Source organism: Lissotriton vulgaris, unplaced genomic scaffold (genome assembly GCF_964263255.1).
Source record: "Lissotriton vulgaris unplaced genomic scaffold, aLisVul1.2 SCAFFOLD_2167, whole genome shotgun sequence".
Classification (NCBI taxonomy): Eukaryota; Metazoa; Chordata; class Amphibia; order Caudata; family Salamandridae; genus Lissotriton; species Lissotriton vulgaris.
Genome location: NW_028253935.1, coordinates 195,543 through 324,037, shown reverse-complemented (window position 1 = coordinate 324,037; position 128,495 = coordinate 195,543). Strand labels below are relative to the sequence as shown.

The 128,495-nt window shown below is 47.3% G+C and overlaps 1 long non-coding RNA gene across 1 annotated transcript; it reads left to right on the top strand.

Moving 5' to 3' along the window:
- Nucleotides 1-20,850: 20,850 nt before the first annotated feature.
- LOC147660711 (uncharacterized) lies at nucleotides 20,851-86,711 on the top strand. Its single transcript, XR_015306200.1, has 5 exons — nucleotides 20,851-20,984; nucleotides 50,315-50,406; nucleotides 85,028-85,099; nucleotides 85,759-85,811; nucleotides 86,334-86,711. It is a non-coding gene; the product is annotated as an uncharacterized LOC147660711 (long non-coding RNA).
- Nucleotides 86,712-128,495: the final 41,784 nt, after the last annotated feature.

Here is a 128,495-nt window from a genome sequence, read left to right as displayed (position 1 = left end):
GCAGCACGGAGCGCAGCATAGGCCCGACAGCACAGAGCGCAGTAAAGAGTTGCACCTCAGGGCCCGTGCAGGTGGGACGGGGTCCGAGCAGAGACATAAAGAAGCACAAGAATAAGTGTCCGCGCGGGGACACAATGAATGAGATACAGCACGCGCTGAGATGTATTGAAGTGCAAAGCTCCTCGGTTCGGCTCCTCTATGGGGGAGAGTGTCTCTCCTCTGCGCATGCGCAGTGACGCTGAGCGTCCTCTATCCAGGGCTGTTCACAGTCTGCAGTCAGTGTAAGGGCCCAACACTTTTTAATTGTTCTGCGATAGGGAGGAGTGTCTTTGCTCCGCACATGCGCAGCTGTGACGCGCGGTGCTGCGCCTGCGCAACTGTGAGACGCCATGTTCTGTTCGTTCGGGGAGAATAACACACCGGGCCCCACTCCTCACAGGCAGCCGGGCCCTCGGTGTCGGACTCGGGTAGGCCGGGCCCTGGGTGTGCCCCCTCTACCCCAGGCCCTGCAGCCCCCACTGACCGGTGCATAAGGAGAGGTGAGGTGTCCGCAAAGCGCCCAACCATGTGTGTGTGTGTTTAATAATATTTTTATTGGATCTTATGTTTTTTGTTGTTTTTTTTGTGTTATTTATAAAGAACAAAATAGAGACAATGAACGTCATCGCCATAGTCAAAAAATTCCATATAATCCCATTCACCGTGTGTGTGTTTGTGGAATACCAGATGATGTCCCTGATGTCTGATTACTGGTGTTTGTTTTTATTTGTTATTTTATTTATTTAACCACTTAGCCGCGGCGCTAGGGAGGAGGGGGGAGCCGCGCAGCGCCGCCATGCTCATGACGGAACCACTCCGTCACGAGCCACGGACGCGCTGTGCTTGTGACAGAGTGGTTCCGTCAAGGCCCCGCCCGCTCCATAGAAAGCGCCGCGCAGGCGCGACGGCCGGGCCGTGACGGAACCATTCCGTCACCAGCACAGCGTGTCCGTAGCTCGTTACGGAGTGGTTCCGTCACGAGCACGGAAAGGGTTAATGCATTTTTATAAAGCGCGGACTTTACCCGAAGGTGTCAAAGCTCTGTACAATAGAACTAGTTACGTTACATGAGAGAACTGTTACAGGAATGGAACAAACAAAAATAGCATGCCATAGAATCAAAGCTTATAGTAAATAAAGTGAGCAACCCAGTAAGCCTTTGGGGGCTTGGGTAAAACGTAATGAAATGGGTAAAGTTGCCGCCAAAGGAGTTTGTTATACTGATTGAATTGAGTTAGTTGTGTAAATAAATTAAATACAGGTAACTTAATCGTCCTGGGTGAAGTTAATTGCAATGAATTAAATAAACATACATATACTTAAGACTGACTAAACATGACAATACAAGATGGCGATTCTGCGCAAATACTATTGGCTAATTTAGTCTTGCCTTCTTACTTTTAAGTCTAACTGATTGCATCGAATTAGGGTCCTGTAATCTTATCATACCAGTTGCATATTAAGGTTTAGCCCTTTTCATACCTGAGCTATATAGGCTGGAAGACGTATAAACTTGACCTGTTGCTTGGTCTTGCACGTAGTGGTAGGTCAGTTTGTTTCCTATAAATAAAGGATGCGCTCAGTTTATCTAGGTATATTAGATTTGGTACATGTACACTGATATATAAAGAATTGAATGGATGGTGGGTACCTGACTGTTGGCTGAGTTGGTGCCGTTATAGTTCGAGTCCAATTACGTTAAAAGCGCTTCTTTTTAAATTAGCCAATAGTATTTGCGCAGAATCGCCATCTTTTCAGACCCGTTTTTCCTGAAAGTCAGTCCCCCGTTAAGTAACCTATGACAAATGAACTACAATCTGCAAGCAATTCAGACTATGGTTATTGGAATGTATAAAGTGCAAAAATATACTGAATGTAATAAGTGCAAAATATAAATGAGATGTTTTTAATTGTGTACATAAATGTACAGCCTTTTGTAAATAGACAGAGATAAGGACAGATATAGTAACCCCATGCCGTGTAGAGCCGACTAATGGTAGTAGGGAGAGCCAGAAAATATAAGAGACGTAATAAAATACGATTAAGTAAAATGGAAGTAGATGTCTAGATGTTGAAAATATTGAATTGCTGCAACAAGGGTGAATACTAAAACATTGTCTCTTTATCACCATAGCACCATTGAATCATATAAAGAAACAATGCAGAATTCCTGAAGAAGGCGAAGCGCCGAAACGCGTTGAAAGGAATAATTTCTGCGTATTGTTGAAAGTTTTTAAAAACATTTTTCTATTGTACAGTAACTATAATGTATTATGTGTAAAAATATGTGTACAGAAAAAACCCACAAAAAAAGTGTCTATATATGTATATAAACAATAGAAATGATATGAGAATAAGAGAAAAAAATCAAAAAGATGAGATATAAATAAATAGTTTTCAACAAATGATGATTTAATAGAATTTCTTGATCCAAATCAGCATCTAGATAACTCATAAAATATTAAAATTAATAACCTGAATGTTTTTTTCTAAAAAAAGTCATTTTCCTTGCTAGGGTTCATCACTTTAGGCAGGGGCCCCAATCTTCCAAAATAAATATTTTCGCGGCAGGACCGTGAGGGGTGCTTAAACTATATCAAACATATAGACAATTGTCTATCTTAATCAATCTATTCAACTGGTCTCCCTATTCTGGAGGTTGGCACTCCGGTAAGGTAGTTACACGTATCATCTTGCTCGACAAAAAACAAAGGCCCTTCTCCTTATTGAGTCAACTACATACATTATAGATATGTCTAAATTACCAGCATTCGGATTTACCGATGATCAGTATGCCAGTATGGTAGGAAGCTCTGTCTCCTTTGGAGAAAATTCTGCAGCAGGTCAAGACAAAAATAAAGATGTGAACACACTGTTGAATTTAAGAAAAAAATTGAAAAGAATAGAACAACATGGACATTTTATGCTCCAATACCTAAAGGCTGGAATGATACCACAGGGACTTAGAATTCGTAACATCCCAGGATTATTTACACACATCAAAGAGTTCCTGGAACGTTGGTCGATGATATCGAACCGATGTTCCAGGGACTACATGATGTTGATAGTAGAAACATCAAAAGGAATGCTACAAGAGTTGGCTAAAGAAATAGCAGAACTAGAAGAGAAGATAAAAAAATCTGGAATAGTAGAAGATGTAAAGAAAACACTCGATGATATAGAAAGAGATCTGAATTCCTATGCAGACTATCTGATAAAAAGAAAAACAGAGAAATTACAAAAAGATATCAAACTGTTTAGTAAAGAACTTGTATATCCATACTTGTCAGACAATTATTATACCAACAATAGTGATGGAGCGGATTCTTGGGGCTACAGGCAGAACAGGTATGGGAAAAAGCCTTACACCTTCTCAGAATCTTCAGGCTCAGATAATGATGGAGCCTCATATGAGGGTGGTTACCAACGAGGCAGATCAAATCCAAGATATCAAGGCAGACGTCCTTTTTTAGGTCAATGCCCACCGAGACGTACGAATTGGAGACCCCAGTACCATCAAAGGTTTCAGAGTGCCCCACAACAAGAGTACCAATACCCAGTACATCAAGAGATGGGCTACGATCAATACTTAGAGACCAGGAACAACCGTTACTGGAGGAATTAGAACAGCTACCCATATTCAATTTAAGTTCCCATATTTTATCAACAGATACCATCACTGTTCTGTTCAAAGGTCTCTCATTTGCTCCTCACTCAGGGCTAAACAAGTTTGATCTGTTCAGAGACCTACAGACTTTTCTTAGAAAAATCAGACTGAAATTCTTTTTTCAGAATAGAGATCAAGATACAGAATCAGGAAACTTATCAGGTCTAAAACCTAAATCTGTGTTCACTCCAACTCTAGAACAAGTGCCACCGCAAGTAGCAATTTTTGAACAAATTATGATGGAAAAATTTACCAACATTTCCAAATACGTCCCAAAACCACAGTTCAATCTGACAGCTGCTCAATATACAGCCATGAATGAGATTAAGCAGAATGACAATATCATCATAAAGGCATGTGACAAGGGAGGAGGTATTGTGGTCTATGAAACGACACAATACATATCAAAAATGGAAGAAATGTTAAGTGACCCACGTTTCTATAATCCCATCACAAAAGATCCTACCAGTGAAACCGCATATAAAATCAAAAAACTTACAACTAAAGCGCTAAGAAAGGGTGAGATTTGCAAAAAAGAATGTGAATATCTAACAGTGGAGAATCCAAGATTAGCAAGTATCTACGGTATCCCCAAGATACACAAAAACACGCAGGACCCACCCATGAGACCAATTGTCACAACCATAGGCTCAATAACAGAACCTCTGGCCAAATATATAGACACCATCCTCTGCCCACATGTAGCTAACATCCCAGGACATGTTCAAGATACCAGGCAGATCATTAACCTAGTAGAAAATGTACGGTATTGTAATACGGCACACATCCTAGTCACAATGGATATTGTGGCACTGTATAGTAACATACCAATCTTAGGAGCATTACATGCCACACATTGGTTCATACAAAAATATAGCATCCAATGTCCAAGTGTATTTGTGCTAGAATGCCTCGAATTAGTCCTAAATGATAATGTCTTTGAATTTAATGGTAAACTATACAAGCAACAACAAGGAGTCAGTATGGGTGCTTCCTGTGCTCCCACAATTGCCAACATTTATATGGCCTACTTTGAATCCCAATTTATCTTTAATGAGGTGGAACCCTTTTTTGAGTCAGTGACAAATTGGGCAAGATACATAGATGACGTTTTTTTATTTGGAAGGATAATGAAGACATGCTACAACAGTTCCTACTATGGATAGACTCATGTGACAACAACATCAGGTTCACACACCACATAGACAGAGAACAAGTAAACTACTTAGATGTGATGATAAAACATCAAGAAGGGTCACTAATTGTAGATTTATTTGTCAAACCAACTGCCAAAAACACACTCCTCCACTACGATAGTTTCCATCCAGCCACCCAAAAAAACAGTGTACCATTCGGAGAATTTCTAAGGCTGAGGCGCAACTGTACAAACATACAAGATTACGATGCCAAAGCCGAAATGATGAAAGAGAAGTTCTTAACCAGAGGATATCCGAAGAAAATTATAAGAGACTCATTCAAACGGGCCCGTTTTTATGATAGACAAAGCTTGCTACAACCAAAAACAAACAAGAACATTTCCCAATTGGTATTTGTCACGAAACATTCAAGTATAAATGAACGAATAAGACAAACGGTATGTGCCAATTGGCACGTTCTAAATGTCAATGGTCCCAAGCCAGACCAGTTACCCAAACCCATCTTTGCGTACAAAAGAAATAAAACATTGAAAGACCATATAGTGAGATCAAGAATGACAGCAAAAAGTTGTACCACACAAAGATCTATAACAAATATGAAGCCAGTAGTTGGAAACTACAAATGTTCTAATTGCAAATCTTGTAAGTCAGCAATAGAGGGAGAAAGTTTAACTTTCAATAAACAACTAATTAAACCATCAGACCTCAACAATTGTAGAACTGCAAATGTAATTTATTTGATAATTTGTCCCTGTGATAAGGGTTATGTAGGACAAACAGGCAGAACCTTCAATATCAGGCTAACAGAACACAGATCGGCAATAAGAACAAAGAAGTTAACAGCACCCATGGTATGCCATTACGTCGAACACAATCACACACCAGAGGATATGTCATGGTATATCCTTGAAAGGATACATCCAAGAGTAGGCTTAGAACCAGACAAGATACGCAAAATGAGAGAAGTCTACTGGATATTTTTATTGGGTACTGCAACCGATGGTCTAAATGCAGAAATTCCTTGGGAACAAGCTATTCTTTAACCTGACACGTTGAAAAAATAGACCAAAAAAATGGGTGTTACTTGCAGGAAACTGAATGAGAGAAAAAGTCAAGTCAAATACAAATACAATACATATGATATGTTTTATCTGACCATTGCTTGCAGATGGTAGCATACCGATTATTTCTGGATAAGAACTCCAACGAGATCCAATAATTATTATCACTTAATAACATGTAGATAGATAAATATCCAGAATAATCCTTAGTCATCATGGAGTAAGGTCTTCTATAACATGATAAGCGCCAAGACGCCCTCGGTATAAGCCGCGCTTTATAAATGATAAACATAAACATACATTATAATTTCCAAGTCTAGAAAGCCTCTCCTTCCCTAAATCTACAATGCATCGGTATCCAAATACGAGTCCTCACACACCACTGCAACATGGCTGATCTAATTAACTACTATTGCCTAGATCTCAGGCCAACCAGTTTAGATTGCGCAAGATCGAAAAAGTCTGGCTATATAACCATACAACTGGCTCCATAATAAAGAGGTTTAAAGCACCAGAATAAAAACACGAGATCTCGGGCCAACCAGTATAGATTACGCAAGATCGTAAAAGTCCGGCTATAGAATCACACAACGGGCTCCATAACAAAGAGGCTTAAAATACCAGAACGAGAACACGTACTCAAGAAAGTGTAAAATAAATAAATATATCCAGCGACAACGGGCAAGGTTAGAGTACGTAGATCTACCCTCTGTGACTTCATAATGTAAACTAAAGCGGCACCTGAATCTGTATTTACCATCTCAAGGTGGCGGATCCGCTTACACAAACAGATAGGTCTTCCAGCCACTCGAAAATCACACGAGACTTTGCAAGCCACACTCCGCCGGACTAGCGTTGGCGCCAAACTAGCGAAGATATAAACAGAAAGCTATGACACACGCGGTAAATAACCGCTGCATCGATAGGAAGAACCCCAGTTAAAGCGCATTTTCAACAACTGAAGGTATGTGCCACGGCAAGATCTAAAGGGAGGGACGATATTTAATAATAAGGCTCTAGCTTAATTAGATAAAAGAGTTTATATGCCATTCCCTCTATCGTTACAGCCAGCAGTATCCAAAAAATAAGAACACGAGCCGGCATTCAATGCAAATAACATAAGGAGAGATAGTTTTCACCAGACAATAAATATCTTGGAAGAAGTATCCTAGATACAGGTAAATTATTTCTCGAACTATACATCAGGTTAGAGACAAAAAGAGAATGTTATAACAGTTAAGAGATCAAACGTGTATATACATTTCTTACAGAATTTCTATTCGGTAAACATCTCAAAAAAGAAGCGCTTTTAACGTAATTGGACTCGAACTATAACGGCATATACAGTCACCAACTCAGCCAACAGTCAGGTACCCACCATCCATTCAATTCTTTATATATCAGTGTACATGTACCAAATCTAATATACCTAGATAAACTGAGCGCATCCTTAGGATTTAGCGCAGTCCACAATGATGGGTTTAATGTTGAGTAGATTCGATTGATCCATCCATCCAGGATTGAACAGGAGGCGGAGAGAGAGAGCTAGATAAGAGGAGGAATTCCGTTTTGGAGGGATTGAGAATGAGTTGGTGAGCTAACATCCAGTTGTGAATAGCGTTGAGAGTAGAGCTGAGTAGTGAGTAGTGAGAGATCATGAGGGGAAGACAACTTGAGGTAGATTTGGGTGTTATCCGCATAAAGATGGTAGAGGATTCCCGATTTGCTTAGAAGGTTCCCTAATGGTTCCAGGTAGAGATTGAACAGAGCGGGAGCAAGGATAGAACCTTGAGGGACGCCTTGACCAACCACCAGTGAAATCAACAGACTGTTCACAGTCTTGATCATTTCGATCTGTCCGAGAGGAAAGAGGAAAACCATTTGAGTACTGTGCCTTCCACGCCCATTCTCTGTCGGAGAATGTTAAGGAGGGTGTTGTGATTAACAGTGTCAAAAGCTGATCAAGTTCGGAACAACATCAGTTCGATTATCCAGGATAATGTGGAATATACATCTGATGAGGATATCCGGAGGCTTTTTAGAATGTTCTTCCAAGAAATCTATAGGGAGAGCAAAGTCAAATTGCCGAATCTTATTGAAGGCTGGCTGAGCGATATTCAACTTCCCTCATTAACCTTGAATCAGCAGGACTGGTTAGATCGTATTATCACACAAGAAGAGGTGAGAATGGCTATTAAGGTTATTAAGAAGGGGAAATCGGCATGCCCGGATGGCCTGCCTGCTGAGATTTATAAGTCCTTAGAATAGGTCCTTGTCCCTAGTTTAACCACATTATTTAACCAGATTCTCCAAGATGGCATGCCACCTCCAGCTTCATGGGATAAAGTCTCGATAACGCTTATACTAAAGCCTGGTAAACTGGCATCAAATTGTGGGTCATATGGACCAATTTCGATATTAAATGTCGATTATAAAATCTTTGCCTCTATGATGGCTAATAGATTGGGGGCAGTGGCGGGAGACATCCTTCATCAGGACCAACAGGGAATTCAGATCTTTTTCTATATCATCGAGTGTTTTCTTTACATCTTCTACTATTCCAGATTTTTTTATCTTCTCTTCTAGTTCTGCTATTTCTTTAGCCAACTCTTGTAGCATTCCTTTTGATGTTTCTACTATCAACATCATGTAGTCCCTGGAACATCGGTTCGATATCATCGACCAACGTTCCAGGAACTCTTTGATGTGTGTAAATAATCCGTTAACGTTTGATCTGATAGGTGCTATTGATGTAGCATCCACATGTTCTATTCCTTTGGCTGTTTTCACACTTGATGCTACTAAGGCCTTCAACAGGGTGAATTGGCCACACCTGTCGGGGGTCTTAGATAAATTCAACATCAGGGATAGGTTTAGGCGCATGGTAAGTCTGCTCTAGCAAAACCCATTGGCGTGCCTTTTGGTTAATGGAGCTGTGTCTGACCCGTTTAATATCTTGCGGGGAACGCGTCATGGATGTCCACTATCCCCTCTCCTTTTTGATTTATATATTGAACCTTGTTGGACTTGGCCCTTAGGGCAGGTTCACCCCTAGACTTTTTGCCTTATGTGTGACCCTGTGTCAGTGATTTTTGGGTCTCTGCGCACTTTCCCCTGAGTCCCAGAGTGAAAGTGCGTGCGTGTAGTATGGCTGGCCTGCCCTCCCATAGGAATGCATGGGGAATGTGTGTGTCCCTGGTAGTTCCTGATGCGTGGGGAGTGCAGGCTCGAGTTTAGTATGTATAAACTCGTGAGAGTGAATGCTGCAAGATGGTGTCTGCGGCATGTGTGTGTCTAGTTGGGAAGTGCTACTTCTGGACATTGAGATATGTGTGCAGTGAGGGTGCTGGAGCGTGATTGGCTGGAGCTGGCTGGCATGCCAGGCTCCAGGAAGTCTGGATGGGTCTGCCCGGTGGTGAGTGGGAGATTAGCATGAGTGATGTGTGGGAGGAGTGTACCTGTGTCCTGGATGGGCTGGGTTTTCCCCACACAATGCTGGCTCCGCCCCCCTGTGGTGTGTCTAATGACCCTAGCCTCCCCAGTAAAAGGAATGGGTGGTTGGGCCATCAAGAGTGCTCCAGAACCTGCTGCGACTGGTTTTCCCTGCACCCTGAAACAAAGGATTTGTCAGTATAAGAAGGGGCTGTGTCCCCACTGAAAATGTTCTACTTTTGGATCCTGCCAGAGGGGGCTTTTGCTGCTGCTGGGGCCAGGAGGACCGCCACTTGGGGAGTCTCCCTGCCTGGAGACCCAGGGTGCTGGCTCTGGCCCAGCCTTGCCCCCCTGCCTGCCTCCAGCCCTGCTGGAGCCCTGTCCTGTCCTCCAGTGCTGGGGAGCACTGAGGACTTCTTGCCTGCAGCCTGAGAGCGCTGCTCTCTGCCCTTCAGCGCTCGGAGCGCTGGAATCCCTTGTCTAGCGCTTGAGAGCGCTGCATTTGGCCCGGTGGCGCTTGGGAGCGCCTTTTCTTAGAGGCTAGCGCGGCTAGCGCTTTGAGAGCCAGCCGGTGCCCACCCGGCATCAGCCCGAAATTGCGGTGCCCAGCGAGTGCCTACCTCACTTTATTATTATTATTATTGCATTTCTTATATAGCGCCAGAATCAACCCCCGAAGGGGTATCTCCGCGCTTGCCTTGGGAACCCGTCCTGGTTTTTCCCTGTGAGATAGCCCCTATAGGGCATCCCCAAGGTGAAAGCCAGGCATCCCGCCGCGGGGGGCCGTTGTGGAGATTAAGCAAGCTTAATGCCCAGAGTTGCATAGTGTGAACCCATGATTAGGTCAGGCACCGAAGCGAGAATTATCGAGTCCGTGGACATTTGAGCTCAACACCCTGCCGCGTCGGGAATCGAACCCTGGTCCCGGGTCTGACCTCTGCTTCAGGGTCTGCCTGCTCTAACCAGTGAGCCACACTTCTCCACTTTATATTTGCTTTGGCGGCGCGGGTGCCACCCCGCTCCTTGCCGCTTTGTTTGCCCGTGATTTATGTGGATCACGAGGGAGCCCACTCCTCGGATCACCTGGGAAGCCGCCTGCCTGCCTAAAAGCGAGCCGCCGCGCTGCCCGCGGCGACCCGGAAGTGGTTTGGGGTCCGCCCAATCCTAGCGCGGCCCAGGAGAGGCCGACCGGAAGTCCCGCCTCTGAAGCTGGGCCGGGAAGAGAGAAGCTGCCGGCCGGATCCCAGAGGCTCCCCGAGTGGAGAGGAGAGCCCCGGGACCAGCGGGAGAGACCCGCCTCCGCTGGAGACCAGCCGGTGAGTGTGGCCGTTCTGGAGGGAGGGGCGCCGGGACACATTGTCGGTGTCCGCCCCCCCCTGCCCCCTCGGCAGCGCGACCTCGCGCCCACGTGTTTAGAGCCTGAGAGAGGCTCTGGGGGCATTTCCTGTTGGCGAGCCTTGCGAGGCTCGATTGCCGGCACCGCTTCCCGAGCCTAAGAGAGGCTCCAACGAGTGGGAGCATTCCTCTTGAGCCACGAGGTGCCCCGGGGGCACCAGTTGAGTTAGAGCCCAGCGAGGCTCTTGGCAAGCATCATCCCTTTGGGTCCCCAGAGAGAGGGACCCCACAGCCCAGCGAGGCTGCACCTTTTGTTGCTGGAGCCCTGAGAGGCTCAGCAGCCCCCTTACCTGTGTAAGAGCCCTGAGAGGCTCCCCAGTGCCACAGTGGTGGTTCTTTGAGCCCAGAGAGGCTCCAACGTTGCCCTAACTTTCCCTGCTCCAGTTGCCCAGCACTTTGTGGGCAACTGCCACGTTTAGGCCCTGACATTGGGACACCGGGACAGTCACAGGTGGTGACTTGTGAATTTGGCGCAATTGTTATTGATTTTACACCTCTGAATGTTACTGCATCATGTGTTTTGCTTTCACACCCCTACAGGTAGTGTGACATGTAGGTGGTTGTTTTCTCCCTAGTACAGGTGGTGCTAGTGAGGTCCTGTTACCAGTGATTACTGGTTGTATGCTCTACTTTTATATTGTGTGCTACACTGATTTTACTTTCTAAAGTGCTATTGCTGAAAGTATTGCTTCTTAAAGTGTTGATACCCCTGACAGTGGTCCAAGTGGCCCTGTCCTGTACAAATATCCCTTGTAAATTCCGCCCGTGCCTGTTGGCACAGTGTAACAAGATGTGTGTTTTATCTGATGTATATTTATTATAATACAAAGGCTATTTTTACATAACCTTGTGTGGAGTTTTCCTTTGTGGTGGGCCTTTGGTTGTTGTTGCTGGGGTGCGTGCGCAAATACTTAACTTACATCGCCTCCAGGTTTAGCCTTGACTGCTCGCGCCACGTTACCTAGAGGGCGAGTGGGGGTTGCCTTGGTGTGTGACTCCCTTGCCCTGACCCTTAGAAATGGCGATCCCTGACTGACCTCGACGCGAGTCTTGGCCGGCCAGGGTCCCGTTTCTAACAAACCTTTTGCACAAAAACTCGGAGACGACATGAACATCAAGTCGTTCAAATATGGAGAGTGGGAAAAAAAAGTAGCCCTGTACGCCGACAATATAATGATCTTTTCATCAGAGCTGGCTTTGGCCCTCCCCTCGGTGATTAAACCCGGTCATGACTTGGGAGAAATCTCCGGATACAAGATTAATGCTTCGAAAACGGAGATTATGGCCTGGAACTGTGGGGACGGGAGTGTGCAGACCATTCCTAAAATGCGATACCTGGGGATCACCATCGTACAGGACATCAATAAAATCGTGGAATCAAATTTCCTAACACTAGCTAGGGACTGTAGGAAATTATTGAAAACATGGTCTTCCTTACCTCTGCCCATGCTGGGGAAAATTAACCTCGTTAAGATGTCCATTTTGCCAAAGGTCACCTTTTTGTTTACACTATTCCTTTATATTTTGAACCCTCACTTCTATCAAAGCTGCAGAGCGACATCAATTCATTTATTTTGGAACAACAGACACCCAGGATTGCCTGGAAAAAACTGAGGTGGCGTAGGGAAAAGGGAGGCTTAGCAGCACCTGATCTTCAAATGTATGCATGGGCATTTCAACTTACTCATTCCCGCATGCTTTTGAAGATGCCTACCAGTAGTGGGATAGGTTGCATGTTTAGAGCCATGCTGAGTGGAGCGAGACTCTCTTTGGAAGGTTTTTGTTTAAATTTGGGGACCCCAAATTCTTTAAAAAAGTAAAACTAAAAGTCCTACAAGGGATGGCTAAAACTTGGTTTAAACTTCGTAGTTCGGTGTCACTGTGCTATTTTTCTAGTAAAGCACCTCTTTGGGATTCACCAGTGACCCCGGCTTGGCTGAAGGATAGCCTTGCTTTACCTTTGAGGGAGGCAGGGCTTAAAGAATGGGGTGATCTATTTTGTGAAGGAATTCTATTGGGGATAGGACTGGATTAGATCTTTCAAAGTTTAAATACCTGCAGATGACTAGCTGGGGTCAGGCACAGACCGTAACTAATAGTAGGTCCCTAGTGCGTGGAGGAAACCAGCTTGAGTTCCAGCTACTGGATAAAAGCCCCTTTCTCCTTCTGGTACCATACAATGTTGGAGGAGATGGACGGCGAATTCCAACTGGCCGATAAACTTTGGGGAAGTTCTTTCTTAGCCCCAGACGTTACCAATCTTTGGTTAGATTCTTTTAAACCACTGTGGAATATTGTAAAACCAGCTTGGTTACGTCGCAACCATCTCTTTACATTGCATAGGGCGTACTATTCACCGCAGAGGCTCTCTAAATTCTCTCAAAGCTCACCGGTATCCTGTTTGAGATGCGGAGAAAGTGCGGCTTCGGATCTGGACATGTTCTTTGATTGTCCAACTTTGTCATCTTTTTGGGGATCGGTTAGCTGCTTTATGTCAACTTCTCTTGATCGGCCAATTATGTTAAATTCACCACATATAATCTTTGAATTAGTAAATGGAGTCTTAGGTCCAGCTAAAAATCTTCTGTTTTACTCTATTTTGTTGGCTAGAAGAGAAATTTGCAGAAAGTGGAAAGACTCTTTGCCACCAATTCCGAGAGTCTCTGCGGGGTTTTTTTCTTCTTTTTTTTTCCCCCGGTCCGATGATTACGCTGCCTTGGCCCATGGTTTAGATTTAACAGGTGGCGTCCTGTATGTGGGCTAAACATCATGCTCAGCAGCTTACCCTTTTTTGGTTATTGCACGTATTTCGGTTGGGGTTCTGCGACACAACTACTGGCATTGCCTAGTTTGATCTAGAGCCTTGTCACCCAGATGTCTGAGATGGTGTGGTGTGCCCTGGTAGACGTTAACTGCTTAACCTGGGTAGTAAATGAGGACAATAAAAAAGAAAAAAAAAGTTCTGCCAAGTGACTAAGGATTTTCGCTCCTTGATGGGGGTGGGGTGAGTGACCTGTTCTACCAGAGATCTACTGTAAAGAACTCAGATACACACCAGATAATGGCGAAGAAGTTCTTATTTATATATCCTTTAGGATCCCTTCTGCTAGTAAGATGCTTCTTAATTACGCTCCGGCTGTGTGGATGAGAAGCGTTTATTTTTCTTCTTTATTTTTTTTTAAATGGCGCTGATGTACAAGGCAGGTAAACTGGACTGCTGATTTATTACTTTAAAGATGGCCGCTTGACGTTGGAGGCGTCCGTCTACGTCGCTGACGTTTACACAGATGGACTGATGACGTAGGAAGAATAATTCAATGCGGCAGTTGGTGAGTGTTCATTAAGGCAGTTGGGTACCTCAGCAAGTGTATTTTCCAGTCCGAATGTAATTCCAGCAATATTAAAAGTTGAAGAGAGACTGTCAAATAAAAAAAAATAACTTGAAATGTGTTGCTCGAAGCTTACTTGCTGTTTAGACTTCTAGATGAAGTTTGGCTTGTGGCTCACTGAAAATTCTTGCTTGGTTTCTTTGTTGTAGTACGTTTTTTTCTGATAATTTTTCCTTGTTACTTCTTATTTCGATCGCAAGTTCCAAGTAAGTATTTTAGCCAAAGTTCATGTCTGCATGTTCAAATTTTATCAAGTTTCTTTTTCTTCAGAATTTTTACTCGTTTGAGTTTACTGTGTTCACCTTAATTACATATTTGACTGTTCTCCGACCTTAAGTGCACTCATGTTAACCACATCAATTTATTCTTTGCAAATCTTGGAATTCACCTGACACGAAGTACTTGAAATCGCGTATCTTCTATGGCTGTATCCTTGTATATTTCCTTGAGTGCTGAGTTCTCGTGTTGGTGCTCGTCGCCACTTTGTAAAGAACTCCGATACAGACCAGATAATAAGCGAAGAAGTTCTTTATTTATAATCGCCAACACAGGCTCCAGGGGAGCTGGAGCGTAACTTGTCAATGCAGTTCAGAGATCAGCTGTCAACTATCAATGGACAGTTGTCAGCTGATGACCTCACGGCTGGTACGGTGGCCGCACAGGGACAGCAAAAAAGCAATGACGGAACGGTGTCCACGCAGGGACACAACTACAGAGGACGTAACATCTACTTATATTTCCTTGACTGCTGAGTTCTCGTGTTGGTGCTCGTCGCCACTTTGTAAAGAACTCCGATACACACTAGATAATAAGCGAAGAAGTTCTTTATTTATAATCGCTAACACAGGCTCCAGGGGAGCTGGAGCATAACTTGTCAATGCAGTGCAGGGATCAGCTGTCAACTGTCAACGGACAGTTGTCAGCTGATGACCTCACGGCTGGTACGGTGTCCGCACATGGGCATTAAAAAAGCAATGACAGAACGGTGTCCACGCAGGGACACAACTACAGAGGACGTAACATCTATTTATTATTTCTATGATGAGTTTGTATTGTTCTTGTTTTGTCTCAACATTGGTTTGCTTGTTCAACCTGGTGCGTTCAAGGCACTCTATATGCACGATACTACCGCTGACCTAATGGCCTATTTAAATGTTTTTCCGTTTAGCTGCCTACACACGGAGGCTTTCTGACCATACCATTACTAAGTGGTTTATGCTCGCTATCATGGCGCTCTCACCAATATTGAAGTAGAAGATCGTTCTGAATATTTATAAGTAAGTGTTCCCTGTATCTGATGGCTTCTTCAGGCTTTTCGATGTTTGACGATTAGGGCAAGTGCAAGAGCACACTACCCGTTGTCCAATAGTTGCATACCAATGTTCTGGTTTCTACTTACTTGTCGTTCCAGGACTCTTTACTTACGTATAACTACTACGAAGGTTCACTCGACACAGAGAAAATATTTCTGACCGACTACTTGGGCCACAGATACTCCTCTCTAAAGTAAGTGCTGGGAAGAGAGGTTGTTAGGGTCACTTTATAGCTGACCATACCATTACTAAGTGGTTTATGCTCGCTATCATGGAGCTCTCACCAATATTGAAGTAGAAGAGCGTTCTGAGAGATCATAGATTTGTTGGAGAACTTTAAATATACACCCTGGATATCATCTGAACTAGTAGGTATGACGACTATTTTGGCGTTTACTTGGTTTTTAGCCCATATTAAGAGCCCGCCTGAGGGTCTGCCTTTTTTTGGTTGAATTGCCTCGATACTGAATGTTCGATATCCCACCTTGTATAGGGGTTCCAAACGCCCAGGTCTCTTGGAAGAGGCATAGGTCATATTTGTGTATATAGTCTTGCCAGTCAGGTTCCAGGAGTTTTTTTTGTTAAACCAGCAATGTTCCAGGACAATAATTTAACACCATTTATATTGGGGGCACTAATCTCTTCTCTAGTTAGCCCACTATCCCGATCTAAGTTTGATCCTTGGTTCGAACCAAAGATGGGTCCGCCCTTATCATCATCATCATCATAAGCAATTTCCCTGTTCAACCGTGTTGTCTCGTGAGTTCCCAACAGAGACGCTGTGTCCCTAGACTTGTTGGTGTCTGGTCAGTAGATGAATTTAGTCAATCTACTGCTTCAAGACCGCTTTGGGGAATCAGGTTGGTTCCAGGGGCTCCAGGGTTAATTTTAGTCACAGTAGAGTTTAGGGGGGAACCACAGCTCATTCTATCAGCTTTATTTTGCCGAATGGAAATGTTGGAATTGAATAATGAGTGAGTCCTTAGGTTCAAGGTTATTAAGTTATCAGCTATAACTTTTGAATACAATGTTACCCTAATATCATCTAAGCCCCCTACTTCTTGCTGTAGCCGTTCGGCGCTCTTTATGTCAGATTTGATAACAGAAAGGCAGAGGCGCTTGGTCCTTATCCAATGTATAACCTTGTTAACCAGGGAGTCCCCATCCTCCCTGGTTCCTGGTTTCAATCTAGGGACGTTTCTAAGAAAAACTTTATGAGAAGGAAAACCCACATGGGGCTAGCGTGGAGGTTCCGTGTCTGGTGCTTGTTGAGGTGCTTCTTTTCTCCGTCTGTTCCCCCATTCCCTGTCCCCCTTTCGTAAGCTTGTGGGTGGTAGACTACCCAGGGGGCTTTTCTTGTGTGGGGGGATTTGCTGCCCTCTGTGTGCTATATGCCATTCCTGTGGGGTGGTCACCGGATGTCCTAGGTTTGGTCTTCGGCTACGCGTATAACCTGTGTTTTGCCGCCCATGGAGGTTATCAGTTTGGGAATTTTCTGCTCTTTCTGTTTGCTCTTTGGGCCTATCAGATCCAGTTGTAATATTTGTCATCCTTATCTCTACAGGCTTAGTCACATCAGGTGTATAAGCTAGACCTTTATCACATATACAGAGATTGCTGGTAAGAGCTTCTATCATTTTTTAATCGCTCTGACCTCCTCCTCAACAGTACTTAATTTATTGGACAGTGCTAACAACAAGCTGTGTGTGTCAATGGCGTGAGTTTGCACCTGGGCATATGGTGGGGATGGTTTGGGCAGCCTTCTGCTATGTAATTGATCCCCCCGAATAAGGCCCTATAGTTGTTTCTGGATTTTCTACTAACACTGAGTATTTGTTGGAGCACTCCATGGTTATAATTTCATCATGAGAACCAACACCATTATCTAGGTTGTCTAATATTTCATCACTATTGCTATTAGTTTTATTTATGTTAATCCCTTTTTCTTGGGGGTTAGGAACTGATGTTACAAGGGGGTGGGCCTTTCCATTGCTCTGATGGACTGTAACTACATGGCTGTTGGTATTTCCAGTTATGGTTTTATCCTTTTTGCCATAGTATGAAGAGATTGTATTACTTCCTTTAAGGCTAGGCTCATTACCATTAGACAACATATTCTCTACTTCTTCAATTAGGTTATCAATGGCATCCACAAATCCCTTCTGATCGTCCCTTCCTACAAGAGGAAGCGCCTCGGAGGCAGCTGTTTTGACCATCTTGCAGCTGCCTTCTGGAACTCTCTCCCCCTTCAACTAAAACTGAGCGACAATATCCTCAGTTTTAGACACTCCCTGAAAACTTGGCTCTTCTCTCAGGCGCATTGCTGAGCTGCCTCATTTCTACTGTGACGCTATGTTCCTTCCTACAGCGCCATGAAGCCCCCGGGCGTACGAGCGCTTAACAAATCCATATTAACATTAACATTAACATGGCTGCAAGCGTGCATTTCTCAGCTGCTGATTTTGGCAGCTTCTGTGTCTTTGGGATTTTTTTCCTACCTGTGATAGCTTCCGCTGCTTTCCTTTTGCCCATTGTTGGTATACGTTTAACGCTAGTAGTGAATCTGCGCAGGGGGTAAGGGAGTGCTTAAATGTGCACGAAAAGCTCTTAGGTGCTAGTAGTGTCTTTCACATACAAATATGGATTCCTAAACGCCAAGTATGGATCAAGTACCAAGTATCTATCTAGCACAGTTTACCATTAACGGGTACAAAACAATACATGCACAAGATCATTAAGAATTCAAAACAGTCTTCCCTCGATGGGTGCATGAAAAGATTGAAACTTGCCTATACGGTAGCAACAAGTCCCATAAGATGATTCTTCAGCGAAAAAGTTATTGCACGTTGTTCCATTAACCATAAGCCCGAAATCTCTCTTAAGTTCGTTCGATTGGGATTGGATTTGTTACTTTCAGTCCTCTCACTCTTGAATGGGAATAGAAGTGTTTCTTTAAGTTAGCTGCTGCTTATGGCTTTCCCTGACAGTGCTCTGTGGATAACTCATGTTCCTGCAGCTAGCAGATAATTAATTTCCAAGTTCGGGTGCTCTCTGAGAGGCACAGTGACAAGAGCTGACTCACAACGTTTTGTGTATTAAGTTTCTGTGCAGGTCAATAATGTAACAAAACTTGAGCCCTCCCCCCACTCCCTAACTGCAAAAAACATGGACGCCCTCCTTCCCCCAGACTTTCAGGACCTCTCGGGCCACAATGAATTAAATGAAGGATGTCAAGAATTCATATTGTAACCTCAAACTGCATATCATTTTGTATTATCATGCTTCACATTCTAATCATGGCAAAGTGTAATATTGTTTTGAACCTTCTTTGTCTAAACAATATAGCAATGTAACTTGCTTTTTATGCGCATACTTTCATTCACTGCTCTGGGTAAAAGCAGCTTGTTCTGCTAATCCTTCCCTAACTTTCCAGAAGTGTCGGAGGCAGACATGCTCGCTGGGTCATTCTTGGTTACTGAGTGAGTCGGTTACATTTTTGCAACATTTCTTCTGTGAGTCTGTTTATTCTTAAATGCATTGTGACAAGAGGCTCAGAGAAGATGTTTATGTATTTGTAAGATTCATAGCTGCCCTTAGGCTTCCCAGCGGTAAGAGAAACAGAACTACGGTGGACTAAGTCAAGTCGGGAGTTTTTAGGGAAAGAGCAATGTTTTGAGTCTTTTCCTGAATGCTAATTCGTTGGTTATCATGCGCATGTCCCTGGGTAGTGTGTTCCACATTTTAGGAACCAAGTGCTTGAAGGGCCTTCCTCCCCATCTTGCTCTTTTTATTCTGCCCTGTTGCATAAGAAGATCCTCTGATGACCTTAGGGTCCTACTCGGGTTTCCCCTACCCAGACTTAACACCCCCGCTGGCATCAGTGCAGCCCTCGGTCACACCATAGACCAAACTTTGCGGCCCCCGGGAAAATGTGAGTACCCGTGATCTAGATCAACAAAAGGCGGGAGTAGTTAGACAAGAAGACGAAATTGAAGCATGCATCTCTAAAAAGGCACACAAGGGAACTAATGAAAACAAACATTGGCACAGCCAATAGGTCTTGCCTTTGGGACCTTATAAGTGTTTAGCCATGCAACAGTTGATGTTGTTGCACCAAGGATATTGTGCTGGATAACTAAACACTTATAAGGTCCCAGAGGCGAGACATACTGGCGATGCCAATGCTTGTTTACCTGATGGGCATCGGCTGACTGCTACCTGGTTACTGAGGCCCTAGTGAGGTTGAGACATATTTGGGGGAGTTTTAGCCACATCAGATGATGCTGTGCAAGCCCAGGTATAATGAGGCGCAGTCGGTGCAGACTGTGAGTGTGTTCTTTCACTTTCAGTTGGCGGGGCTGTCCCCCTTTACTCTGGTGAAAGCCAAAAACGGAATTCAAGTCGATCTTCTCATCACACAGACAAAATGTCACCGTTTGCTGAGGCCTTCAAAAGAGTGACCCAACTCCACCACTGAGGGCCAACGAGCATTGTTGATACAAAATAATCATCGATCGATGCAACAACAACAACAACGTATGAATCCCGGACAGCTGCAGGCTCGAGACCCTCCCAGCACCAGACAATCTTTGTATCTCTTGACCTCACCTGGGTTTTCATGTGGGTGCTGTGGGCCCTGCTGTGGGTCGGGGTAAAAGAGGGCCTCGGATGAACAACTGCGCATGCGCTGAGGACGGACACTGCCTCCCGCCGCGGAGCGCGAGTTCAGGAAAGTCTTAGGTCTTGGATGGACAACTGCGCATGCGCTGAGGACAGAAGCGCATGCGTTGAGGACGGACACTGCCTCCCGCCGTGGAGCGCGCGTTCAGAAAGGTCTGGATGAACAACTGCGCATGCGCTGAGGACAGAGAACTCTGTTCACAATCGAACACCAGAAGTCTTTGCGAAATATTCCTTTATTTAGTTCACAGCACAGGCCCCGACAGCACGGAGCACAGCACGGAGCGCAGCACAGGCCCGAAAGCACGGAGCGCAGCACGGAGCGCAGCATAGGCCCGACAGCACAGAGCGCAGTAAAGAGTTGCACCTCAGGGCCCGTGCAGGTGGGACGGGGTCCGAGCAGAGACATAAAGAAGCACAAGAATAAGTGTCCGCGCGGGGACACAATGAATGAGATACAGCACGCGCTGAGATGTATTGAAGTGCAAAGCTCCTCGGTTCGGCTCCTCTATGGGGGAGAGTGTCTCTCCTCTGCGCATGCGCAGTGACGCTGAGCGTCCTCTATCCAGGGCTGTTCACAGTCTGCAGTCAGTGTAAGGGCCCAACACTTTTTAATTGTTCTGCGATAGGGAGGAGTGTCTTTGCTCCGCACATGCGCAGCTGTGACGCGCGGTGCTGCGCCTGCGCAACTGTGAGACGCCATGTTCTGTTCGTTCGGGGAGAATAACACACCGGGCCCCACTCCTCACAGGCAGCCGGGCCCTCGGTGTCGGACTCGGGTAGGCCGGGCCCTGGGTGTGCCCCCTCTACCCCAGGCCCTGCAGCCCCCACTGACCGGTGCATAAGGAGAGGTGAGGTGTCCGCAAAGCGCCCAACCATGTGTGTGTGTGTTTAATAATATTTTTATTGGATCTTATGTTTTTTGTTGTTTTTTTTGTGTTATTTATAAAGAACAAAATAGAGACAATGAACGTCATCGCCATAGTCAAAAAATTCCATATAATCCCATTCACCGTGTGTGTGTTTGTGGAATACCAGATGATGTCCCTGATGTCTGATTACTGGTGTTTGTTTTTATTTGTTATTTTATTTATTTAACCACTTAGCCGCGGCGCTAGGGAGGAGGGGGGAGCCGCGCAGCGCCGCCATGCTCATGACGGAACCACTCCGTCACGAGCCACGGACGCGCTGTGCTTGTGACAGAGTGGTTCCGTCAAGGCCCCGCCCGCTCCATAGAAAGCGCCGCGCAGGCGCGACGGCCGGGCCGTGACGGAACCATTCCGTCACCAGCACAGCGTGTCCGTAGCTCGTTACGGAGTGGTTCCGTCACGAGCACGGAAAGGGTTAATGCATTTTTATAAAGCGCGGACTTTACCCGAAGGTGTCAAAGCTCTGTACAATAGAACTAGTTACGTTACATGAGAGAACTGTTACAGGAATGGAACAAACAAAAATAGCATGCCATAGAATCAAAGCTTATAGTAAATAAAGTGAGCAACCCAGTAAGCCTTTGGGGGCTTGGGTAAAACGTAATGAAATGGGTAAAGTTGCCGCCAAAGGAGTTTGTTATACTGATTGAATTGAGTTAGTTGTGTAAATAAATTAAATACAGGTAACTTAATCGTCCTGGGTGAAGTTAATTGCAATGAATTAAATAAACATACATATACTTAAGACTGACTAAACATGACAATACAAGATGGCGATTCTGCGCAAATACTATTGGCTAATTTAGTCTTGCCTTCTTACTTTTAAGTCTAACTGATTGCATCGAATTAGGGTCCTGTAATCTTATCATACCAGTTGCATATTAAGGTTTAGCCCTTTTCATACCTGAGCTATATAGGCTGGAAGACGTATAAACTTGACCTGTTGCTTGGTCTTGCACGTAGTGGTAGGTCAGTTTGTTTCCTATAAATAAAGGATGCGCTCAGTTTATCTAGGTATATTAGATTTGGTACATGTACACTGATATATAAAGAATTGAATGGATGGTGGGTACCTGACTGTTGGCTGAGTTGGTGCCGTTATAGTTCGAGTCCAATTACGTTAAAAGCGCTTCTTTTTAAATTAGCCAATAGTATTTGCGCAGAATCGCCATCTTTTCAGACCCGTTTTTCCTGAAAGTCAGTCCCCCGTTAAGTAACCTATGACAAATGAACTACAATCTGCAAGCAATTCAGACTATGGTTATTGGAATGTATAAAGTGCAAAAATATACTGAATGTAATAAGTGCAAAATATAAATGAGATGTTTTTAATTGTGTACATAAATGTACAGCCTTTTGTAAATAGACAGAGATAAGGACAGATATAGTAACCCCATGCCGTGTAGAGCCGACTAATGGTAGTAGGGAGAGCCAGAAAATATAAGAGACGTAATAAAATACGATTAAGTAAAATGGAAGTAGATGTCTAGATGTTGAAAATATTGAATTGCTGCAACAAGGGTGAATACTAAAACATTGTCTCTTTATCACCATAGCACCATTGAATCATATAAAGAAACAATGCAGAATTCCTGAAGAAGGCGAAGCGCCGAAACGCGTTGAAAGGAATAATTTCTGCGTATTGTTGAAAGTTTTTAAAAACATTTTTCTATTGTACAGTAACTATAATGTATTATGTGTAAAAATATGTGTACAGAAAAAACCCACAAAAAAAGTGTCTATATATGTATATAAACAATAGAAATGATATGAGAATAAGAGAAAAAAATCAAAAAGATGAGATATAAATAAATAGTTTTCAACAAATGATGATTTAATAGAATTTCTTGATCCAAATCAGCATCTAGATAACTCATAAAATATTAAAATTAATAACCTGAATGTTTTTTTCTAAAAAAAGTCATTTTCCTTGCTAGGGTTCATCACTTTAGGCAGGGGCCCCAATCTTCCAAAATAAATATTTTCGCGGCAGGACCGTGAGGGGTGCTTAAACTATATCAAACATATAGACAATTGTCTATCTTAATCAATCTATTCAACTGGTCTCCCTATTCTGGAGGTTGGCACTCCGGTAAGGTAGTTACACGTATCATCTTGCTCGACAAAAAACAAAGGCCCTTCTCCTTATTGAGTCAACTACATACATTATAGATATGTCTAAATTACCAGCATTCGGATTTACCGATGATCAGTATGCCAGTATGGTAGGAAGCTCTGTCTCCTTTGGAGAAAATTCTGCAGCAGGTCAAGACAAAAATAAAGATGTGAACACACTGTTGAATTTAAGAAAAAAATTGAAAAGAATAGAACAACATGGACATTTTATGCTCCAATACCTAAAGGCTGGAATGATACCACAGGGACTTAGAATTCGTAACATCCCAGGATTATTTACACACATCAAAGAGTTCCTGGAACGTTGGTCGATGATATCGAACCGATGTTCCAGGGACTACATGATGTTGATAGTAGAAACATCAAAAGGAATGCTACAAGAGTTGGCTAAAGAAATAGCAGAACTAGAAGAGAAGATAAAAAAATCTGGAATAGTAGAAGATGTAAAGAAAACACTCGATGATATAGAAAGAGATCTGAATTCCTATGCAGACTATCTGATAAAAAGAAAAACAGAGAAATTACAAAAAGATATCAAACTGTTTAGTAAAGAACTTGTATATCCATACTTGTCAGACAATTATTATACCAACAATAGTGATGGAGCGGATTCTTGGGGCTACAGGCAGAACAGGTATGGGAAAAAGCCTTACACCTTCTCAGAATCTTCAGGCTCAGATAATGATGGAGCCTCATATGAGGGTGGTTACCAACGAGGCAGATCAAATCCAAGATATCAAGGCAGACGTCCTTTTTTAGGTCAATGCCCACCGAGACGTACGAATTGGAGACCCCAGTACCATCAAAGGTTTCAGAGTGCCCCACAACAAGAGTACCAATACCCAGTACATCAAGAGATGGGCTACGATCAATACTTAGAGACCAGGAACAACCGTTACTGGAGGAATTAGAACAGCTACCCATATTCAATTTAAGTTCCCATATTTTATCAACAGATACCATCACTGTTCTGTTCAAAGGTCTCTCATTTGCTCCTCACTCAGGGCTAAACAAGTTTGATCTGTTCAGAGACCTACAGACTTTTCTTAGAAAAATCAGACTGAAATTCTTTTTTCAGAATAGAGATCAAGATACAGAATCAGGAAACTTATCAGGTCTAAAACCTAAATCTGTGTTCACTCCAACTCTAGAACAAGTGCCACCGCAAGTAGCAATTTTTGAACAAATTATGATGGAAAAATTTACCAACATTTCCAAATACGTCCCAAAACCACAGTTCAATCTGACAGCTGCTCAATATACAGCCATGAATGAGATTAAGCAGAATGACAATATCATCATAAAGGCATGTGACAAGGGAGGAGGTATTGTGGTCTATGAAACGACACAATACATATCAAAAATGGAAGAAATGTTAAGTGACCCACGTTTCTATAATCCCATCACAAAAGATCCTACCAGTGAAACCGCATATAAAATCAAAAAACTTACAACTAAAGCGCTAAGAAAGGGTGAGATTTGCAAAAAAGAATGTGAATATCTAACAGTGGAGAATCCAAGATTAGCAAGTATCTACGGTATCCCCAAGATACACAAAAACACGCAGGACCCACCCATGAGACCAATTGTCACAACCATAGGCTCAATAACAGAACCTCTGGCCAAATATATAGACACCATCCTCTGCCCACATGTAGCTAACATCCCAGGACATGTTCAAGATACCAGGCAGATCATTAACCTAGTAGAAAATGTACGGTATTGTAATACGGCACACATCCTAGTCACAATGGATATTGTGGCACTGTATAGTAACATACCAATCTTAGGAGCATTACATGCCACACATTGGTTCATACAAAAATATAGCATCCAATGTCCAAGTGTATTTGTGCTAGAATGCCTCGAATTAGTCCTAAATGATAATGTCTTTGAATTTAATGGTAAACTATACAAGCAACAACAAGGAGTCAGTATGGGTGCTTCCTGTGCTCCCACAATTGCCAACATTTATATGGCCTACTTTGAATCCCAATTTATCTTTAATGAGGTGGAACCCTTTTTTGAGTCAGTGACAAATTGGGCAAGATACATAGATGACGTTTTTTTATTTGGAAGGATAATGAAGACATGCTACAACAGTTCCTACTATGGATAGACTCATGTGACAACAACATCAGGTTCACACACCACATAGACAGAGAACAAGTAAACTACTTAGATGTGATGATAAAACATCAAGAAGGGTCACTAATTGTAGATTTATTTGTCAAACCAACTGCCAAAAACACACTCCTCCACTACGATAGTTTCCATCCAGCCACCCAAAAAAACAGTGTACCATTCGGAGAATTTCTAAGGCTGAGGCGCAACTGTACAAACATACAAGATTACGATGCCAAAGCCGAAATGATGAAAGAGAAGTTCTTAACCAGAGGATATCCGAAGAAAATTATAAGAGACTCATTCAAACGGGCCCGTTTTTATGATAGACAAAGCTTGCTACAACCAAAAACAAACAAGAACATTTCCCAATTGGTATTTGTCACGAAACATTCAAGTATAAATGAACGAATAAGACAAACGGTATGTGCCAATTGGCACGTTCTAAATGTCAATGGTCCCAAGCCAGACCAGTTACCCAAACCCATCTTTGCGTACAAAAGAAATAAAACATTGAAAGACCATATAGTGAGATCAAGAATGACAGCAAAAAGTTGTACCACACAAAGATCTATAACAAATATGAAGCCAGTAGTTGGAAACTACAAATGTTCTAATTGCAAATCTTGTAAGTCAGCAATAGAGGGAGAAAGTTTAACTTTCAATAAACAACTAATTAAACCATCAGACCTCAACAATTGTAGAACTGCAAATGTAATTTATTTGATAATTTGTCCCTGTGATAAGGGTTATGTAGGACAAACAGGCAGAACCTTCAATATCAGGCTAACAGAACACAGATCGGCAATAAGAACAAAGAAGTTAACAGCACCCATGGTATGCCATTACGTCGAACACAATCACACACCAGAGGATATGTCATGGTATATCCTTGAAAGGATACATCCAAGAGTAGGCTTAGAACCAGACAAGATACGCAAAATGAGAGAAGTCTACTGGATATTTTTATTGGGTACTGCAACCGATGGTCTAAATGCAGAAATTCCTTGGGAACAAGCTATTCTTTAACCTGACACGTTGAAAAAATAGACCAAAAAAATGGGTGTTACTTGCAGGAAACTGAATGAGAGAAAAAGTCAAGTCAAATACAAATACAATACATATGATATGTTTTATCTGACCATTGCTTGCAGATGGTAGCATACCGATTATTTCTGGATAAGAACTCCAACGAGATCCAATAATTATTATCACTTAATAACATGTAGATAGATAAATATCCAGAATAATCCTTAGTCATCATGGAGTAAGGTCTTCTATAACATGATAAGCGCCAAGACGCCCTCGGTATAAGCCGCGCTTTATAAATGATAAACATAAACATACATTATAATTTCCAAGTCTAGAAAGCCTCTCCTTCCCTAAATCTACAATGCATCGGTATCCAAATACGAGTCCTCACACACCACTGCAACATGGCTGATCTAATTAACTACTATTGCCTAGATCTCAGGCCAACCAGTTTAGATTGCGCAAGATCGAAAAAGTCTGGCTATATAACCATACAACTGGCTCCATAATAAAGAGGTTTAAAGCACCAGAATAAAAACACGAGATCTCGGGCCAACCAGTATAGATTACGCAAGATCGTAAAAGTCCGGCTATAGAATCACACAACGGGCTCCATAACAAAGAGGCTTAAAATACCAGAACGAGAACACGTACTCAAGAAAGTGTAAAATAAATAAATATATCCAGCGACAACGGGCAAGGTTAGAGTACGTAGATCTACCCTCTGTGACTTCATAATGTAAACTAAAGCGGCACCTGAATCTGTATTTACCATCTCAAGGTGGCGGATCCGCTTACACAAACAGATAGGTCTTCCAGCCACTCGAAAATCACACGAGACTTTGCAAGCCACACTCCGCCGGACTAGCGTTGGCGCCAAACTAGCGAAGATATAAACAGAAAGCTATGACACACGCGGTAAATAACCGCTGCATCGATAGGAAGAACCCCAGTTAAAGCGCATTTTCAACAACTGAAGGTATGTGCCACGGCAAGATCTAAAGGGAGGGACGATATTTAATAATAAGGCTCTAGCTTAATTAGATAAAAGAGTTTATATGCCATTCCCTCTATCGTTACAGCCAGCAGTATCCAAAAAATAAGAACACGAGCCGGCATTCAATGCAAATAACATAAGGAGAGATAGTTTTCACCAGACAATAAATATCTTGGAAGAAGTATCCTAGATACAGGTAAATTATTTCTCGAACTATACATCAGGTTAGAGACAAAAAGAGAATGTTATAACAGTTAAGAGATCAAACGTGTATATACATTTCTTACAGAATTTCTATTCGGTAAACATCTCAAAAAAGAAGCGCTTTTAACGTAATTGGACTCGAACTATAACGGCATATACAGTCACCAACTCAGCCAACAGTCAGGTACCCACCATCCATTCAATTCTTTATATATCAGTGTACATGTACCAAATCTAATATACCTAGATAAACTGAGCGCATCCTTAGGATTTAGCGCAGTCCACAATGATGGGTTTAATGTTGAGTAGATTCGATTGATCCATCCATCCAGGATTGAACAGGAGGCGGAGAGAGAGAGCTAGATAAGAGGAGGAATTCCGTTTTGGAGGGATTGAGAATGAGTTGGTGAGCTAACATCCAGTTGTGAATAGCGTTGAGAGTAGAGCTGAGTAGTGAGTAGTGAGAGATCATGAGGGGAAGACAACTTGAGGTAGATTTGGGTGTTATCCGCATAAAGATGGTAGAGGATTCCCGATTTGCTTAGAAGGTTCCCTAATGGTTCCAGGTAGAGATTGAACAGAGCGGGAGCAAGGATAGAACCTTGAGGGACGCCTTGACCAACCACCAGTGAAATCAACAGACTGTTCACAGTCTTGATCATTTCGATCTGTCCGAGAGGAAAGAGGAAAACCATTTGAGTACTGTGCCTTCCACGCCCATTCTCTGTCGGAGAATGTTAAGGAGGGTGTTGTGATTAACAGTGTCAAAAGCTGATCAAGTTCGGAACAACATCAGTTCGATTATCCAGGATAATGTGGAATATACATCTGATGAGGATATCCGGAGGCTTTTTAGAATGTTCTTCCAAGAAATCTATAGGGAGAGCAAAGTCAAATTGCCGAATCTTATTGAAGGCTGGCTGAGCGATATTCAACTTCCCTCATTAACCTTGAATCAGCAGGACTGGTTAGATCGTATTATCACACAAGAAGAGGTGAGAATGGCTATTAAGGTTATTAAGAAGGGGAAATCGGCATGCCCGGATGGCCTGCCTGCTGAGATTTATAAGTCCTTAGAATAGGTCCTTGTCCCTAGTTTAACCACATTATTTAACCAGATTCTCCAAGATGGCATGCCACCTCCAGCTTCATGGGATAAAGTCTCGATAACGCTTATACTAAAGCCTGGTAAACTGGCATCAAATTGTGGGTCATATAGACCAATTTCGATATTAAATGTCGATTATAAAATCTTTGCCTCTATGATGGCTAATAGATTGGGGGCAGTGGCGGGAGACATCCTTCATCAGGACCAACAGGGAATTCAGATCTTTTTCTATATCATCGAGTGTTTTCTTTACATCTTCTACTATTCCAGATTTTTTTATCTTCTCTTCTAGTTCTGCTATTTCTTTAGCCAACTCTTGTAGCATTCCTTTTGATGTTTCTACTATCAACATCATGTAGTCCCTGGAACATCGGTTCGATATCATCGACCAACGTTCCAGGAACTCTTTGATGTGTGTAAATAATCCGTTAACGTTTGATCTGATAGGTGCTATTGATGTAGCATCCACATGTTCTATTCCTTTGGCTGTTTTCACACTTGATGCTACTAAGGCCTTCAACAGGGTGAATTGGCCACACCTGTCGGGGGTCTTAGATAAATTCAACATCAGGGATAGGTTTAGGCGCATGGTAAGTCTGCTCTAGCAAAACCCATTGGCGTGCCTTTTGGTTAATGGAGCTGTGTCTGACCCGTTTAATATCTTGCGGGGAACGCGTCATGGATGTCCACTATCCCCTCTCCTTTTTGATTTATATATTGAACCTTGTTGGACTTGGCCCTTAGGGCAGGTTCACCCCTAGACTTTTTGCCTTATGTGTGACCCTGTGTCAGTGATTTTTGGGTCTCTGCGCACTTTCCCCTGAGTCCCAGAGTGAAAGTGCGTGCGTGTAGTATGGCTGGCCTGCCCTCCCATAGGAATGCATGGGGAATGTGTGTGTCCCTGGTAGTTCCTGATGCGTGGGGAGTGCAGGCTCGAGTTTAGTATGTATAAACTCGTGAGAGTGAATGCTGCAAGATGGTGTCTGCGGCATGTGTGTGTCTAGTTGGGAAGTGCTACTTCTGGACATTGAGATATGTGTGCAGTGAGGGTGCTGGAGCGTGATTGGCTGGAGCTGGCTGGCATGCCAGGCTCCAGGAAGTCTGGATGGGTCTGCCCGGTGGTGAGTGGGAGATTAGCATGAGTGATGTGTGGGAGGAGTGTACCTGTGTCCTGGATGGGCTGGGTTTTCCCCACACAATGCTGGCTCCGCCCCCCTGTGGTGTGTCTAATGACCCTAGCCTCCCCAGTAAAAGGAATGGGTGGTTGGGCCATCAAGAGTGCTCCAGAACCTGCTGCGACTGGTTTTCCCTGCACCCTGAAACAAAGGATTTGTCAGTATAAGAAGGGGCTGTGTCCCCACTGAAAATGTTCTACTTTTGGATCCTGCCAGAGGGGGCTTTTGCTGCTGCTGGGGCCAGGAGGACCGCCACTTGGGGAGTCTCCCTGCCTGGAGACCCAGGGTGCTGGCTCTGGCCCAGCCTTGCCCCCCTGCCTGCCTCCAGCCCTGCTGGAGCCCTGTCCTGTCCTCCAGTGCTGGGGAGCACTGAGGACTTCTTGCCTGCAGCCTGAGAGCGCTGCTCTCTGCCCTTCAGCGCTCGGAGCGCTGGAATCCCTTGTCTAGCGCTTGAGAGCGCTGCATTTGGCCCGGTGGCGCTTGGGAGCGCCTTTTCTTAGAGGCTAGCGCGGCTAGCGCTTTGAGAGCCAGCCGGTGCCCACCCGGCATCAGCCCGAAATTGCGGTGCCCAGCGAGTGCCTACCTCACTTTATTATTATTATTATTGCATTTCTTATATAGCGCCAGAATCAACCCCCGAAGGGGTATCTCCGCGCTTGCCTTGGGAACCCGTCCTGGTTTTTCCCTGTGAGATAGCCCCTATAGGGCATCCCCAAGGTGAAAGCCAGGCATCCCGCCGCGGGGGGCCGTTGTGGAGATTAAGCAAGCTTAATGCCCAGAGTTGCATAGTGTGAACCCATGATTAGGTCAGGCACCGAAGCGAGAATTATCGAGTCCGTGGACATTTGAGCTCAACACCCTGCCGCGTCGGGAATCGAACCCTGGTCCCGGGTCTGACCTCTGCTTCAGGGTCTGCCTGCTCTAACCAGTGAGCCACACTTCTCCACTTTATATTTGCTTTGGCGGCGCGGGTGCCACCCCGCTCCTTGCCGCTTTGTTTGCCCGTGATTTATGTGGATCACGAGGGAGCCCACTCCTCGGATCACCTGGGAAGCCGCCTGCCTGCCTAAAAGCGAGCCGCCGCGCTGCCCGCGGCGACCCGGAAGTGGTTTGGGGTCCGCCCAATCCTAGCGCGGCCCAGGAGAGGCCGACCGGAAGTCCCGCCTCTGAAGCTGGGCCGGGAAGAGAGAAGCTGCCGGCCGGATCCCAGAGGCTCCCCGAGTGGAGAGGAGAGCCCCGGGACCAGCGGGAGAGACCCGCCTCCGCTGGAGACCAGCCGGTGAGTGTGGCCGTTCTGGAGGGAGGGGCGCCGGGACACATTGTCGGTGTCCGCCCCCCCCTGCCCCCTCGGCAGCGCGACCTCGCGCCCACGTGTTTAGAGCCTGAGAGAGGCTCTGGGGGCATTTCCTGTTGGCGAGCCTTGCGAGGCTCGATTGCCGGCACCGCTTCCCGAGCCTAAGAGAGGCTCCAACGAGTGGGAGCATTCCTCTTGAGCCACGAGGTGCCCCGGGGGCACCAGTTGAGTTAGAGCCCAGCGAGGCTCCTGGCAAGCATCATCCCTTTGGGTCCCCAGAGAGAGGGACCCCACAGCCCAGCGAGGCTGCACCTTTTGTTGCTGGAGCCCTGAGAGGCTCAGCAGCCCCCTTACCTGTGTAAGAGCCCTGAGAGGCTCCCCAGTGCCACAGTGGTGGTTCTTTGAGCCCAGAGAGGCTCCAACGTTGCCCTAACTTTCCCTGCTCCAGTTGCCCAGCACTTTGTGGGCAACTGCCACGTTTAGGCCCTGACATTGGGACACCGGGACAGTCACAGGTGGTGACTTGTGAATTTGGCGCAATTGTTATTGATTTTACACCTCTGAATGTTACTGCATCATGTGTTTTGCTTTCACACCCCTACAGGTAGTGTGACATGTAGGTGGTTGTTTTCTCCCTAGTACAGGTGGTGCTAGTGAGGTCCTGTTACCAGTGATTACTGGTTGTATGCTCTACTTTTATATTGTGTGCTACACTGATTTTACTTTCTAAAGTGCTATTGCTGAAAGTATTGCTTCTTAAAGTGTTGATACCCCTGACAGTGGTCCAAGTGGCCCTGTCCTGTACAAATATCCCTTGTAAATTCCGCCCGTGCCTGTTGGCACAGTGTAACAAGATGTGTGTTTTATCTGATGTATATTTATTATAATACAAAGGCTATTTTTACATAACCTTGTGTGGAGTTTTCCTTTGTGGTGGGCCTTTGGTTGTTGTTGCTGGGGTGCGTGCGCAAATACTTAACTTACATCGCCTCCAGGTTTAGCCTTGACTGCTCGCGCCACGTTACCTAGAGGGCGAGTGGGGGTTGCCTTGGTGTGTGACTCCCTTGCCCTGACCCTTAGAAATGGCGATCCCTGACTGACCTCGACGCGAGTCTTGGCCGGCCAGGGTCCCGTTTCTAACAAACCTTTTGCACAAAAACTCGGAGACGACATGAACATCAAGTCGTTCAAATATGGAGAGTGGGAAAAAAAAGTAGCCCTGTACGCCGACAATATAATGATCTTTTCATCAGAGCTGGCTTTGGCCCTCCCCTCGGTGATTAAACCCGGTCATGACTTGGGAGAAATCTCCGGATACAAGATTAATGCTTCGAAAACGGAGATTATGGCCTGGAACTGTGGGGACGGGAGTGTGCAGACCATTCCTAAAATGCGATACCTGGGGATCACCATCGTACAGGACATCAATAAAATCGTGGAATCAAATTTCCTAACACTAGCTAGGGACTGTAGGAAATTATTGAAAACATGGTCTTCCTTACCTCTGCCCATGCTGGGGAAAATTAACCTCGTTAAGATGTCCATTTTGCCAAAGGTCACCTTTTTGTTTACACTATTCCTTTATATTTTGAACCCTCACTTCTATCAAAGCTGCAGAGCGACATCAATTCATTTATTTTGGAACAACAGACACCCAGGATTGCCTGGAAAAAACTGAGGTGGCGTAGGGAAAAGGGAGGCTTAGCAGCACCTGATCTTCAAATGTATGCATGGGCATTTCAACTTACTCATTCCCGTATGCTTTTGAAGATGCCTACCAGTAGTGGGATAGGTTGCATGTTTAGAGCCATGCTGAGTGGAGCGAGACTCTCTTTGGAAGGTTTTTGTTTAAATTTGGGGACCCCAAATTCTTTAAAAAAGTAAAACTAAAAGTCCTACAAGGGATGGCTAAAACTTGGTTTAAACTTCGTAGTTCGGTGTCACTGTGCTATTTTTCTAGTAAAGCACCTCTTTGGGATTCACCAGTGACCCCGGCTTGGCTGAAGGATAGCCTTGCTTTACCTTTGAGGGAGGCAGGGCTTAAAGAATGGGGTGATCTATTTTGTGAAGGAATTCTATTGGGGATAGGACTGGATTAGATCTTTCAAAGTTTAAATACCTGCAGATGACTAGCTGGGGTCAGGCACAGACCGTAACTAATAGTAGGTCCCTAGTGCGTGGAGGAAACCAGCTTGAGTTCCAGCTACTGGATAAAAGCCCCTTTCTCCTTCTGGTACCATACAATGTTGGAGGAGATGGACGGCGAATTCCAACTGGCCGATAAACTTTGGGGAAGTTCTTTCTTAGCCCCAGACGTTACCAATCTTCGGTTAGATTCTTTTAAACCACTGTGGAATATTGTAAAACCAGCTTGGTTACGTCGCAACCATCTCTTTACATTGCATAGGGCGTACTATTCACCGCAGAGGCTCTCTAAATTCTCTCAAAGCTCACCGGTATCCTGTTTGAGATGCGGAGAAAGTGCGGCTTCGGATCTGGACATGTTCTTTGATTGTCCAACTTTGTCATCTTTTTGGGGATCGGTTAGCTGCTTTATGTCAACTTCTCTTGATCGGCCAATTATGTTAAATTCACCACATATAATCTTTGAATTAGTAAATGGAGTCTTAGGTCCAGCTAAAAATCTTCTGTTTTACTCTATTTTGTTGGCTAGAAGAGAAATTTGCAGAAAGTGGAAAGACTCTTTGCCACCAATTCCGAGAGTCTCTGCGGGGTTTTTTTCTTCTTTTTTTTTCCCCCGGTCCGATGATTACGCTGCCTTGGCCCATGGTTTAGATTTAACAGGTGGCGTCCTGTATGTGGGCTAAACATCATGCTCAGCAGCTTACCCTTTTTTGGTTATTGCACGTATTTCGGTTGGGGTTCTGCGACACAACTACTGGCATTGCCTAGTTTGATCTAGAGCCTTGTCACCCAGATGTCTGAGATGGTGTGGTGTGCCCTGGTAGACGTTAACTGCTTAACCTGGGTAGTAAATGAGGACAATAAAAAAGAAAAAAAAAGTTCTGCCAAGTGACTAAGGATTTTCGCTCCTTGATGGGGGTGGGGTGAGTGACCTGTTCTACCAGAGATCTACTGTAAAGAACTCAGATACACACCAGATAATGGCGAAGAAGTTCTTATTTATATATCCTTTAGGATCCCTTCTGCTAGTAAGATGCTTCTTAATTACGCTCCGGCTGTGTGGATGAGAAGCGTTTATTTTTCTTCTTTATTTTTTTTTAAATGGCGCTGATGTACAAGGCAGGTAAACTGGACTGCTGATTTATTACTTTAAAGATGGCCGCTTGACGTTGGAGGCGTCCGTCTACGTCGCTGACGTTTACACAGATGGACTGATGACGTAGGAAGAATAATTCAATGCGGCAGTTGGTGAGTGTTCATTAAGGCAGTTGGGTACCTCAGCAAGTGTATTTTCCAGTCCGAATGTAATTCCAGCAATATTAAAAGTTGAAGAGAGACTGTCAAATAAAAAAAAATAACTTGAAATGTGTTGCTCGAAGCTTACTTGCTGTTTAGACTTCTAGATGAAGTTTGGCTTGTGGCTCACTGAAAATTCTTGCTTGGTTTCTTTGTTGTAGTACGTTTTTTTCTGATAATTTTTCCTTGTTACTTCTTATTTCGATCGCAAGTTCCAAGTAAGTATTTTAGCCAAAGTTCATGTCTGCATGTTCAAATTTTATCAAGTTTCTTTTTCTTCAGAATTTTTACTCGTTTGAGTTTACTGTGTTCACCTTAATTACATATTTGACTGTTCTCCGACCTTAAGTGCACTCATGTTAACCACATCAATTTATTCTTTGCAAATCTTGGAATTCACCTGACACGAAGTACTTGAAATCGCGTATCTTCTATGGCTGTATCCTTGTATATTTCCTTGAGTGCTGAGTTCTCGTGTTGGTGCTCGTCGCCACTTTGTAAAGAACTCCGATACAGACCAGATAATAAGCGAAGAAGTTCTTTATTTATAATCGCCAACACAGGCTCCAGGGGAGCTGGAGCGTAACTTGTCAATGCAGTTCAGAGATCAGCTGTCAACTATCAATGGACAGTTGTCAGCTGATGACCTCACGGCTGGTACGGTGGCCGCACAGGGACAGCAAAAAAGCAATGACGGAACGGTGTCCACGCAGGGACACAACTACAGAGGACGTAACATCTACTTATATTTCCTTGACTGCTGAGTTCTCGTGTTGGTGCTCGTCGCCACTTTGTAAAGAACTCCGATACACACTAGATAATAAGCGAAGAAGTTCTTTATTTATAATCGCTAACACAGGCTCCAGGGGAGCTGGAGCATAACTTGTCAATGCAGTGCAGGGATCAGCTGTCAACTGTCAACGGACAGTTGTCAGCTGATGACCTCACGGCTGGTACGGTGTCCGCACATGGGCATTAAAAAAGCAATGACAGAACGGTGTCCACGCAGGGACACAACTACAGAGGACGTAACATCTATTTATTATTTCTATGATGAGTTTGTATTGTTCTTGTTTTGTCTCAACATTGGTTTGCTTGTTCAACCTGGTGCGTTCAAGGCACTCTATATGCACGATACTACCGCTGACCTAATGGCCTATTTAAATGTTTTTCCGTTTAGCTGCCTACACACGGAGGCTTTCTGACCATACCATTACTAAGTGGTTTATGCTCGCTATCATGGCGCTCTCACCAATATTGAAGTAGAAGATCGTTCTGAATATTTATAAGTAAGTGTTCCCTGTATCTGATGGCTTCTTCAGGCTTTTCGATGTTTGACGATTAGGGCAAGTGCAAGAGCACACTACCCGTTGTCCAATAGTTGCATACCAATGTTCTGGTTTCTACTTACTTGTCGTTCCAGGACTCTTTACTTACGTATAACTACTACGAAGGTTCACTCGACACAGAGAAAATATTTCTGACCGACTACTTGGGCCACAGATACTCCTCTCTAAAGTAAGTGCTGGGAAGAGAGGTTGTTAGGGTCACTTTATAGCTGACCATACCATTACTAAGTGGTTTATGCTCGCTATCATGGAGCTCTCACCAATATTGAAGTAGAAGAGCGTTCTGAATATTTATAAGTAAGTGTTCCCTGTATCTGATGGCTTCTTCAGGCTTTTCGATGTTTGACGATTAGGGCAAGTGCAAGAGCACACTACCCGTTGTCCAATAGTTGCATACCAATGTTCTGGTTTCTACTTACTTGTCGTTCCAGGACTCTTTACTTACGTATAACTACTACGAAGGTTCACTCGACACAGAGAAAACATTTCTGACCGACTACTTGGGCCACAGATACTCCTCTCTAAAGTAAGTGCTGGGAAGAGAGGTTGTTAGGGTCACTTTATAGCTGACCATACCATTACTAAGTGGTTTATGCTCGCTATCATGGCGCTCTCACCAATATTGAAGTAGAAGATCGTTCTGAATATTTATAAGTAAGTGTTCCCTGTATCTGATGGCTTCTTCAGGCTTTTCGATGTTTGACAATTAGGGCAAGTGCAAGAGCACACTACCCGTTGTCCAATAGTTGCATACCAATGTTCTGGTTTCTACTTACTTGTCGTTCCGGGACTCTTTACTTACGTATAACTACTACGAAGGTTCACTCGACACAGAGAAAATATTTCTGACCGACTACTTGGGCCACAGATACTCCTCTCTAAAGTAAGTGCTGGGAAGAGAGGTTGTTAGGGTCACTTTATAGCTGGCTTTTAGAGATAGGTGATTTGAGTCATCTTTTGATACTTTACATTTACTATCACCTATACTGATCTCTTTAGCTGCTGGTACTTACGCTGTGAGGGGTGTCATATTTCGGATGCTCCATCTAACTGCCGGTTATTAGACTGCGGGCCCAGTACTCTTCATTGGATTTAGTAAGTTTTGGCTTGTTACTAAGCAGCCCCCATGAGTTAAACCATTCATTGTATCTTGCATTAGTTACATTATATATATATATATATATATATATATATATATATTATATATATATATATATATTGTTTTGACTATACTACATCACATATATACCTTTCCAGTAAATATATATTTTAGCTGGTATGAAAGGTCATGTGGATCTATGTTTTGACGAGATCAATCAGGACTTTGAGGAGCTAGTTGTAAAACATATAAGAAGATTGTATAGGCATAACGCGTGGATTTTCTCCTTTATTTTATTTTTTTACGTATTTGCAGAACATCTTCAAGCTTGGCAGCCATACTACCTCATCTGAATACCCTTTGAAACGCCTCACATGAAATTCATAACATTCTCAACTTAGGTATTTACTTATATGTTTCTCTCTGGAATTTTTTCACTTTGGAAGTGATCAGTCACGAATTATCCTTGGATTTGGAATTGGCTTACTATATGGAGATTGGGTCTATTTTTCCTTTTAATTGACTTTTTCTTTCTTTCACTTGGAGCTTCAATTTGTGTACTTGGGTGTCTTTGTGATTCACTGGATATTCCCAACATTTTCCCTTCGTTTCCCTTTTTTAACCAACACTTTTAAGACCTTCCTTTCTATCCCTTCTTGTTTCTTCTACAGGCATGTTTTTATTAGAATCTTAATTGATTTTTCTACATACAAAAACATTTTTTGTGAATAACTATTAAAAAGTGATGAATAAAATGTATTATTCTGTTAAACAGCCTTGAAAAAGTCGTCCCAAGACAAAACACATGTCGGCTGTTCTTGTTTCTGTCTCTACGTGTCAACATTTGAGAAGACTTATGAATAAAATATTTATGTTGCATATATAGTTGGACTTGTGCTACTGCTACTATTGTTCTCAGAGCTGTGGACCCACTTGAGTCCCTTTTATAACGTGTTTGAGTTGTGCTCTGTCATTCAGATTATTGTTTTGCTATATGAAGATTTTCTACATATAGATTAGCACTGTGGAAAGCCAGAACTATTGGCTTTGTCTATGCTTGTTAGTTGCACTCATACACCCACCTGCGTGCGCACACACACCCACCTGCGCACACATACACCCACCTGCGCACACATACACCCACCTGCGCACACATACACCAACCTGCGCGCGCACACACCCACCTGCGCGCGCACACACCCACCTGTGCACACACACCCAACTGTACACACACACCCAATCATGCACACACACACACCCACTCATGCACACACATACACCCACTCATGCACACACATACACCCTCTCACGCATACACCCAGCTGTACACGCACACACCCACCTGTACACGCACACACCCACCTGTACACGCATACACCCATCTGTGCACACACATACACCCACCCACGCACACATATACACCCACCTGTGCACACACATATACCCACCTGTGTACACATACACACACGCACACCTGTACACACATACACCCACATGTGCACACATACAGACAAGCACACCTGTAAGCAATATGCACACAGGAGGAGATTTGCTTGGGTTGTCACGAACCAGGAAGGATGACAATTTAATTGTACGCTTTACTGCAACAAAAACAGCAGAATTCCTTGACCAAGTAAGGGAAGCAAGCCCGATGTTACTTTCCTTTGAAGGTCACGTGGCACCAAGATGCTTTACATTCTCCATTGCAAGAGATATGTTATGCATGAACATACATGGCCGTCCTCCTGACTCTACACCATTTAATATAATGGTGTCACCCGGTCTGTCCAAAGGAGCCTCGGAAGCAGATATGGACAACAAACGTGGACTTTAAATTGGGGATAAAGATAAAGCAAACAATCTGCAGCCTATTATTGGAAGGACCTTTTGAAGGGCCTCCTGCAGCGAGTTTTAGAATGATTACTGCAATTTGTCCGAGGATGTGAATTCACAAGAAAGAAATATGACTGAGATTGCCTCCTTTATGAGGCAATTCCAGTTCTACAACTTATTTCGCAGCACTTGACCTAGTGGGACCAAAGTGTAAAAGTATGTGTAGAGGAAATGTTATTTCTCCATTTTCCCATGATATGCCCCTTCTATGCCACCGCCAGGTTTCCCAGACACGGAGAGCTTCTTCAGCCTTTTCTGGAGTAGAATTAACTATTTCCAGCGCGAGGAAAGGTCAGATTTGAGTTTGTGAATGCTCATATACTCGCAAGCTGGTGGCCATTCACAAACCGAGGAGGCGAACCACGCGTGCGCAGGATATACGATTGTGCAATTCTACGCATGCCTGATTAAAAATTACACAGCGATAATACACTCACACCTGGCGGGTTTCATTTTATTTTGTTGGCTAAGAGGTGTTTGAACTGGAAACACAGTAGCAGGGGACAGACCCAATGAGGTGTCCACTTTCTATTTGGCACCACTTCCCCCATGACTAGTTTTATTTATGAACATTATAAGAAGAGCTACTGAGTCCTAAAGACTTCTGGGAACCCGCAGGTGTGATCCCTGAGATTACGATTGGACAAAGCGCCCAACCTTCTTTCAAGTTAAAACTCTCTGCGCTTAAATGCGATAAACGTGTTTGCCTTTGTATCTCTGCTCAAGAGAGTGACAGCGCCTTCTGTATATCTCTGAGGTGGTGACGCGAGTTCCTTATTTTACGTACATGTATCATGACGTGCTTTGATGTCGTATTTTCCAATGTTGACAGTACGTTGTTGAACCGCCTGTTCGCTGGAGGGCCTGCTCCTGTGCTCATGCCTTTGTGATCTGGAGGTTTCTAGTCTGTATTCGGTTGAATGTAGGCGCTGGCTACACCTCTTTAGTCTCCAGCCAGCCTTGGGCATCTGCTGGTTTTGTGAAAAATAACATGGCTTCAGAGTCCACCAGGAGCAATGTAGCCATGTACATAAGAGAACATTCCAGGCCTGTTTGACCAGCAAGAATGAACCTCTCAGTCTCTGTGCTTCTGTAGTGTAGTCTGGATAGATGGTCACTCAGCCTTGGGCAATTTGCCTGGGGCCCATGGACCTGGGGACGTGCATAATGTAGTCGCGGTCCTGGTAGTTAAAGAGATGCAAAATGAATCTGTGGATTGTGGCACGCTCTGGTGGATGAAACCTAATGTATAAAGCATCCGCGCAGCACACACAGGCGACAGACAAGGCACACTACAAAAAGACTCCTCACCAGGTTAGGTGGAAAACAGTATGTGTATTGTAGAATGAACACATCAGAAGGGAATCACAGGTGCAGATAAACTGTGCCAGCTGGCACTAGGTAATAATTCACATGGGACTATTTACTAGGCAGGGTCAATCAGATAAGTCTAAGGAATAGATGTAGAGTCCATCAGCTTTAGCCTTAGGGGAAAAACATTATCAGCATAACACCACAGCATTATCATAAGTCCATTATGCCTAGCCTTAGCAACATTGCCATAAACATAAAGCATTATCAATCGGCATACACCTGTGGGCATAAACATGTGAACGTTAGGGGCATATTATGCACAACGACCATCAGTGCAAGGGCCTCCACACATTTGCATAAATCATGAGGCTCCTCCCTAGACGTAAATGCACACCACTCGCATGGGACCTACACACAAGGTCTAGAAGGACGACATCCCTGCATCATCATATCACCACCAAAGTATGAGCATGGGAACATATGGGCAAGGAATCAGCACTGGACGCCTACATCACATTATTTAAGAGCAACGCAAATGAGGCATAACAACATTAGTAGGGATAATATTCCCAATAGGCATGACCCTAGAACATCTGGGTAATACCATTAGGCATCATTACCGCAGCCTCCCATTAGGCATAAACCTATTGGCCTACTCCTATTAGCATATGTACATTACGCCTGTATCTAGTTAGCATTAGGCATACACTTCAGGCCTAGAACCAGGGGGCACAAGGTATAAAGCATAACCTTAGGTATAGCATTGGGCATGACATTAGGCACAAGCCCCAGCAGGGAAAATAGCCTTCACTTTAGAGGCAACATCACATTCGAACAGCTCAAAGGGGCTATCACAAAAAAGGAGCTCAGAGGGAAATAAACGGACAGGGTTGCCCTCCACTCAAAAACTGTCAACAACAAAAAACCCTGTCCTTCGGATGTAAGTTATATCAGTGAATTTAGTAACAGACCAGTCATATAATCCTGATCACTGTTACTCTCCCCTGTATACCGTATTTGTCTTCGAGGGTATTAACTGCAATACGTCCAATGTTATTTGCAAAGTTATAAAGGGAGTCTATTGGCCAACGATTCTTGACAGTCGCATAAAACAACAGACAGCTGTCTGAGACCTTGATCAATACCAAGTATCAACCACATAAAATAGTAAACAGACAGAGTTCTACACAAAAAATTTGTGAAGAACCGAATGACACCTCACAGGAACACCACCCTCGGGGCAACTGGCATGATATCTCCAGACTGGGCACCTTTCTCATCACTGGTCGTCATTCAGTTCATAAGAAAAGTGTGTCCAAAACAACAAACCAAAAAGTGCAAGAAAAAGTGGTAGCAGATAAAATCTGCAAGTGACAAACAAAAGTGCTTAAAATCAGCAGGCACTCGGGACTTCAGTAGGGCGGGCGCGAGGCTCAAGGCGGCTTCCAGGGCCTCCCTCCCCTCGCCTCGGGTGCTGCTTCACTTGCCAAGGCACTTACCGGCGGGGTGCGCTCCCGCTCCAGTCTCTCTCCACACACAGGGCTCCCTCATCACCACGGAAGCCCCGCCACACCTCCGCTTCAACCATTTCGGGCTGAGTGGTCGCTCCCAGTGTCCCTTGAAGGCATTTGGTATCGTTGTGCTGCATTGCTATTGCTATTGCCAATTAATATTGCCTGCTGTCTGCCTGGTTGCCGCTTTGCTTCATTTGCACATTTATTATTCATTACTGTTGTTTTTACTCGGTTTGCGCGTTTGCCCCTAGCGCTCCGCTGTGCTCCCCCCTCCGCCTCCATTTTGTTTGTTGTTGTCGTCCTCGTGAGCCCGCCCCGCCTCCCAGCTGAGCCGCCCTCCCACTGAATAGATCAGCGCTCCCCTCCGTGAAGGCGCCGTGACTCGCTCCTCTCACTCGGGCTGAGTGGTCGCTCCCAGTGTCCCTTGAAGGCATTTGGTATCGTTGTGCTGCATTGCTATTGCTATTGCCAATTAATATTGCCTGCTGTCTGCCTGGTTGCCGCTTTGCTTCATTTGCACATTTATTATTCATTACTGTTGTTTTTACTCGGTTTGCGCGTTTGCCCCTAGCGCTCCGCTGTGCTCCCCCCTCCGCCTCCATTTTGTTTGTTGTTGTCGTCCTCGTGAGCCCGCCCCGCCTCCCAGCTGAGCCGCCCTCGCCCCTCCACTATCCATATATGACAGTTGTTCCCGCGCGCAGCGTTTACGCGCGCCAAAGGTAAGCCCGTCTACGCCCGTCCGCGCCTGGACCGTGCCCAGCGCCAGACCCCCTGCCCCTTACACCCTCCACCCCTCCCGCATCTCTTACGATGCCACCAGCCTCCTAGCCCTTAACCCCGGCCGCTCCCCCAACTGCTTCCAAGCTGTTCCTGGACACACCCATGGACCTTTCTCATGCAACTCCTGCAAATACTACGGCTCCGTCTGCAACTCCGCTACGATCACACCACAGATATCCGACCCCAACAACCTACAATGCATCCTGCTCAACACCCGCTCGGTCCACAGGCACGCCATTGACCTATGGAATCTACTAGACACCATCTCACCGGACGTCGCCTTCCTAACAGAAACATGGATGAACGCATCTTCCGCCCCAGACATCACCATTGCCATCCCTGAAGACTATAAGATCATACGCAAGGACCGTACCGGCCATAAGAAATCGATCCGCATCTCAACCAGCTCAGACGTCAATCTCGCCAACTCCGAACACCTCCACTTCCAAATCCACACCGACCCCAAGACCACACTCAGAGGCACCCTCCTTTACAGACCTCCAGGACCCCGCGCTCAATTTAGTGAGGACATCACGGATTTCATCACTCCACACGCGCTCCCCTCCAAAGATTACATCCTTCTGGGAGACCTCAACTTTCACCTTGAAAAGCACAACGACCGCAACTCCACCACCCTTTTGGACAACCTCGCCAACCTCGGACTTAAACAACTTGTCACTTCCCCCACCCACATCGCAGGTCATACACTCGACCCCATCTTCACATCCAGCAATCATGTCTCCTTCAGTCACACCACGAATCTCCTCTGGACTGACCACAGCTGCGTTCACTTTACCTACAACAAGCCCAAACCCAACAACCACCCCCAACCAACTCTGCAAAGAAACTGGAACAAAATCACCATCGACCAGATCTCCTCATCGCTTCTTCTTAGCCCCCCAGCCCACTCCTCAAATCCCGATCAAGCCGCCTCCAACCTCACCCTATGGTTATCCAACAGCGCCAACATCCTAGCACCACTGAAAAAAAGACAAAACAAACTCGGCAGCAAGAAGGCCTCCTGGTTTAACGATGATCTCAAGAAATCCAAGAAACTCTGCCGCTCCCTTGAGAAGGCCTGGAAAAAAGATCCAACCGCCAGCACCAAGGCAACATTCAAAAACGCTACCCGCTCACACCACCAACTGATCCGAAAAGCCAAGAAAGCCGCTTTCAAGGACCGACTAGATAACAACGCCCACAACAGCAAAGAACTATTCAATATCGTCAAGGAATTTACCAATCCCACGGCCAACTCCAACGACATCACCCCCTCCCAAGCCCTCTGCGACTCCCTAGCCTCTTTCTTCCACAACAAAATTGCAGACATCCACAACAGCTTCGACAACCAACCCGAAGACCAACCCACCCAACCCCCTGCAGGACCCCCACCTCCCTTGAACACCCTCAACGACTGGAACCGAATCTCCACTGAGGACACCATCCGCCTGATGAACTCCATCCACTCAGGATCCCCAACTGACCCATGCCCTCACCACATCTTCAACAAAGCAGACTCCATCATAGCACCACATCTCCGAGATGTCATCAACTGCTCCTTCAACTCCGCCACCTTCCCGGAAAGCTGGAAACATGCCGAACTCGGCGACCTCCTGAAAAAACCCACAGCTGACCCCACCGAACTCAAAAACTACCGCCCCATCTCGCTCCTCCCATTCCCGGCCAAAGTCATCGAGAAAGCAGTCAACAACCAGCTCGCCGCCTTCCTCGAAACAAACAAATCCCTCGACTCATCACAATCCGGCTTCCGAGCCAAACACAGCACTGAAACCGCCCTCATCGCAGCAACAGACGACATTCGAACTCTCCTGGACAATGGAGACACAGTCGCCCTCATCCTCCTCGACCTCTCCGCAGCCTTCGACACAGTCTGCCATAGCACCCTTCTACAGCGCCTCAAAAACATCGGAATTCAAGGAAAAGCACTGGAATGGATCACCTCGTTCCTCACCGGAAGAACCCAGAGAGTCCGCCTCCCACCATTCATCTCAGAGGCCACTGAAGTCATCTGCGGCGTACCCCAAGGATCCTCACTCAGTCCCACCCTCTTCAACGTATACATGAGCCCCCTCGCTGCCATCGCACGCCAACACAACCTCAACATCATCTCCTACGCGGATGACACTCAACTGATCCTTTCACTCACCAATGACCCTAGCATAGCCAAAACTAACCTACACGAAGGAATGAAAGAAGTAGCCGAATGGATGAAACACAGCCGTCTGAAACTGAACTCAGATAAAACAGAAGTCCTTATCTTAGGCACCTCCCCCTCCGCCTGGGACGACTCTTGGTGGCCAGAAGCCCTTGGAAAAGCACCCATACCGACGGACCACGCACGGAACCTGGGCGTCATCCTGGATTCCTCACTTTCAATGAATAGACAAGTCAACGCCGTCTCTTCATCCTGCTTCAACATTCTTCGCATGCTCAAAAAAACATTTCGTTGGATCCCCACCGAAACTAGGAAAACGGTCACCCACGCTCTGGTCACGAGCCGACTGGACTACGGAAACACCCTCTACGCCGGTACTACCGCTAAACTCCAGAAAAAACTCCAACGAATCCAGAACGCCTCAGCCAGGCTCATATTAGACATCCCGCGCAAAGAACATATCTCTAGTCACCTGAAAAGCCTTCACTGGCTCCCCGTCAACAAGAGGATCACTTTTCGGCTCCTAACCCACGCACACAAAGCACTCTACAAAATCGGACCAGAATTGCCTGAACACAAGTCTGTCCTTCTACACCCCCTCACGCCAGCTACGATCATCCAACCAAGCCCTGGCCACTGTACCTCGCATCTACAAAACCACCATGGGAGGTAGATCCTTTTCCTACCTGGCAGCTAAAACCTGGAACTCACTTCCCACTCACCTTCGCCTTACCCAGAACCACCCAGCATTCAGAAAGCAACTTAAAACGTGGTTATTTGACCAGTAACTCCCCACCCCTCTTCAAGCGCCTTGAGACCCTCTGGGTATGTAGCGCGCTATATAAATTCTATGACTTGACTTGACTTGACATGTATTATGGCATTTCACACCACACAGGGCCTCTACATTCCTCTACCATGGGGGAGATATCCTCTAATTGGGAGGGTGAATAGCAAAAAGTTTCAGGGAAAAAGGGCCAAGTCTAACAGTCACGTTCATCGTTTTCAATGATCTCACTTCCAGACGTAAATCACTTTTTCATTGATTAAATCAATCCCAATGATTTTTGGGACACAACCCTTCTTAAGGGGTCATTTTCCTTTAAGGTAATAGAAATGCATGTATTCAAAGATCCAAATGGAAAATTCAGGTAAAGAAACAAAGAAAAACATCCACCGTGGTGTTTCGAATAGTAAACCACCTATGCAAATTGGGAGCGTCCTGTGAGTTTGAGGTAAAAAGGAGTAGCACCATTATTCAAGAGTGAGTAGTACTGGATTTGTGCACATGCTCAAAACAGTCCAGATCAAAGGTGTTCAGGAGACTATAAATGTGAAATTTAAGCAAAGTGTGGAACCAAAGTGCGGTAGCTTAAAGTGTTCCGTTTGTGATAAAAATGAAAATCAAACTGCCCAGAGCTGAAGCGATCCGAACTTGTCGTTATGGGGATAAAGTAAACTAAAGAAACTAACCACGTAGTCTCTTACAGTTCCATTTCGAACCGGCTAAATCAATGTGTCTGTTTGCACTGGCATGCAGGACAGGTAGTTTCACAGCTGTATTTCCAACGTAATTAACCCCTTCGATGCTGTTGACGGCCCCCAGCCGTCATGCATCACGGGGCTCGTGTGCTGATGACGGCTGGGGGTTCGTCATAAACACGCCCACTTCGAAAAACACCGCACAGGCGCAGAATCGCGGCCGCGCCAAGGGGTTAAAGGAAGTAGAAAAGGGACTAACTGGAAGCCGTACCCAAATGTAGACTTCCGTGACCGCAATCTTAAAAAGGCAACGGCCGAAGCGAAGGTGCTCAAGACCGTGTAGTCGCTTATCGTTAATTTACAAAGCGGCATGTTTGGAGTGACCATGCACGGTTGAAGACGAGTCAGTTAGTTTTGTGCTCTACCATATTTGCTTTCTGGGGTGATTTGCGGGATCTCTGGCAGTGCTGACCTTATTTGCAGTTGTCTTTGTAAGTCGCTTAGTGTTTCCGTTGGCTGCTGTGTCTCTGTAAGTGACCCATGTCGCTTTGTGATGGGTCTGAAGTGTTCTTTTTGCTTAGCGATGGTAGATGCAGTGTTAGCTAGATTGACTTTTTAGGTCTCGCCTGTCAATGCGCATGCGCATTGAGCTTGCGAGACTATAGGGGCTTAAACAGAGTTTAACTAGACTGGTGATTTGATGCAGTGCATGTGCGCTTTTAGCTCAATGCGCAAGCGCTATGAGTTTAAATGCGCATGCACAGCATCAAATTGCCAGCCATCTGTTGCCCAGCTTGGTGCCGCCAGCAGCTCTTCCCGCTCCACCCCCTGCTGCATCAAAGGCTTTCACGGCCGGCCGGCCGTGCTTTCAGTTTCACGGCCGCCAGGCAGTGTCTCCTTTTCTGGTGCCCAGCTTGGTGCCGCCAGCAGCTCTTCCCGCTCCGCCCCCTGCTGCATCAAAGGCTTTCACGGCTTTCAGAGTTCTTCTCCTATAAAATCAAGGATATCTACAATTTCTTTCCCCCTCCGGCCTCCACTGTTAATCCGCTTTCCATGGAGAACTCCGTGCCCGATGAGCATGCTCTCAAGGAAATTGCCTTTTTGGTTAGGAACACCCTATTGAACATCTGTGCCTTAGTAAAATCCATCTCTCCCTGTGATCGGGCAGCCCCTCAATTCCTAAGCAAGGCTGAGGAAGTAGTCCTCCCGGTGTTACTAAAGATGATTAACTCCTCCATCTTGACCGGACTAGTACCGCCACTTTGGAAACACGCCCTGGTGAAGGCGCTACTGAAGAAACCCAACGCTGACCGCGACATTCTTGGCAATTACCGCCCTCCTTCCCTCCTTCCTGGGTTCAGTAAAATGCTAGAAAAGCATGTTGATTCAGCTATTTCCACCTTCTTCGAATCTCACAACATACTTCACCCCTTGCAAACCGTGTTCTGCCGCCAACATGGGACTGAAACCGCGCTACTGGCTTTGTTGAAAAGCCCAAAATGATTATCGACAAAGGTGAATCGACAGCTATCATCCTTTTGGACCTCAGCGCCGCTTTTGACACTGTTAACTATGACATCCTGATCCATAGACTGAGGAATGTCGGACTATCAGGCAGTGTTATCACCTGGCTGCAATCTCTTCTCGAGAATAGAACCTTCCAAGCCTTTGAAGGGGGTAACATTTCAAACCGGATCCCACTTGACTGCAGTGTTCCTCAGGGCTAGTCTCTGAGCTCGATGCTGTTTAATATCTATGAGCTTCCTGGCAAAGATTGTTCTCCCTTTTGGGATAGAAATTGTCACCTACGCTGATGACACTCAATTAGTGGTGGCCTTAAATCATCCAGAAAACTCCTCACCATGCCTAGGCTCCTGCCTGGAGAGAGTTCCCAAATAGATGGAACCCTCCTTCCTTAAATTGGATGGAAATAAAACAGAGCTTATGCTTCTGGGTAAGTCACCCACATTTGATATCGGTTTAGCATGGCCAAACTGTCTCGGCTCCCCACCCACGCCCAAAAATCAGATCAAAAGTCTCGACATGTGGCTAGATCGGTCACTGACAATTTATTATCAGGCGACGAAACTGGCCGCATCCTGCTATGGCATCCTACAGATGTTCCTTAAAGTCCTCCCGCTCCTCCCCCTCTCAGCAAGGAAACTCATGGTCCAGGTCTTGATCCTCTCCCGCCTCGACTACAAAAATGTATCTAGGAGCTCCAGGGGTGACAACAAACAAACTGCAAGTTATTCAGAATTGTGCAGCACGCATGCTTCTTAAGATCTGCAACAGCCACTCTGCAAGACCTGCTCTGAAAACCTTGCACTGGCTCCTGATTGTGGAAAGAATAACATTCAAGTCCCTATGTATTGCTCATAAATCTTTCTGGAAAAAAGGCCCCCCATCCTCCGATCCATCATCTCCCCCCATTCTCTACCTAGCTTCGCCCCCCCCCCTCGGGGCCCCCAGTTACGTTCAGAACCCAACCCCCTTTCCTTCTGTAAACGTCTGAAAACCTGGTTATTCCAAAAACCCACGACTAAGCTGGTGTGGCCTGCCATAAATCTCTGCTAGCACAGGGACGCCTTCTGGTAGCCATGCGCTCTATAAATATCCTTAACATAACATAAGATTATTTTATAGAGGTAGGCGAGCCAGTGAAGGACTCCTGGCTTTAGCTCTGCTTGGAGTTTACTCGGATCATCGGGCCAGAGCAAGCCAAGCTACTTGTCTGTCTCAGGAGGCCTTCTTTAGGGGTGACTGATATATATTAAAAATAGTGTTTGACTTTACCACACCTGGTGAAGGCAGAGTCGAGATCAAGCAATTTACACTTTTCTGCAGTCTGCATTGGCCGTCCTCATGTGAGTAGTTTACTTGGGCTACTCAGGGTGGCATAAATAGTGCTTCAGTCCCTGGTGAACCCTTTAACACCCATGCCCTGGGTACCATTGGTACCATATACTAGGGACTTCTAAAGGTGTTAAAGTCATTGCCAATTGGGGATGCCAATTCACATATAGCAATTTCAGCCTGCTCCAGTGCACTTTGAGTCCTAACCAGCAGTATCTGGAGCAAAAAGATTGGGGGTAACCATCCAAAAAGGGTACTTTCCTCCAGGTGATGATGACTTAGGCTGACTTGGGGCCTGCGTCCTGTGAGTCCTCTCTATATTAAAGCAGGGGGATAGCTCTCTGTCTGGAATCCATGTTTTAAACCAGTCTCCCCGGTTTGTGTTCTCGACTCATAGTGGGAGGCAAGATGCTGGAGAATTAGATTTGACTATGTTATGCCCTGTTGCGTCATTAATGTAACTTGTCTCTGTTTCCCAAATTTTGGTCCAGTTCATTGTGTACCTGGAAAACGCTTTAAAGTCGGATATGGTGAACATCGGTGCTGACAACAAACGTTCTGGAGAGGCTAAAGTCAGGAGTATGTCGTCTGCTTACAGCATAATTTCTGGTTTGCCGGCTTTGGTTTCAGTTCCCCAAATGCCTTCTGAGCAGTATAGGGTGAATGTGAGGGTCTCTGGGGCTATCAGGAAGAGTATGTGTGAAAGGGGACGGCCTTGCCTCATGCCGCGTTCAATGAGCTTCTTTCTCTTCCTTTTGCTCTTCTCCACTTCTTTTCTTGTCTGTCATCTGTTTGTTCTAATCCAAGTGTGCACTTCACATTGTGTGGTGTATGCATGCTCAGAATTCCTAAGTGTAAAGATTCAGAAGGTCTCAACTATTATGCATTTCATCCCTTGCTTTATCAGCATCCAAGTTAAACACAGTTACAAAAAGACTGCACTTCCCAGAGCCCATTGGAATACATGACTACGGAAAACTGAACCTGGTGCACCGTCATGACACACTCGTTGTAAATCCTCCCGTGCATGCAGCAATTCCTCTTCTCTGATAATGCACATTGAAAGCTTTTCTGTTATCAGTTTATATAGGTTCTAAATTGTGGTGTTTTTTCAGTGTTTTACAAACGTTTAAAACATTTTTGCTTCGTAGAAATTCACAAGGCTGGTGTTTTTTCCAAAGAAAGTTGAGTGTATTTCCTTCTCTTGCTTGTCCCTAGTGCCATTACCAATATCCATCTATCTTCTCCTAACTCTCTTTTTTGAATTTGCTCTTTCAGGTAATGTTTCAGTGTTTTGTTCACCTCCAAACCTGTCTCATTTCCCATTGATCTCTTTCCAGCAGTCTAGTCCCAGGATGTGCAGGATGGAGGTATGTTTGCATCTCATTATCTCATAAATATTTGATTGCAGCTGGTGAAAGTTTTTTTATTTTTTATTCTTTTAAAACATCAACAAGAGGAAACTCAATTAGGGATACAGGTTGCAGGCAGCATCAATGACATAATATATGTGACATATGTAAACACATCATGGTTCGGCAGCATTGCCATTTACATCAGTGACGGAGCAAGAGCTACTAAGATAAAGGGTGATCACAAGGCAAGGAGGACAATAAAACATTCCAATCCTAATCGCAGACAGCGCATCACTAAAAAAATTAAATATAAGGAAGCAGGTGTAAGGGGGAGACTATATCGAACACATAAGGGTAGATCAACATGATGTCTAATCCATGCCATATGCCGGCGTGGCTCCCGTCCTCAGGGGAACGCCAATTGCATGGACAGGAGGATATACATCATACTTTGGTACAATTGTACAGAGTATATAGTTCCTTCATGGTGGTCGAAAATCGTTTTTGGCTTCTATGCTAAGGATATCCATATTCCCCCCCATCCACTCCCTACTCCTCTAGTGAGTAGCATGTGTAGTGTGTTGGCCTCTGCTCGTGCACATTGCAGGAGAGTATGCAGCTGGCTCTTAGCACAGATGTTGCTTTACAAGAAATTTCAATTTGGCGCTTCAAAAGTACCTATGCACGGTCTGTAAACTGGTGTAAGTGTTTACCCCCCTTTGCTTTAGGGCGAAGGCCTAGCAGGCAGGATTCAGGAGTAGGTGACCGTGTATGGTCTGCGAGTTCCGATATGGTGGCTGTAACCTCACGCCATGACATCTGTAGTGATGGGCACCCCCACACCATATGTTAGAAGCCGGCGTTACCCAGTTTACCGCGCAGCACTTTGGTGTCGAGTCAGGAAACATGCGCTGGATACGGTGAGGGGAGAGAATTGTGATGTGTGTAGTTAAATTATGTGAATTGGAATCGAGTATTCAAGTAACCCTTCGCTAACATGTTGTAGCGGCCGCAGGCATGACTTGAGCGTTTGCAAGAGCACAGTGTTCATCTAGCCAATGCAGTCCCCATGTGCAGCTGAGGTGGGGTGCTCGGTGCTGTCTTATTGGAAGCCAGCGTCCTACTACCCAGTTCTTTATCTCAAAATACTACATAGCTATAAATGTATAATTTCTGTCTGATCTGGGCCTGCATCGCTCTACCTGTCATAGAGGAGAAACTGCCGAGGAATTAGCACACATGCTGCTAGTTTCAGGCCTGCTCTATCAGCTAAAAACATAGGAGTCCTGATTGACCCCACCATCAGCATGCGTCAACAGGTCAATAGGACAGTTTCAACCTGTTGGGGAATTATCCATGTACTGAGGAAGATCAGACACTATCTCTCTCAGCAGGCCAGAAAACAGGTAGTGGTTGCACTCATTGTCTCCCGTCTGGACTATTGTAATGCGCTGTATGCGGGACTAAACAAGGGTCTGCTGCAGCGCTTGCAAATGGTCCAGAACGCGGCGGCCAAATTTGTTTTAGAGCTGCCCAGGCGTGCCTCGGCCACTTCCACCAGAAAATCGCTACACTGGCTCCCCATCGAAGATCGGATCCTTTTTAAAACAATGTGCATGACCTACGGGGCCTTGGCCAGAGGTAGTGCTACTGGGATCGGATCCATCTTGTCTCCCTATAGCCCCTCGAGGAATTTACGCTCTACTAACAAATCTCTATTATTAGTCCCCCGCACCCGTAGAGCTAAATGGGGTGGCAAAGCCTTCTCCACTCTGGTACCTAAGTGGTGGAATATCCTTCCGGTGGATCTTAAGTCCCTTCCCACAATGCAGTCATTCAGAAAGGCTCTGAAAACTCGGCTTTTTGTCATACTCGTAGTTGTGTTCTGCCTTCTGTGTTCTGACCTGTTTTTGTTAGGCGCCTTGATGCCTCCGGGTTGCGCATTATACATTTTATTTCATTCATTCATTCAGGCCCTTTGATCACAATGCAGTAACAATTCCACTATCCAGCTGCCTCACCTATCACTCATTGACTCTGTCCCTGCCTTGGACCGATAGGGAGCTCAGCTGCTTTTAGGTTAGGTTTGTGCTGTACAAACACCACATGCATAGCACCTTTTTCAAAGGAAGAACGGTTTGGTGCCATTAAGCTGTGCTGCTGGATGAAGCAGCTGATATAATAAAGACCCTTGTGGCATGGAATTTCGAAACAGCACTAACCCGTCGAAGGCCATCTTCAATGCCGTGAAAGATCTCATGGCGAAGCGGACGACCCCTGTGGCCGTGAGCTCCATCTCCCATTGTGAATCCCTTGCTTCTTACTTTTTGGGAAAAGTCCAAGCCATCTATCGGGCATTCCCTAGCATAGGGATCGACCTGGGAAGTTCCAATGGGACACCTCACCAGTTTACCCTGCTCTCTTTTCCCCCTCTCACCTCGGATGGGTTTGACAAGCTTGCGTTGCAAGTTAAATCTGGTTCTCCATCTGATCCAGTAAGACCTGCTCTCTTGAGAGATCAGGCCTTTATGGGACGCCCTGCTGTGTGTTCCCTTGTCAACCTCTCCCTGGAGTCGGGTGTAGTTCCAACTAAGTGGAAGCAGGCGGTGGTATCTCCGATTATCAAAAAACCCTCCCTGGACCCGTCTAAGCCTGAAAGTTACCGTCCCATCTCGTTGCTACCCTGGCCGGCAAAGATAACAGAGGCTCATGTCAATCTGGCCCTGTCAGAACATCTAGCCCGGACCAGCGCCCTCGACCCCACACAAAATGGCTTCCGTGTTGGGCACAGCACGGAGACCGCTCTTCTTGTGATGGTGGAACATCTCCGTGCGAGGCTGGATGCTGGTCAAACGGCGGCGCTGATATTATTAGATCTCAGCGCCGCCTTCGACACAGTATCTCACAGCATCCTCCTGCATCGGCTCGAGGAGATTGGCGTCGGTGGTCAGGCGCTGCAATGGTTCCGCTCCTTCCTCGGCAATCGTTCCTTCTGTGTTGCCATCCCTCCCTTCAAGTCCAACTTCCAGCCTCTGGCCATGGGGGTTCCGCAGGGGTCCTCGCTGAGCCCCACGTTGTTTAATCTTTACGTGAGACCGCTGGCTGATGTCGCTAGGCAGTGGGGCCTAACTTTGGTCTCATATGCCGACGACACACAGCTGGCGGTTACTCTCAGCGGGGACGCGGAACAAGATGCCCCCAGGTTCCAGGATGGACTGAAGGCGGTGGCCAGCTGGTTGACGGGAAACTGTCTCCAGCTCAATGCCACTAAAACGGAGGTAATGATTGTCGGAAGGGGAGTGGAGTTGTGGGGTGACCAATGGTGGCCACCAGAGCTGGGACCTACTCCGATCCCGGTGTCAGAGTAGAAAAATCTGGGGGTCTGGCTGGACGCTGGCCTTTCCTTTGTAGGACATACCAAAAGAACAGCAGCCTGTTGCTTTGGCCTGTTGAGAGGCTTAAGACCTGTGCTCAAATTTTTTGATGCCCCAACCAGACAGCTGGTAATCCAGGCTACTATCATCTCTCGCCTGGATTACGCTAGCTCTCTTCTGGTCGGGGCTAACCAGGCTGAGCTTACTCGCCTGCAACGGGTTCAAAATGCGCCGGCCAGAGTGATTGTTGGCCTGCCCAGATTTTGCCCGGTGACGAGTGTTCTTCGCTCCCTACATTGGCTTCCTGTGAGGAAGCGTATTCTCTTTAAGGTCCTTTGTCTGGCCTTTAAGATCTTGAGAGGTATAGGCCCCGAAATTTTGTCCAGCTGCCTCTCCTTCTATGTCCCCGCACGCGCCCTCCGTTCTCAAGGCCAGGCCTTTGCTGTAGTCCCTAGATTCAGGCTCAGCCGTATGGGAGGACGCTCCTTCAGCGTAAAAGCTGCACTAACCTGGAATTTTCTTCCGGTTGATATCCGTTTGCTGGAGGACCTTACGACCTTCCGGAAAGCAATAAAAACTTTTCTGTTTTAGCTGTCCCTTTTAGTCTTCTTTTTCCCTGTTGTGTTATGTTTCTCCTTGTCTATGCGCCAGGACGCTCCTTGGCTGGAGTAGCTGTGCGCAGAATAAAAAACAATAACATAACAACATAACATGCAGCACGCTTTGTATCATTTGCTGGTGTGTTTCACACTGAGAGTTCTTTTTATTTTACATTGTGGAGCTGTGCCTTGGGCATTTTGTGTATTTGTAAAGCAGTTCTAAGCATGTGGGCCTTTGCAAAAGCTGGGTATGGGCTGTGTACTTGCCGGGAATGTGTGAGAGTCGCAGAAGGCATTTATTAGGTGTTATGTGCAGCGTGCACTGTTGGGGTGCATTCTCCATCGTGTGGAAAGAATAAGCGCACCTCAGTATTGTTCCATTAAATGTGGCCACAGTGGTTTGTACAGGTGATGATGAAAAGCATGAGTAGGAGGAGAGATCCATGAAAAGTCATGGGAAATACATGGTTTGAAAATCTTGTTCACAGGCCTCCGGCTGGAAAAGGAATGTTGATAGCAGGGCAATGCATGTGTGGAGCAGGTGAATAAATGTAAGAACCGGGCCTACCGTTATGGATACAAGAGTGGAGGGCAGCCGAGGTGTAGGACCTCTGGACAGAGCCATTTGACTTAAGAGATGTTTTTAAGAGAGTGTTTCACGTGCTGGGCATGGTCCAGGAGTGAAAGAATGTTAACAGGCTTTGGCGCACCATCCATGCACTCGCTACACAGATGCACCCCAGTGCTCAACTAGTAGACAGCCAAGCTGGTGTGCTATGTCACAAAGCTCTAAAGTTAAAAGTGGGACAACTCAACAACAGACTAGCTCAGCTCAGTCTCCTAGTCCAGCCGGTGATCTCCCACTCCTGTGAATAATACTGGCCAACTAAAAAAGCTAAAAAAGAAATTGCAGCAGTTTACTGACATAATGAAGGGTATCATACTGTCTTGGGGTCCGATGTTCAATTCCCGCAATATCCGACGCCTGACTAGAATAGATGAGGGAGTCTTTAACACCACTGCAGGTATACTGACTAATATTACAGTTGAGCTCCAAGCTACGAGACGTGTATCGCTTCAAAATCGGATGGTTTTAGATTTTATCTTAGCTGACAGGGGTGGAGCCTGCCATGTCATCGTCAGCAGCAGCTGCTGCGTGTACATACATGTCAGTGCCCCGACTGTAAAATCTGCAGTGCAGAAATTGTATAGACTGGCTTCAGAAATTCACGAAGACAATGGTACCTGGCCCCTCTCGGGATAGCTCTGGGGAATATTGACATTATGGGGTTGGAAAATACTCCTTTTCCTGATAGCTATTGCAGGGTTTGTTTTCACATGCTGTCTATGCATAAATTGCCACCCAGCTTGCTGCACGTATTGCATAAGCAGACTCATTCCCAGTGTCTCACTACCAAAAAGTAATAATAAGCACACTCTCATGATGATGCAAGAAATACAGTCAATAATGTTAATCGACGAGGGAGTGTTCGAATATTGATTACAATTTATGATGTTTGCATTCGCTTTCTTTTCACATTTACTATGGATAGATAACTATATCCTTTTCCCCTTATCATTGTAAAGACCCTACCGGATAGCCAAATAAAGCTAATTAGCATATAATGCTAAAAGGAGGGTCTGTTAGTCTGAAAAATCCCTTGCTATCCTTGAACTGTGCTATATTAGATTACCATTATATAGCTAAGTTAGTAGCCGTTGCCACGTTTGTATGCAACCCGTTGAGCTATCCCCGTAATGTGCAAGTCTCAGTTAGCAAGTGTGGCTCCATTTTGTATTTTGTAATCCTTATTTAGACTGCATAGGCTGCACCAGCATTAGGCCCATGTATCCAGAATTGCTTGCCTCAGCTGAACACTGTATTTCACTGTTATTTTCTTTTATGTCCAAGGTTGTTTCTCGACTTGCTAATGAATAAGGTGCTCTCCCTTCAAATACCAAACTGAGCGTGTAGCTCTGCTCCCACGTTTAGAGACGCTGAGGCCCAGCACGATAACCGTGAGTTGCCTATAAGGTGTACCCATCTCGCAAGTAGTAGCGCATCTCTCTGTGCCCCCATTGTTCGGGTCCAGCTCGAGCCAGTACATTTCCATGGTGGGCGGGGTGGGAGATGGCTGGGAAGCTTCTTTACCTACTGTAACCAGTTTGGAAGGCAGTCCACTCGGCAACCATCTTAGGGTTCAGGTCTGACCGGATCTCTCTCTGCCGAGAACTGATAATAAATCCTGTTTATATTCTCTACTGTCTGAACGACTCTTCATTCCTGGGAAGGCATAGCAGGTGGTTCTTAGTAACCCGGGTGGCCCCTAAAGCCACTTGCTTCAGTTCTGAGGGACAAGAAGTCGTTGAACACCTTCCTGAACTCTCTGATAGTGACTCTGCCACTCTTAATGAATACGAGATCTGCATCAAAAAGTTGGACTTTCACTACCTCACCATAGTGAGTACTTTCCTTGAACGATATCACTTCGGGAGAAGGATGCAATGGCAGGATGAGTCGGTAGAACAGTGCATAACTACCTTGCGCAAATTGGCTTCCACGTGCAATTTTGGTGCAGCTTTAGATGAGCTCTTAAGAGAGCAGTTCATATTGGGATGAGTCCTCGATAAAAAGAGAGACGCCCTGTGGCAAAAAGGCACGCCATTGCTTCAAGAAGTGCTGACCATAGCCAAAAGTCACAAGCATTCAAAAGCGTGTGTTAATATTATACACAAAGACAGTTCAGGTGATAAAAAGGAGAACACTAATGTCAAGGTGGTGATGGATAGATTTGTTAAACCCAAATCGAGCACCACTTCAAAGCCCTTTAATACAAACAATTTTCAGGGGAAGTGCTTCAGGTGTGGCAACCAGGCCATATGGCCAACTTTAAAGACTGCCCATGCTGGGAGGCCATGTACAAAATGTGTGAGAGAAAAGGTCATGTCTCAAAGAACTGCAGAAAGGGCACAGGCATAAAAAAGTCAGGGAAGTTGATCTATATGAAGAAGAATTGGAAGAAATCAATATTCTCCCAGTCACAGGGAATGCTGATGATTGCCCTCAGGAGCTAGTTTTGATCAATGATGCTCCCGTGAACATGCTCTTCGACTCTGGGGCCAAGGTAACGCTAGTCCCCAAAACATTTTATGAGTGTAATCTGCTGGGCAAAGTCACCCTGTTGAAGCCAGACATTAGACCAAAAGGTTAAGGTGGGGTGACTATTGAGTTGCTGGGTTATTTCTGGGGCACAATTGACTTCAAAAGGAGAGTCATCCCTGGTAAAATCTATGTCTTGATGAAAGGGGACTCGCTCATAAGTTGGTTCCATCAATATGATCTACATATCTGCGTTGATCCCAATGAGATCTGTCTGCCTAAAAGAATTACCACCAATTAGGGTTGTTAGTAATGCTAATCGAGACTGTGTACATCGGATAAAGGTTAAATCTAACGCTGTTCTAAAAACAGCTAAGGAGCTAAGGTCAGGAATGCACGTCTGTTAGTAAGGGAGAGTATAAAAGTTGAATTAGACAATCTCTTAGCCAAGGGAAACCTTCAAGAAGTTGAAGCAACGGAGTGGGCCTCTCCTGTTGTTATGGCCCGCAAAGCCAATGGGGAGGAAAGGCTCTGTGTCGGCTCGAGGGAGCTCAATGAAGCAGTTATTGTTGATCATTGCCCTTTACACCACATAACTAAAATGCTGTGTTCTCATGAGGGGGCAAGGCATTTTTCATCCTTGGACTTGACCTCTCCCTTTCACCAGGCCAGGCTTCACTCCTCTTCAGAATATTCAGAAAATTCACTCCTCTTCCCAGGACCTTACCTCCTTTGAAACACCCTTTAGTACCTTTAGATTTCTAAGAATGCCTTTTGGACTGATTTCTGCAGCCTCAGTTTTTTAGTGGGCGATGAAGGGCATTCCTGATGGCCTTCAGGGTGTCAAGGTGTACCCAGATGATGTGCTCATCTTTGGTGTGGATCTTGAGGAGCATGATGGGAGGCTGAGGTCCGTATTGAAGAAGTTACGTGATGCATACCGCACTCTTAGGGCTGACAAGTGCAAATTTGATATCTTGGGGCACTTTTTGTCCAATGCAGGCATCGAATCCAAAGTGTCATTGCTAAATACCCTTTGTAATTTGCACACCCCTTTAAACAAGGAAGAGTTTGTAAAGTTTCCGGCCATAGCTGAATTTTATCAAAAGTTTGTTCCGAACTTTCCAGAGAAAACCTCTTGCTTGAGGTCTGTCCTCCAGAAGCGAAGCACATTTGTTGGGTCAAAGGGCTGTGAGAAAGTGTTTGAGTGCATTAAGAAACATCTGAATGAAACACCTTGTCTAGCAAGTTTTGACTACACAAAGGCATCTTATCTCATCACTGATGCCAGCTCGAAGGGGTTAGGATCACTTCTTTTGCAGATGCTTGATAGGGAGGATAAAGCCATTCTTTTCGTCTCTAGGCCCTTGAGAGGTGCTGAATGCAACTGTTCTGTTGTGGAGAAAGAAGCTCTGGGTGTTTTCTGGGCGGTACCCAAGCTAAGAAAGGTTTTGTGGGGGAAAAGGTTCAGAAATCTTACTGGCCACAATCCTCTTAGGGAGGTCTTCTCCAAGAAAGACATTGACTTTGTCTCCCATAGGATACTGAAGTGGGTTGTGACTCTACAGTTCTGGCAGACTTTCTGTCAAGACTCGGGGTGAGGAGTGTGAAACGACGGATGATGTTGAGTGGTTTGGAGGTGAATAACTGGATGAAGGAATTAATTTGTGTCTGATTAGTGAAGGGTTGATTCTTGAGAGTGAGTACAGGGAACCTCAGATGAACGATTTAGACTTGCAGACAGTTCTAACCATGGTCACAAGGTGGTTGGTGTGAAAAGAAGGACTGTGAAGAGGTCCTCGAAGGCTTTTGGCAAGTTAGGGAAGATCTGACTGTGGAGGATGGTCTCCTCATGCGCGGTAGTATGTTGGTTGCACCCCTTGTACTAACGGATAAGCTAGTAAAGAGTGCTCACACCTCGCACATGGGCTATTTGATTGTGTGTATTGATATGTTTTCCGTTTGGCCTGATATCAATATTGTTAATTCCGTTGAGTCTGGTGTAGTGATTGAGTTTCTAGAGTTTCCCATTAACACTCTTGTCTGACAATGGTGTTCAGTTCACATCCTTAGCCATGGAAGAGTTTCTAAGCTCCAGGGGGATCAAGAATAAGAACGCGGCCCTGTACCATCCACAAAGCAATAGTGTGGTGGAAAGGTTTGTCAACGTTATTAAAGAGACTATGCAACAAGCTGTTGCCTGTGGTGAAAGTTGGGACTGGGCCATTGTTGGACTTGGCCCTTCTGGCAGGTATACCCCTAAACTTTTTGCTTTTAATTGTGACCTTGTGTTAGATTTTTTTGGCTTCTGCGCACTTTCACTGTGTCCCAGTGTAAAGTGCGTGCGCACTCTTGAGTGCGTGTGGTGAGATTGGCCTGCCCTCCCATAGGAATGCAAGGGGAATGTGTGTTTCCATGTTAGTTCCTGATGTGTGGGGAGTGTAGGGTCGAGTTGATATGTGCGGACTCGTGTGATCAACTAGAAGTTGGCAGGTCTGTGTAATAAAGATGAATTGACTGTCTGGCTTGTGATTGGCTGGCTCCAGGAGTCGGGATGGGTCTGCACCGGTGGTGAATAGAGAGATTGACAGCCAGATGGGTGGGAGGAATGCACCTGGGACCTGAATAGGGCTGGGCCTTCCCTACACAATGCTGGCTTCGCCCCCTGCGGTGCGACTGATGTCCCTAGCCTGACTAGTGAATGGGGAGAGGGGCTGAGCACAACAAAGTGCTCCAAAACCAGCTGCGTCTGATTTTCCCTTAACCCTGCAGCCTCAGACAAAGGAGTTATGTGTATAAAAAGGGGCTGTGACCCCATGTAAAATACCCTGGACTTTTGTGCACCTCAAGCGCCTGGGTGCGCTGTGCCTTTATTTCTTTACATAACAACAAGGGGTGGTGATGGACAGAGTTTCTGAATTAAGCAGAATACTCTCACCCAGTCAAGAGATCAGGGCTAGATCCAACACCGTTTTTTAGCTCACTGCACCATCCCAGCTCAGAACCTGGCTATATGCAAATTAGTCTTTTCCTGTCCCAGTGCATGATGGGAACAGGGCAAACCAAACTACCAAGCCAATTCTTACACTGGGAAGGAAACAAGCTACCGGGGACCAGTTTCTGGCATTTCAGCCGTCGTCGGCCCGGCTTGCTTGAATCCTGATGGTGCAATGAGCAAGGGACTCACATCTGAGTATACCCTTCCACGCTTAGGGTGGACAAAATATTTAACAACAAGGGGTGGTGATGGACAGAGTTTCTGAAATAAGCAGAATACTCTCACCCAGTCAAGAGATCAGGGCTAGATCCAACACCATTTTTTAGCTCACTGCACCATCCCAGCTCAGAACCTGGCTATATGCAAATTAGTCTGTTCCTGTCCCAGTGCATGATGGGAACAGGGCAAACCAAACTACCAAACTCACTGCACCATCAGGATTCAAGCAAGCCGGGCCGACGACGGCTGAAATGCCAGAAACCGGTCCCCGGAAGCTTGTCTCTTTTCTGGTGAAGAATTGGCTTGGTAGTTTGGTCTGCCCTGTTCCCATGATGTACTGGGCCAGGGACAGACTAATTTGCATATAGCCAGGTTCTGAGCTGGGATGGTGCAGTGAGCTAAATAACGGTGATGGATCAAGCCCTGATCTTTGGACTGGGTAAGAGTGGTCGGCTTAATTCAGACACTCTGTTCATCACCACCCCCTTTTCTGAATCGTTTTTGGCCACTATAGGTGTGGCAGGGTATACTCAGACATGAGTCCCTTGCTCACTGCACCATCAGGATTCAAGCAAGCCGGGCTGACGACGGCTGAAATGCCAGAAACCGGTCCCCGGAAGCTTGTCTCCTTTCTGGTGAAGAATTGGCTTAGTAGTTTGGTCTGCCCTGTTCCCATGATGCACTGGGCCAGGGACAGACTAATTTGCATATAGCCAGGTTCTGAGCTGGGATGGTGCAGTGAGCTAAATAACGGTGATGGATCAAGCCCTGATCTTTGGACTGGGTAAGAGTGGTCTGCTTAATTCAGACACTCTGTTCATCACCACCCCCTTTTCTGAATCGTTTATTTCTTTACAGCGCTTTGTTTTCCTCCAGGGAGTGCTTCTGCTTTTTACTGCAGCACGGAGCTGAGATCGTCCTGCAGAGGGAGTCCCCGGCATGGGGACCACCTGCCTTTGTGACGTCTTGTGCCCCTGATGGGTGCCCACCCTGCCAGAGACTTGGCGCTTGTTTGCGGGTGCCACACTGCTTCCTGTGTCTCAAGCGGGTGCCTACCCCACGTGGGTGGTGACTGGCAGCTTAATTACGGTGCGGGAGTCCACCCCATCTCGCCAGCCGCATCGGAGATAGACCAGGATTCCTCCGTGCATCTGTTGATTTGAAATCCCTAGCAGGTGCCCACACCACCAGGGACTTTTGCCTCTAAACTGGAGCCTACCCCATATCTTGCCAAGGGACTCACCGCCGCAGCCCGGGGCCTCATCGAGAGGGCCACACCGCCATCGGCTAGTGCGCCCCAGAGCCTGAAGGTTCGTCTCCCGGGCCGCGCTGCCATTGGTTCAAGTGCCCCGGAGCCTAGAGGCTCGTCTGCAGTGATTGGTTGCCCAGCCAGCCTCAACCTCGAGCCAGGGGGTGCTTCCCCTAGGTGAGGCTGCACCGCCTGGGACCCGCGGCGGAAACTGAGAGACCGGAGAGCCCCCACGGAGTCCGGGAGGCTCTCACGGACACCGCCTGCAGCCCCGCAGAACCGCCGCAGGAAGGAGAAGGGAAGCCAGCGGAGACGCCACCTCCCAACAGCCGGTGAGTGCGGGCGTCTCGGCGAGTCGCTCCTCTGCTAAAGGATGCATTTGTTTAGAGCCCACTAAGCTCCACCTGATTTCGGGGCATTGTTTTAGTTAGAGCCCGAGAGGCTCCTGGGGGCATTGTGGTTTCGAGCCTGAAAGGCTCCACCGTGACTTGGGCACACTCTTTGTTTTAGAGCCCACGTGGCTCCAACGTGACCCGGGCACATTTTGTTTCAGAGCCCAAGAGGCTCCAACGTGTTGGGGCCCCATTCATTTCGAGCCCACGAGGCTCCAGCGAGCATTTTGTATTCAGAGCCCACCAGGCCCCACGTTGTATTAGGGGGCATTTTGGAGCTTAGAGCCTGCGTGGCTCCCACGTCGTGTTTGGTCGCATTCCTATATTCAGAGCCCCAGAGGAGAGCCAGGCTCAGTTCACCAGCTGCCCAGCACTTAGTGGGCAGCTGCATCGTTTAGGCCTTGTGCAATCTTCTTTGGCTGCCTGCGCAGCCAGCCCAGACATTCTGGACATTGGGCCTGTGAACCCCTGAGAGGCCAAGCTGGCCTGGGGTTAGATATATGATTTTCTGTGCAAATGTGTGATTACTTACCTACTGTGATTTCTGCATAATATGCAATGCTTTTTGCCTATACCCCTAAATGTATTTTTATGCCTAGGAGGTTGTTTTACCTCGTATAGTTATACTAGTGAATTCATGGTGCTCTGCATGATATATGCCTACGGTGGTTAGGGTTGCGTAGTGTGTACTTACCTTTTACCAGTGTTTACTGGTTGTGTGCTACATGTGCTATTTGGTGCTACAATTATTCTATGTTCTAAGTGTTATTCCTACAAAGTGCTATTTCTACCAAGTGCTAGTTCTAAAAGTTCTTATTCCTGATAGTGGTCCACGTGGCCCTGTCCCGTGTATATAATCCCCTGTAAATTCTGCCTGTGCCAGTTGGCACATTGTAAATTGTGTGTTTATTATCTAATGTGTTTGGTATATTACAAAGGCTATTTTTATATATAACCTTGTGTCGAGTTTCCTTTGTGGTGGGCCTTGGGTGTTGTTGCTGGGTGCACGCGCAAACGCTTCACACATTGCCTCCGGGAAAAGCCTGACTGCTCGTGCCAAGCTACCAAGGGGGTGAGCAGGGGTTATCTTTGGAGGGTGACTTCCTTGACCTGCAGCCATGAGGAAGAAGGTTCGCGAGTATAGGTACACTTCTTGATCGTCCACTGTTGAAACTCCCTTTCGTTTATTTAAAGGAAGGGTCCCCAACACGGAGGTCACTCGGTTGTGGGTAACGACCAAAAGAACCTTAGTGGATAAAAAGGTGAGCAGCATGGAGGGCTGGAAAGAGAGAAAGGGGTGATGAAAAAAAGAAGGATCTTGTATGATAAAAGGATGGCTGTGAAGAGAACAGTGGTCGACGTGGGAGACTAGGGCAAGATTAAGTCTCCCAGGAAAGGCGGAGGCAGATCCAAATTCATTCTTCCATTTAATGTTATCAAGGTTTTCAAAATTGCAATAAAGACCAGGGACCATAGAATTTGGAATTTAAGTTGCGTGGCAAAGTGTCAGGCTAGTGCTAGTTTTGATACTAGCACCGCAACTGGTGGGCCTGATTCGGGCTCTGAGGTGGAAGAGCCTGTTGCATGAGAAAGGGGCTCTGGACCATTTTACTTGAAAGGTATTCCCCGACGTTTGCACGATTGTGTTTCTTAAAGTGAGCGCTTTCCCATTTGTCATGCACCCCAGTTTTCTCTTTGCCTATGAAATCGCTTTGTTGAGTTCTTCAAAGATCGTAACTGCATTCTCTATTATGTTCTCAGCATTCTTTGCATTCATAGTTAAGTTTCCTTTTATTTTCTTCAAGTTTAGAATGTGTGAGGGGGAGAAGGGGTGACGTCCTGTGTCATGATACTCTGGAATGTGGGGATGGTTGCTAGGTGGTGGCTGGAATAGAGACATTTGTCGGTCAGTCTTAGCTTGATGATGGATGGGGTCTCTGTAGCTGTGATACTTAAATAAACCTTTCTTGATTTCCACTGTATGTTCTACTCTGCTTTCTGGAGGGACACACTTCCACAGAAGTCCATGTTAAATCTAGAAGCGCACAACCCACTGAGCATTCCTGCAGGTGTGGTACTTGATGGCAAAAGTTTATTGTCAGCGATTTATGCCATAATGCCTAAAACATTAATATTTACAGCACATAATAAAACAATCACAATTTGTATTCACTTAAAACAACTTAAGCACAGTTGATATAAATACTACACCTTGTGCATCGTCCATGATCTGACGTTAAGTGCAAGTGCAAACGGATGACGTACATCACTATTAAAACCAATCAATTAGATAGAGCGGTCATTAGATCTTACAAAACGTACCAGCTCACAAGCGCGTACCTAGGTGCAGATACCGGCATCTCCGTCTGCTCGTTGCCTACTCAGAGCAAGTAAACCTGCTAGGAAGCCTGAAAGCTATCTTATAAACAACAGAAATAAAAGAAGAGCACAAGCTTGTGGCGCAGACGTTACATAGTATAGCAGAAAAGCGAGATTGACCAAATAATGACAGTTTTGCTGACAGCCCAATGGAAATTAACCCTCAGATATGCGCCAATAGACGGCCAACACCTAAGCGAGTATTTTATAAAGTGCAGGTGCAAATAGAAATGTGCAACAATACCTCTCGATGCTCTGTTCAGTCAATAAGGGGCTCCAGGTCGTCCATAGTGCCCTAATGCCTTTAATGCCGGAGTCGAGCCACGCTCCATTTTATGAGGGCAGATATGTCAAAGAACAACCACAGCCCCCAGAGACAAACCGAAAATGGTAAAACCATCACTACAGTTGGTTTATGGTTTGAACCCACTTCCTTCGCTGCTGTGTGTGGCAGGTCTGCATATACAAAGCAACTGCCTGGTAAATCTCCACACGATCAGTTCTATAACATAATGATAGTGCTGCACTGCAGCATCTCAGTTTACGTGCTAGCAAAAGGGGACGTAGGTAGTACCTTCAGATTTTATGCAACATATCATACAACAGCATAACACGCATAAATGACTCGGGTCCCCCTTATGTTCGGGGGCACGTGTCAGATCCGCCTCCAGGGGCTTTACCCGTGATTTAGTAAAGGCCCGTACCTAAGGAGTTCCTAATCTGAACATGAGATATAAAGCCATTTTCTCAGCAGGGAACAGCAAGTCCAAGAACGGCCCCCAGCGACGTTCACATGTTACTTTCTGGTAATTAGTCGGAAGGATGCCTCTCCCGGCTTCTTGCTTGCTCCACATGAATGACCAATATGTCTTTGTAACCAGTTCTAGGGTTGCCTTACTCATCAGTTCCAAGTTATTCTATTGCTCTACCCTACAAGTGGATGTTAAAATGTTCTTAACGTGCTTGAACCAGCGTAAACTATTATAGTTCCTGCATCATCGCAGTTCCTGCAGCTCCATTCTATATCAGGCAAGAGCTGGAGTCGGTCACACTCGCCCCCGGTGTCTTACGGGGTCGAGATCCTCCAGTGTGGTGAACCCCAGCTCAGCTGTTAATGCTGCCATTGGGGTACCAGGACCCAGGTTCAGTAAACTTCACAAGAAGATGTTTCCCAGTTTATGAAGAGCCTGAACTTTCGTATAATCTCACAGTTAGCACCAGAAGAACAAGCCACCCGTGCGGTTGTCTTGAATGCGTCCGTGCTCCTTTTATTGGTCTCTTGCTGCTTGAGTTAGCAAAATGTAGAATTGTGGCGTCAAGTTTGTTTCCAACTTCGCCAGATGAGTTTTCCAATATAAATGGTCTGCCGGGGTATGTATCTTCCTGTAAGTATCTTCCTGATACTTACAGGAAGACACTCGTGCAGGCTCTGGTTACTAGCCGCCTAGACTACTGCAACGGCCTGCTGACGCTAGCAAATGCTGACGCAGTAGGTCGCTTGCAGGTGGTCCAGAATACGGCGGCTAGGCTGGTTATGGGTGCGCCAGCTAGGACTCCTTCTAAGCCTTTGTTGATGGAGCTACACTGGCTCCCGATACGGCAGCGTATCAATTTCAAAATATGCTGCACGGTCCACAAATGCTTATATGGGGATGGCCCTAAATATCTCTCCCAATCTGTTGAACCATACCAACCTAGCCGCTCACTTCGTTCAAGCAACCAAGCACTCCTGAAACCCCCTGCAACAAAAAGAGCGAGACAGGGAGACCGAGCATTTTCGTCGGTTGGGCCTGCCCTATGGAATAAACTTCCCACAGAAATGAGGCTGAACACCAATCACCTGGCCTTTAGAAAGGCCCTGAAAACACTCCTCTTTCAGGAAGCATTTCAGTCCCATTAATACACCTGAAGATTACGACAACGTCCTGGCTAGCAAAGCGCGGAGATACCCTCATGGGATTGATTCCTGCGCGATATAAGAAATTAAAATAAAATAAATAAATATGTGGGGAGCTTCCAGGGACACGTATTTCACACAGATTATGTACAACCTCAGAGCCTGGTCGATTCTACTTTGGCCTTTTCAGAATCCGGCCTGAAGTTTAGAGAGAATATTTTTCTCCTTTTTCCAGGTCTTGAGTCGTGACTGTAAGAGTTTCCTAAAGATTGCATCATTCTAGAATCGCACCAAGAGTCATTACGGTGTTAAATAACTCTGTTAAATGCCCTGAGGCACTGAATGTCTGAACTGGCCCTCCCTCCTCTCCTCTGAATCCATGCAATAACGCCTCGCGAAGGTGTGGAGGGAAGCCCATGTCACCGCACAGTAAATCTCAGCCACAGGAACACCCCTGACAAGTGCTGATGCGGAGGACTCTGCTCTGCGGTACTGAGCGCAGATTCCCTCAGTCAGTTCCTTTTTGATGCACAAGATGATACAATGAGATAAGGTCCACTTCTGGGCAGAGGTGCCCTTCTTGCAGCCTCTACAGTCGGCCAATATAAATGTAGACTTCCTTTTGGGGCTCTTACTGATGTAATGTCGCCTCCTCTGGGGGTAGAAGGTGGGAAGGGTGACAGATCGCCTCAGATGGAAAGAGGTCACTCCTTGGGAAGGAGAGGCGATGTAGTTCTGAGGAATAATTCCTCCAGGAAGAAGAATGTGAAGGGCGGCCACACGCTCAGTGCCTGTAACTCACTGATGCGCCGCAACAAAGTGATGCTATAAAGAGTACAAAGGTATAGCCAAACTGCTAGACGAGGAACCTGGGGGAACAGCAGATAACAAGCAACAACGCTTCACTGTAGAGTGATTTCTGAAAAATACCAAGAGCGGTCCATTAACCAGAAATGTACAGTTTTAACATTTGCTGACATGACGTGGACAGTATGGAAAATACAGTTCAAAAGCAAAGATAGAACAATCACACTTGATTAAATCTATTCACAGAATTTAGCAAATGAAATCAGCAAGAATCATGAAATAAAGTGCGCAAGAAGTGAACAGCTGCTCATGTGAATAAAGAAGTGAGGGGTGCACCGAGACAAAGTGAAGACGTATGACTCGACTCCTCGAGTGACTTACAGGCGCTATAGACACTCCATTTCCTTCTATGGTTTGTAAACTGTCTTAGTTCATAATAAGTCTACAGCGAACCAATGTTGTTTGTTGTATATCATCAAAATAATAACCACAAAAAACGGTGTACAGGATCAGTAACCATAGCTGGTAATTATGGAGGGGCTCAGAAATGTGAAAACAAGTCCATTGACGCATAAGCAATGGAATAGGTGCAAAGATATGTGCCAGTCCCCTCAAATATCTATGATTGGAGATTGCATGAGGCATGCTGGACAGGGAATCAAAGTATCCTTCGTCTACTGCTCAACTCTGCAGGACCAGCGACAGAGCACAATGGAAAACTTCCAAGAGTCCACGTTATGATCAACACGCCAGACGATGTATGATTTTTATCTTCCAGAAGAGACTGACTAGGTGTAGGGGCAACAAGCTGATAAAATTAGATCAACCACCTCCATTGGCAGCTGGAAGGAGCTCCAATGCCCCTTTCAAACTCCAGACATGAAGGTAGAGGCTCTGGAGACCGAGGTGCGGGTCCCGTCCCTCTCAATCTCCAGGCATGAAGGTGGAGGCTCTGGAGAACGAGGTGCCTTTCCTCCCCCTCTCGATCTCCAGACTTTCCAATTGGGAAAGAAGGTCCACTCGAGGCAGATGTGGCAGGTGGCACATGGAGAGGCGCAGGCAGGCCATGTACCACACCCTTCTGACCAGTGATGGGTGGTAAGAATTGCTTCAGAACAGTCATGGTGAATATTCCTGAGAGTGGGAGGGATTAAGGATATGGGAAGAAAGGTGTAGTGAAGCGGAAAACCCCACCTCAACCGAAATGTGTTCCCCAACATTTCCCACAGTGTAAACTGGAGGACACACAATTGTGGACAATGGGCGTTATCACAAGTTGCAAATCGGGGTCCCACAGGGCTAACATGTTCTACACCAGAATCCAAAAGGAGATGCCGTTCGTGCCTGGCAAGATGAAGCCAACTCAAGCTGAGAGCTGACCAGATGGTTGGCACCTAGCCAGGTCCCATGCTGGTGCACGTAGAACCCAGAGACTGGCACTTTTGCGGCGCCGGAACTTCACTTTTTTTAAGCTACAGTGGCGCAATGTGCCACTGCATATTTATAAGGCCACGTGAAAACTCTTTACATGGCTTTTCATGGCCTTATAAATATGTGCCCCTTTCACGCAGAGCACTGCATGAAACGGGTGATCCATAGTTGTTACTGTGGGTGGCATTAGGGAGGCACAACCAGAAGATGTATTTTTTATTTCTCCTCGGGCTTTCCTTTTTCTATTTGTGCTGCATTCTGCTACACACCTATAGTAATAGGAAATCGCCTCTTGTGATTGACTTTGTGCAGGAACGCCTCCCTACAATCAATCAACCCTGCAACGCGGGCACCCTTGCATTACACCTGCACTGGGGAAAAGGACAGGAATGCGCTGAATCACATAGATACGGTGCATTCCTACCCTTTTGTTCTGACGTAGGACAGTGCAGCAAGATTCCTTGTGGTGCTGCCCTACCCAAAACCTCATAAATTAGGCCCAGAGTCTCTGGGCTTCCTGACTGAGGAGGAGAGACCTCCAGCAGGACGGCGTTGGATTGACTGAATCCAGTCGAGCGTGAACTAGAAAAAGAAGAGATCACATTCTTTGGCCACATCTACACCGACACAAGATGTTTGGACGAAAGAGCCAGACCACCCGCAGGATCATGAGACCACCATGAGCCAGACCACCGGTAGGATCATGAGACCACCACGAGCCAGACCACCCGCAGGATCATGAGACCACCATGAGCCAGACCACCCATAGGATCATGAGACCACCATGAGCCAGACCACCCATAGGATCATTAGACCACCATGAGCCAGACCAGATTACCCCCCTCCCGTAGGATCATGAGGCCACCATGAGCCAGACCTGATTACCCCCCCCCCACCCGTAGGATCATGAGACCATATAGCGTTTGAGCAAGAAGCAACAGCTAAGACGAAGACATTCGCTGTATCAGAAGTCCACAGAGATGGGTCGAGGAGATGTGGTCATGTGGTGACTCGCGTGTATTCTCTTCCTCAAGCATTCTCTTTTTCGTGTTTTCTTTTCTTTCATTCTTCTCCTTCCTGTCTGATTTTCTTCCCCTCATACCACCTGATGGCCCAAAATTCTTTCATTTGTCAAGCAAGCGGTAAGATGTAGATTAGAGCTTAGTTTGAGGTGGTGGTCGGAGGTGGGGCCCTTCAGCACTCTCTTTTTGGAAGCTGACACTTATTTTTCCTCATCAGACTTTTACCCATCAATCCATCCATCCATCTACCCATCCATCCACCCACACATCCATCCACTCACCCATCCAACCGCCATCACACATCCATCCGCCCATCCACCCACCCATCCACCATCCATCCATCTACCCACCCATCCACCAACCCATCGATCCACCCACCCAACCATCCAACCACCCACTGACACTTCCATTCACACATCCATCCACCCATCCATCCATCCACCCACCCATCCATCCACCCACCGACACATCCATCCACCCACCCATCCATCCACCCACCCATCCATCCATCCACCCATCCATCCACCCACCCAACCATCCGTCCACCCACCCACTCAGCCACTGACCCATCCATCTAACCATCCATCTATCTACTCATCCATCCACCCTGACACATCCATTTCACCCATCCATCCACCCACTGACACATCTACCCACCCATCCATCCATCTCCACTTCTTTCCTCCATCTCTGACCGCCTTGGCAAAGTGGGCTCTGGCCCGGGCCCCGGCCTTTTAGGGGCCCCTGATAGACCTGGCTCTGTTCTCCACACAGCCCTGCCCTGATGACCTTGAATGGTTTTTAAACACAGTTTGTTTTCATATATTTGTATTACAGGTGGGTGGCAGGGATTGTGCGCAGTGTCAGTGAGCTGCTGCTGGGTCATTGGACACACTTTAGAGTCTGGAGCAGTCTGATTAGATCAGGAACCCACAACTGGTCTGAGCAGGGGCCCAAAAATGTTTGGTCCAGGGCCCTCACAATCCTTAAGATATACCAGCCTCCCCCTCCTCTTCCTCTCTTTCCATCCATCTAATTTCTACCTCCCACCCCCAGAAGAGAAGCAGAGTAGCCCCTTCCAGAAGCAGAGGGGCCCCTCCTATAAGCAGAAGCAGAGGCGCCCCTCCCATATGGAGAAACATAGGGGCCCTCCCATATGGAGAAGCAGAGGGGCCCCTCCTATCCTTCTACAGGGGTCCCCAGGGGGAGGCAGCAGCAGTCGCCCATGGAAGGGATTATTCTGTCTTTATTTTAGGATCTTTATAAAGCGTGAACGAGGGGGGGGGGCAAGGCGCCTCGGATTAAACATTTATTATCACAAGTTGTGACAAGAAGAGATACACACGGTATAACACCCCCAGAGGGACAGACATCAGGAGTGGGGTACAGTGGGGTGCAGTGTCAGCTGCACAAGACACGATCATCACCTCAAGTCAGAAATACCCCAGAGATCTGCCCCCTCCGGAGAGGACATTTCATGGTTAAAAGTCACTTTTTGGGGACGGATCGTTGGGGGGGGGCAGCAGCATCACGCGAACCAGGCCCCGGGGCTGAAAGATGGAAATGGATCAGGACATTTCCCTCATTTCCCTCATTCTGAGTGATGAACACGTGCCTCGTGTGTAGCGCCTCGTGTCTGGTGTGTGGTATTAAAGCGCCTCGGTCCGAACCACAGTCCTGCCACCGGGGGGCGCCTCTGGGCAGGTCCTGGGGAGCAGTGTCTCTCTTCGGGGCCTGTGGATAGCGTCCCGAGGCTCAGGGCGGAGTCAGAGGCGCTGTATGGTGTGGAATGAACTCTGGGCTCCTCTGTCCTTAATGAGAATCCTTCACTGAGAGGCCTGTCCAGGGGTCAGAGGAAATGAGGCCTGTCCAGGGGGACAGAGGAGGAGAGGCCTGTCCAGAGGAGGGGCAGATGAGTTGAGGCCTGTCCAGGGGGGCAGAGGAGGAGAGGCCTGCCCAGGGATGCAGAGGAGGTGAGGACTGTCCAGGGGTGCAGAGGAGGTGAGGCCTGTCCAGGGGTGCAGAGGAAGTGAGGCCTGTCCAGCGGTCAGAGGAAGTGAGGCCTGTCCAGCGGTCAGAGGAGGTGAGGCCTGTCAGGGGTCAGAGGAGGTGAGACCTGTCCAGGGGTGCAGAGGAGGTGAGGCCTGTCCAGGGGTCCGAGGAGGTGAGGCCTGTCCAGTGGTGCAGAGGAAGTGAGACCTGTCCAGGGGTGCAGAAGAGGTGAGGCCTGTCCAGGGGTGCAGAGGGGGTGAGGCCTGTCCAGGGGTGCAGAGGGGGTGAGGCCTGTCCAGGGGTGCAGAGGGGGTGAGGCCTGTCCAGGGGTGCAGAGGAAGTAAGGCCTCTCCAGGGGTGCAGATGAGGTGAGGCCTGTCCTGTGTTTGGGTGGTTCATAGAAGGTGGGCCTGTCCAGGAGGAATGCAGTGGAGATGAGGCATGTTCGTCCAGGCGGGGTGGTCGAGAGCTGAGTTTAAGTTTGTTAATTGTTGTCCCAAGAGATTTGTGGAATGAGTGTAAGTTGCTTGTAAACTGGCCAATTGAAGAGCCACAGAGTGAAGCGCCTCAGAATACTTTATTATATATACAAGAAATTAATGCAGATTTACAGACAATATTGCAAAGTCGAAGACCGGGTAAAAGAGGGCGCATCTTTTAGCTATGCATCCAGATGTTAGTGCTTAATGTGAGGGGCTGCAGACTAATATTCTGGATGAGATTTTGTTGTAACCAAAGTACTCTAGTGACAATTGTATTACTAAGCATAAGAAGATCAAAATAATAATAATGATGGCTCAGTCAAAAATTATCCAGAAGGGTGACAAAAGTGGTTCTCACCGATTGTATTCTCGTTTTGATTCTGGGTTTGTTGCTGGTGTGAATTTGGATATGCACGGCGTTGGTGTGCAGAGTAATGATGTTCAGTATGTGCAAGGAGGAAATGTTGTTCCTCTGGGTCAGGGCCGGACTGAGAACCCAAACCAGGCCTGACAATTTTGACGGACCAGCTCCCTGCCTCTTTTGTTGCTGGGGGGGCGATATAGCAGCACCACAGCAAAACCGCCCTGTTGGAATTAGGTAGCCTGACCTAGGGCAAGACTAGCATCTCAGAGGCACAGTGTAAAGGTTGCAGACCACCCAAAAGTAATTTCACGCAATAGCACTCAAAAAGAAAACACTACACCAAAATTATATGAAAATACGTACTGCTTTATATAAAAATAATATGCTCTTTGTTGTCAGACATCAGTAGCTCACATATAAATATTTCGAAGCAGTTTAGATCACTTTCAAGGTCAGCAATTACACTTTGTACGTTACTAGCAGATTATCACTTTCTAAATTACTAGCAGTCACTGTATTTCTGATTTCTTATCATACTTTTGCATTTAGGGAAATTGTACCTTAGAAACAATCCGGTTAACTATTAATCTACTTGAATCTTGGGAGAGAACTACTACCCTCTGTAAACCAAAGCAGATATCATCAGAATATTAGAATTCGTTTTAAGCAGTTTGACTGACCTTAAAAATCCACATCACATCACTAGATTTCCTGATAGTTAGCTATACATTTACTGTGCTCTGCTTATTTTATATAATTTCTAAACACAGCATTACATTAACAGTGCATTTAATCAAATTCCAGAAGTCATTGGATATGGTTAATATGCAGTTCTAGTAACTCCCTCTTCCTAGCACACAGTCAAAGAGAGGTTCCTCAAGTTCCGCCCCACCTTATGTATTGTAGTAGAGGAGAAAAACCACCACACTTAATATATAGGTATTTGAGTGCAGGCTCTGGCGCCCCCCTTCCCCCTCCAGATGACCTCCTTACTGTAGCGTGGAGACGATGCTGTCCCAGTCTCCACGCGTCGCTGATGATTGAGATAGCTCAGTGCCAGAGAACAAGAATGAGTGCACACGGGCCCAGAGAACCAAGGCTGAAGAGGCTTTCTCTCTCCCTCTCAGGCCGACTCCTCCGTGCTACACTCGCGCTGAAACTGATCAGGGCAGACACCACGAAGCCCCAAACCTTTAGCGGGCCTCGTTTCTCTCCCTCCCTGCCCAGGCCAGCTCCTCAGTGTGGCGCTTGGGCAGGAGGAACAAGACGATTACTCAGCAGCTTGGGAAAAGCCGCCGGCGCCTCTCCTCAGCGCTGGACGGCAAAGGTGCTACTCCGGCGAGCGTGCGCAGTAGCGCGCTGGCCAGTGATTCCTCTGCTCCCGCTCCGATGAAGGCGCACTACCCTCCCGGGCCTGCTCGAACTTAGGCCCCTCCTGCACCAAGGATCTCTGACTTCCTGGGCATGCGCGCAGAAGCAGCGTCTCTTCAAACGGAGATCGCGCACTCGCGTCAGCGCCTGCCCGCTTCCTCCTCTCTCCCTGGGACTGGGGAATTACTTCAGGACTGTCACCCCCTCACCGCATCATTTATAACAGCGCCCATCCAGCGCTTCTCCAATAGAACGAATCGGAGCCTTCTCTGCACAGCCCTTCTCCGCTTCCGCCCCAATCAGGAGGTAATAAACTCGGGGGGGGGGGGGGGGGGGGGGGGGACAAAAAAAAAAGAGAAAACGGTTCTGTCTCACAAGGAAGTCACGGCAGACAGAAGCAGAAGGCAAATGTCCATGCACGTGGGGGAGGGCACAAGGATTAACTCTTCCTTCATCAAATAAGGCTCAAAGAGAAGCCTCTCCTCTGGGCAGAGGACTGCGTACACAGCACTGCAGTCTCCTTCTCCTTAATCACCCCACTCTCTTTAAGCTAGGGGTTAGTCAGGCGCCCAGGGTCTCCCTAAACCTTTCACAGCGGGGACAAGACAAGGATCCCAAAGGAAGGGTAGAGGAGTAGATTTAATAGGCTGCTTCCCAGTCCAGGAGACCAACCCCTTCACTACCTCTCCCCACCTCTCAAGATAGCCTGTCCTCCAGCTGACTCTCACAGGTAGACAAAATGGCTGCCCCACATTCCGCCTTATATAGGCTGCCCTTCAGTGGTCCAGAATGGACCAGAAGGTTCTGGAATGCCCTATGTTAGGCTATGGCCAGGTTCTGTTGGTGACAGTTGGGGCGGTTGGTGGCCACCATTTTAGGTGGTGCCAACTTTCCTGTCAGAACAAGCCTCTGGGCCTAAGGTAAAAGATTATGAGAGGGGAAGAAAACACCTATCCCCCTGATCAACACCTACAAAAAGTCAGTAGACACAAAAATTAACAAGGGTTTGAGGGGCAAAAAGGGGACAAAATAAATAAAAATTGGGAGGGACTTCGCCAAAAAGCCAGACAGGTCTAACACGCGTCCCCCCCAGCTGAAAGTGGGGAGAACTACCCAACCCCTTGGGAGTCCTCATCACTAAGGCGGAAATACCTGGAGAGACCGTCTGCATTGGCGTGGTCCACTCCAGGCCGATGTTCCACCCGGAAGTCCATTCCCTGTAGGGAGATGGACCACCTCAACAACTTGGGATTTTCCCCCTTCATTTGCATCAGCCAACGAAGGGGTCGGTGGTCGGTCTGAACCAGGAAGTGCGAGCCAAAGAGGTATGGCCGCAGCTTCTTCAGAGCCCACACCACCGCAAAAGCTTCCCTCTCAATGGCACTCCACTTCTGTTCCCGGGGAAGCAGTCTCCTGGATAAGAAGACTACAGGTTGATCCAGGCCCTCTTCATTGAGTTGCGATAACACTGCCCCAATGCCATGTTCTGATGCATCCGTTTGGACAATGAACTCCTTGGAGAAGTCTGGGGCCCTCAGGACCGGTGCCGCACACATTGCCTGTTTCAACTTTTCAAAGGCTTGCTGACAAGCCTTTGTCCAAACTACCCGTCGAGGTTGTTTCTTGGAGGTGAGCTCTGTGAGGGGCGCTACAATAGTGCCATACCCCTTCACAAAGCGACGGTAGTAACCTGTGAGGCCCAGGAAAGCTCGGACCTCAGTCTGTGTCTTGGGGGGTTCCCAGGCCATGATTACCTCAATCTTCGCCTGCAGGGGCTGCACAGTCCCCCTACCCACCAAGTGTCCAAGGTACACAACCGACCCCTGCCCAATCTGGCATTTGCTGGCTTTGATGGTCAATCCAGCTTGTCTCAGGGCCTGGAGAACGGCCTGCAAATGCTGCAGATGGTCCTCCCAGCTGCTACTGAAGACAGCAATGTCATCCAAGTAGGCAGCAGAGAAACTCTCCAATCCAGAGAGGACCTGGTTCACCAGCCGCTGAAATGTGGCAGGGGCGTTCTTGAGCCCAAAGGGCATCACACAGAACTGGTAGTGTCCCTCAGGCGTGGAGAAGGCTGACCTTTCCCTTGCTCCATCTGTCAAGGAGATCTGCCAGTACCCTGAAGTGAGGTCAAAGGTACTCAGATATTGGGCAGCTCCTAGCCGGTCAATCAATTCATCCGCCCTAGGGATCGGATGAGCATCAGTCCTTGTCACTGAATTCAGTCCTCGGTAATCCACACAGAACCTCAGTTCAGGTGTGGCGCCTGGTGGTGCGGCTTTTGGCACGAGCATTCACCGGACTGGACCAAGGGCTGTGGGAAGGTTCAATTACTCCCAGCTCTAGCATCTTGGCAACTTCTCCATGTATGCTAGCCTTCACCTTGTCAGACAGCCGGTAGGTCTTGGACTTCACTGGTGGGCTGTCTCCTGTGTCCACATCATGGGTACACAGGTGGGTCCTTCCCGGGACAAGGGAGAACAACGAAGAGTACTGCTCCAGTATCTGGCGACAGTCCTCCCGTTGCTCAGGAGTGAGAGTAGGAGAGAGATTCACTCCCTCCACTGACCCATCCTTCTCTTGGGACGAAAAGAGATCTGGGAGAGGTTCGCTTTCCGCTTCTTCTCCCCCGTCAGTCACCATCATCAGCATGACTTCGGGCCTCTCATGGTGGGGCTTGAGTCGGTTGGCGTGTAGCACCCGTAGGGGCTGTCGAGGGGTCTTAAGGTCCACCAGGTATGTGGCCTTACCCTTCTTTTCCAACACCTCAAAGGGGCCTGTCCAGCGATCCTGGAGGGCGCTAAGCTCTCCAGGCTCCATCACCCACACTTTCTGTCCAGGCTCCAGTTCCACCGGGTGAGCGTTGTGGTCGTACCACTCCTTCATGACTGCCTGGCTGGCCTCCAAGTTGTCAGAAGCTTGCTTCCACAACTTCGCCATTTGGCTCCTGAAGGCCAGCATGTAGCTCACCACATCCTGGGGGGGTTTCCTGGGAGATTTCTCCCAACCATCCTTCACCAGGCTGAGAGGACCGCGTACAGGGTGCCCATACAGAAGCTCAAAGGGGCTGAAGCCCACTCCCTTCTGGGGCACTTCCCTGTAGGAAAAGAGTAAACAGGGTAGGAGGACATCCCATTTCCTCCGCAGGCTCTCGGGCAGACTTCTAATCATGCCCTTCAAGGTCTTATTGAACCTCTCAACCAGTCCATTCGACTGGGGGTGATAAGGAGTGGTGAACCGGTAGGTCACTCCACACTCCTTCCACATTGCCCGCATGTAAGCTGACAGGAAGTTGGTCCCCCTGTCGGACACAACTTCCTTGGGAAATCCCACTCGGGTAAAGATTCCCATTAGGGCTCTTGCCACTACAGGTGCAGTGACTGTCCTCAGAGGTATTGCCTCTGGGTACCGTGTGGCATGATCCACCAGTACCAGGATAAACCTGTGACCAGCCGCTGTTGGTGGATCCAAAGGCCCTACAATGTCGATGCCCACCCTCTCAAAGGGGGTGCTAACGACTGGAAGTGGTTCCAGGGGAGCTTTTAGCTTCACCCCTGTTTTCCCACTGGCCTGGCAGGTTACACATGTCCTACAGTATGTGTTGGACGCCGCTTTCATCTGAGGCCAGTAAAAGTGGAGAACAAGCCGTGCAAAGGTCTTGTCCTGGCCTAAGTGTCCTGCCAGGGGTATGGCATGAGCCAGTTCCAAAAGAAAGGCTCTGTACTGTTGCGGGACTACCAAGGCCCTCGATGAACCAGGCGAGGGTACCTTGGGTTCACTGTAGAGGAGTCCAACCTCCCAGTAAATATGGTAATGTCCCGTAACATCACCTGCTGCTTGGGCTTCAGCCTGTCGCCTCAGTCCCTCAAGGGTGGGGCACTCCCTCTGCCCCTTACAGAATTCCTCTCTGGTAGGACCTCCCTCCACATGCCACTCCGCAGAGATGGGCAAATCCTCCAGAGAGTCTACTTCCCCCTCCACGGACTCCTGGTCCACCACCGCAGGTGGCCGATCTGTCTCATGGGGTGTGGAAGCCGGAGCAGGCTTTCTCTGTCTCCGGGTCTGTCCCTTCTTAGCAGCGGGTTGGGCCATTGTTCCAGGCTCCAACCCAGGCGAACTCCCTCTCCGGGCAGTCGCAGACCGTGTGCTGACACAGGCCCAGTCAGGTGTACCCAGCATCGCAGAATGCGTCCGGTATTCCACCTCTCTCCAAGTGTTGTGTTCCATGTCATTCCCCAACAGACAATCGACTGGCACGGCAGGGCTTACGGCAACTCGAAGTGAACCTGCAACCCCCTCCCACTCAAAGGGAACCTCAGCCACTGGATAGTGGCCCATTCTGCCGTCAGCCATCGCGGCGGGGTGGAGTACATTAGGAACAACCTGCTCTGGGGACACCAGCTGACTTCTCACCATAGTCATGCTGGCTCCTGTATCCCTCAGAGCCTCCCCTCTCTGGCCATTGATGGTAACCCATTGCCCATACTTTGTAGTATTTGGGGGCACCTGGATCTTTGGCACCATCTCCCGCTCTCCCAGGGACACTAAGGTGACACCCGCCCACTCACCCCCCTTATCTAAGGGCAACTCCTCCCCGAGCGCTACACTAGCTACTCCCGGTGACTTTCCTCCGGTGGGAGGGGGTGGTCTCTTTGGGCATCTGACATCTCCCTTATAATGTCCAACGCCACCGCATTCAAAACAGTGGAGAACCCTGGGCTGCTGGCTCTGGCCAGGATGAGGGTTCCGGGGCGGGTTTGCCCTAGGGGTGAAACCTGCTCCCTTCCCTTGGAAGTTATTTTGGGGACCTTTAGAGAACTCTTTCTTTTTCTCCCCCCCCCCTCCTTCTTCTGGGGGGCGCCCTGTCCGGCTTTTTGAGATTCCCCTCCAGTCCCCTTGGAGGACACCCGGGTACTTGTCCAGATGTCCGCCTCCTCTGCAAGCTTCCGGGGATTGGTCAGCTTGCTGTCTACCAGGTGTTGGCGCAGCTCGGGAAAACATTTCTCGAGGAGGTGTTCTCTCAAAAACAGATCGTACAGCCCCTCATAATCTTTTACCTCACTGCCCTTGACCCAACCCTCTAAGGCCTTTCTGGCGTAATCAAGGAAGTCCACCCAGTTCTGAGTACCCATCTTGTGGCTCCCCCTGAACTTCTGTCGGTACCTTTCTGGGGTGAGCCCGAACTTCCTCAATAACGCCAGCTTCATGGTGGGGTAGTTTGTCTGTTCCTCTGGATCCAGGGCCAGCAAGGTGTCCCGACCAGTAGGAGGCATGTACTTGTACAAACTACCCCCCCAGTGCTTCTCCTGCACTCCATGAACCTTCAAAGAAACCTCATAAGCGGCCAGCCACTTAGCTACATCGTCCCCCTGACTGAAGCTCGCTATCAGGTCCTTTGGGATATAGGGTTTGGTCTCCCTGGCTGACTCTTTCAGTTCGCTGCCACCATTCCTGACAGGAGAGGACCCCCGTTGTAGACTTTGGAGCTCCAGTTCCTTCAGCCTAAACTCGTGGACCATCCTCCTCTCCTCTTTCTCCTGCTCCAACTTAGCCAACTCCCACTTTAGCTGTCTTTTCTCCCTCCTATCAGTGAGCTCGGCTTCTGTTAGGCTTTTCCCAGAAATGCTACTGCCCTTTCTGGAATAGGACAGTGGTCCGGTGAGCAAGTTTTCCCCCTCATGGCGGAATAACTCCTCCACCTCCCTTTCTGTGCCCTGGTCAACCTCTTCATCCTCCTCCTTTGTCTCTTGGTGTGCCTCCACCCAGGCCCTGAGGCTAGTCTGGAGCTCCCCCTTCCTAGCACCATGTTTGAAAAAGACCCCCATTTGTTGGCAGAACATTCTCAATTGGGGCACGGAATAGCCTTCCAGGTTTTCCACCGCAAACTCCATTGTGAGTCTGGCAAACCTGGATACACACCCGAAATTTCAGAGGGGCAAGGGTAACCTTAAACCAACTCCACCCACCACCAGGAATAAATTTAGAAAAAACAAAAAGACTAATTGGGAGGGCCGCAAGGAGAAAACTCCTGGTGTAGGTTGGGTGTATTACGCCAAATTACTAGTAAGTAGCTGCAACCAAGTCCGCAATCCCACCGCTAGGCACCAATATGTTGGAATTAGGTAGCCTGACCTAGGGCAAGACTAGCATCTCAGAGGCACAGTGTAAAGGTTGCAGACCACCCAAAAGTAATTTCACGCAATAGCACTCAAAAAGAAAACACTACACCAAAATTATATGAAAATACGTACTGCTTTATATAAAAATAATATGCTCTTTGTTGTCAGATATCAGTAGCTCACATATAAATAGTTCAAAGCAGTTTAGATCACTTTCAAGGTCAGCAATTACACTTTGTACGTTACTAGCAGATTATCACTTTCTAAATTACTAGCAGTCACTGTATTTCTGATTTCTTATCATACTTTTGCATTTAGGGAAATTGTACCTTAGAAACAATCCGGTTAACTATTAATCTACTTGAATCTTGGGAGAGAACTACTACCCTCTGTAAACCAAAGCAGATATCATCAGAATATTAGAATTCGTTTTAAGCAGTTTGACTGACCTTAAAAATCCACATCACATCACTAGATTTCCTGATAGTTAGCTATACATTTACTGTGCTCTGCTTATTTTATATCATTTCTAAACACAGCATTACATTAACAGTGCATTTAATCAAATTCCAGAAGTCATTGGATATGGTTAATATGCAGTTCTAGTAACTCCCTCTTCCTAGCACACAGTCAAAGAGAGGTTCCTCAAGTTCCGCCCCACCTTATGTATTGTAGTAGAGGAGAAAAACCACCACACTTAATATATAGGTATTTGAGTGCAGGCTCTGGCGCCCCCCTTCCCCCTCCAGATGACCTCCTTACTGTAGCGTGGAGACGATGCTGTCCCAGTCTCCACGCGTCGCTGATGATTGAGATAGCTCAGTGCCAGAGAACAAGAATGAGTGCACACGGGCCCAGAGAACCAAGGCTGAAGAGGCTTTCTCTCTCCCTCTCAGGCCGACTCCTCCGTGCTACACTCGCGCTGAAACTGATCAGGGCAGACACCACGAAGCCCCAAACCTTTAGCGGGCCTCGTTTCTCTCCCTCCCTGCCCAGGCCAGCTCCTCAGTGTGGCGCTTGGGCAGGAGGAACAAGACGATTACTCAGCAGCTTGGGAAAAGCCGCCGGCGCCTCTCCTCAGCGCTGGACGGCAAAGGTGCTACTCCGGCGAGCGTGCGCAGTAGCGCGCTGGCCAGTGATTCCTCTGCTCCCGCTCCGATGAAGGCGCACTACCCTCCCGGGCCTGCTCGAACTTAGGCCCCTCCTGCACCAAGGATCTCTGACTTCCTGGGCATGCGCGCAGAAGCAGCGTCTCTTCAAACGGAGATCGCGCACTCGCGTCAGCGCCTGCCCGCTTCCTCCTCTCTCCCTGGGACTGGGGAATTACTTCAGGACTGTCACCCCCTCACCGCATCATTTATAACAGCGCCCATCCAGCGCTTCTCCAATAGAACGAATCGGAGCCTTCTCTGCACAGCCCTTCTCCGCTTCCGCCCCAATCAGGAGGTAATAAACTCGGGGGGGGGGGGGGGGGGGACAAAAAAAAAGAGAAAACGGTTCTGTCTCACAAGGAAGTCACGGCAGACAGAAGCAGAAGGCAAATGTCCATGCACGTGGGGGAGGGCACAAGGATTAACTCTTCCTTCATCAAATAAGGCTCAAAGAGAAGCCTCTCCTCTGGGCAGAGGACTGCGTACACAGCACTGCAGTCTCCTTCTCCTTAATCACCCCACTCTCTTTAAGCTAGGGGTTAGTCAGGCGCCCAGGGTCTCCCTAAACCTTTCACAGCGGGGACAAGACAAGGATCCCAAAGGAAGGGTAGAGGAGTAGATTTAATAGGCTGCTTCCCAGTCCAGGAGACCAACCCCTTCACTACCTCTCCCCACCTCTCAAGATAGCCTGTCCTCCAGCTGACTCTCACAGGTAGACAAAATGGCTGCCCCACATTCCGCCTTATATAGGCTGCCCTTCAGTGGTCCAGAATGGACCAGAAGGTTCTGGAATGCCCTATGTTAGGCTATGGCCAGGTTCTGTTGGTGACAGTTGGGGCGGTTGGTGGCCACCATTTTAGGTGGTGCCAACTTTCCTGTCAGAACAAGCCTCTGGGCCTAAGGTAAAAGATTATGAGAGGGGAAGAAAACACCTATCCCCCTGATCAACACCTACAAAAAGTCAGTAGACACAAAAATTAACAAGGGTTTGAGGGGCAAAAAGGGGACAAAATAAATAAAAATTGGGAGGGACTTCGCCAAAAAGCCAGACAGGTCTAACACGCCCCCAGTAAGAAATATGTTTCCCAGCATTGAAGAATGGGCCCCCACTCTTTCAGCCTCCCGGGGAACCACTGGAAGCCCGTTACGGCCAGTCCGGCCCTGCTCAGGGTATAGGTTTTACTGACAGTGGAAATTTAAATACTTCAAACACTAATAATGTGCACAATAAGACATGATCCTTGTGATGTTTGCAGGAACCTGGGAAACTGGAACATGAATCAGGTGGCACAGAATGGGATGTCCCAGTCAGTGGTCCCAGCCCAACTGGCCTCTGTGCCGAGCATGCAGAATCAAAGGCAGATATATTGGAACAAGCCTTCAGTCCCGATGGTCCCAGCCCAGCTGGCCTCTGTGCCGAGCATGCAGAATCAAAGTCAGATATATTGGAACAAGCCTTCAGTCCCGATGGTCCCACAGCCCAACTGTCCTCTGTGCTGAGCATGCAGAATCAAAGTCAGATATATTGGAACAAGCCTTCAGTCCCGATGGTCCCACAGCCCAACTGGCCTCTGTGCCGAGCATGCAGAATCAAAGGCAGATAATTGGAACATGCCTTCAGTCTTGATGGCCCCACAGCCCAGTGCAGAATAGAACGCTAAATTTTAAACAAATGTAAGATTTCAACAACATCCTTTAGTGAGTAATAAGGATTTTCCACAACTTCCTCTTGCACTAGGCGTTTCTACTGGACTGAATCAGACACAATGACGGTGCCTGAAATGGAAGAAGAATTGCGTGCTTGGTGCAATCCTTGAGGTCACCCAGAGGGCCCTTTTGTAGAATAAGTAAATGGGAATCCAGCATCTCTTTTAATCAATAAATGTGCCTCCCGTTCCACAGTCAGACTGACGGGAGCTCCCAACCCACCCCTCTTGGGAAACAAGTCCAATTTGTAGGCATTTCTAATAAACAACTAATAAGCTGTCAGCAAATGTTCCCATACAAATTGGGTCAATGATGAATGGCCACAAACTTAAACTGTGATTAAGATCCAGTTATTATGTTAGGGAATAACCTTGTAAAATGATTGGTGGCTTTTAGGTGAAGAGTCACAATTCATTATTCATTTTGTGGGTGTGGTTTATTAAGTTACATTTTGTTGTGCCATGTTTTCATGAACATTCATTGATTGCTGTCATTTTTACCTCATCATGAACCATGTTAATAATGTGTTCTCTCTGTCTAAAAACTTAAGAACGTTTCCTTGATTTTTAACTAAGCAGGTTCTAGTCAGTTTGCTATTTGATATTATAAAAAAAGTTTTCTTGTTTCTTAGCACACATTTGTTGTGGTGGTCTGTCTATTGACTTTAGAGCTAGAGTTATTTCTGAGTCTGTCTTTTTATATACTTTGGAGGTTACCTTTATGTGATCCTCTTGCAAATATTATGATCATTATTTCTCTGATTGAGTAACCATGTTTATGCCTTCAGTAATAATTTGAAACCTTTAATATAGCTTTGTTGCTTGTTGTAGCTCCAAAGGCAAGTGTCTTTACCAAGGGAACGGTCCTTTAATGGGCAGTATTGCCTGCTATGGCTGACTATAAGGTCATTACACTTTTTGACCTATGAGGGCAGAATGTGTTACTTAATAAAACAACGGTGTCCCAGAGACCCAGGGGGTTGAAACTCCTCCGGTACTCCGAACTGCTGTAAGCGTGAATGTTGAACAGTTAACAGCCGCATGCAGGACCACAGGGGTTAATTGTTGAGCAATCACAACAATCGCTGTGAAAGGAGGCTGAAGTCAGCCCCTGGTTCTCCCTGGGCTTGGCTAAACTGCTTTTCATCATTCAGGTGAGTCGGGAGATACGGGAGATGAGCAGAACCCCCCCTCCTTCCGAGATGCCAGTGACACTGCGAGCTACGGGAGGAAGAAGGGGGGAGGCTCCTGTGTGTCCTGCTGCAGGCTCTATCTTCTGCCTTCTCCTGTCCAATCCATATATTTCAGAGAGGCAGAGGCTGTGTATTAGGACATTGTAATGTTGAGAGCAGCGGGCCTATATCAGGTTGTATAGGCTGCTGCTGCTTTGTTGTCTTCAATGGAGATCTAAACATTTCAATGTTCCAAGCTTTGTCTCGTGAAGGATTTATTTAAGCTGACCCTCCGCATCATCCCTTCAGATAAGTTATAGATAAAAAGCGCCAACACATTGATGCTTTGTTACTTCCATTGCTTGGCATTCAAACTCTGCATCAGTTTGACCTTGAATTGCAGTTGCTCAGAGAGCATGGTTTGTATAAATATAAGAGTCTGGTTGATTTATGAAGTGTGGGCAGAATTATGTTCAAGGACTTTAACATACCTTTGCCAACCAGATTGTTTTGATTTGCAAGTTTCATGGTCTGTAAATGGAAAGATGGGGGTTATGAAGAAGTGGACTGTGTTGTTGGGGTTTGTTCTCTGAGACTGTGGGTGCACTCCATATTCACAGAGACCTTTTCCAGCAAGGGATCATGGTTCTTGGTGAACCAAAAAAGTATTTATTCATACCCATATTTGCTTCACAATGGCCTCCAGAGAACAAGAGATTCTTTTGTGTTGTAAGTTCAGGATGGTTATTTGTAAAATGTGATGAAGTGTGATAGTCGTCTGATGCAAAACTATTTCTTTACTTCCTTTCAAGGTATTCTGGGATGACCAGGCAGTGCAGCGTGGCTGCCACCCTTGGAGGAACAAAATATAATATAACTGTCAGGTAAGGATTCCTATAACTCTTAAGTTTCCTTTTCCCCTGTTTCTTCTTTCTCTATTCCCTTTCTTGATCTCAGTCTTTTTTTTTGTCTCTTCAGCTTCAACATTTGACTCCCTCTGTACACTATTCTTGTTGTTATCAAATTTCTGATAATAATATGATGGAGCCACATTCCTTCTGGAAATGTTGGGGGTGTAGTGCAGGTCCGATTCCTTTTTAGGTCGGTTTTGCCCAGCAGTTCCTTAACTATTGGCACATTTGTCTCCTCCTCTACACCAAGTGATACTCTCCCCCCTCTGACTGTTCTTTCGGCGTCTTTTCTCTCTTGATCTAACTTCCATCTCTTTATGTCCTCCTAAACTATCCTTTTCTGTCTTATCTACTACAAGCAAAAGACACAGTATATGTGTGTGAAGACACATGCACACAGGGCTTGCTTTAGGGTGATGCAACCGGTGGCGCTGCACCTAGTGCTGACCTTGGGGTCACTGTCTTTAGAATTAACCTATGGGTTCACTAGCATCTGCTGCACAGTTTCCTGCGCAGGAACATGTGGTGAGAGTGGAAGATAGCCTTTTATCTCTTTCTTCTGTTTTGTGTTTTTCTTTTCTAGACCCTTATTTGTTTCCTTTACTGTTGTGCTGTTTTTTTCTCTTTTTCAGGTGTTGCAGTGCCTGGGTCCTGTTGGAGGAGTGTGATGAGTTCTGGGAACCAAGTAAGTCCTTATCATCCGCACAATTTGAAATAGTGAATTCCACTGAGCTAACTGGACACAGCGTCAGTCTACAGTGGCATTTAAAGCAGTGATTACAACAAAGCGAATTCCTTTGTTCAATAAAATGTCCCTTCCTAGATCACTGGAAAAAGGAATAGATTAACAGTCTAGGTGGGCAGGAGATAATTCATTAAAAGTATTAGAAATATCTCATTGTGATGCAAGCTTTTGCCACAGAAATTGTAAATTGATAGTGTTGGCTGCTGCTGAGAATCTGTGTCACAATATAAGTGCAACTTGTGTTTCTTTCTTAAATAGTAATTACGTTTTCTCTCACATCCATGAGCTCCAGTGATCCGAAGCTCCTGATTTACAGTGTCCCCGAGCTGTTTCACCACTATCAGAAATGATACTCAACTGATTTCCTGGCTTGTTTTTGTCAGTATATTCTTTGTGCAAAGTATAAGGTCATAAATATTTTTTCTTTGTGTTCATTTACAATTTCTGACTCCGTTTCTACAGGTGACTGAAGCATGAACAGAAAAAAGAAGGTTTAAATTTAGAGAAACACAAGGAAAGTTAAAACATTCTTGAGCTCTTAAGAAGAAACACATTCTATGTACCAGGAATGGTGAGGATGTTGGTGCGGAAGAAACTGGTGAATGTGAAAGTTGTCAAATCCCTAAAGGAAAATGACCATAAATGTTTACCAAGTGTCAGTAACTGAGATTGAGGAGAACATTGGCCACAATTGATGCCCACGCAGTGCGCATGGGAATACTCAGTGTTGTAAATTCTGTTTGATGGTTTATGAGAAATACTTTGGAGACGTAAACCCTCCACAACAGATCAGCATCCGTAGATGTGTTGTGATGTGACAGAACCGTCAAAAAGACTAATATCCTCGGTTTACAAGAGCAAGCTTTTGTCTCTGTCTCCTGAAGATGAGAGGAGAGAAAAGTTTGTTTAAAAGAAAGTCATTGTAAATACGCTTTCTCAGATGTCAATTCACCAAAGATGCTGGCTTACCATTTCCAATATAGGAAGATTTTCCCCCACCAACTCTGTCTCTTGAGGTTGATCCGAGGGGTTTCAAAGGGTCCTGTAACTCCAAAGTGGATCATGTACCTGTCTTAGTCACTGAGCAAAAAAAAGCATATACTGACAGAAAGTATAAAAGGGGCCAGTGTTACGGTGTTGATAATTCACCCTGGCATGCCCTAATCATCTGTCATTACTTGTATGAACAAACATACCTAACAGGCAAACACTAAATTTGATAAACTAGAATCACTAAATGAGACTAATTAAACTTTAGAGAATTCACCCGGGCATAACTTGGAGAAAAGGAATCCATGAGAGGCTTTGGTCAGAAATCCAACCTTACTGTGCATGAAAGAAACCACACTGGGCATAAACGGTATCAGTGTTCTGAATGCCAAAAAGGTTTCTATCACAAATCCGGTTTAACTCTACATGAGAGAATCCATACTGGGCTCAAACAGTATCAGTGCTCTGAATGTCAGAAAAGCTTCAGTCTGAAAAAGACTCTCACTAGACATGAGAGAACTCACACTGGGGAAAAACCTTATCAGTGCTCTGAATGCCAAAAAAGCTTTGGTCAGAAATCCAACCTTGCTGTGCATGAAAGGACCCACACTGGGCATAAACCATATCAGTGCCCTGAATGCCACAAAAGCTTCAGATTGAAATCAACTCTCACTAGACATGAGAGAACTCACACTGGGGATAAACCTTATTAGCTCTTTGAATGCTGGAAAAGTTTCAGTCGGAAATCTGGTCCCACTCAACCTGTGAGAACTTACCTGGAAAAATCCTTGTAATTGTTCTAAATGCCAGGAAAGGGTCTGCTGGAGATTCAGTTTCATTCAATAAGAGAGAACCCACAATGAGAAAGAAAATGACCCGTGCTCTCAATGTGACAAAAACTTCAGCTGTAAATGTAACTTTCCACATAAGAGAGACAATGTGGGAGAATAAAAGGTGCTCACTGTCAACCCTGAGGAGGAGCTTTCAGCATTGCAAAACATTTACATGAAGCAGCCACAAAGACATCAATCCATTGATTGTCCAACAAACTGTCTACTGAGAACAGCGCACAGCGAGGGATGGAAATGCTTGAATTAACCTCATTCTTTTGTAACTATTTGTGGCCTCATTCCATTCAGTGTGTTTTGTTCCCTGAGTGTTTATAAGCAGTGGCTCTGACCCACAAAGGCCATTCGATCCCGAACTTTGAGCCCACGCTGCTAGGATCTGGAATGCAGGTAACTTCAAACTGTTTCCAGTGTTAACGAGCCTCACCAGGGGGCTGCAGCAGAAGTCCCGTTGTCGTAGGTCTCTATGGGACCAATATCTGTTCATGTCTGTACCACGTAGGGCTGATCACTGAGAAAAACTAAAGGTGATGGGTGGACTGGTAGTTAATCTTGGCAACATCCCGCCACATCATTTTCTATTCTCCGTGCCACTAAAGACAAGGCCAACCATATGCAAACCATTTGTGGCCCCACCCTAAATAGTCCTAATGATTTCTGTTCCAATGGGACATGGCCTCGTATTACAAAGATCCACATGAGTGGCCTCTTTCCATCTTCTTTTTGTTTCAAATAGAACCTGCTATCCCTTTAACCATGCCTCAGGCCTTCCACGTTCCATGCTTTGGCTCTTATCATCAACCTTGAACCATCTCCATAACTTGGCAGCTGTTGTAATTGCTTGAAGTTTCACACATTTTGATGGCCGTGGATTCAGGTTCAACTTGATGACCCAACTCTACTCTGTGGGAATTTTGCACTTCAAGCCACTTCTGTGCAGCTCATCACCTTCTGAGACTGATTCAGCCAAAAACCTCGCATCAAATTCCAGTGTTAATCATCACCAGAGACTAAACTTATCTTTGCCCTCTCGAGCATAGCTACCGAAGTCAACTACAATTTTGTAGGTGACTTCCTGATTGATTCAGTGGATCTACTAGTTTTTTATTCATTTACCTTTTTGTTTGGTTTTGACAGTTGTTTTTGCTAATTAATGATCCTTACATCACAGCCCACCTTTAGATTTTGCTTCTGAATAATTATTAAATTTTCTTTTTGATCTAAACTTGGTTTGAATCTTAAAGTTCCTTGTCCATTTTTAATAAACTGTATTGAAATGTGTGACTTCCACTGTTTTGCTCTACCTACACACCATGCTCCTGTCGCGCTCTAATCTAGGACCCCGATCAATACTGTGACCTTATGCCCCTATACGGCTATAATCCATTTATTCCCCTATATTGGCATAAACGATCAAATGCAATATTCAGAAACTCGTCTCTGGCCTCACACGATCAGAGCCACATTTCAGAATCACTTCCTCTGCAGCTTCCTCTGCAGCTCATTAGAGCAAATGACACAGCAGAAGCCACTATCTAAGATTCCTAGATTACACTCCGAGTTCTTCAACAAGATAAAAACTCAGCAACCTGGGAAAGCCCCGCTTGCTATGTTTTGATTAGTAATAGAACTCTAATGAGCACTAAGAGACGATCACTTCCTAGTGGCATCTTTATTGACGTCTTATGTCCAAAAACTTACGTCAAACCAGGCACCTTTCAGGTATAAATATTACCAATGTTGCCTTAAGCAAACGCTGATGCTGATGCTATCGCTGCCTCGACGACATCGATGATAGCGATGGTGTGGTGAACATAGGAGCAGAACAGCTGTCCCCCTGCAGAGCCCAGCAGATACTAGCTGCCCACGGACGCTGCCCCTCCTCCTCTTCCTCGACGCGCTGAGAGAGACGCTGTCTTTTCTCCTGCCGAGAAATCCAGCTCTGGCGTTTCCAGCCCACTCTTGCGAGTGACTGGGATATCGAGTCCTGGAAGGAGATACAAGACCTCCAACATTCTTTTCCAGAGGTATGGTGTTGACTAAACCCTTAGAGAGAATTCTTGAAGCAAACCTTGGCAAAACCAACTTAACTAAAACTGCTACTTACTTACTCCCTCCCAAGTATTAGGCTTAGGTCAGGTACACTGGGGTAGGCGTAGTTAGAAGCACCAGTTGAGTACGTTAGCCTACTGTATATATGAATGAATATATGTTTTATTCATTTTAAACCATTGTATGGCTAAGAAACCATATCAATGTTTTTACAGTATTATTTCGCAATACTCATTTTACTGTACGCACTTTTTTATAATAACTAGTCTTGCAATTGTGGCAATTAATTTCTCTTGTATGAGAATAAAGACTGTTCAATAAATAATACCTTTTTATTGAAAACGCCTGTCTCTCTATTCTCTGCACTTTGGTGAAAGTAATCTGCACAAAACTAACTGAGTAAAATAACTGTCTATTGTTTCACACAACTCTAGAGATTGACTCTTATTCTAAGGAGCAAAGTTGTCATGTTTATGCGGTTGTTAGAAAACTGAATCCCTTCTTGTCTGTGCCAGGGAAGCTGATCACTTCCTATTCAGTCAAGAAAGTTTCCAGTGACCTCTGAGCTAGTTGGTAACAAACCCAATTAAGTTTAGCATAGTCAGTGGAGACCTGGAAGATCCGCACTTCTACGTCCATACTACTGTTTATGTTATTCCAATGCGCAGGGCCTATTGGGAAAATAGGAACTACACTACACTCCCATCTCTTCTAGTGCGGATGATAATGTGAGAACTGTAACAAGATCACAATCAAGGGCTGTATTGAGAAATAATCGTCTTCCAAGTCACACAGTAGTTTGTAGTTCTTTATTTGTCTTTTATATGTACATCCCCCCATTCCCTTCCAAGGTAGAGTATAGTTTGCGAAGCACGACTCTCTTGTGGCCCGCTCCCCAGATTAAGTCCATAAGAACAGAAACAGAGTCCAATGTCCTAAAGAAGTGCCGAGGCGGGTAAACTAGAGGTGTTGAAAATCAGTATAAATGTATTAACAGCATTTTTGCAACTTCCACTCTACCCATGGGTCGATAGTGGCAGGGAGCCCCAAAACGACAGGGAGCTGCTAACATTGGACATCACCTAAGTTGCCCAGTATAAGTTCATCATCGGTGTGGTACGTTCACCCCTAAATGTCAGGGTGCCACCCCAGTGCTAATTGGGGCAGCACTTCCTGTTCTAAGTTGTGAGTTTGCACATTGAATATAAGTTGGATTTGGTCCAATTTAGCCTCAGTCCAGAAGTCCTACCAAAAACGTCTAGAACATCCATCACCTGTGGTAGATCGCCTGCACATTCCTGAGGTACACAAATACATCATCAGCATACATTGATATGGCCTCCCAATTTGGCCCACTCCGTATACCGACTGCTGGGTCCTGCGAATGAAACAGGCCAGCGAACAGGTCCATGACTAAGGGTGGTGTCTCAGCCTGAGTATGGCTCTTACTGCGGTGCCACTCAGATGTTGCTGAGGAGGATGTGGGCGGTACCACTACACTACTGGGGACAGGTCTAGAAATGCCTCCCTCTTCTTCACCTTCCACCGCAATAATATCATCCCCTGATTCTTCATGCCCAACTTCAATGGGTTGAGTTGGGGTAGTTTTACTTAACGAAAGTGCTGATGTGCGTGAAACTAGGTTCATAAATACTGCACTGGATAATTCTCCTCTACACCAACACGCTGGCCCGCATCTGGACAGGCAGAGATCTCAGTTTCTTTTGAAGCATGAGCCTAAGTGGGTTAATGAAAACAACAGCACCACAAAGGAAAGTAATCCATCCTACCATTAACAGCATGCTTAGGTTGGAGGGGCAGTTCCAACGCAACCACCCAAAGGCACGGTAGTACAATGCGAAGCTTGCTAAAATGTTAGCAATGGACCGTCTCCCTTTTTCATTTATGGAAGGGGTGGGTTTCCTTAAATTTGTGTCAGCCATCTCCCCTAAAAGGAAGGTACCCAGCCGGTCCTATTTCGCAAGAAACCTGTGGAAAAGTCCCCAGCTATGAAACATCCAAGTGGTTGAATCCTGGTCAGTTCTATCCAAAATCCTTCCTCACAATCTGTATTTCATACAGAAATTTTCAATATACAATCACACTTAAAACTCCACTCCTGAATTAATGCAAGCACTCTCGCAATCACGCTGTGTATACATAATACATAAATACCATCTGGGACACTCACCCAAAACAAATATTATATAACTCTGTGTTTAAATATTAGATTGTGCATGAGTCAGGCTCCCACTGAAACCCGCTTTAAAAGAGACCAGCCAATGCAATAATAAAAATACATTAACACAACCAAGATTCCCCAAGATGAATAATCCCTGAAGTTAAAACAAACTGCATATCCATCGCCCTGACAGCCTAGTAATGCTGCATCTGTGTGGCGTGCTGGATTGTAAATGCCATTTTTGTATTGTGTGTCTTAAGACCATCCATGTCTGTGACTAGTGTTGCCATCTCAGCTGGTTTTAGGTGTCAATCCTGTCTGTAACATCTAAAAATCTAAAACCCCAGGTCTTTACAGGTATAAATGTTTGCTTATGTGAAATATTTAATGCTGGAGCCTGGAGGCAGCTGTTCCATCAGCGGCCACCAGAGGGCGCTCCTCGCCTGCTGATGAAACCCACTGAACTGCATATTGGATGAAAGTTGAAGGGTTTCCTCTTCCGGGTCTGCGGTGGCAAAAACAGCACCAGCAGCGATGCTGACATCACTTCCAGCCTCTCCTGGTGTGTTTAGCCTGCTCCAGAGCTGGAAAGGCACCCCTGTCTGCTGGGCGGTTACCTTCATCTTCCAACCCTCTCAGACCCCAGATCTGCCCCCCCTCAGATCCCAGATCAGCCCCCTCCCAGACCTCATATCTGCCCCTCCCCCCAAGCCCCAGGGGGAGGAGAGAGCCTGGACAGGTTTCTGCTCAGGTAGGAGATTGTCAGCACCTTCTGCTGTGTTTGTAGAAATAGACTGAATAATCCTGGAGGGAATCTCTGCAGGAGCCAGGCTGAGATGGGCTCGTCTATCTGGGGGCCCCTGGGGCTGAGCGGGGCTCTTCTATCCGGGGGCCTCTGGGGCTAAGCTGGGCTCTTCTATCCAGGGGCCCCTGGGGCTGAGCTGGGCTCTTCTATCCGGGGCCCCTGGGGCTGAGCTGGGCTCTTCTGTCCGGGGGCCCTGAGGCTGAGCTGGGCCCTTCTATCCGGGGGCCCCTGGGGCTGAGCTGGGCTCTTCTATCCGGGGCTGAGCTGGGCCCTTCTATTTGGGGGCCTGTGGTATTGGGTTCCCAAGGCCTACATGCTCCGCAGAACACCCACTTACACCATAAGAACTGTTGGCACGGAAACTGAAAAGTACAAAAGACAAGTTTATTAAGACCCCATGGGGTGGTGGTACATTCCTACAGCACCCTTCGGCAATGCAAGAAGTATCACCCCGAACATCGGTGCGAGTTCTTCTTTTATACACATTTACAGTAATAAAAAGGTAGGCGGTACATGGTTACAGAGTTTAGGTACATATATGGTCATTTTTGGAGCACAGCCAACTCATGGGAGGGGTTACAAGACCACTGGTCAGTTTGGCGGAACATTCCAAAAGGGTGACTGGTCAGTCGGAACTGTGCATGTACAAGCTTGACCGCTACTAAAAATAGCCTGTTGCTGGGCAAACTCGAGTGGTCAGTAACACGGACAAAGGACAAAAGGGCATGCTGACCACGAGGCGGCTCATTCTCTAAAATGGCCGCCGTAACATACAAAATGGCGTTTTCGTGTAAGGCCAAGATAAGAAGAAAAACATGTAGCAAAGCTAAACGCTAACCCAGTCATTGTCAAATTACGACAGGCCCTGGGGCTGAGCTGGGCTCTTCTCTCCGGGGGCCTCTGGGGCTAAGCTGGGCTCTTCTTTCCAAGGGCCCCTGGGGCTGAGCTGGGCTCTTCTATCCGGGGGCCTCTGGGGCTAAGCTGGGCTCTTCTTTCCAAGGGCCCCTGGGGCTGAGCTGGGCTCTTCTATCCGGGGCCCCTGGGGCTGAGCTGGGTTCTTCTATCCGGGGGCCATGAGGCTGAGCTGGGCCCTTCTATCCAGGGGCCCCTGGGGCTGAGCTGGGCTCTTCTATCCGGGCCCCCTGGGGCTGAGCTGGGCTCTTCTATCCGGGGGCCCCTGGGGCTGAGCTGGGCTCTTCTATCCAGGGGCCCTGGGGCTGAGCTGGGCTCTTCTATCCGGGGGCCCCTGGGGCTGAGCTGGGCTCTCCTATCCGGGGGCCTCTGGGGCTGAGCTGGGCTCTTCTATTCGGGGGCCCTGGGGCTCAGCTGCGCTCTTCTATTCGGGGGCCCAGGGGCTGAGCTGGGCTCTTCTATCCGGGAGCCCCTGGGGCTGAGCTGGGCTCTTCTATCCAAGGGCCCTGGGGCTGAGCTGGGCTCTTCTATCAGGGGCCTCTGGGGCTGAGCTGGGCTCTTCTATCCGAGGGCCCCTGGGGCTGAGCTGGGCTCTTCTATCTGAGGACCCCTGGGGCTGAGCTGGGCTCTTCTATCCAGGGCCCCTGGGGCTGAACTGGGCTCTTCTATCCAGGGCCCTTGGGGCTGAGCTGGGCTCTTCTATCCAGGGGCCCTGAGGCTGAGCTGGGCTCTTCTATCCGGTGGCACCTGGGGCTGAGCTGGGCTCTTCTATCCGGGGGCCCCTGGGGCTGAGCTGGGCTCTTCTATCCAGGGCCCCTGGGGCTGAACTGGGCTCTTCTATCCGGGGCCCTTGGGGCTGAACTGGGCTCTTCTATCCAGGGGCCCTGAGGCTGAGCTGGGCTCTTCTATCCAGGGGCCCTGGGGCTGAGCTGGGCTCTTCTATCTGGGGGCCCCTGGGGCTGAGCTGGGCTCTTCTATCCGGGCCCCTGGGGCTGGGCAGGGCTCTTCTATCCGGGGCCCCTGGGGTTGAGCTGGGCTCTTCTATCCAGGGGCCCCTGGGGCTGAGCTGGGCTCTTCTATCTGGGGCCCCTAGGGGGCTTTCCTTCCGGCCCTGGGGGTGTTTATGGGCATCATTTGTGTTAAAGAGGGGATCTGTGCACTGCTGCACTGCATTTTACTGCGCTGTGAGGAGTCTGTGCGTGCTGCACTGTATTTCACTGCACAGTAAGTTATGTGTGTGCACTGCCTCTTAATGCACTCTGATGAATCTCGGCATACTGGACTGTATATTACTGCACTATGGTACATATGTTCCACTGCATCTTACTGCAGTGTGAGGAATCTGTGCATGCTGCTCTACATACTACTGCACTGTGAGGAATCAGTACCACTGCACTGATCTGTACTGCACATGCATTCTGCCCGTATCCTACTGCACTGGGAGACACCTGTGCAGGCTGCACTGCTTTTTACAGCATTGAGGAATCTGTGCACACTGCTTTTTATTACACTTTACGAAATTTGAGCACGCTGCGGTGCATTATACCGCAATATGAGGGATCTGTGCACACTGTACTGCATCTTACTACACTTTAAGAAATATGTGCACGCTGCACTGCATCATACTACAATATGAAGAATCTGTGCACACTGTACTGCATCTTACTATAATATGAGGGATCTGTGCACACAGCACTGCATCATACTACACTTTAAGAAATATGTGCACGCTGCACTGCATCTTACTACAATATGAAGGATCTGTGCACACTCTTCTGCATCTTACTAGACTTTAAGAAATCTGTGCACGCTGCACTGCATCTTACTACAATATGAAGGATCTGTGCACACTCTTCTGCATCTTACTAGACTTTAAGAAATCTGTGCACGCTGCACTACATCTTACTACAATATGAAGGATCTGTGCACACTCTTCTGCATCTTACTACACTTTAAGAAATCTGTGCACGCTACACTGCATCATACTACAATATGAGGGATCTGTGCAGACTGCACTGCATCTTACTACAATATGAGGGATCTGTGCACACTCTTCTGCATCTTACTAGACTTTAAGAAATCTGTGCACGCTGCACTGCATCTTACTACAATATGAAGGATCTGTGCACACTCTTCTGCATCTTACTACACTTTAAGAAATCTGTGCACGCTACACTGCATCTTACTACAATATGAAGGATCTGTGTACACTGTTCTGCATCTTACTACTCTTTAAGAAATCTGTGCACACTGTACTGCTTTTACTACACTGAGTAATCTTTTCACACCACACTGTTTTTTTCTGTGTGACGGCAATATATGGGCTGCACTGCTTTTTGTTGTACTGACGAATCTGTGCACACTGCACTGCTTTTTACTATGCTCTGTGTATACGCTTCATTACTTGTAATTGGCTATGATAACGCATTGCATGCAGTAGTTTACCAAACAATGAGATATATGTGCACTCTGCACTACTGTTTGCTACACCTTGAGAAATAATGGGACGATGCAAAGCCTTTTACTACTCGAGGAGAAATCCGTGTACACTTCAGTGATGTTTACTGTACTCTGGAATCTGTACACACTATGCTGCTGTATGGAAAATATGTGCACAATGGATTGTGCATTCTGAACTGCTGTTTAATACAATTTGAAAAATCTTTTAACGCTACTGAGATTTGTTCTGATCAATTAGTAATGTGTGCGTACCTCACTGCTTTTCTGCTACACTGTTAGAGCACTATTAGCACCATGAGAAATCTGTTATGCCCTTTGGTTTAAAAAAATGGCCCTGTCACCTTCCAGTGGTTGGTGAATCAAGTCCTGACTGGGTTGGAGTCCTTTAGTGCAGCTTATCTTGATGGTATTGCTGTCTTTAGTTCCACCTGGCAGGATCACCTGATCCACCTTCGGACGGTTTTAAAAGGCCTGCAAACTGCAGGCCTAACCATCAAGTCATCCAAATGCCAGCTAGGGCAGGGCACTGTGGTGTAGTTGGGCCACCTTGTTGGTGGAGGCCAGGTACAACCCTTAGAGCCCAAGAGCCAGGTTATCCTGGACTAGGCATCTCCAACAACCCAGGCCCAATTCAGGGCATCCTTGGCTTGACTGGGTACTACAGGAGGGTTGTGAAGGGATATGGGTCCATTGTGGTTCCCCTCACAGAACCCACCTCCAAGTAAATGCCCATAAAGGTAAACTGGACAGTTAGTTGTCAAAAGGTTTTAGACACCCTGACAGAAGCAATGGGCTCCTTCTAATCAGGTACCCAGGGCCTATGTTTCTTCCCTAAAACTGTTTTGAAGCCTAACCCCAATTGGTATCTCTGGCCACATGTCAGCCCCTTGTAAATGGTACCACAGGTACCCAGGACACTGTGACCAGAGAAGGCCCCTAAGGGCTGCAGCACTTATTGTGCCACCCTTAGAGGACCTATACCCTGACACTCACACACTGCCCTTGCAGGCTGCGTGTCTTGGTGCAGAACAAAGTGAAGAGTTGACATGGCACACATCCCTGTATGCCATGCCCACAAACCACTGCCCTGGCATACATCAGTCACCCCTCTAGCTGGCTGCCCTTTGCCAGCGGTGAGGATACAAGTGCATGAGCCCTGTGCCCCTACAGTACGCAGTGCCATTAAGAGTATATGGTGCTGGGAGTTTGTCATCACGAAATCTACAACCCCATAATGGATACACTAAAGACTGAGAGGTTTGTTACCAAACTTCTCAGCACATAAAACCCACACTGATGCCAGTGTGGGATTTAATGTAAAATGCACCAAAGAGGGAATCCTAGAGATGCCCCTGACACTCGACCAACTCCTAGTGATCTGACTGAGTGGCTGCTTAGGTTGCCACCAACAGACATGTTTCGGGACCCCTGGGTCGAGAGCTTGCTGCTCTCGGGGGCCTAAAACAATGCACATCCTGGGACGAGGTGACAAGCCTTCTCCCCCAGGATGGGCAGGGTTCGCAAAGGAGAAGATTCAAAGGCATACTGCCTTTGTGAGCCTCTCCAGACAATTTGCTGCTTTCAGCAACTGGTCCCTAGTGGTTCTACCCCTTACTTTATGTGGGAAAAAAACAAGTGAGAAAGAGGGATGTTGCCAACTCCACCCCTCAGTTGGGGGAAGCGGGTTGAAGCACAGCCTCGAGTCCCCGCCATCTTGAGGATGGGGAACCCAGCCAACCAGGGACAGGCTCCTGCCCCCCTACCACTGGAGAGTGGCAGAATAGGGGGTGTACCCACCCCAGTGAATGGACCCATTGGTCCATGCCCTTTACCTACCTGTAATATCCCTAAATCTAGTATTTAGGGGGCACCCTGAATCTTGCTTCCTCAGATCCAGAAATGACAAGAAAAGAAGATAAGAAGAAGGACCGAAGAGCCGTGCAGAACTAACAAGAGGACAGCGCCCACTAACTTGGCCCCAATCCTACAGGCCTGCCTCCCCTCGAACCTGCTCCTGTGAAATCCCGGTGTGTCCTGCAGCCAGCAACCTCAAAAACCACAGAGGACCTGCCTGCCTTCACTTTAAAGACTGAATCTCCTGTGAACACCGGATTTGTTCAAACAGCAACCCCTGGCAGCAGCCAGGGCCTGCGAATACAGCCCACTCTGCACCTGCCGAACCAGGCCCAGACTCGAGTGGTAAAACACCTCAAGGAGGTCACCCCTGCGATCCTGACCCGAGATCCGATGACCCCTGACCTGCCTCAAGCCTCCAGCCAACGAATGCAGCCTAAATCCAGAAGGCCCCCTTAAACGCGACCAGGAGCTGGTAAGAAGATCCGACCCCAGAAGTCAACCCTGCTCCCGACGCCCCGCGGCCTTGTGTGCCCAAACCAACGTTGCCTAACCAATCCTTAACTTCCCAACTTACCTCTCCCAGTGGTGGTCGCACCCAGAAGTCCTTTGTCTTCCTGCCTAAGGTTCTCCATAGAAAACAACAGGGCGCCCAACGTCGAAACAGCACTCTGCACCCGTCCGCCCCAGTGACGCTGAGGGTGCACCTTTAGTGCTACTTTGTTTCCCCATTTGTCCTGACCTTAACCCTAGGAGCTTTGCTCTCACAACCCAGTGACCTGCTTGCCAGCAGCCACCAACCGGAGACTCCCTGTCCCTCTTTGGATAACAGTGGGCCTCAGCACTCCGCACCCGGCTGCCCTAGTGCCGCTAAGGGTGCAACGACAGTGCATCACTGACCCTGGGGGACCCCTGAGTTTAACCCCAGAACCTTAGCTCCCACAGTCGATTACTTACCTATGGACCGTTAACCTGTTTTCTCTCCATAGGATAACATTGACACTTTTACTCCAAAAAGTTTCTAAGTGTGGAGTTTGGAAACCTAAAAATATTCTTTAAAAATCATGTGAATAACCAAAACGAATTTACGTACCTGTTTCCAGGAAATGTCCCAGTGCTAAATCTAGGTATCCAGCACTGAGTAAGAAAAGTAACGTAGAAAGTAACTTACCTGAAAAAGCATATTAATTTCAATGTACTGTATTTGCTAACTGTTGCATCCTTCTGCATACCCTGTAAATCAAACAAAGTACAATTTTAATTGCATTTTCAAACTGTTCTATATCCAGTAACTTATTACTGAAAGGATTTAATGCATACCTGTGCCAGGCTTACTTGGTTCTAAAAATAAAACAACAGTATATATTTTTATACAAATACAATTGGCCTAGAGTTCAGTTATTGAGTGGGTGGATTCATTTGCTGACTGAGTTTGTACATCAAATGCTTAACACTGTCCTCTGATACTGCCTTACTGCTCGACCACTCTACCACAATTAGAGAGTAAGGTTCTATCTAACTTTAACCTCTGCCTACCTCTGGGTTCACTTGGTCTCTATACACACTAGACCTCATTTTGGTGTAGTATATATAGAGCCAGTTTCCTACATTATGGCATTGAGTGGTTTTGCTACAAGTGATGGATGGGACGGAAGTCTCTCTTTGGTTTGCTTCCAAAAGCATGAAAGATTTGAAAACACAATATTCTGTAATAGAAAGTGAAATGTTGGAATGCGTTTGGGATGTCGGCAAGTTTAAGCCTTATCTCTTGGGAAGAAAATTTAGCTTGAGGACCGATCACAGACCACTCATTGCTATTTTGTCTAGGATCCAGATTAAGATCCTCAGCCAAATTATCTATCAAATTATTGGAGTTTTAGTGTGCTTCATATTACAGGAGGAAAGAACATTAGAATAGACTTTCTGGCTTGGTTACAGTTAGAGTTTTGTTAAGTAGATTTACAAGAAGAAATTGAGGCATGTATCATTGCCTAAGTTGAAGATTTGGTAATTTGTTCCGATATAATGGTATTGTGTGATCGGTTGAGGGAGGATACTGTATTGAACAAGGTCATGAATTTTGGGAAATTTGGGGGGCCGAGGAAAAAACTTTGGAGCCTTCTTTGCAATCTTATTGCAAGGTGGCGGATGAGTTATCTTTGGAAGGAGGATTGTTGGTAAGAGGTGATAAGTTAATTCCACAAGGATGTTTCCACCAAAGATTTTGGATACAGCGCATGTAGGCCATCTGGGTATGAGCGCCACTAAGTGCAGGATAAGAAATTATTTCTGGTGGCCTGGAGTGGATGTAGAGGTAGAAGGATTAGTGAGAAATTGTGCACCATGCTGTTTGACTGCTAACCATTTGGTGACCTCTGTGCCTACTGCTATGCCTGTATCATGTCCTGGTAAGGTGTGGCAGAGAGTTGTAGTTGAATTTTTTTTCCGACCCTTTTTATATATTACCTTCTAATATGAGACACTTTATTGTCATGATGGATCATCTTTCAAGGCGGGTGGAAGTACGTGGTATAGCCAAACCCAACACAAACGATGTGATTCCTTTTGGTTGTGAAGTGTTTGCTAATGAAGGGACTCCCGAGGAGCAGCTCACTGACAATGGAGTTCAATTTACTTCTTCCACCATGACAGAGTTTTTAGGCAAATGTGGTGTGAAAAATGTATGCACGCCATTGTACCACCCGCAGGCCAACTAAAAGTGGAGAGATTCAACAGGTTTATAGTGGAGTGTATCCTGAGTGCACTGACATCCAGAGTTGACTGTGAAGTAACTACCAGAGATTTTGGGTGGGTTTATAGATCTACACCTCATTCGATCTCTGGTAAAGCACCTTTTAAACTCATGAGGGGGAGGAAAGAGGTGACCTCGTTGTGTCCTTTTTGAAGATGATGGGTCAAGGCTGTGATGAATGTCTACAGCAAGTGATGATGACGGGAAATTGAGAGACAAACAGTGTTGCTCGGTGTCAGAGGGACGTGAGGTGTAAGGAAAAATATGTCCAGGAGGTCAAATTCGAAATGGGTGATTTGGCACGTGTCAGGAAGACCTCATTTTGTTAACAAAGGCATCTTCGACATTTTGAGATCCTGTTAGAGTCATTGAGATCAGAGGCAATGCTGTTTGTGGTTCGAATGGACAATGGTGAAATATGGCAAGAGTTACCATAGTTGGAAAATGTGATAATGAAAGTGAAAAAACATGTAAGTGACAAACAAGTGTCTGTTGCAGGGAATGGTGCAGAGTTCTTGGTTAAGAGGGAGTTTTCGTGTTATCAAAGTACCTAAAAGACACTCTCCTCTTACATGTTGAGTGACGTCTGGTTAGTTTTTCATATTTACTTTGGGTATTGCTTTTCTGTGGTTCTCTGGGTTGATTTATTGTCCTGTTTTGTGTGTGGTTTTGTCTCTGTGGTTCTGTGTGTGTGTCTGTGTGTGTGTGTGTGTGTGTGTGTGTGTGCGCGTGTGTGTGTGTGTGTGTGTGTGGTGTTAAAAAAGGGAGAAGATGTGTAGCCTCTGCAGATAGGATACCTTCACTGTTTATTGTTATATGATGTAATACTGCGGTGTACAGACATTGGTCATGTTGTGTTCTGTTATGGAATTTCTTATGTGATTGTTTGAATAGTGTTACAGATGCAAGGATTCACTGGGCATTCTACATATCTGTAACTGGCTCTTCTGGAACTTCTCAGAACTCTAACCTCCCCACCCCCACCTTGTGGATTGGAGTTACTTCCACATTGTTTCTAGCCCTCTGTTCTGGGGGTTCTTGCCTGTCCTCCCCCATGGCCTCCACATGTTTGCCGCCAATGCCCCATATAGTAAATAGTGGTGGGAGGGTAGAGTATATTTGTTTACTTACACTTTACTTATATTTGTTTACGAGTTCCACAAAGTTCCTTAGTTTTCCACCTGTTACCAGCTCCATAGCACTTTCCTACCCATTCTCTCCCGCAACCCAGCCCAATATCCCTCATCCAAGAGTTGTAGTAATGCCGACCGTGTGAGGTACTTCGCATACAGAACCATCATTTGTGTTCGCTGCAAGACCCAGGCCCATTGAAATTGCAGGGTATCCAGCAAGAGACCAGAATATTTAACGCCTGTTTGAGCATTAGGGCTAATCAATCTGGCCTATAGCATGGTACTGGCGGAGAGAAAGTGTATGCCAGTCGCTATCATGCCCCCTCCCCCATCGACAATGTCTTCAGTAAGCTGGCCATTTCAGGTGCGCCGCCAGGCAATAACGCTCCAAGGCAGGGACCGCTAACCCACCTCCATCAGTGGGGAGCCGTAGTTTGGTTAATGCAAGTCTACGGCATCCTGTGCCTTATATGAGGTTTATCAATAGGCTGTTAATCTCCCAAAAGATGGATTTTGTGAGCCAAATAGGGCGAGCTGCAAAGTAATGAAAGAGACCGGGAAGGAAAACCATCTTTGCAGTATGACCCTGTCTGCGACGGATAGAGGAAGTGTTAGCCAGAAATGTATGGATGTCTGTAAAAATCATTGTCAGTTGAAGATTGCTCAAGATCGGCCAAGTTGTAGTAAATATGAATGCCCAGGAAGCATAATGTGACGGGTTCCGAGCAGAGATCCTGGGCCATTTCTGGCAGAATAGTGGCTGGTGTCGGAGCATGTATCGGGAATACATTTGACTTTTTCCAATTCACCTGGACTCCCGACGTCTGGCTAAAATCATCCAAATCTCTAAATGTGTGATCCACATTTGCGTGTTCCTCACGCTGGTACACTTATAGATCATCCCCGTATAGGGATATATAGATGGGGTGTTCGTCAATCACTATTCCTCGATAATGATGGATGGTGTAGAGTATCAGGGCCAGAGTTTCAACAGTCAAGGCAAATGGCACTGGCGACAGCGGGCAACCCTGTGTGGCATCGGTCTCTAGTTTGAGGGGTTTTTCACTTTCTGCTCTCAGTGTGTCATGCAGCACAAGTGCTCCCTCAGTCGGTAGATACAGTTTTATTAAGGGGTACTCCAAGTGTTTGATCTCAGTATGAAGCTGGGACCGAGTACCTACTACTGCTGAGATGCTGCAACCATGCACCAGTAGCTTGAATGCCTCCTACTCCGCTAGTGGGGAGGAAGTCGTACCTGTATTCTCCATAAAGTAATTAGTGATCACGTTCCCTAGGGTAGATCTAAAGACTGGGTCAACAGCTTTGCAGTATTGAACTTCCATGCCGCAGTGCGGGGTCTGGACAACGCCCAGACCAGAATCCATAATAACGGGTGGTGGTCACAGTATTTTTCGCCAGACATTCGACCCTTCTAGCTCTCGTTTGTACGCTAGCCGAGCATAAGAAAGTACTTAATTGTACTGATAGCTTGTGCGTACCCAAGTAATAAAAATTGAAGCTGCCCTCCGGAGTTAAGGTCTCCAGGTATCAACAAATCCTCAATTGTTAATCCAACATCGCAATTCGTGGACAGTTTTATGCAGTGGAGATGTGGGCAGTGGGGGTGTGATCTATCTAAAGTGACACCAGCCATGCAGTTAAAATCTCCTCCAAGTAACATAGGGTAATGATGTATTTGGGTGACAAGAAAGTTTGGGAGAATAGGAATGATAGTTTGGCCCATATTGGGGGCATAAATGTTCACTAAGGCTATGTCTTTACCATCCATTTTGACTGCTAATATCACATAGTGAACTTCTGGGTGAATGATCTCGATCTGTGAGAGAAACGGGGAAGGAAGAATACAAACCAGCACCCCCCACCAAAGGCGGAGTACATGGTGGCAAAGATTTCTCCCCTACATCGCTTCTGCAGCACTCGGCCCACAAAGCAGTTCTCTTTGAGATATCAGTGAGGGATGATGCAGATATATCATCTGCGGTCTCCGTGCCCACTCACACTTGTTGTTTCAGTCGTACCCAATTGGTGCGTTCCGGATCTGTGGCAGAATGATATGCTTCTAGTGAGAGCTGATGGGCCATATGATATATTTCTATCTTTGGAAGTCTCAGTTCGTCTGAAGTAGCAGCTTGGAGTTTGGACATGTCCAGTCCGCTTGTCTCACCTTGCCAGAAGTATGTTTTAATGGCTGCGTCTATTAGGCATAGTTCTGATGCCGGGACCACTATAGGCAGCATGCTGAAAATGTAGTTAAACCTTGGGCTACCACCATGTTCATAGTTTGGACTCGTCCCCACAGCGACAATTGCGGTTTGATCCATTTAGTGAAATCCGTGTGCATTTGATCAGTCAGTGCAGTCATATTGTCTTTGATCATCATTGGAAAATTGGTAGTAATCAATACTCGTAATATTTCATCTTGGTGGCGATTTACCAAAATGGATGTGCATGGAGGGCTTCCCTCGTGGTACAGACCATCAAGATTAAGACTTCACTTTTGGTCCATTTCATTTTGTACCTGGAAAGTGCTGTAAAGTCTGATAGGGTGAACGTTGGTGCTGGCAGTGAACGTTCTGGAGAGGTTAAAGTGAGGAGTATGTTGTCCGCATACAGCTTAATTTTCAGGTCGCCGGCTATGATTTCAGTTTCCCAAATGTCTTGAGAGCAGTATATGCTGAATGTGAGAGGTTCTAAGGTTAACAGAAAGAGTGCTACAACCATTGGGTTTCTTTCCCTCCCTTTCCCTTCAGCTCTTCTCCACTTCTTTTCTTGCCTGCCATCTGTTTGTTCTAATCCAAGTGCACACTTCACATTATGTGTTGTAGGTATTTTCAGAATTTAGATGTTCCTAAGTTTAAAGATTCAGAAAGTCTAGACTATTATGCATTTCATTCCTAGCTTTATCAGCATCCACGTTAAACACAGTTATAAAAAGACTGCTCTTCCCAGAGCCCATTGGAATGCTTGGGAACTCACACTGGCCAAAAACCTTATCAGTGCTCTGAGTGCCGGAAAAGCTTCAGTTGGAAAATAACTCTCACTCACCATGAGAGAACTCACACTGGGCATAAACCGTATCAGTGCTCTGAATGCACAAAAACGTTCTATAAGAGATTGAGTTTAATTGAACATGAGAGCACTCACACAGGGCACAAACCTTATCAGTGCTCTGAGTGCCGGAAAAGCTTCAGTCAGAAATCCAGCCTTACTGTGCACGAACGAACCCACACAGGGCTTAAACCGTATCAGTGCTCTGAATGCCAAAAAAAGCTTCAGTCATAAAATAACTCTCACTAGACATGAGAGAACTCACACTGGGTATAAACCTTATTCTGAATGCGGGAAAAGTTTCAGCCGGAAATCTGGTCTCACTCAACCTCTGAGAACTTACCTGGAAAAAACCTCGTCATTGTTCTAAATGCCAGAGAAGCGTCTGCTGGAGATTCAGTTTCATTCAACAAGAGAGAACCCACAACATGAAAAAAAATGATCTGTGCTCTCAATGTGACAAAAACTTCAGTTGTAAATGTAACCTTTCCACATCAGAGAGACAATGTGGGAGAATAAAAGGTGCTCACTGTAAACCCTGAGGAGGAGCTTTCAGCATCGCAAAACCTTTACATGAAGCAGCCACAAAGACATCAATCCATTGACAAACTCTACTGAGAAAAGCACACAGCGAGGCATGGAAATGCTTGTAATAACTTAATTCCTTAGTAACTATTTGTGGCCTCATTCCATTCAGTGTGTTTTGCTCCCTGAGTGTTAATAAGCAGTGGATCTGACCCACAAAGTGCATTGCATCCTAAACTTTGAGGCCACGCCCATAGGATCTGGAATCCAAGTATTCTCAAACTGTTTCCAGCTTTAATGAGCCTCACCAGGAAGCTGCAGCAGGAGTCGCTTTGTCGTAGGTCTCTATGGGACCGACATCTGTTCATGTCTGTGCCACGTAGGGCTGATCATTGAGAAAAACTAAAGGTGATGGATGGACTGGTAGATAATTTCTGCAACATCCCACCACATCATTCTCTAGTCTTTGTGTAACTACAGACGAGGCCAGCCATATGCAAACCATTCTTGGCTCCATCCTAAATAGTCCTATTGACTTTTGTTCCAAAAGGACACCGCCCCGTATTACAAAGATCCACATGAGTGGCCTCTTTCCATCTTTTTTTGTTTCAAATGGAACCTGCTATGCCCTTAACCATGCCTCAGGCCTGCCACGTTCCATGCTTTGGCTCTTATCATCAACCTTGAACCATCTCCATAACTTAGAAGCTCCGAAGACTTCGCAGCTGTTGTAACTGCTTTACGTTTCCCACATTTTGATCGCCGTGGATTCAGGTTCAACTTGATACCCAACTCTACTCTGTGGAAATTTTGCACTTCAAGCCACATCTGTGCAGCTCGTCACCTTCTGAGACTGTTTCAGCCACAAACCTTGTTTCAAATTCCACTGTTCATCATCATCATCATCAGAGACTAAACTTATCTTTGTCCTTTCAAGCATAGCTACCAAAGTCAGCTACAATTTTGTAGGTGACTTCCTGGTTGATTCAGTGGATCTGCTTCTTTTTTATTCATTTACCTTTTTGTTTGGTTTTGACAGTTGTTTTTGCTAATTAATAATCCTTAAATCACAGCCCACCTTTAGATTTTGCTTCTGCATAATTATTAAATTTTCATTTTAATCTAAACTTGGTTTGAATCTTAAAGTTCCTTGTCTATTTTTAATAAACTGTATTGAAATTTGTGACTTCCACTGTTTTGCTTTACCTTCGAACGTTACCAAAAGCGATCTAAGAACACTTTAGTAGGTGACACATTTACCTTTGCTGACCAAAGTTTGGGAAAAGCAAAGCAGGCTGACTCTAGAACGCACTCTACCTAGCTGGAAAGGTTACTCTCTTAGGTGGCATCTGCACCACCTGTAGAAGCAAAAATCAAAGATTATGAGGGAAGCTGTTGGGATCTGTGCCCCCAGAATTTGAGACTGCCACCCTCTCTCAAACAGTTGAAAGAGCTAAAGATGCACTCGTCAGAGATTCATGTCTCAGCAACTAAGACTGCCCGCTCCTGTCATACAACACTCACACTGTTACCTAAATCCACCTCCCTGTGCAAAGTACAAACTGTTACATAAACAAGTTTTGTTGTGCTTAGTGTACAGGCTTTCAGCCCCATTTGTATGTAAATGATTTTCTGTGATCAGACACCCCAGGCTCCCATCTCTTCTAGTGTGGATGATAATGTGAGAACTGTAATGAGATCACAAACAAGAACTGTATTGAGAAATTATTGGCCTTCAAGTCACACAGTAATTTGTAGTTCTTTATTAGTCTTTTAAATGTACATCCCCCATCCCGTTCCAAGTTAGAGTATAGTTTGCGAAGCGCGAATCTCTTGTGGCCCACTCCCCAGATTAGGTCCATAAGACCAGAAACTGAGTCCAATTTCCTGAAGAAGCGCAGAGGCAGGTAAACTAGAGGGGTCGAGAAGCAGTATAAATGTATTTATGGCATTTTTGTAACTTCCGCTCTACCCATGGGTCGATAGTTGCAGGGAGTCCCAAAACGACAGGGAGCTGCAAACCTTGGACATCACCTAAGTTGCCCTGTATACGTTCTTTGTCTGTGTGGTAAGTTCATCGCTTAATACCTGAAGATGTCAGGGTGCCACCCCAGTGCTAATTGGGGCAGCACTTCCTGTTCTAAGTTGTGAGTTTGCGCATGGGATATAAGCTGGATTTGGTCCAATTTAGCCTTAGTCTAGAAGTCCTACCAAAATCGTCTAGAACATTCATCACCTGTGCACGTTCCTGAGGTACACAAATGCATCATCAGCATACAGTGATATGTCCTCTCAATTTAGCTCACTCTGTATACTGATTGCTGGGTCCTGTGAACAAAACAGGGCAGTGAACAGATCCATGGCTAGGGCAAAAGTAATCGACAGCGTGCATCTTTGCTGCATGCTGCAAAAGAAACTGAGGTCTCTGCCTGTCCAGATGTTGGTGTCGAGGAGATTTATCCAGTGTAATATTTCTGGGCCTAGTTTCATGCATATCAGCACTTTTGTTAAGTAAAACTACTCCAGGGTTTTGAAGGCCTTCTCTATATCTAGTGAGAGTGCTCTGTATGGAGGCAATTCATGAAGATTCTTTTCCATCAGCCGGAGAGGCGCAATAGCTTAAGACATATTTTTCTCCCAGGTACAAAATCATTCTGGTCTTGGTGCCAATGTAGAGAGGCAGGGAAGCAACCTGTTTGCAAGGACCTTCCTGCAAATCTTGTGGTTGGTGTAGAGTGGCCAGTAGGAGCGTAGCTCCAGGGGGTCACTGTTGGGCTTAGGCAATACCAATATCATAGCCTCCCATCGGGATCCCAGCAATGTGCCCTCCTGCCGGACCTGTTGGTACATTTGGAGTAGGTTTGGGGAGAGGGTTGCTCTATAGGTGAGGTAAAAGTCCACCGGGAACCCGTCCATCCCAGAAGTTTTGTTGCACGCGATCTAGTCAATCATGAAGCCAATTTCCTCAGTGGTCAGGGTTTCGTCTGGTGTATGTCCCTGAAGGGGGTTAAGTCTGGGGGTCGACAGTCTATTCAAATACTCATCTAATTGGGGAGCTTGCACTCCCAACACAGCCTGGTATACAGACGTCTGGTACTACAGGAAAGCCTGGTTTATATCTTCTTGTACATTCAATATCACTCCCACCGGGGATCTGCTGGCCTTTCTGGTGGTCTTTGGGGTCAACAACCTTAGTAGCCATGCTAGTATCTGATAGTGTAGTGTTCCTAGTCTGACCACCGCCTCTCTTTACTCCTTTTTGGAGAGGGTTGATTGTGTTCTAGTTTCATGCAGCTACCCCAGATATATTTCCGTTGTTCATATTGTTTGTTCAAGAGAGAGGTTCTGGACTTGCAAGGCGTGTTTTACACCAAACAAACATCTTGATTCACAGTCATTATGTGAGACCCTAAAGGTATCCCACTCTATCACTGTCGTAGAGGCAGTCCCTTCCTTCGTCTCAAAGATGGCGACATGTGTACCTTCAGTATCACAGAAGACTCAGCCCTGTAGGGCCGGGGCATACAGCCTCCTTTTAGGTACTGGTGCATGTCGTCTGCCCCACTGAATCATCATTTTGAGGTGGTTGTGGTCCGAAAGTGTGTGGCCTAGACATTCAGATCACAAGGCCAAGGAAGCCACAGAGGGATTGCATAGGAGCAAGCAGATTCTGGTGTGCAGTTAGTGTACTGGTGAGAACGAGTATTCTCGTGTACGAGGATTCATCTGTCACCAGATGTTTCACATCTGGGTAAGCACAAGCCAGTCCACAATTGTTTGCGTTCTGCTTGCCCATTTGTAGGCTTGCTATGGAACCTGGCGCCCTGCAGTTTCCCCGGTCCACCGCCAGTCATTACCGGACTGTTTGATGTGGAGGGAGACTCCAGGTGACAGCCTACTCTTTCTGGGTGCTTCACTTCCTGCTAGGGCCATTCACAGCTGCCATCTTGGCTAAGTCAGCGGTCTAGTGTCTCCGCTACTAACCAGGCCGGGCACTATAAAGCCAGCAAATGCCGCGAATGCGCAGCGGACGCGCCGGTGGCACACCAAAGGCAAAAATATTTACAACAAGGGGTGGTGAGGGACAGAGTCTCTGAAAAAAACAGAATACTCTCACCCAGTCAAGAGATCAGGGCTAGATCCAACACCGTTTTTTAGCTCACTGCACCATCCCAGTTTCAGAACCTGGCTGTATGCAAATTAGTCTGTTCCTGTCCCAGTGCATGATGGGAACAGGGCAAACCAAACTACAAAAGCCAATTCTTACACTGGGAAGGAAACAAGCTACCGGGGACCGGTTTCTGGCATTTCAGCCTCTTCGGCCCGGCTTGCTTGAATCCTGATGGTGCAATGAGCAAGGGACTCACATCTGAGTATACCCTTCCACGCTTAGGGTGGACAAAAATATTTACAACAAGGGGTGGTGAGGGACAGAGTCTCTGAAATAAACAGAATACTCTCACCCAGTCAAGAGATCAGGGCTAGATCCAACACCGTTTTTTAGCTCACTGCACCATCCCAGTTTCAGAACCTGGCTGTATGCAAATTAGTCTGTTCCTGTCCCAGTGCATGATGGGAACAGGGCAAACCAAACTACAAAAGCCAATTCTTACACTGGGAAGGAAACAAGCTACCGGGGACCGGTTTCTGGCATTTCAGCCTCTTCGGCCCGGCTTGCTTGAATCCTGATGGTGCAATGAGCAAGGGACTCACATCTGAGTATACCCTTCCACGCTTAGGGTGGACAAAAATATTTACAACAAGGGGTGGTGAGGGACAGAGTCTCTGAATTAAACAGAATACTCTCACCCAGTCAAGAGATCAGGGCTAGATCCAACACCGTTTTTTAGCTCACTGCACCATCCCAGTTTCAGAACCTGGCTGTATGCAAATTAGTCTGTTCCTGTCCCAGTGCATGATGGGAACAGGGCAAACCAAACTACAAAAGCCAATTCTTACACTGGGAAGGAAACAAGCTACCGGGGACCGGTATCTGGCATTTCAGCCTCTTCGGCCCGGCTTGCTTGAATCCTGATGGTGCAATGAGCAAGGGACTCACATCTGAGTATACCCTTCCACGCTTAGGGTGGACAAAAATATTTACAACAAGGGGTGGTGAGGGACAGAGTCTCTGAATTAAACAGAATACTCTCACCCAGTCAAGAGATCAGGGCTAGATCCAACACCGTTTTTTAGCTCACTGCACCATCCCAGTTTCAGAACCTGGCTGTATGCAAATTAGTCTGTTCCTGTCCCAGTGCATGATGGGAACAGGGCAAACCAAACTACAAAAGCCAATTCTTACACTGGGAAGGAAACAAGCTACCGGGGACCGGTTTCTGGCATTTCAGCCTCTTCGGCCCGGCTTGCTTGAATCCTGATGGTGCAATGAGCAAGGGACTCACATCTGAGTATACCCTTCCACGCTTAGGGTGGACAAAAATATTTACAACAAGGGGTGGTGAGGGACAGAGTCTCTGAATTAAACAGAATACTGTCACCCAGTCAAGAGATCAGGGCTAGATCCAACACCGTTTTTTAGCTCACTGCACCATCCCAGTTTCAGAACCTGGCTGTATGCAAATTAGTCTGTTCCTGTCCCAGTGCATGATGGGAACAGGGCAAACCAAACTACAAAAGCCAATTCTTACACTGGGAAGGAAACAAGCTACCGGGGACCGGTTTCTGGCATTTCAGCCTCTTCGGCCCGGCTTGCTTGAATCCTGATGGTGCAATGAGCAAGGGACTCACATCTGAGTATACCCTTCCACGCTTAGGGTGGACAAAAATATTTACAACAAGGGGTGGTGAGGGACAGATGGGCAAGCCCATCTGCGCCCGTCCTCGCCTCGACCGGGCCCAGGGCCTGTTCCCCTGGACATTTAAAAACAACTCCAAGTATAAAAGCACTATCTTACACTAGTCTTCAGCTTATGGATCCAAACAACACTAATGACAATAATTATTGCTCCCCTTTCAGCGAGGATGCACTATTTAATTCGCTACTCACCATATGCCCAAATTGTATGTTTAATATAGCGGCAACTAGGTCAGCCCTCCTTCCTAGCACACATATCCCTTTCCCTAAACCAGACTTTATCTATTTTGCACTTATAAATGCTCACTCCCTCCCCAAGCATAATATTGATATACATGAACTTCTGACAAATCAGAATTTGGATTTTTTATTCTTGACTGAGACGTGGAGTGACTCCTCCTCTGGTCCTGACTTCTGCGCAGCCACCCCTGAAGGTTACTGGCTGCGTATTTAGACAGAACAGAACTTTAAACAAGCATTTGCAATGCAATCAGTCTCACATTTGATGAGTTAGAACTATTGATATAATAAATGACAATATCTTTTACTCATGTGTTTTGGTTTGGAGTGGAGTGAAAGATGAGAAAAAAATGAAAACAAGAAACACTTAAAGTGCTTCCTTGACAGACTCCACTTTTAACATACACACATCTGGGAGAAATTACGTGCACAGAAGAAGCAACGCCTGAGATACACAGCAACAGACACTTTAGTTCCTAAGCACCCCACCATTTCCCTCTCACCGCTACTAAAAAGATATTGTAATTGGATTTATATAGCGCTTACTACCACTGACGAGGGGTTGGAAGCAATGTACGGTGAGTAGTTTGTGACTCCGGAACCCAAGTAAGATTCTACCTGTTTTTAACAAGCCCTCGTGTTCACATATAACTATACTATAGAAGTACACAATTAGTGCATTGCATCTGTGCCTTTGGTGTGACAAAGTTTGTTGTGTCTATAAATAAGATTCTCAGGCCTTGATTCCATGTGTTGAGCAGAATGTTGATCCATGTCAAACTTCAGTTTGCACACACATCAGAACTCGTGGCTGGGTGAAGATTATTGGTATTTATTTCTCATTCCAAAAGTAGCTCATCCTGTTTCAATGCGCTCATAGTACAAGCTATAGACAGACAACAAGCAATTGTGACCTTCTTTAGACATATCTCGGGAAGAATAAAATTTGGGGCGTTCAATTCACTTAGGAAGTTTGAAGAGTTTCTACGAACCCAACTGATCAGTGTTCAGAGCACCCGCTTCGGAGATCAGTCTGGGAACGATCAGTGATCAGAGCACCCGCTGCGGAGATCAGTCTGGGAACGATCAGTGATCAGAGCACCCGCTGCGGAGATCAGTCTGCGAACGATCAGTGATCAGAGCACCCGCTGCGGAGATCAGTCTGCGAACTATCAGTGATCAGAGCACCCGCTGCGGAGATCAGTCTGGGAACGATCAGTGATCAGAGCACCCGCTGCGGAGATCAGTCTGGGATCGATCAGTGATCAGAGCACCCGCTGCGGAGATCAGTCTGGTATCGATCAGTGATCAGAGCACCCACTGCGGAGATCAGTCTGGGAGCGATCAGTGATCAGAGCACCCGCTGCGGAGATCAGTCTGGGAAGGATCAGTGATCAGAGCACCCCCTGCGAAGATCAGTCTGGTATCGATCAGTGATCAGAGCACCCGCTGCGGAGATCAGTCTGGGAACGATCAGTAATCAGAGCACCCACTGCGGAGATCAGTCTGGTATCGATCAGTGATCAGAGCACCCGCTGCGGAGATCAGTCTGGTGTCGATCAGTGATCAGAGCACCCGCTGCAGAGATATGTCTGGGGACAATCAGTGATCAGAGCACCCGCTTCGGAGATCAGTCTGGGAACGATCAGTGATCAGAGCACCCGCTGCGGAGATCAGTCTGGGAACGATCAGTGATCAGAGCACCCGCTGCGGAGATCAGTCTGCGAACGATCAGTGATCAGAGCACCCGCTGCGGAGATCAGTCTGCGAACGATCAGTGATCAGAGCACCCACTGCGGAGATCAGTCTGGGAACGATCAGTGATCAGAGCACCCGCTGCGGAGATCAGTCTGGTATCGATCAGTGATCAGAGCACCCGCTGCGGAGATCAGTCTGGTATCGATCAGTGATCAGAGCACCCGCTGCGGAGATCAGTCTGGGAGCGATCAGTGATCAGAGCACCCGCTGCGGAGATCAGTCTGGGAAGGATCAGTGATCAGAGCACCCCCTGCGGAGATCAGTCTAGTATCGATCAGTGATCAGAGCACCCGCTGCGGAGATCAGTCTGGGAACGATCAGTAATCAGAGCACCCACTGCGGAGATCAGTCTGGTATCGATCAGTGATCAGAGCACCCGCTGCGGAGATCAGTCTGGTGTCGATCAGTGATCAGAGCACCCGCTGCAGAGATATGTCTGGGGACGATCAGTGATCAGAGCACCCGCTGCGGAGATCAGTCTGGGAGCGATCAGTAATCAGAGCACCCACTGCGGAGATAAGTCTGGTATCGATCAGTGGGATTTTCATTTAGTGCATTAAATCACTGGTACCAACAAAAGATGAAGTTGTGCAGTCCCAGGCAGTAGAGGCGATCTCCTGGTAAAACCTCCAAGTACTGCGAACCACACAAAACTGTTACCCGCTTCCGGTGGTGTAAAGTAAGAGGACGTTGCCAGACGTCCCTCTCAGACACCCCAACCCCAAATTAAAGAGGGCCCGATACTCCAGAAACTCACAGATATTGCTAGTCCTGCTTACCTTATCAGGTAGTTTTTAGGTACCTAGGAACAGGTAGGCACCAGTAAATCGATAGGTGAAACTAGGAAGTGACATTTCAGGGCAAAAAAACAATGATTTGACAATGTTGTACATTAGTCATAAAGTGACATGTACAATGTGTAGAGCATCCTTTGCAGGTGGGACGTGGGCAGGGTCAGCCTGCATTTTAGAACAGGATATTTTTTGCTCAAAGTGCGGACCAGGGCTATTATGTAGAAAAAGAAACACGTTTTATAATGTGGTGCTTCATGCCCCTGACAAGCCCCTTAAGCGCTTTCAATTAAGTGGTAACATCCCTCATGTGTTTATAATTAAGGCTCCCTGTTTTTTGTTGTTACAGATTTTCTCAGATGAATACACAGAGAAAACCATTTAGTTTCATGCCTGGATTTATTTTTAAATGTGGAAAAAAATGGAAATTATGTTCTTTTTAAGTGCTTTTAAATACTGCCAGCCCCGAAGCAAAAACTGCTACTTTCTGGTGTTATTGCCCAATTCTCTCAGAATACTAAAACCAAGAAGACTACAATTCCAAAAATAAAATATGTGGGGTATGATTATGCTGCTTTGTTTATGTCGGTCTGCACAGAACAACACCTCAAACCCAATTTGGAGTGTAGAGGAGTTTATGGACCCATGGGGTGACACTTCACACTGGCCACACCCCACCTGACCGCCATTCCAATCCAGTGCAAATAAAACATGTCCCCGACCCGCTGGGCCCACACATATGCATGCAACATTGGGCCTTTTGAGAGAACGCGTGTGTGATTGTGAGGGTCTTCTGAGTGGCGGATGTTTACTTTTAAACCACAGCCTTCCAGCGGTCATGGAGAAATACATATTATTTATTTTTCATGGCCTATTGAATTATTAACAATTTTACAATGAAAAACATGTGAAAATTGGCATTTAACGTCCGGAGAGACAAGTCATGTCAGTTGTCTACTGGTTCAGTAGCATGATAGTCCATTTGCTTCAGCCAGGCGTGCCATAACAAGTGTCACTCTGGATTCTAGGACTTGCAGTTTGTTTCCTTATAATAACTACTATAGCCTTATAGCCCGCCGTAGAGGGCTATACCAGCTATTAAAGGCCCTCTCCAGCGTTAAAGGCCCCGAGCCGAAGGCGAGGGCCTTTAACAAAGGAGAGGGACTTTAATAGCGGTATAGCCCATCTACGTAGGGCTATAAGGCTATTAGAACATTCTGTCACTAGAGGACAGAATGTTCTAACAAAAAAACAAAGCCTTTTGGGAGCGTGAGGGGGTTGGAATCCCCTCAGGTTCCCTGAAGCCTTTGTTCACAGCCAGAGCTGTGAACAAAGAAACATTGGAATGTTGGAGCTCCAGGCTTATACCAGCCATTATAAGCCCGGAGCACTCCATTGTTTTCAATGGAGCTCCCAACATTCCAATGTTCTAATATTGCATAATAAATGCTGGACAACGGGTACCAGAGCTCTTGGGTTTCTACTCTCCACGCTCAAGTATGTTTTCTAGACTAGGTTTGTTTTCTTCAGTTCTGGCACTTTCAATGGGCCTTTTAATGACGACTTAACATGACTGCAGAATGCAAAGGCAAACCAGTTTATACTGTTGCCCACTCCCCAGAAGTTTCTATATTTTACAAAGTATTCCTGAATAACCTCTAGTATATCGCACACCAGAGTCCCGATAAACAAAATATGTCCCCTTTCTTTAAAAACATGTATTAATCCTGAAGCACGTGTGTGCTGTGTTAACGGGTTAAAAACACACACCACAATCATTAAGTTATTAACCAACATGCCAGGTCTTGCAAAATGATGTGTAGACTTGATGCATAGTAAGCTATAAGTTAAAGCAGGAGAATACAGGCTTCTGCTGTATGCTATGCTGCCCACAAGAGGTTCATCAAGAACTAGCAAGCATTAGCAAAACCATCTGACATGAGTGAGGTGGGTGACCTTCGCCTGCACAGTGCAGACGGGAGCTGTCCTTATATTAGGTACATATGAGGTGATGTAAGGGGCTCGGAGGCTGGAGCTAGCTCCCCGGGTGTTTTCCTCGCCCTGCCTGGGCCGTCTCCCAGCCCCGCTCTGGGTGCAGATAGAGGTACTTCTATGTCTGGAGCTTTTTCCTCTGGGGTCCCTCGATGCTCCTCACCAGGCCGGCTTCGGTGAAGATTCACCCGCTTGACTTTCGGCGAGCTCCTGGTCAAATTTTGGAAGTAGTATCTCAGGAGCTTTTCAGCGGGCCGAACCTGGACGGCTGACCGGGTCGCGGTTGAGGGTCGCCGGCTTGGCTGGTCAGGTCGGCCCACTTATGGAGGGTTTTTTTTCAAAGTTGTGCAAAGTTCCTAAACTTTCCAAAAAAGAGAGTCCAAATTATCCAAAACTTGCTCCAAAGGTCTCAAAGCTCCAAGATGGTCCTTAAAAGTTTGGTACTTCAGTTTCCACAATTCACGTAGCCTAAACCCTTACAGATGCACTCAAGGCTTGGGATTCTTGGTGACGATGGTCCAGGTGAACTCTTAACCTGTAGATTTCAGGGAAGTCCACTATTTAGTCCTTTTGAAGCTAGTTAGATCCACAGGGTCTCCAAGAGCCCCTTGATGTAGTAGAGGGCTGGCCAGCGCTGTGGTCATCGTTTACTGGTATTCTCCAAGAGCCCTTTGATGCAGTAGTGGTCCCCTGGCCAGCGTTGTGGTCATTGTTTACTGGTATTCTCCAAGAGCCCCTTGATGCAGTAGAGGCCAGGCTGGCCAGCGCTGTGGTCATTGTTTACTGGTATTCTCCAGGGGCCCCTTGATGCAGTAGAGGCCAGGCTGGCCAGCGCTGTGGTCATCGTTTACTGGTATTCTCCAACAGCCCCTTGATGTACTAGAGACATTCTGGCCAGCGCTGTGGTCATCGTTTACTGGTATTCTCCAAGAGTCCCTTGATGCAGTAGAGGCCAGGCTGGCCAGTGCTGTGTTCATCGTTTACTGGTATTCTCCAAGAGCCCCTTGATGCAGTAGAGGCCAGGCTGGCCAGCGCTGTGTTCATCGTTTACTGGTATTCTCCAGGGGCCCCTTGATGCAGTAGAGGCCAGGCTGGCCAGCGCTGTGTTCATTGTTTACTGGTATTCTCCAGGGGCCCCTTGATGCAGTAGAGGCCAGGCTGGCCAGCGCTGTGGTCATTGTTTACTGGTATTCTCCAGGGGCCCCTTGATGCAGTAGAGGCCAGGCTGGCCAGCCCTGTGGTCGTCGTTTACTGGTATTCTCCATGAGCCCCTTGATGCAGTAGAGGCCAGGCTGGCCAGCGCTGTGGTCATTGTTTACTGGTATTCTCCAGGGGCCCCTTGATGCAGTAGAGGCCAGGCTGGCCAGCCCTGTGGTCGTCGTTTACTGGTATTCTCCATGAGCCCCTTGATGCAGTAGAGGCCAGGCTGGCCAGCACTGTGGTCATTGTTTACTGGTATTCTCCAAGAGCCCCTTTGATGCAGTAGTGGTCCCCTGGCCAGCGCTGTGGTCATTGTTTACTGGTATTCTCCAGGGGCCCCTTGATGCAGTAGAGGCCAGGCTGGCCAGACCTGTGGTCATCGTTTACTGGTATTCTCCATGAGCCCCTGGATGCAGTAGAGGCCAGGCTGGCCAGCGCTGTGTTCATCGTTTACTGGTATTCTCCAAGAGTCCGTTGATGCAGGCGAGGCCAGGCTGGCCAGCGCTGTGGTCGTCGTTTACTGGTATTCTCCAACAGCCCCTTGATGTACTAGAGACATTCTGGCCAGCGCTGTGGTCATCGTTTACTGGTATTCTCCAAGAGCCCCTTGATGCAGTAGAGGCCAGGCTGGCCAGCGCTGTGTTCATCGTTTACTGGTATTCTCCAGGGGCCCCTTGATGCAGTAGAGGCCAGGCTGGCCAGCCCTGTGGTCATCGTTTACTGGTATTCTCCAGGGGCCCCTTGATGCAGTAGAGGCCAGGCTGGCCAGCGCTGTGTTCATTGTTTACTGGTATTCTCCAGGGGCCCCTTGATGTACTAGAGACAGTCTGGCCAGCGCTGTGGTCATTGTTTACTGGTATTCTCCAAGAGCCCCTTGATGCAGTAGAGGCCAGGCTGGCCAGCGCTGTGTTCATTGTTTACTGGTATTCTCCAGGGGCCCCTTGATGCAGTAGAGGCCAGGCTGGCCATCGCTGTGGTCATCGTTTACTGGTATTCTCCAGGGGCCCCTTGATGCAGTAGAGGCCAGGCTGGCCAGCGCTGTGGTCATTGTTTACTGGTATTCTCCAGGGGCCCCTTGATGCAGTAGAGGCCAGGCTGGCCATCGCTGTGGTCATCGTTTACTGGTATTCTCCAGGGGCCCCTTGATGCAGTAGAGGCCAGGCTGGCCAGCGCTGTGGTCATTGTTTACTGGTATTCTCCAGGGGCCCCTTGATGCAGTAGAGGCCAGGCTGGCCAGCCCTGTGGTCATCGTTTACTGGTATTCTCCATGAGCCCCTGGATGCAGTAGAGGCCAGGCTGGCCAGCGCTGTGTTCATCGTTTACTGGTATTCTCCAAGAGTCCGTTGATGCAGGCGAGGCCAGGCTGGCCAGCGCTGTGGTCGTCGTTTACTGGTATTCTCCACCAGCCCCTTGATGTACTAGAGACATTCTGGCCAGCGCTGTGGTCATTGTTTGCTGGTATTCTCCAGGGGCCCCTTGATGCAGTAGAGGCCAGGCTGGCCAGTGCTGTGGTCATCGTTTACTGGTATTCTCCAAGAGCCCCTTGATGCAGTAGAGGCCAGGCTGGCCAGCCCTGTGGTCATCGTTTACTGGTATTCTCCATGAGCCCCTGGATGCAGTAGAGGCCAGGCTGGCCAGCGCTGTGTTCATCGTTTACTGGTATTCTCCAAGAGTCCGTTGATGCAGGCGAGGCCAGGCTGGCCAGCGCTGTGGTCGTCGTTTACTGGTATTCTCCACCAGCCCCTTGATGTACTAGAGACATTCTGGCCAGCGCTGTGGTCATTGTTTACTGGTATTCTCCAAGAGCCCCTTGATGCAGTAGAGGCCAGGCTGGCCAGTGCTGTGGTCGTCGTTTACTGGTATTCTCCAAGAGCCCCTTGATGCAGTAGAGGCCAGGCTGGCCAGCGCTGTGGTCATTGTTTACTGGTATTCTCCAGGGGCCCCTTGATGCAGTAGAGGCCAGGCTGGCCAGCGCTGTGTTCATTGTTTACTGGTATTCTCCAGGGGCCCCTTGATGCAGTAGAGGCCAGGCTGGCCATCGCTGTGGTCATCGTTTACTGGTATTCTGCAGGGGCCCCTTGATGCAGTAGAGGCCAGGCTGGCCAGCGCTGTGGTCATTGTTTACTGGTATTCTCCAGGGGCCCCTTGATGCAGTAGAGGCCAGGCTGGCCAGCCCTGTGGTCATCGTTTACTGATTTTCTCCAACAGCCCCTTGATGTACTAGAGACATTCTAGCCAGCGCTGTGGTCATCGTTTACTGGTATTCTCCAAGAGTCCCTTGATGCAGTAGAGGCCAGGCTGGCCAGTGCTGTGTTCATCGTTTACTGGTATTCTCCAAGAGCCCCTTGATGCAGTAGAGGCCAGGCTGGCCAGCGCTGTGTTCATCGTTTACTGGTATTCTCCAGGGGCCCCTTGATGCAGTAGAGGCCAGGCTGGCCAGCGCTGTGTTCATTGTTTACTGGTATTCTCCAGGGGCCCCTTGATGCAGTAGAGGCCAGGCTGGCCAGCGCTGTGGTCGTCGTTTACTGGTATTCTCCAGGGGCCCCTTGATGCAGTAGAGGCCAGGCTGGCCAGCGCTGTGTTCATTGTTTACTGGTATTCTCCAAGAGTCCCTTGATGCAGTATTGGTCCCCTGGCCAGCGCTGTGGTCATCGTTTACTGGTATTCTCCAGGGGCCCCTTGATGCAGTAGAGGCCAGGCTGGCCAGCGCTGTGTTCATTGTTTGCTGGTATTCTCCAGGGGCCCCTTGATGCAGTAGAGGCCAGGCTGGCCAGTGCTGTGGTCATCGTTTACTGGTATTCTCCAAGAGCCCCTTGATGCAGTAGAGGCCAGGCTGGCCAGCGCTGTGGTCATTGTTTACTGGTATTCTCCAGGGGCCCCTTGATGCAGTAGAGGCCAGGCTGGCCAGTGCTGTGGTCGTCGTTTACTGGTATTCTCCAGGGGCCCCTTGATGCAGTAGAGGCCAGGCTGGCCAGTGCTGTGGTCGTCGTTTACTGGTATTCTCCAGGGGCCCCTTGATGCAGTAGAGGCCAGGCTGGCCAGTGCTGTGGTCGTCGTTTACTGGTATTCTCCAGGGGCCCCTTGATGTACTAGAGACAGTCTGGCCAGCGCTGTGGTCATTGTTTACTGGTATTCTCCAAGAGTCCCTTGATGCAGTAGAAGCCAGGCTGGCCAGTGCTGTGCTCGTCGTTTACTGGTATTCTCCAGGGGCCCCTTGATGCAGTAGAGGCCTGGCTGGCCAGTGCTGTGGTCGTCGTTTACTGGTATTCTCCATGAGCCCCTGGATGCAGTAGAGGCCAGGCTGGCCAGCGCTGTGTTCATAGTTTACTGGTATTCTCCAAGAGTCCGTTGATGCAGGCGAGGCCAGGCTGGCCAGCGCTGTGGTCGTCGTTTACTGGTATTCTCCAACAGCCCCTTGATGTACTAGAGACATTCTGGCCAGCGCTGTGGTCATTGTTTACTGGTATTCTCCAAGAGCCCCTTGATGCAGTAGAGGCCAGGCTGGCCAGTGCTGTGGTCGTCGTTTACTGGTATTCTCCAAGAGCCCCTTGATGCAGTAGAGGCCAGGCTGGCCAGTGCTGTGGTCATCGTTTACTGGTATTCTCCAGGGGCCCCTTGATGCAGTAGAGGCCAGACTGGCCAGCGCTGTGTTCATTGTTTACTGGTATTCTCCAGGGGCCCCTTGATGCAGTAGAGGCCAGGCTGGCCATCGCTGTGGTCATCGTTTACTGGTATTCTGCAGGGGCCCCTTGATGCAGTAGAGGCCAGGCTGGCCAGCGCTGTGGTCATTGTTTACTGGTATTCTCCAGGGGCCCCTTGATGCAGTAGAGGCCAGGCTGGCCAGCCCTGTGGTCATCGTTTACTGATTTTCTCCAACAGCCCCTTGATGTACTAGAGACATTCTGGCCAGCGCTGTGGTCATCGTTTACTGGTATTCTCCAAGAGTCCCTTGATGCAGTAGAGGCCAGGCTGGCCAGTGCTGTGTTCATCGTTTACTGGTATTCTCCAAGAGCCCCTTGATGCAGTAGAGGCCAGGCTGGCCAGCGCTGTGTTCATCGTTTACTGGTATTCTCCAGGGGCCCCTTGATGCAGTAGAGGCCAGGCTGGCCAGCGCTGTGTTCATTGTTTACTGGTATTCTCCAGGGGCCCCTTGATGCAGTAGAGGCCAGGCTGGCCAGCGCTGTGGTCGTCGTTTACTGGTATTCTCCAGGGGCCCCTTGATGCAGTAGAGGCCAGGCTGGCCAGCGCTGTGTTCATTGTTTACTGGTATTCTCCAAGAGCCCCTTGATGCAGTAGAGGCCTGGCTGGCCAGTGCTGTGGTCGTCGTTTACTGGTATTCTCCATGAGCCCCTGGATGCAGTAGAGGCCAGGCTGGCCAGCGCTGTGTTCATCGTTTACTGGTATTCTCCAAGAGTCCGTTGATGCAGGCGAGGCCAGGCTGGCCATCGCTGTGTTCATCGTTTACTGGTATTCTCCAGGGGCCCCTTGATGCAGTAGAGGCCAGGCTGGCCAGCGCTGTGTTCATTGTTTACTGGTATTCTCCAGGGGCCCCTTGATGCAGTAGAGGCCAGGCTGGCCAGCGCTGTGGTCGTCGTTTACTGGTATTCTCCAGGGGCCCCTTGATGCAGTAGAGACCAGGCTGGCCAGCGCTGTGGTCATTGTTTACTGGTATTCTCCAAGAGTCCCTTGATGCAGTAGAGGCCAGGCTGGCCAGCGCTGTGTTCATTGTTCTCTGGTATTCTCCAGGGGCCCCTTGATGCAGTAGAGGCCAGGCTGGCCAGTGCTGTGGTCATCGTTTACTGGTATTCTCCAAGAGCCCCTTGATGCAGTAGAGGCCAGGCTGGCCAGCGCTGTGGTCATCGTTTACTGGTATTCTCCAGGGGCCCCTTGATGCAGTAGAGGCCAGGCTGGCCAGTGCTGTGGTCATCGTTTACTGGTATTCTCCAAGAGCCCCTTGATGCAGTAGAGGCCAGGCTGGCCAGCGCTGTGGTCATTGTTTACTGGTATTCTCCAGGGGCCCCTTGATGCAGTAGAGGCCAGGCTGGCCAGTGCTGTGGTCGTCGTTTACTGGTATTCTCCAGGGGCCCCTTGATGCAGTAGAGGCCAGGCTGGCCAGTGCTGTGGTCGTCGTTTACTGGTATTCTCCAGGGGCCCCTTGATGCAGTAGAGGCCAGGCTGGCCAGTGCTGTGGTCGTCGTTTACTGGTATTCTCCAGGGGCCCCTTGATGTACTAGAGACAGTCTGGCCAGCGCTGTGGTCATTGTTTACTGGTATTCTCCAAGAGTCCCTTGATGCAGTAGAAGCCAGGCTGGCCAGTGCTGTGGTCGTCGTTTACTGGTATTCTCCAGGGGCCCCTTGATGCAGTAGAGGCCTGGCTGGCCAGTGCTGTGGTCGTCGTTTACTGGTATTCTCCATGAGCCCCTGGATGCAGTAGAGGCCAGGCTGGCCAGCGCTGTGTTCATCGTTTACTGGTATTCTCCAAGAGTCCGTTGATGCAGGCGAGGCCAGGCTGGCCAGCGCTGTGGTCGTCGTTTACTGGTATTCTCCAACAGCCCCTTGATGTACTAGAGACATTCTGGCCAGCGCTGTGGTCATTGTTTACTGGTATTCTCCAAGAGCCACTTGATGCAGTAGAGGCCAGGCTGGCCAGTGCTGTGGTCGTCGTTTACTGGTATTCTCCAAGAGCCCCTTGATGCAGTAGAGGCCAGGCTGGCCAGCGCTGTGGTCATCGTTTACTGGTATTCTCCAGGGGCCCCTTGATGCAGTAGAGGCCAGGCTGGCCAGCGCTGTGTTCATTGTTTACTGGTATTCTCCAGGGGCCCCTTGATGCAGTAGAGGCCAGGCTGGCCATCGCTGTGGTCATCGTTTACTGGTATTCTGCAGGGGCCCCTTGATGCAGTAGAGGCCAGGCTGGCCAGCGCTGTGGTCATTGTTTACTGGTATTCTCCAGGGGCCCCTTGATGCAGTAGAGGCCAGGCTGGCCAGCCCTGTGGTCATCGTTTACTGATTTTCTCCAACAGCCCCTTGATGTACTAGAGACATTCTGGCCAGCGCTGTGGTCATCGTTTACTGGTATTCTCCAAGAGCCCCTTGATGCAGTAGAGGCCAGGCTGGCCAGCGCTGTGTTCATCGTTTACTGGTATTCTCCAGGGGCCCCTTGATGCAGTAGAGGCCAGGCTGGCCAGCGCTGTGGTCGTCGTTTACTGGTATTCTCCAGGGGCCCCTTGATGCAGTAGAGGCCAGGCTGGCCAGCGCTGTGGTCATTGTTTACTGGTATTCTCCAGGGGCCCCTTGATGCAGTAGAGGCCAGGCTGGCCAGCGCTGTGTTCATTGTTTACTGGTATTCTCCAGGGGCCCCTTGATGCAGTAGAGGCCAGGCTGGCCAGCGCTGTGGTCGTCGTTTACTGGTATTCTCCAGGGGCCCCTTGATGCAGTAGAGGCCAGGCTGGCCATCGCTGTGGTCGTCGTTTACTGGTATTCTCCACCAGCCCCTTGATGTACTAGAGACATTCTGGCCAGCGCTGTGGTCATTGTTTACTGGTATTCTCCATGAGCCCCTGGATGCAGTAGAGGCCAGGCTGGCCAGCGCTGTGTTCATTGTTTACTGGTATTCTCCAAGAGCCCCTTGATGCAGTAGAGGCCAGGCTGGCCAGCGCTGTGGTCATCGTTTACTGGTATTCTCCATGAGCCCCTTGATGCAGTAGAGGCCAGGCTGGCCAGTGCTGTGGTCGTCGTTTACTGGTATTCTCCATGAGCCCCTGGATGCAGTAGAGGCCAGGCTGGCCAGCGCTGTGTTCATCGTTTACTGGTATTCTCCAAGAGTCCGTTGATGCAGGCGAGGCCAGGCTGGCCATCGCTGTGTTCATCGTTTACTGGTATTCTCCAGGGGCCCCTTGATGCAGTAGAGGCCAGGCTGGCCAGCGCTGTGGTCATTGTTTACTGGTATTCTCCAAGAGTCCCTTGATGCAGTAGAGGCCAGGCTGGCCAGCGCTGTGTTCATTGTTTGCTGGTATTCTCCAGGGGCCCCTTGATGCAGTAGAGGCCAGGCTGGCCAGTGCTGTGGTCATCGTTTACTGGTATTCTCCAAGAGCCCCTTGATGCAGTAGAGGCCAGGCTGGCCAGCGCTGTGGTCATCGTTTACTGGTATTCTCCAGGGGCCCCTTGATGCAGTAGAGGCCTGGCTGGCCAGTGCTGTGGTCATTGTTTACTGGTATTCTCCAGGGGCCCCTTGATGCAGTAGAGGCCAGGCTGGCCAGCGCTGTGGTCATTGTTTACTGGTATTCTCCAGGGGCCCCTTGATGCAGTAGAGGCCAGGCTGGCCAGTGCTGTGGTCGTCGTTTACTGGTATTCTCCAGGGGCCCCTTGATGCAGTAGAGGCCAGGCTGGCCAGCGCTGTGTTCATTGTTTACTGGTATTCTCCATGAGCCCCTGGATGCAGTAGAGGCCAGGCTGGCCAGCGCTGTGTTCATTGTTTACTGGTATTCTCCATGAGCCCCTTGATGCAGTAGAGGCCAGGCTGGCCAGTGCTGTGGTCGTCGTTTACTGGTATTCTCCATGAGCCCCTGGATGCAGTAGAGGCCAGGCTGGCCAGCGCTGTGTTCATTGTTTACTGGTATTCTCCAAGAGCCCCTTGATGCAGTAGAGGCCAGGCTGGCCAGCGCTGTGGTCATTGTTTACTGGTATTCTCCAGGGGCCCCTTGATGCAGTAGAGGCCAGGCTGGCCAGCGCTGTGGTCGTCGTTTACTGGTATTCTCCAGGGGCCCCTTGATGCAGTAGAGGCCAGGCTGGCCAGTGCTGTGGTCGTCGTTTACTGGTATTCTCCAGGGGCCCCTTGATGTACTAGAGACAGTCTGGCCAGCGCTGTGGTCATTGTTTACTGGTATTCTCCAAGAGTCCCTTGATGCAGTAGAAGCCAGGCTGGCCAGTGCTGTGGTCGTCGTTTACTGGTATTCTCCAGGGGCCCCTTGATGCAGTAGAGGCCTGGCTGGCCAGTGCTGTGGTCGTCGTTTACTGGTATTCTCCAGGGGCCCCTTGATGCAGTAGAGGCCAGGCTGGCCAGTGCTGTGGTCGTCGTTTACTGGTATTCTCCAGGGGCCCCTTGATGTACTAGAGACAGTCTGGCCAGCGCTGTGGTCATTGTTTACTGGTATTCTCCAGGGGCCCCTTGATGCAGTAGAGGCCAGGCTGGCCAGCGCTGTGTTCATCGTTTACTGGTATTCTCCAGGAGCCCCTTGATGCAGTAGAGGTCAGGCTGGCCAGCGCTGTGGTCGTCGTTTACTGGTATTCTCCAGGGGCCCCTTGATGCAGTAGAGGCCAGGCTGGCCAGCACTGTGGTCATCGTTTACTGGTATTCTCCAAGAGCCCCTTGATGCAGTAGAGGCCAGGCTGGCCAGCGCTGTGGTCATTGTTTACTGGTATTCTCCAGGGGCCCCTTGATGCAGTAGAGGCCAGGCTGGCCAGTGCTGTGGTCGTCGTTTACTGGTATTCTCCAAGAGTCCCTTGATGCAGTAGAGCCCAGGCTGGCCAGTGCTGTGGTCATTGTTTACTGGTATTCTCCAGGGGCCCCTTGATGTACTAGAGACAGTCTGGCCAGCGCTGTGGTCATTGTTTACTGGTATTCTCCAAGAGCCCCTTGATGCAGTAGAGGAAAGGCTGGCCAGCGCTGTGGTCATTGTTTACTGGTATTCTCCATGAGCCCCTTGATGCAGTAGAGACCAGGCTGGCCAGCGCTGTGGTCATTGTTTACTGGTATTCTCCAAGAGCCCCTTGATGCAGTAGAGGCCAGGCTGGTCAGCGCTGTGGTCATTGTTTACTGGTATTCTCCATGAGCCCCTTGATGCAGTAGAGGCCAGGCTGGCCAGCGCTGTGTTCATTGTTTACTGGTATTCTCCAGGGGCCCCTTGACAAACTGCACTGCGGGTCTGGTTGCTCCAGACTTGCTCTCGCTCCTGTAAAAAGGAGCACCCACTCTGACCTTGCTGGTCCGAGTAAGAAGCCTTTTTCATCTTCTGCGTGGCTTGCATTAGCCAAGGCCTGTTTGCTCCGATCAAGTTGCCGACACCACCAACAGCGAGAAGCCTACGTGGGACAGCTCGTGACCTACTCCTGGACGTCCTCGACCCCCGGTGTCCACGTGGCTGCAGAGAAAAGCTACACCTCAATGCCTGTTTGCACCCGACATCGCCTGGTTCGAATCTGGTTCACGGTAGTCACTGGCTAGTGACTTTGAACATTGTCCCCTCTGCTTTCAGGTCTTCACATCTTCAGATCCACCCTTGGATCCACCGGAACTCTTCACCTCGAGCCGCCTGCAGCATCTTCAGCTCCAAGCACCATCGACCAGCATGACGAAACCCGACACTACTTCGACCCTGTGCACCCGCTTCCTGTGGGTGAGGTAACTCAGCTCCGCCGGTGTTCCTACACTGGTACACACCTCTAGGGCCTGTGTCTCAAGTTTCAGCTTTCTAGGTCACTCGGAAGGTTCCGAACTATCTAACTTTGTACTTTTTTACGCACCATAGACTTTACATTGGAAAGTGCGTGCACTTTGAACACTGCACCCGAGTCCCGCGGGCCTTTCCCGACTTAATCATTGCTAGTCTCGAATAGCTCCAGCGATTCCCAAGGCCCTAGGCCTGTTCCCTTTCCATTTGGTATCTCTTATACCACTTATTTAGTATTTGGTTTAGGTGGCCCCTAGGGCACATCCATATTGTGCAACTTTTGTGTATTTTAAACTGTCTTGTGATTTAACGCTTGTGCTTCTGTGCTCATAAAGAGTCCAGGGGATTTTGTAGTTAATAAATCTAAATATATATTTTCAATATATATCTGTGTGGTATCCCTTTCATTTGGTATTCAAGGGGGTTGTGTATGGTAATACAGCTGGCTTCACATGCCTTCCAGAGTTTAGCCTAAGACTGCTTTGTCCACGTTACCACTAGGATAACTGGTCTATAAGGTTGACTTACAACCAATCATCATAAGGGTTGCTTGGCATGGTACAAAGTGATCACTAGAATTAGTGAGCATTATATACCAGGCCAACTTCTCACATTGGTGGGCAGCGGATTGGGATCTGAGCTTGCTGTTGTTTTACCATTGCAATCTTTGAGATTATCATTTGAAAGATCACACAGGTACCTGTTAGGTACATATAAAACAAGACTAGTGTACTTAAGTTCTACTGAACTTAGTTGTTGTAGAGGAAAGGGAGTAGCACACCCTGACTACAACTACTAGATAGGTTTAGTAGGTAAACACCAGTGTAGGTAGATTGCAACACATCCACCCACACTAGAGCAATGTCTGGAGCAGAGGGGTCCAGTGGACTTACTCCTGTTGAGAGTGACCCTCCAAGGGCACCATCCAACTTTGCTATTTTTTCCTTTAAGACATTAAGACAGCTTTGTGTCTTAAGGGGTCTGAGGACAGGGCCTTCCCCTACCACAGACCACCTAAGAGAGATCTTAGACCAGTCTGAGACTCTAAAGACCTCTAAGGCAGACCCCAAAGGGAATGCTGAAGGAGGCACTCCTACAGAGGAGGACACTGCAGAGAACCCTGTCCCTATCATCCTAGTAGATGAGAAGTTCCCATCACTGGAGCTCCTCAGGTAGATGAGGAGGAGGAAGAAGAAGAAGAGACAGAAGGGGGGAGCAGTGAGTCAGATGATTACAGAAATAGTCAGGTGCTGGTCAGTAGACTGAACCAGGCTAACTTAAGCCTATTTGGGACTGAATCAGGTAACAACCAATTCAGACCCCCAGGTGGACTTAACCAGAAGCCTAGGAGGAGAAGGACTCACTCAGGTGACTCTAACAACTCCCATGCTTCTAGAGGTTCTCATGGTCACTCCAGAAGGGAGATGACTAGCCCTCAGAGAAGGGAACATGAGGCCAAGATGAGAGAGGCTGAATTGAGGATCCAGAGACAAGAGTTAGAGGTTGCCCTGGCCCAAGAGAAACTTGCTAGAGCAAGACAGCCTAGAGAGAGTGGATTAGGATCCACTGGTGGCAGCACTATCCAGAAGGATAAAGACAGGTCCTTTGATACAAGAAACCTGAGTAAGATTGTGCCCCCCAACAAAGCTGGGGATGATATCCACAAATGGATGACTGCACTTGAGAGAGCCTGCATGGTACAGCAGATCCCTCAGGAGCAGTGGGCAGCAATCTTGTGGCTCTCCGTTGAAGGTAGAGGCAGAGACAGACTCCTCACAGTTAGTGATGGGGATTCTA